Source organism: Rhipicephalus sanguineus, chromosome 10 (assembly GCF_013339695.2).
Source record: "Rhipicephalus sanguineus isolate Rsan-2018 chromosome 10, BIME_Rsan_1.4, whole genome shotgun sequence".
NCBI lineage: Eukaryota > Metazoa > Arthropoda > Arachnida > Ixodida > Ixodidae > Rhipicephalus > Rhipicephalus sanguineus.
The window spans coordinates 22821092-22934484 of record NC_051185.1 but is presented as its reverse complement, the minus strand read 5'-3'; the positions used below and the strand labels follow the sequence as shown (position 1 = coordinate 22934484).

The 113393-nt window shown below is 47.1% G+C and overlaps 3 protein-coding genes across 3 annotated transcripts; 1 reads left to right on the top strand and 2 right to left on the bottom strand.

Moving 5' to 3' along the window:
• Window positions 1-7720: 7720 nt before the first annotated feature.
• On the bottom strand, window positions 7721-53126 carry LOC119407245 (BPTI/Kunitz domain-containing protein 3). Its single transcript, XM_037674123.2, has 5 exons — window positions 52705-53126; window positions 16638-16963; window positions 15812-15913; window positions 10784-10969; window positions 7721-7857 (listed from the first exon to the last, which is right to left on the bottom strand). Exons 2-5 carry the CDS (start codon window positions 16924-16926, stop codon window positions 7847-7849), a joined length of 588 nt encoding a protein of 195 aa, XP_037530051.1. The 5' UTR covers window positions 16927-16963; window positions 52705-53126; the 3' UTR covers window positions 7721-7846.
• A 19312-nt stretch (window positions 53127-72438) lies between these two features.
• Window positions 72439-104844, bottom strand: LOC119407244 (transmembrane 9 superfamily member 4). Its single transcript, XM_037674121.2, has 17 exons — window positions 104777-104844; window positions 98237-98504; window positions 96319-96496; window positions 94486-94588; window positions 94092-94144; window positions 93544-93585; window positions 91867-92108; window positions 88977-89047; window positions 88470-88602; window positions 88188-88269; window positions 87544-87619; window positions 86480-86563; window positions 84956-85131; window positions 83526-83589; window positions 81637-81756; window positions 79355-79444; window positions 72439-75067 (listed from the first exon to the last, which is right to left on the bottom strand). Exons 1-17 carry the CDS (start codon window positions 104813-104815, stop codon window positions 74918-74920), a joined length of 1971 nt encoding a protein of 656 aa, XP_037530049.1. The 5' UTR covers window positions 104816-104844; the 3' UTR covers window positions 72439-74917.
• A 407-nt stretch (window positions 104845-105251) lies between these two features.
• LOC119407243 (40S ribosomal protein S20) lies at window positions 105252-107817 on the top strand. Its single transcript, XM_037674120.2, has 4 exons — window positions 105252-105402; window positions 105597-105699; window positions 106768-106967; window positions 107697-107817. Exons 1-4 carry the CDS (start codon window positions 105400-105402, stop codon window positions 107751-107753), a joined length of 363 nt encoding a protein of 120 aa, XP_037530048.1. The 5' UTR covers window positions 105252-105399; the 3' UTR covers window positions 107754-107817.
• Window positions 107818-113393: the final 5576 nt, after the last annotated feature.

The window sequence follows — 113393 nt, the reverse complement described above, 5'->3', positions numbered from 1 at the left end:
TTCGTAGCACTAACAAGCGATCGTACGCACAGTTATCATTAATACGCTGCGCGATACCGGCTGTTTCTTCGAAAAATTCTATTATATGCGACACATGACTACAAATGCTAAATTCACGGCAATTTGCAGCTAATTAATTACCTTACATTTACTAATGATCTGTTTATTTACCTAAGGACACATATTTTACTAATTATCTATTTAATCAGCTAACGACACATATTTTACTAATCTATTTAATCACCTAACGACACATATTTTACTAATTATCTATGTAATCACCTAACGATGCTCAGTGTAGCAATTATTGAAGTGCTTCTCACAAACGACAGCCGCCGGAGTTAGTCTTCGAGTTGTGCTCTTTATATTATCCTCCCACTCGGCTAAACTTAATTAAATCTCTGCGTCCACAGGAGCGCTGAATAATGAGAACCGCTCGTTGTTTGAGCGGTAGCCACTCGTACAATATGGGACAAAACAGGTGCTGTATTTACGCCTCGTTTTCTGCGACCACATCGCGGTTCTGCGAACAGAAACAAGTGCGAAGCGCGCGCACAGAAAAGAAACCTAGCAATGACAAGCGGAGGCACCATAAGCTACTGGCTCGAAAGCGACAACGCCGCACAAGTTTACAGCAACGGAATATTTCTTAACTCCGTGATCACAACCGACTACGTTTACGAACAGGCACGGCCACTACATGAAAAAAAAAAATCACAGCATATCCACGGAGTGAATGATGATGAGTGGGCGAAGCTGCGGAGGTTCATCGGTAAACCGTGAATCTTCCGTGAATTCTGCCCAGTACATCATCACCGACGTGAGATCGGGCGCGTTTATACTAAAGGTTCGATGAGTTATGACGACTTGCAGCTCACTTTAATTTTACATGTACGCTGTGAATTTTCATTGTTTAGAAAACCATTGCTTTAGAAAACACCTTGCGTCTTTCGTTAAGCAGCTGGCGTCTTTTTCGTTTTGCTTTAGAAACATCTGGCGTTCTTTCGTTTTGTTTTTACAAAACATCTGGCGTCTTTCGTTGGTTTATTTCATCAATCAACGGCGTTTTGAACAAAATTTTTATTGTTTAATCACGCACAGGAGAAATCTCACCAGGCACTACCTTGGAGGTAAACAATGGCTGCTAATGGGAATGAGAGACAGAAGAAGTCGGCTTTTAGCTAACACTTACACTTCTACAGAGACAGAAGAATTCGGCTTTTAGTTAACGCGCACGCTGCGAATTTTTTATTGTTCAACAACGCACAGGAGAAATCTCCCACCGGCACCACCTTGGAGGTCAAAGGGTAAGACTTGTTACTCACTACTACGAGCACGACGAGGGACGAACGGGTGCCGCCTTAAGGAGCTTCGCCCCTAAAACGCGGCCGTGGAATGGGCATCCGCAGCGCAATTCAGCGACGCGCGTGCAACGCGCACGCTTGGCTTGATGCGCCGCTCGGTTAGCATGGTCCCTAAGAGTGTCGCCGTCTGGTGGCGTCCGGTGGAAGGCATCACCGTCGGTGCCAGCGTCTCCCATTCGAAACCCTCGGCGGTCGGCACACTAGTAAGTATATTCTAGGCACTATAGCTTGGCTGATAACGGCGAAACCAAGTGGACGCACTTTAACGCGCACCGCTCAATCAACTTCACGAGCGGAGCAAAAGATGCGTTCTACGTTCCGCCGCTCACACGATCGTGCTGCGCATGCGCACTAAAGATCATTCCACGCGTTTGTGCGTTGAGTCACGTGCACTACAGCTCCTTCTACGCGTTTGTGTAAATAGGCAGTTTTCGAACAGCGTACGCTAAGTTAGCGTTTGCGGTCCGCTTAACGGGAGCCCGCAAGCGGTTAGCGTACGACGCATGCGCAGTTGCGCGAAAAGCCAGCTAAAATATCGCTAGCATTCACCGGTCTCACCGGAGAGGATCGTAAACGCTCAGCTAAAGGTAGATCTGACGAACATATCGGACGGCGTTCGGCCTAGGAAAATTGGCTCACCTTTCTTTTTTTTCTTCAGTATCGAAGAAACTAATGATGCACAGCATTATCCTCCGCAAAGAAGGGGGATCCTAAGGGCGATCGTTTTGCTTTGTTATACACAACATTATTTAGAACTAACAGACTTTCTTAAGAAAGCCAAGGAAAGTTCCTTCCTTGGCTTTCTTGTCTGTCAGTTCTAATTACAATCCTCCGCAAAGTATTATCGCCACAACCCGGCGAACCTAGAGAGGACGCATGGTTAGAAGGGTTAAAATCGCAAGTGGCCATGATTTGGAAAGCGTTCCAATTGACCGCAAATAGCCAAGAAATAACGATTTTAATTCCCAAGGCAAATTGAGTTCCGATTTCGAATGCCCCCCGAAACCCCTTCCAGGTTCGTTGAATAGCGAAGGAACGCGTTTCGTTGACGTTTTTAGCAAAGAAGGTCGAACGCACATCATGCAAGACATCGGCGTCTCGTTCTGTGCTCACAAAATCAAACCATTAAAATCATCGATATGCGCGCAAACCTGCGCCAAAGAGCGATTACTCAGGCCGAGCATAGGCAATATTCGCAGAGTGGAACACCGTCATGCAAAAGGTCGACCGCTGGTTCAACAAAATCCGTTTCTCGTGCGCTGATTAGCGGAACCTTTTCGTCCTTGCCGCCCGTATTAAAAAGACATGATAAGCGTGTATCGGATTGCCGATAGTTGCAACACCGCCCGTCTTACGATATCAAGGAAAGAGAGCTTACCAGGCATGACGGCTTCGAAGCGTTGCACACGACGCTGACAACGCAATGACGGTGGTGTTTCGAACGCCATTGTAGCTGAGAACGCCCGTCGCCCGAGAACACGGCCACAGCAGAGAACACCCACAGCCACAGCTCGAGCCGACGCGCGTGCATGTGCGCATGGCGTGCACGTGACACCAAATGCACGGGAGCGTAGTCTAGCGACGACGCTGATTGGTTGATTGTTCGCGGGCGCGTCATCGAGTTTCAGTTGTTTCAGTTTCGATAGCATAATACTTAAGCCTCCGGAACTTTCAAACGCAACGTGAAAAAGGTTACGTTGTCGGTTATCAAACCTCTCTTACCCTGTAGACAACGGAGAGCAAAGCGAGCGACGTTTTCGAGAACTCGAATCCTGGGCGCTGAGCCGTGCCCCCGCGACGGGAGGCAGAAAATAGCGCCCCTTTTCATTTCTTTCACGAATCACTCTCTCTCTCTCTCGAATCCTCTACTTCAAAGCCAGAATTTGTGTGCATGCTCATCTGTTCTTGCTCAAATAATTCAGATGGATCACAGTTTGTGATTCTGATTTTTCATTGCAACAGACGGCACCCACGTATTTTTCTTTAAAGAAAATTCGGGAGATCCCACACATTGTGGGAATCGGCTTCATGCAGTCAGCGAGTACTTCTATGCTGTATTTTATGGCTTTGAGCCAGATCGACGTGCTTTTGTAAGTGTAGTAGGGTGATTCTACGAGAGATCGAACATGCCTGTCCGGTCGATATTTTTGTTTTGCCTGGGTTTTTGATATGTTATGTGGGCACATTCAAAGTGCACGGAACGGAAAATTTTATTTCCAAGAAACGCTCCCAGCGCGCCAAAAAAATATTTGAAAGTGGCGGCGCGGGCCTCCTGTTTTTAGATGCGAAGTATCTTAAGGCGGAGCTCAATCCGGTGGTGGTGGTGGTGTGCGGCGTGACCACCCTTACTGCGCATGCCCATACCCTCTCCACACACCTCCTCTCCACTCACCCTCTCCCCTCCCCTCTCCACTTTCCCTCGCCATTCCCCTCTCCCCTTCCCCTCTCCACTTTCCCTCCCCCTCTCCCCTCCCCCTTTCCACTCTTCCTCTGAAACGCGGGCTAGACATGCCGAAATTCTCTCCTGCGCAACGCCGCGATGAGCTCGAGCGCATGCGCGTCCCCTCCGCTTCTCTCTCCTCTCCCACGCTACCCCCCTCTCGCCCGCCTGTCGACCGCGTTCCCCCAGGCTAGTGAAAAAACCCACGTGACCGGTATGGCAAATTGAGGCGCCATCTATCGACTGGGATCAGAGTTAAAATCTGCGTTCCGTCTCTTTCCTCCCAACTCTCTTTAACCCCCTCTCTGGGGGGATCAACTCCCTTTCCTGCGGGAGGCGCGCTTTCCGCCGCCTTGCTGGCGCCGCCGGCTTTGAAATCCGTTAGAAAGTTTCGTGTCTGGCGTTGGTAAGGCATGTGTTAGCCGTCGTCGCTCGTCCGTTTCATGGTGCTCGCTCGCTGTGTGCTTGTGCGACGCGATGTTTTACGACTCGCGCTGTTCGTGCATAGTGCTTTGTTGCTCGAATACTTCCACAACAAGTCCCGGAATATATGTGCCGGCCCCCAAAAGAACGACAGGTGAGCGTGCCCTTTGAGTCGCGGTTTTCATTGTGTCAATTTGAATTCACGTCCATACCGAGTAGCTGTTCTCTGCAGTGGGGCTTCAGTTAATGTTTTCTAAAATGACTGATTTGAAAAGGGAACGATGCTGCGTTTAAATCGTTATACGAACAAGCAGCGGACATGAAGCCCATGCGACGTAACTATAGTTACAGGTTTACAACTCTCACAGAACCGCGCGCTTGAGTGTGTGCTTTGCATTTGTCTCCGGTTAATTACTCGCCATCGCGCCTATAACCACGTTTGTGAGACATTAGGTAGATGTATGAAAACTTATGCTGCTCTGAGACGAACAAACGAGTTCACTTTTGCACGAGTCGACGGCGCTCTTTATATGATTGAAACTTGCCCTTTTCTTCAGGGTGTATTTCGGAACACAACACAGCCTGATCGGCGCGCCCAGAGAAAAGCTGAAGAATTGCAGAATCGGCGCACTTCAAGAAGAGATGTCATGAATCATCCGATATCAGCCGTTCATTTTCTCCGCGTTTATCATCACTAGTTAATGAAAATCAACGTTTTTGGAAATGTAGTCAATAAAGTGCGGCCAATATTAGTTGTGTTATATGTGGAGTTCATTTCGACATCTTTAAAATGACCTTTACATTATTATTCTATTTTTAGGTATTTCAACTGCTTTCATTGTTTTTGCATTCCAGGAATGTTCAATTTTGTTATGATAATTTTGTGCAATATCGTGCGCATATATCAGAAGCTGTTCTGCACTTTTGTCAGTATAAAAATTGTGTTTTTGAATATGTGCCCTAGTGCTATGTTCTGTTTTTTATTCCACTGTTCTTTAAATTCTTAACTTTGCCGAGAACTTTCGTGTTGTTTAGTGATGATGAACACGTGTATGTTAATTTCCTGTTTATAACTTCTGTTAATCTCTTGAGCCTATATTGCACCACATTTGAAGAAAATGTTGATTTTCGGAAACGAGGACAATAAAACGAGACCAAAGATATTTTGTGTTGGGAGTGCAATTCATTCTTTTGCGTTCTGGCACATGCTGCATGACTGCAGTGTTCGCAGAATGCCTGATTCCAAATTGCGCACATTCAAACGCGCAACGAACGCGCGGCGCAGTACGCGCAGCGGATGCAAAAAAAAAAAAAGCGCCTGGCGCGCTGCACAGCGCAGCACGCGGACGAGGGGGTCATAAAAGAAAGGGAGAGGAAGCCCGCATACGCAAACAAAACAAAAAGAAAAAAACTAGGCGCGCGCGAGGGAGCTAGGAGAGGAGGCGCAGCTGGTGTTAGTGTTGCCATGACGACGCATACCGTGTGCGCCGCCATTCTGCCGTTCGAGTCTCTGAATCCCAGCCGCCAGGATATTAACTGAAGGGACGTTTGGCGCTGCCAGCGCTGACGTCATGAATTAAGGCGTCCTATGGGAGGTATACGGAGTAAGCTCCCCCTGGTTCCCCGCTCGCCCTGTGAGAATTAACGGCCAGGCTAGATGGAAGATACGACGCGCGTAGCGTCCCTCTTCGCGTTCCACGACGCGAGGTCGGTAGCATGTCCAACGAACGCCAACGGAACGCGATCGTGCAAGTGCTCCGGCTTCGCATCGCCTCATGGTCCCCTTTAGCGGGAGATGGTGTAATTTTTGGTCACTGCAATGTTTTCGCGAACTATAAATGATGTGTTGAAAAATTCTTTTGCTGGTTTTAATACACATTACTGTGAATTACATCCATGCTTTTTTTATGCCGTCCTCAAAAGGAAGAAATTTAATTAAATGTGAAAACCGCATATATGGTGAATCCCGCGCAAATATGGCATCGACAAACGCATAATAAACACTGATACTCGGTATGCACTCTACCAAAGCGTCGTGAAACGTGAAGAGAAACGCTATGCGCGTTGTGTCTTCCCTCTAGCCTGGCAGTTAATTCTAACAGGGCGAGCAGGGAACGTTGTGCGACAGCCAGGCTATGGTGGCTAGCCAGGCGAGCGTCGGAGAGCTATTTTTCGATATGGATGAACGCTATGAGCGAGGGTTGGGCTGAAGCCACCACCTCGCGGTGTGTTAAACGAAATTACACTTCTATTGGAAACGCACCGAATGGGACGGCCGCAGCAACGGCGCGTTTTTTTGTTTTGTTTTTCTAGCCTGGTGGCACATAACATCACCCCGTTATTAAGGGGACGCTCAGCATCCATCCATCCATCCATGCAAGAGCATTGCGAGAGGAAAGTGTGAAAGATAAAAGGCGCGTTCAGGTACCTTCCATTATGTGTTTGGCGGTAGCTCCGTGTGCTAAACGCCCGCCAGCCATCGTCGCGGACCGAGAGGTCGTGGGTTCGACTCCTGTGAAAGGAACTTTTTCTTCGTTTTCTTCCTTTGCTATTTGATGGCGTTCATTTTGCTGACGTATTTACGTGACGGAAATACGTCATGAAAATCTTGGTGGAACCCGGCATAAAACACTTTCATGTTAAAATTTTCGGATTGTTGCTCTAAATAAAAATACTGGTGTCGAGAAACCTAAAACGAGTATTGTGGTGCCTGGGAATGCATCGAGTATGTTTCAATCACCGCTACCTTAAAAAATGCACTTTCGATTTCGATATCGAGGGGGCTTCTTAGTGACGTTTCATAGCAGTGCGACGTCACGCGGATACAGAAACTCGCGATATACTAGCGGCAAATCTGTCATCTGCTCGTAGTGCACATAAACAACGACGAGTGAATTGTCGTCCAGTGACCGTGGCAGTGATTTCTGCGATTTAGGCTGCATGGAGGACGCAGAGCTCGCAAACTCGTGGGAACTGTATTGATTCATTATACAAAGTGCATATAATGCCTTACATATGTGTAGTTGGTACCTTCTTCTCTGCAGAATGATGAGTAATAGCATAGCGGGTACTACCCCACTCCGCAAACATTTAAATGATTTATGGCGCAGTGGGTACCTTGCAAGTGTACTTGTAGAATAGCTGCCCCAGGAAAGTTTACGAAAGGCTCTAGACAGGCCGCTCTTCCAGCTTTCGCTGTGACTGTGCAGCCTGCTCCGGGCAAGCCTAGAGGCTTTTTTTTTTTTTTGAACTAGAAAGGCTGAACATTGTGTGACAGGCACGCTGAAGCCATAATTGTCTTTAGTGTCGTTGCTATCTCACTCTCTCGTGAGCTTGTTGCGGGTCTCATCTTTCCAGTGACGTCATCACGTGACGACGATTTCGTGACGGCAAGAAAGCGAAGAAGGCACGCGTAGCACAGGCGCATGCGCACATTGCTGTTTCGATGACCGCTTCACAGATGAATGTGTATATTAAAAAAAAATAATAACCACTTGGACTTCTCCTTTAATTTCCGCAAAAAAGCGTCCCACATGCCGACCGGCCTACGTGCTGTGTTTGTGAGCGTATAACTGTTAAAAGTCCTCGTTGCTGTCCACCGGCGTGTTCAAGGTCCTCGTCACGTTCGGCCTGTAATGAAACAGAAACGGTAAGGACTGTAAGTTCATCAGCTGCGCACACACGCGCTCAGATCAACACCGTTTCATAACACGATCAATACCGACTATGACTGTCGCGATCACGTCAACGGTACCAGATAGAGCTGGAGGATCACGGTTTTACACAGTATAGTAGCATTCCTTAAATGGGCCCCTTAAACAACCTCTGAAGTTGCAAAGAACGAGCCTGCTATTTTCTACAGACGTTTACCGCCTTTCCGGCACAGTTCCTGACTCCTGCAGGCTGTGCATATGTGACGTCACGAGGAAATAAGCTCTCCATTGGTCCATACACGAGAGATATCAGTTGTGAATTGCCTTCTACTCCGCGTTGCCACGCAGTCGCACACCCGTTCTGCCTTGTATCGCGTGACTATCGCGCTCGATCAAGTGGCTTCGCTTCGTTTTGTAAGTCTTCACTGTGCAAGCGGAGATAGCTTGCGTGTAGTTGAAAAGCGCGAAATACTGATAGGCTCTACGCTTGGTGCTGACATTGTCCGAATGTTTTATGAAGAAATAAGTGGCGAGAAGGAGATATCGCCTTTAGGAAGGGTACTCAAGGCGAGAAGAAAACCACTCTCGTCTTTGAACCATTTGAACTCCGAGTGATTTAGAGGCCCTTTAACACTTTCGTGACCGCGCCTATTCCCATCCATAGCTGGTATGTTATCGATGACTTCAAATTTTGGCGCTCTCTGAGCGCTTCTGGACAGCTAACGCCATTTAAGCGGTAAAACAGCTAGTATTTTATGAGTTTCGCGTTTGAGTTTCTTTTTGCCGCCGCGGGGAAGGGGGGGGGAGGGGGATTTCAAAGCTCCTTCGCAGTCGGGGAGATGGGCGCTCGTGGTTTCGGTTATGGCGTCGACGTCGCTCGCGAGCGCTCCACGGAAACGGCGAAGTTCTACGGATTCCGATTAATCTGAGCGGGAATCACTGGATGATGGTCGCAACACAGACACGGAAGATGACTTCTATTCGTCATAACTTCAGTGCGAACGGGGAAAGTGAGTCAAACCACCCCGGAACATCAGCAGGTATCCGCCGGTAAGTTTCGTCCTCTCCTCGGGCCGTTTTATCGCTGCCGCGCCTCGACGAAAACGTGTCCGGTGCATACTAAAGGTCACACCTCTTATCTGCAAGATGCCAACTTGGTTCGGGCGGGAGCATTTAGCGCCAGCTGCAGAATGAGTGAAGTTCTCTCAGCGTAGACGGCGCGGGGGGGGGGGGGGAGTGGACCTTGACCTAGCGCTCCGGAGCGCCGCGCGAAGGCTTCTTCGTGTTCTTTTTCACCGCGTGAAAAAGAACACGAGCATGATAGGTACTAGTGCTTATATTTTTGTATCTGTGTACGTAACCGTTGTACATACGGATATTATATTTGCATTAATATTCTCAAAGGGCTTTGCGTTCAAAACGTATATTCCGAGCTTTTTTTTTTCAATTTTTTACCCTGTGCAGAGTAGCCTTGATGTTTTTGTGAATTTTTTGATGCATTATCATTTGTTTGATTATTTTTTGGTAATATTCAGAATAAATTTGTTTATTGAAATTAATAGTTAGAAAGACCAATTCTTCCTCTATCATTTCCTGCCCTACACTTTAGCATCAATCATTTCTTGTGGCACGAAAAAAAAATATTTCCTGGACAACCCAAAAACAACCAATTTTTCCACAATCCCGAAAGGATTAAGAAGGCCGGTAAGGGGTGGGGAGTGGGTGTATTTCTGTGCATCAGGCCCGTAGTCAGGAATTTTTTTCGGGAGGGGGGGGGGGGCACTTGCTGAAAACCTTGACTATTTGAGAAAAACACCCATTTTCATTATTTATTTTTGGTAAAAACACCTACTTCACCAATATTTGGGGGGGGAGGGGGGGAGGCGGTCCTCCCTGGCTACGGGCCTGCTGTGCATGTAAACGCAGGAGTGTTAGATGGCGCGGGAGTGTTAGCCATGACGGCGTCAATTGGTTATCCGAAGGTTGTAGGTTCGGTCCCTACCAGCGGCAAGTTGTCTTTTGGTCCACTTTACTTTCTTTGGATTTATATCATAATTACCTTGTTACAGTTAAAGGCTAGAAATGATGCCCCTTCACTTTCCTTGGCGTCACCAGGTTGCACGTAAAAAAGAAAACGAGCCCTTCATCTATTTCTCTTCCTTCGTTCAAATAAAAAATACCATGTCATGTAAATCGTGCCGTACATGGCATGTAATTCATGATTTGCACATTACGACCTCTCGCTCATGTTCTTAATACACTTTTGTCCCGCCGTATCGATTTTGGTATCTATCAAGTTGACGAGACGGCCGCAAGACCACCAAGACCGTTGCACATAAATCATGCCATTCATGACATGCATATCATGGTTTTCATGCTATGACATGTCATTTATGTTCTCCATGCAGTGATGTCGCCATGTCATACCAATTTTGGTATCCATCCCGTTAACGAAATGGCCACGAGAGCCCAGAGTCGTAGGCAGCTATGCACAGACAGACAGACAGACAGACAGACAGACAGACAGACAGACAGACAGACAGACAGACAGACAGACAGACAGACAGACAGACAGGCAAGCAGGCAGGCAGGCAGGCAGGCAGGCAGGCAGTCAGGCAGGCAGGCAGGCAGGCAGGCAGGCAGGCAGGCAGGCAGGCAGGCAGGCAGATAGATAGATAGATAGATAGATAGATAGATAGATAGATAGATAGATAGATAGATAGATAGATAGATAGATAGATAGATAGATAGATAGATAGATAGATAGATAGATAGATAGATAGATAGATAGATAGATAGATAGATAGATAGATACGCTCAAAGTCGCAGAAGTTCGCAAAAAAAATGCTTCGCATTTAAAACGCGTCCGACGAGGCACACGCCGCACCCGCGTTAGCACGTGCCTTCGATGCATATCTTCCGGCACTCGTGCTTGGTGAGGAAATTGTTGAAGTTGCGGCCGCAGCCGGTGTAGGTGAACTCGCTGCACGATCTCCTGTCCGGGTCGTAGTAGTACATCACCATGTTCTGCAGGCACCAGCCGGGTTCCGGCGGCTGTGAACACGGGTCCTGGACGCACCGCGTGAACGCTGAAACCAGGTAAGGAACCAGTCAAGTTTCATTACGTACGTCCTCCGAGATCGGAATTAAAAGCAGCGCAATCTCGGATTCCATTGAATAACTCTAAAATTTTTGCATGAATATCTCAAATACATTCGTCTGTCGTAAGCGAAAGTCTCTGCAGGGGTGCACTGAGAGCTCAAATTTAGTCAAATTGTTGAATTCGCCGCGCTGATTGGCTCGTACGGAGCCAGCAGCCTCGGTGACTGGCTCAAGACGAAAAACTGTGACAGCTTTTGACTATGCGGCGGTATGAGAAATTGTCGCGCGGTCTTGCAGCTCGTGTTTCTACAGCTGCGTTTCAACGACCGGTGGGTTTGAAGAGAAGCCTCGCAATGGATGCAGTAGCTAAAATCAAAGCTTTGCCGCAATGCCAAAACGTTATGCGGTGAAGCATATTTTCAAACCAAAAGGGCACGCATGGTTGGCAGTACCGAGAAGGCTACAAAACAGGCACAGCAGTGCGCAGTGGTCTCTTTTAGGGGGGGGGGGGGGGCGAACTTTCAACCCTCCCCCTCTCCTATCGAGCGAGTCCGAAACCAAGCTCGGTATGAATGCAATAATGTGAATGATGCGATCACATGCCTCTACAAACGGCCTACCTTTGGTCCCCGGCTTTCCTGGGGTGGATGGTGGTAGTAAACAGTTCTTGGAATGCAACATCAAGTATCATCGGCTGCCTAAGTCGTCAAAAATTAGCATGTCCATAAACCTGCACTTTGAATCAATGGCGGTACAGGTTCGATGGAGTAAAGATGGCGCAATGTTGGCGCCCCCCCTTAGATGACTAGGGGTGGGGGGGGGGGGAGGGGCGACTGCCTCCTTGCCCCTCTGCCCTGTGATCAGCTTATGCCTATCGTACATAAATCATTGCAACTACGGTTATACTAGCTATACGCTACCTCTAAAGCTTACGATTACTATGGTATCCAATATTTTTTCGAGGGGGGGGGGGTTCAACCACTAGTTATGAATGTTCGTGCTTGAGTTGGTATGTATGCGGGCATATGTGTATATGTACACATGGCTTTTCTTGTGCCTCATGCTACCAACGTGTGATTGTCAGTTTACAGGATTCCTCAGAACGTATTTATTACACGCATGAAAAACTGAAATATTTCCGGATGGGGTGGGGGGTGGGGGGGGGCTACGTCAATGATGGTGGCGGAACGGCGGAAGCACCATATTTCCGCCTAGCGGCCGGCGATACAACTGTTTATGCGAAAGGAAACGTGACAGAAAGTCATCATTCGCGCCACCTTTCTCGCGATGACAAATTAAAAAAAAAGAAATAAAGAAAATCAAGCCTTGCACTGCTCAGGCCCGCTAGCAAAAGGCGAAGCCGCGGTTTGTGTTTACGCTCGATGTCGCCTTATATTCCCGTCGTCGTTTTTATTACGTCGCTGCAGACGTCGCAACAATTAGCCGACACCGTAAAACGAAAACAAGCCGGGTACCGTGTTTCCCCGCATTAAGTGCTCATCGCTCCTAGAAAAGCCGTCCACGTACAGATGGCTTTTGGCCATGAAGGCGAAACCTCCGGGGACCTACTGCGCGCGCGGTCACTATTTGTTGTTTCTTATGGCCGATTACGCAATATCAAGGGCGACCAGGGCCTACATAAAAGAGCATAGTTAATCTCGCTCCGTCTCGGTAGTACAGCGGTTACGGGGCTCGGCTCTGACCCGAAGGTCCCGGGTTCGATCCCGGCCTCGGCAGTCGCACTTCGATGAAGTCGAAACGCTAGATGCCCTTCTACAGTAGCGACGTCAGTGCGAGTTAAAGAACACCAGATGGTAGAAATTTTCGAAGCCCTTCACTACGGCGCGCCCTTTGGTACGTTAAACCACAAATATTATTATTAGCATAGTTTATCCGTTTTTCTAACAATATTCTATTGTGTGCTGCTTGCTGAGTAAAACGGATGTGTTGACTGTACACTCTTTGTGGCTCTGCCGTTGCACTGCGATATATCTTTGAAGGGTCCCTAAAACGGTTTTTCGAATGCGTGTAAGGCCTTAGCATGCAACATTACCTAACCTTGCACCACAAACTAAGTGAAGCACCTTGCATCGAGGAAGCAACGGGCCATTAAATGTTACCCTCGCAATGCTTTTGCTCCCCAAGTTCTTCTCCGAGTGGTTGGTTTCGCCGAGCCCTGAAATCTGCAAACGCTTAGTATGCGGACAGACTGAAGCTCCGTAGTAATTTGGACACACTAGGGAGTTTTCGAATAGGGGCCCCATAAGTTCGGGGCCCCAAAGCATTTGCGTGTGCTCGCTTTGGATCAAGCAGGAGCTAAGAGTTTTCGAATAGGGTCTGCGGTGCTTTGGACACTCCCCCAATTCTAGGACACTCTAGTCTTGGCCAAAAGCCGTCGCTTCAATGGGTGCCGTCATGTTTGTTTGAGGAAAAGCTTTAGGGGCAGGTTTTGGGGCTCCCGTTAAATTTGAGAAATAGCGTCTTCAACGCAAAACCCAAACGCTGTTTGGGTCTCGCGCATGCGCAGTGGCCTCGACGCTATTTCTTTGGGGCCCCAAAACGATTAGGGCCCCTATTCGAAAACTCCCTATACTATCTAATGAAGCCGACAGAGAATGAAGTCGAGGAAGACACGGGAGACATCAATTGTAGTTTGTAACTGCAGTGACGTCATTGCGACGTAAATTGGGAACGAATTAAGGTGCACGAAAGAACAACTTGCCATAGATATAGGGATCGAACCTACAACCATCGGATAACGCGTTCGCTGCTTTACCAAATACGCTGTTCCTATACCCCGCAGCGTGTCTGGTTGCGGTATACGCACACACGGGCACTAAGGGATCTGAAACACGCGGCCCGCGGCTTCACGCGGAATAAAGTTTTGTGGCTTTGCTAAATAGTACTCGCATTATTTTCTCGCCTATTGCAATTAATAGCGCTTTGTTCGGGTAAGCTACAGAGGCGGGACTGCTCTCAAGCATTTTATTTTTTTCCTTGAGGCACTCCATGAGGTCACTATGAGTTGAAGTATCACCGTGGAACAAAAACCGTATTTCAGAATCGGCGTCCACGTTTTCATCAACGTGGAAATGAGTATCGATGTGTTTTCGAAACCTGACGCCAAATCCCTTTTTGAATTAACCAATATATTGAATGTGGGAAAGGTGTTCTTTCAAATGGCAACGTCAGGTGACAATTCGAACTCTCTCCGACCCCTCTCCCCTTCCCCCTTTTTTTCCACGATCTTCAATGCTGTCCTTGTGGGACTAAAGATTTCGTGACTGCGGCCCGCTAGCTGAGGTAAGCTTGAGACCACTGGTTTACCGCTATCTATGCTGATCCAGACAGGATTTCTCGATCGCGATCAAGAATGATCGCTGTTACACGGTCCAAGCTAATCCGCTAATCCGGATCCAGTTTGGCGCAGACGTCAGCCAAGACGCGATATGGGAACCAGATCGAGATGGGAGGTCACGATCCCCTTGATCCCCATCGGGGCTGATCACGATCAAGAGTGCCCGTGTGACGCCGGTATAATACAAATGGGCGACTTAGCAGCCGATTAGGCTCCACAAGCTGTCTTCGTGTCCTTAGTATAGGATACAAGTGCAGAGGCCGTGGTCAGAGGTGGCACGATTCTAACTGCGCGTGCGTATAGCGGGAGCGTCAGTATAAACAGCAGCAACAGCTGCGCGTCCGCCCGGAGGTATGCAGCAAGCAGAGAGACGTAGCGTATGGAGGATGAGAGGTACTTGCGCGCCGCGATTCTGTGAACCGACGATGCGCGGTGCGGCCTGGCGGTATCGCTCGTGATTTACGACGCCTCGGCCACGGATGGACACTGCGCTGGAGTGAGGATCTGCACGTTTCCGCGTTACCACGAGCCGCGCAATCACGGACAAGGGGTTCGCATGCGTATGGTGGGCCCCGTTGCCGCTGGCGTAGCCGGGGCGCGGGAGGGGGTTTCAAACCCCTTGAAATTTTTCAGTTTTGCGTGTGTATACATACACGCACACATACAAACGCACGCACGAACATACATAAAGTATGGTGGACCCCCCAAATATTTGTGGCTGCGCCCCCGTCCGCTTCCTCTCCCGCAGATACGCTATTAATGTAAAGGCGAAAGCCTTAGATGCCTCATCAAGCGCGAAAAGTGACTGTCGGAGTCAACAATAGTGATGCAGAAAAGTAATCGTGTCATTTGGTGATCTGTAACGTCATCATGACGTCACAGATTGCCAAATTTTGTGACGTCGCTATGACGTCACTGTGAGGTCACACGACGTGGCGTCACATGACGACGCCCTCACGTGGCATCGTCGCTTGGTCAGAGGTGGACCGATCACGGAGTCAATGCAAAACCAGCCTCCAGGGGAGGTGCAGAAAGCTTGCACTGCCTGCGATCCAGGAGGCTGTACAATCGGCTGGGAAGAAAAACAAGATGGCTTTAGCCTTCGGGTCGTCTTAAGCGAATGCATAAGGCACCGTGAGATTTTTCAGTGGCGCAAGAAACGAGTGACACTCTTGTTTTCTTCCAAGCACTTCCGGTTGAGCACTTACTTCCTGTTTTCCGAATATTGATAATGAAGTCTTCTAAAAATAAAAATCCACGATTCTGGTTCAAGTTAAGAGTTACGTTGGATACGTATGATATGGGAGCACAAGTTTCCTTAGAGCCAAATAACTGTCAGGAAGATAATCAACGGAAATTAAATGAGTTCATTGAAAGATTATCAGCAGCTAGTATCGTTGGCGGCGCTAGCCCAATTAAGTGGCCCAGCGTTGTGGAAAGCAAAGGTGTTTTGGATATGCAACATACTTACCATCGCTGAACTTGTTGTGGAGCATGCTGCCGCTCCTTGCCAGCAACCTGATCTTTGTCTTGTAGTTGTTCTCGTTAATCTGGTCGACGTACTCAACCATGCCTGAATTAAAATGATCAGACGGCACGTGACGTTAGGCGAGATGATGCATGCCAGGCTGGAATTCTACACACCAGAAGTCAACAGACAACGTTTACTTTCATTAATGCAACTGTATAGTTGAGAAAACACTCGTAAAACGGATAGAGCACTGTTCTGGACACCCCAGGAAAATATATGTCTAAAACTGTAAATACACTGAACACCCTATATAATGTGTCCTTTTCATGTTTTAGCACTGAAAACTAACGTGGCGTTTTGCACATTTCTTACTCAGCGAAATCCCATGCCCAAGAAAAAAAAGAGAAGGAAAGAAAAAAAAAGTGTTTATCCTTACAAGGCATATAAATTATGCGGGTTGCTCAAGGTCAAAATGCAGGTACGTTTATGCCAGATAAATCTAAGACGTCTAGGTTATGTCTAAGAAATAGACGGCTTTATCAGATGGGTTTTATATAGACTGATTTTATCACATGACCTGATGGGCGTGCGCACATGGTGGGCAGGGCTGCACCATCTGGTTCAATCACTTTGCCTTTGAACTATACATGGGACATCACGGCGACGGCGTGAATGTGCTTCGAGTGTCCACAGAATTGTTATCGCAACAAAAGTGGTAATGTCAGTTGTCGTTGTTATAATTTGAGACGATAAAAATGTCGCTTATTTCTGCAGCCCACAATAAAGCACGACGCAGCGCGAGCAGACAGGCAGATAGTGCGCTTACGGCCCAGCAGTATGTGAAAGCGCCCTCTCCTGTCCGGCGGGGCTTCCCGATAGTTGATGACGTTCTTGATGCAGTGCTTGGCCCGCGGCTTGAACAGCGCCAGGTTGTGCACCGTGCCGACCAGCGATCGGTCTTCCTCGAACGAAGCGGCGACGTCGAAGTCCACGTCAGCCAGGGTGCAGCCGAGCAGCGCGGCTGCCGTCACCAGCGCTGACACGATGCGGACGCCGCTCGCTGCGCCGCCGCCGCCGCTCGCTCCGTCAGCAGCGCTGCCGGCAGAGGTTGGCATCCCGTGGCATCCGCTGTCCTCGGTGGCGCTACTGCGGCTGCGCGGCACAAATCAGGCGCTTAAAGGGGCTCTGCAACACTTTTTCAGCATGGTCACAAAACGCTGCCAATCGGTAGTCGAGGCTCCCGAGAACAAGTGAGCCAAACATTATAGCGCAGCACGCGGCCTGGAATGTACAATTAATTCTCAAAGTCCAGCTAGATATCGTTCCCTCTTCCCTCGACGCTTACTGAAAAACATTTATGTACAGAAGATATTTACACGGAGGGTGGGGAGCGGTCCTTAAGGGGCCACCCCGTGCAAACACTAAGTGGGCTTCCTCTTACGGGAGCCCACTGGTGTCAGCCGCGGCCTGGGCCAGCTCGACCAACGGGCCCGATGGGCCGTCAGGTCATAGCAGCCGAGCAAATGATGCCCGAAACCAGGGGCGTAGCCATAAATTTGTTTTCGGGGCGGGGGGGGGGGGGTTCAACCATACTTTATGTATGTTCGTGCGTGCGTTTCTATGTGAGCCTGTATATATACGCAAGCAAAATTGAGAATTTTCGGAGGGGTTGACCCCCCCCCCCCCCTCTCATGGCTACGCCCCTTCCCGAAACCCAAATAACCGCGCCATAAACACAAAGTCCACGGCCATTGGCTGATTTGAGCATCGTGAGCTGCATACTTACCGCCGCCGTTGTAGGATGCCGCGACGCTCGCTCGCGATCACACTGATATAAGCCGCGCATTAAAAAACAAAAAAACAAAAAAGCCGCTCATGGTCATGACGCGTCGTAGCTTCTTGCCCTCTTGTCCAGTGCCTCGCTCCCTATCGCAAAGCGCTGTTCTCTTCCGAGTCTGCTGCACATTGCTTTAGTTTTCTGCATATTAATTTGTCAGACCTACCGTTGCGCTTTCCTTGTCCAATTCAGTAAACATGAGGAGCAATTGGTCCCCTGAGTTACTCATCAATGCAATGCCATCAGCACGTTACTAAGGTACTCTCCCTTAACTCGTATCCCTAGTTCTTGCCAGTCTAGGGCCCTGAAAACGCGCGAGGGGGAGATAGAAAGCTAGGTGGGTAGACGAGATTAAGAAGTTTGCTGGTATAACGTGGCAGCAGCTAGCACAGGACCGGTTTGATTGGCGGAACACGGGAGAGGCCTTTGCCTTGCAGTGGGCGCAGTCAGGCTGACGATGATGATGATAAATTCCTTCACAACTGTATTGTCGTTCATTTCGACGTCATAGCTTCGTTATCGAAAGAGGAACCGAAGATCAGAAGGACATTTTCGAAGATTCTGCACCAAGACCTAAATAATAGCATGGCAATGTGACATTACAAAATTCAATCTATTTCATTATAATAATTGTTGGGGTTTAACGTCCCAAAACCGCGATATGATTATGAGGGACGCCGTAATGAAGGGCTCCGGTAATTTCGACCACCTGGGGTTGTTTAACGTGCACCTAAATCAAAGTGCACGAACCTCAATCACTTTCGCCTCCATCGAAAATGCGGCCGCCGTAGCCGGGATTCGATCCCGCGACCTTCGGGCCAGCAGTAGAGGACCATAACCACTAGACCACCGTGGTGGTTTGTTAACGTATAGTGATAAATCATTCTTTCAGCACTACAATGCCTACAGTAAGCTTAGCAGACCACAAGGTGTCACACTACGCTTGCTGCAGACGAGGACATGCCCAAGTCCAGATTTGATTAACTGGATATATCCGGAGAGAGAAATTGGAACCAGTAGTAGTAAATGTAATGACGTGATTACTCTTCACCCCATGCTTCGGCAGTGCCCCGCGGTCTTCACAGACAGTGACAAGGAAGAGGTTTGGTGGCAGCAAATGCTGCACAGTGAATCACTATTCGAAACATTACGGAATCTAGGGAAGGCCCAAGATGTGGCTGACGGGCTTGGCCTGACACTCTCAACGGGGGAGCGGCCCGCGTCAACCTAATGTGATCTTAAGGACCCAGTAAGGTTCTTCATACCATACCATACCATACCATACCATACCATACCATACCATACCATACCATACCATACCATACCATACCGTGTCATGCCATAAATTTCGACGTCATAGCTTCACTATCGAAAGAGGAAAATAAGATAACGGGACATTTTGTAAGATTCCGCACCAAATCCTGAATAAGGGTATGGTGTCACAAAATTCAATGTATTTCATTGTATCTGGTTAGTTTGCCTTCACTGCTGCTACGCCCCCCCCCCCCCTTTCCCATCCCGGCGCCCCCCTTTAGACGATCAGGGGAGACAGCCACCGCCTTGCCAACACCCCCCTCCCCCCTCTGCGCACACGCCTGTGTTCATTCCTATGGTACCGAAACGACCGCAGCGCCAGAACTTCGCGTGTACACCTCGCAGCGTCCAAGTGTCGAGAGACGTGCGAGCGGCCACGACGTTAGCACGTTATACGCCAGCTGCCTTTCGTCGCGAGTGGCAAAGCAACGGAGGCTCAAGTGGCGGCAACAGGCTCGTTAGCGACGAGGAAACAAAAGCAAACGAGCGTACTTAAAGGACGCGCCTCGATGGGGCAGAAAGCCAGGCACTTAGCGAGTGCGCGGAAGTGCCCGCTGATTGCACAAGGCTTATACGCAGAGTATACCAAGACGTGCAGGAGAACGCGAGGTCCTTGCCCGTGGGTTTGAAGGGGTACTGACAGGCCCGTAGCCACAGCAGTGGGGGCAACTGCTGAAAACCTTCACTATTTGAGAAAAACACCGATTTCCAAAGATTTATTTTCGGCAAAACATCCCTCTCCATCAAAATTTTGAGGGAAGGGGGCGCCCTAGACCCCCCCCCCCCCCGGCTACGGACCTGGGTACTGACATGAACATTTTCAGTTGTTTTTTTTTGCGTCAAATGAAAAGCCAAGCCCTCAAAAGCCTATAAAATGTACTGGTAAGCCTGAGTGCATCCCGAACAAGTAATCACAGCACCTTTTTAAAAGCTAGTTTCGGTTCCTACTGTACCCTGACGTCACAACACCTTATGAGCTTCTCGTCACGTGCCCACGCAAGATATCGTGACGTTTCCACGGCCGCTCAGTGGCTCCGTTGGTGACTCACAAGCGGCGATTTTGAACGTCTTCGGTGATGCACAAGCGGCCACTTCGGATGCTTTGGTGCCTAACGTCATCACGACAAGCCATACTGGTACTCAAAGTCACCAGAAATCACAGTGTAGCTTGACGTCACGCTAGTGTTGATATCAGTAGGTGCGCCATGCGAAAATGGACTTTAATGTCAAAATAAAATATCTCCTCAGCGTTTACTGAACTTCACACTTCCTCAGACCCGTCTCTGTATACAGGAGATTTGTATGGCAGAGTAAATTCGCATTCGAAAGTTGGTGTCGGTACTCCTTTAAGAGTACTTGACGCGCTATCGCGGTATAAATTTATAAATTCAAACGCACACAACTTAGAGGGACACTGCAGATAATAACAATTTTTCTCGTATAAGTAAATTACTTTTTCAGATACCAAGATCACCACGCTTGCCGGGAGAAGACGCTTGGCAAGCGAGAAGAGTCGCAAAAAGAAAATGTGGGTGGCGACGCCCACCTTGAAGTTCCCAAGTTCCCGCACCAGTCGTCGTGACGTCATAGATTTTGTGGCGTCTGCTGGGGTCTACGTAGTTCCCAATCGGTAAAAATGAAGTACATATGTATCGTGTGCTGACAAAGCCAGAGACTTGACGTACCAAGTTTCACGAAATTTCATTCAGCCAACGTTGCCAAAATACCAAAAAGACATTTAAAAATCTGTGACGTCACTACCGGAGATTTCGGCGGCAAATTTGAAAGTGAGACTTGTGACACGTATTTTCTCATCTATTAGTAAACCTATAATGGTGAAACTAACGACGCTAGAGTTTTACAGAGTATCATTTATCAGTCTAAACTAATTTATTGTTTCACTTTAGTGTCCATTTTAAGGGTTTTAACGCTTCCAGAATTCCTGTGATAGCCGGGTGCCATTTGGGCATCGTCGAATACCGCCATGCTGTCGGATTCGCCATTCTGTCATATCTGATTGGACCACAAGGCTGCTGCGGCGTCTCTCATTGGGTCTGATTGACGACATTACAGAATTTGACAACGCGGTGAAGTAGGACGCCGCCATCATTAGCATTGTCAGTAGGACATGAGGAGGGGGGATTTCAATCCCCTCTCCTTTTATGTACACACAATCACACATGCTCACATACATATCGTGGCCCGGAGTGAGTGGGGGAGGGGGGACTCTTCCTTCTTCCCTGCCTGAAGTAAAATCCTGGGTACGACCCGGGCTGGTGGCGACTTCCTGTGACACTTTGTCAACCCAAGTACCACGAGTACTGTTATCAAAAAGAAGGTTTATAATAGGTCAACGCGTTGATATTCAAGCCACTGTTGAATATTTACACCAGCAGTCAAGTAGCATATGCACTTGCTTACTGCAGAAAAAAAGCTGTGTTCTTCCGGTTGAACTCTGCACCGCTAGGCGGCGCCACTAACCAGACAGCTCAAAAAAGCTCACGAATGAAGAAAAAAAAAGAAAGAAAACAGGCCAGGCGTCTATTTGCCGTCGCCTCACTTCAAAGGGTTGATAATGAAGCTCATCAGTGCATCACCAAGTTTATACACGAAGTTAGCCGATAATCCGCAAACACTAAGAAGATTGCGGACAAACTAAAGCACACAAGCGCGATTTTAGCTTCAGCAGCATTCGGGTCAGTGGCCCTGGGAAATCAGACTCCAAATTGTATACACTTAAGACTACTTTAAAAGACGCGCATTTAAATAGACTGTATAATTACATGCCGTATGTTCCCTGTAATCACATTTAACCGGTGTTCTGTACGCGTTTCAATTCGCGTTGATGTGACGCCGGCGTGAATACGTGTAAGCGATGTCCCCCGCTAATGCTGTCACGTAAGCCGTGATGTACGGCGTCGTCATCAGGTCCCTTCTAACTTCCACAGAAAGAGAAAGTGCGTGTTCACTGCCAGGAAAAGCCACATGACACAAGGAAGGAAGCAAGCAAAAGAAAGCACGAAAAGGGAGCGAGGAGTGCTGTACAGACCCCTTCCCCTCCCCCTCGCCCCTGTCTTTTCCTCGGCGTATTCATATCTGGTGTCGCTGACAAGCGGTGACAGCAGCGACAGCACGATGCTCCGTTTCCGTTCGCGACGCTCATGCTCCACCTTTATTCAGCCGCCTCGAGTGCTCCCAATCGTATATCTCGGCCGCGTCGTTAGCGCGCGTGACTCTGTCGCTGTCGTCACGAGCTCTCTTGTAAGAACGTGAACAGAGCGAACGACAAGGGTACAATGAAAGGTGAAGACAAGAGCCGATGTCTTTATTCACTCTAACACTTCCTTCACAGGATGTACGAAGCATGCCCACGCAGTTTTTTTCTGCTTCGCGGACTACGCACGCAATCGCGATCGTCAGAATCGCACTCTTCAAACCCGCCGACCGACGTGAAAGCCATCGAACCCAGCTCCTACACTTTGTTAAAAAAGAAACTATGCTTGTTCTCATGCACAATAGGATCCGATGACAAACGGTATGTTGCGCGGCGCGCGGAGCAAACAACTCATTTATTGAGTGAACGTGCCATTCACTGACGGGCGAGGATTAAAACCTAAACAGTCTATAAGAAAATAATTAGGGGTGTGCGAATATTCGAAAATTTCGAATAACGAATCGAATAGCATACTATTCGATTCGGTACTCGAATCGAATAGTAGATACTCGAAATACCGAATATTTTTCGAATAGTGTTCAAATAATTAGCGCCGACGGAAGAATCCCAAGACAATGAAATTTTGGAACAGTTAAAGGGCATTTTTATTTTTTTAATCACTAAATTACGAGTATGCATACATCCCAAGCTTTTACGAAACTACCGACGCTATATTGATTACCGGATGAAGGCGTTTTTTTTTTTTAATGAGAGCTCCACACTCACTCAGTTTTTACTATGCTGCAGCTGCATCGTATTAATCAGTTCCTGACTTCACCTTGTAATAACTGAAGGTGCACCTGCATTCAGCTTCATGAATAGCAATAGATGCGAGGGTTGTGTTTGCGTAAATTGTTCTTGCAGATAGAGCTTTCAACACCGTTGTCTACATTTCTTCAGTGCCGAGGACCATGTTGCGATAGCAGGTTTATGTTTCATTACCGCCTTAGCTGTATGCATGGTGTTCGGTTCAAAATTGTTTAGATATTATGTCTCAGTTTTATTTAAAAGCAGGCGACAAAGTATCTGCCGTCACTGCTATATTTCAACCTGCAGTTACAAAATATTTCGAAGGCTCGGGTCGCTGCTGCGTACGAGCTTACCTCAGTTTTCATATACTGTGGTATTTTGAGTCTGTTAATAGTAAGCGTAATGCTCTTTGGTGAAAGTTTGGGAATATTTCTTTTAAAAAAATGTTGTGTAGTTCTAGTACCGTTTTCAGAATGGTTGTCTTACTATTCGAAAACTATTCGAAGAGTATTCCATTAGTATTCGTATTCGATTCGGTGTCATCGCTATTCGATTCGTATTCGATTCGGTTCCGAAATTCACTATTCGCACAGCCCTAAAAATAATTGCTTTAGTTATTAAGTCGAAAGCCTTAGAAGCCCCATCAATCGCAAAATTTGACCGGCGTTGTCGGCTTCAACACGAGTGATGCAAAAGTACATCATGACGTGATGACGTCACCATATGACGTCACAATGACGTCACTCATGCCAGAACTTGTGATGTCACCACGACTTCACTATGACGCGATCACACGACAACGTCGCGTGGTCAAAGGTGGGCCGATCACGGAGGCAGTGTAAAATCAGTTGATGCGCAAAAAGCTGGCAATGCCTCCGATCCCGGAGGCAGTGCAAAACCGCGTTAGGTGATGTAAGCTTTCGAAGCGGGGAGAGAAGATGGCTTGCGCTTTCGAGTCGTCTTAGGCGATTGCACAAGGGACCACATGACTTTTCATTATTCATGGAACAAACGCTGAACTTTGAAAGATACAGCGAGAGAACTTACCATTACAGAAAATATAAACGAGTCAGTATCAGTTTGTACGTTCTGGCCCGCTCTTTATTGTACACTGACAGAAGATGAAAGTGGAGCGGTATCAGCTGGCAGTGGGGCAGAGGTTCGAATCCACTCGTTTACCACTTGCCTCTGCCTTGTTTATTACAACTTCCTCTCTCTGCACTACTGAATTGAAACGAGCAACAGAACAGATGCTTGTCGCTGTCACCGTGCACATCTGTTTCTCTCGACTTACTGACAGTCGCTTTTGTTCTGCTTTTGTTTTTATTATCACGAGTTGTACGACACCGCGGCACGTCAGCATTCATAACACCGTCCTAAATAAATCGCTCATTGGCCCTTTGTTTGGCACACGCTTCCCGAGTAACACCTCACCCGAAGTCGTCGCGAGTTTGCGTGATGTCAAGCCCGGTTTTAGCGAAGCCCGGTTTTAGCGAACCACCGGCGAGTGTCGTACGAATAAATCATCGACCACCAATATGTCTGCATGTCTAGCATGCAATTTTATTATATTTTAAAAGCGAAGCATTTCTTAGCGAACTTCTGCGACTTTGACCGTATCTATCTATCTATCTATCTATCTATCTATCTATCTATCTATCTATCTATCTATCTATCTATCTATCTATCTATCTATCTATCTATCTATCTATCTATCTATCTATCTATCTATCTATCTATCTATCTATCTATCTATCTATCTATCTATCTATCTATCTAGCCGCCTACGACTTTGGGCTCTCCTGGCCGTTTCGTTAATCGGATCTATACCAATATTGGTGTGTCATAACATGGCCTTATTACGAACATAACTGACAGGTCATATCATGAAAATCATGACACACATGTCATGAACAGCATGATTTACATTCCACGGCCTTTGGGCTCTTGCGGCCGTTCCGTTAATTTCATATATACCAAAATTGGTACGGCGTGACAAGAGCTCATGACGAAAATAATGACAGGTCCTAACGTGCAAATCATGACGCGCATGTCATGTGCAGTGTGATTTACATGACATGGTCTCGGGGCGCTCGCGGCCGTTTAAATGAACGGATATATACGAAAACTGGTATGACGAGACATTTCTGTATGACGAACATAACTGACACGTGGTAACATGAAAATCATGACATGCATGTCATGTACGACATGATTTACATGCCACGCTCATGGCGTACTCGCGGTCGTTTCGCTAGAATGATATACACCCAAATTAGTATTGTGCGATGTGACTGTATCAAGAACATGAATAACAGGTGGTAGCATGAAAACCATGACATCCATGACATGTATGTCATGATTCACATGCCACGCTCATGGTGCATTCGCGGCTGTTTCGCTTGCATGTTATACACCAAAATTGGTATTGCGTGACACGACCGTATGACGAACGTAAGTGAGAGGTGGTAACATGAAAATCATGACATGCAAGTCATGTACGGCCTGATTTACATGCCACGCTCATGGTGCGCTAACGGCCGTTTCAGTAGATTGATATACACCAAAAATGGTATTGCGCGATGTGACTGTATGAAGAACATGAATAACAGTTGGTAAAATGAAAACCATGACATGCATGTCATGTATGCCATGATTTACATGCCATGCTCATGACGCACTCGTGGCCGTTTCGCTTGCTTGATATACACCAAAATTGGTATTGCGCGAGGCGACTGCATGACGAACGTAAATGAGAGGTGGTAACATGGAACTCATGACATGCAGGTCATGTACGACATGATTTACAAGCCACACTATTGATACATTCGCGGCCGTTTTCCTAGCTTGATATATACGAAAATTGGTACTGCGCGACGCGACTGTATGACGAACATGAATAACTGGTGGTAACACGAAAACCGTGACATGATGTCATGTATGTCATGATTTACATGCCGCGCTCATGGTGCATTCGCGGCCGTTTCGCTAGCTTGATATACACCAAAATTGGTATTGCGCGACGCGACTGTATATGACGAACGTAAACGAAAGGTGGTAACATGAAAATCATGACATGCATGACATGTACGATATGATTTGCATGCCATGCTCATGGCGCACTCGTGGCCGTTTCGCTAGCTTGATATACACCAAAACTGGTATTGCGCGATGTGACTGTATGATGAACATTAGTGACAGGTGGTAACATGAAAAACCACGATGTGCATGTCATGTATGGCATGATTTACATGCTATACTCATGGTGCATTCGCAGCCATTTCGGTCTTTTGATATACACCAAAATTGGTATTGCGCGATGTGACTGTATGATGAACATAAATTAGAGGTCTTAACACGCGAATCATGTTATTCATGTCATGTACGGTACGCTTTACATGCCACTGTCATGGTGCGCTTGCGGCCGTTTTGTTAACGTGATATATACCAAAATTGGTATGGCATGACACGAGTGCGTGATGAACATAAACGACAGGTCATGCATTGTATATACCAGAATATGCGTTTCATTGGCGTGGTGTATATTAGATTGTGCGTGCATGTGTGCATGGCAGACATGCGATATATGGTGGACTAGATGCCATGGCATGATTGATTTCATTTGGCTTAAAGACAAACAAGGTGATGTATGCAGCTCTTTGCTGGCTGCTTCGCATTACATCGATTCCCACAGTGCGTGGGATCTGCCGGATTTTTTTAGTAGTTATATTACTTCTTTTAATACTTCGCAATGTGTGCATTTGTTTTGGTAGTGTTTGATCTATCTATCTATCTATCTATCTATCTATCTATCTATCTATCTATCTATCTATCTATCTATCTATCTATCTATCTATCTATCTATCTATCTATCTATCTATCTATCTATCTATCTATCTATCTATCTATCTATCTATCTATCTATCTATCTATCTATCTATCTATCTATCTAATTGTGCAACTATTTGCCGGAATATTCATCATGCAGGGATAGCATGTCTTCTTCAGTCCCGTGTTTCCTTGACCTTTTGTACGCGAGAGAATATCTAAACATATCCCCACTTCTCTTGCGATTTGTGAATCTATACTATCACACACTATTATATCATACTATCACAACACGCATACTGTCAGCACTGACTAATGCTCGGTAGTGTTGGCTATATGATGGCTAGCTTGTGTCAGCTAATGCTGGATTAATTTAGCAAATGCTGGCTAACGTAGGCTACGTATGGTAGTAGTTGTAGAAGCAGTAGTGGTAGTAGTACTAGTAGTAGCAGCAGCAGCAGCAGCAGTAGTAGTAGTAGTAGTAGTAGTAGCTAAATGATTGCTAGTACGAGCTTACTATTAGCAAAAGGCGGTCAGTGTGACCATGCGTGTGCTAAATGATGGTAAGTGTTCGCTCATGTTTGCTGATGTAGGCTGTCCACGGTGAATAATAATTATATCTGGGGTTTAACGTCCCGGAACCACGATATGATTATGAGAGACGCCGTAGTGGAGGGCTCCGGAAATTTCGACCACCTGGGGTTCTTTAACGTGCACCTAAATCTGAGTACACTGGCCTCAAACATTTTCTACTCCATCGAAAATGCAGCCGCCGTGGCCGGGATTCGATCCCGCGACCTTCGGGTCAGCAGTCGAGCGCCATAACCACTAGACCACCGTGGCAGGGCTACATAGTCGGGTTCTAAGCATTATGATCCTGTCCGCTGTTGACTCAGATCTTTACCTCTATTAGGTCTTTGTTCCTTGCTATATACACATTCTTTACGTATTCTCTACTGTGGAAATGCTATCCACGGTTATAACAGTGCACCATTGTCTTCATGGAGTTTAAATGCAATGATGCTGCCCCATATAAATAGATGACTACCTTAGCTGGTCCTCCCTGAATGTTTTCGCTGAACAAGAACGACGCGGCAGCAAGAACAACAACAAACAACAACAAACAACAACAGGAACAGCGTCGAATGAGTACTGTACGTTACATGACTTGAAGAGAGAGAAACGCAAAGCAACGCAAGGCCAGAAAAATATACATATCTACTAATACCATTGTTCGATATCATCACCATCATCATAATCGTTCCACCGTTCAAAAAGGGGAGTGGAGAGGGTGTGTGTGGAGAGGAGGTGTGTGGAGAGGGTTTGCGCATGCGCAGTAAGGCTGGTCACGCCGCACACCACTACCACCACCGGATTGAACTCCGCCATTAGATGCTTCACATCTGAAAGCACATACAGGTGATCACCATGCATGAATAAGACGAAGCAGCGCGTTCTACGTCACGTGGAGTCACGGGGCTGTTGCTGGCGTGGATGATTTATTTCGTTATCGATCGACGTAACCAACGCCTGACGAATGCTGCTCTTCGCACGTCTGGGGGCCCTGTTACGTGCGTAAGGCTTAGAAGACATCACGAACGAGGCGCTCGTGTTTCGTACGAGGGATGGATATTTATAAGCATGGCATGAAGTTGAACATAACAAGGAAATAAGCAAACGAAAACAACAATGACAAAAATAACTATTGTACTTGATGCGCCCAATCGATTGGGGTTTTGGTGGCTAATTGTGCGAATTTTGCTCGTCTTCGTGTAACTTTTGCGCTTGTCCTGAGTTGGTGCTATAACAATTGTCATGAACTACCAACCAGCCCAAGCCGGCACCCTCTGTTCCAAACCGCCCCTAATCATTCTAGCGTAATATTCTCGTGTGATTTCATCCCAGTGAAATTTTTGGTGATATCTTATTGATTAAGGTTAAAACTCTAACCACGGGTGCAGTTGTGCCCGTGGTGTCTTGTTCGTTTATTCCTCTGTCTTCGTTTTTTTTTCTTTTTTTTTGAGAAATTTTAACCTTATTCAAACTATGAACCAACTAGCCCGCAAGAACGTCTCATTGACGTTCGATATTGTCTCCAAGCCTTCTACAAATTTGCAAGAGACTGGCTTTGCCAAGTTGATATGACGAATTGTACTTCAAGCGAAGCTTGTTGTGCATTACAGATTTCGGTGGTAGTACACGAACATCGCTCTTCGAGCGAAGGCGCTGTGCATCGTGTTACTTGCAATGATAATAATTGTTGGTGTTTTAGGTCCCAAAACCACGATATAACTATGAGAAACGCCGTAGTGGAGGGCCCCGGAAATTTCGACCACCTGGAGTTCTTTAACATGCACCTGAATCTAAGCACACGGGTCTCTAGCATTTTGCCTCCGTCTAAATGCGGCCGCCCCAGCCGGGATTCGATCCCGCGACCTTCAGGGTCAACACTCGAGCACGACAACCATTAGACCAGAGCGACGGATGCTAGAAACGGAGAAAAGGGCACAGCGGTGCGTTTGTTCTCGAAAATGTTCTAAAGTTCGAGTTTAGACATACGTAGCTTCCTGTACTTACAGTGGTTGCTCAGTCCTGTGATGTGCACCGGTCTATGTTGGTTAGTTCGATTGAATTTTAACTAAGGTTGCCGCCGACTGAGAATTTATCATAAATTATGGAAAACGAAATGCAAAGAAAAGATTAATTGCTATCGTTTCCGCGAAAATGTCGGAAAGGGTGGTTGCAAGAAAGACTATGCGAATAAGTTATGGATTCATTTTCTTAGTATTGTTCTTCGGGAGAAGGAACCAGTCATTATGACGAAGTAATTGACAGGAAAACATACAAGCGACGAAATACTGGCGCATGACAAAGTAGGGTAAATCCTAGAAACGCTCGTATTGAGTAAATGCGCTCTCGTGACAGTTTCGAGAGAAATGAACTAAACACCGACGCTCGCTAGAGGTCGCCCGGCTCTGGTCTACAGGTGGTCGCGAAGAGGAAGTTTTTGAGACGTCCTCTGAGTGACGCTCGAGGGTTTAAAATGAAGAGACATTTTCCAAGAAAGCGTCGCGATATTTACAATTTTTCAGCGACAGATCTCGCGCGATGCGGAAAGCAAAATAGTAGAAAATGAACATTTTTTAAAGCAACAGATCCGAACAACGGAACCAGTTAATGCGAAACGAAGTTTATATTTCACAACGCGTGAAAGCGACGCGAATGCTTCGTGTCTTATAGCGTAAACAATCGCGCTTAAATGAGGCTGGTTGAAGACAATATTCAACGAAAAAAAAAAAAAAAACGCTAACACTGAATAGTGTGTGATAACAGCGTATATCGCGTGTTTTGTATGCTTATGTGTTGGTATTTAGGAAAATTGCAGTGGTAAGCAAACGAAGCTTTACCGACATGTCCAACCGAATAGGTTGTAGTTATAATTCATAAGAAAAAATACTTGGGCGAGTTTGTAAGGTACCGTGTTGGTATTTAGAGGTTAGTCAGTAAATTGAAAATTGGTGTTATGGTGCTAAAGCGACAGATGCTTTGGTGTAGTCGATAGCTTGTACCTAGTTAAGAATAAATTTAAAGAGAGAGATAGAAAAAAAAACGAAAAAAAATGCAAATGGGTAAGCTAGGTTTTGTCCAGTACTTAACAAAGTTAACTTACAATTAATAAAATGAATTAGGGGGGGGGGGGGTATAATCAACGCTCTTGCTCAGTTGGTAGAGCATAGCGCACGTAATTCGGAGGTTACGAAATTGGTGATAAAAGAAGTTAAGCACGCAAACACGGACACAAGGAAAGTTATCAGCACAACACAAACGCCGTGTTGTGTTGTCTTGTGTCCTTGTCTGCAGGCCTACCTTCTTTTTTTCGTGAATCCGTACTAACTAGATCAAGTTTCCGTCTTTCTATGGAATGCAATCTCCCATGATCGGTTAATTTCATTTATATACCTTCCCGTCCATTTTCCATATTTTTTTTCCATTTCAATTAAATCGAGTTGTCTCCGCTGCACTTTCCGTGGTTTCATGTTATGACTAACAGAAATAGGACCAGTTAGTTCCGCTTTTCGCTCAAAAGCCATTGCAGCACAGAACACGAAGAAGAAAACTGGAGGTTGTCTTTGTTGTCCTAAGATGATGCACGTTAATTACATACGCGGAGATGATTTATTAATGGTACGAGATATACGAAAATGAGCGTTGTGTTTTTATTTCATCGCCTTCCTTGTCTTCTGCCTCATGTCATGACTCAACGACGCGCCCAGTAATCGTCATTAAAGAGATGCGAGTCGAAAATGCATGTATTTGCGGTAGGTAGGCGAAAGCGAGCGACCGACCGAAATATTTGCGTTGATAACTCTGACACTTGCTGCACACCGGTTATGTATTATTCTGGTACGCTATAACACCGGTGAACGTTAGCGATGCTTGCGGTGTGCGTCGCATTCTTTTCGTCGTAGTGTCGGAGGTGTTTTTGCGCTAAAGACATCATGGTGAGAACAAAGTTTTCAGTCTGCTCGTATGAGAATATCTTTCACCGGATTTCCAATGTTTGTGATGATTACCATAGGCTTGTGCATGGTTCTCCATTGGAGGGGGGGGGGTCATGATTTACCGCAGTGCCCCCCCCCTCCCAACCCCCTAGTTGGCCGAGTCACACACGCAAAAAAAAGAAAGCTTCGCAATGGATGCAAAACCAAAAATTAAGCGACGGGGTGGTTCCCGTAACGGCCTGCCAGCTTTACCGTGGGTAGAGTTGGGAAGTAAACAGGCTTTGGAACGCAACATCAGGGGCCCGCGGCTACAATTATCGCCAAAAACCCATTTGGCCATAAGCTTGCACTTGTACAGGTGAATTCGAGCAGTGCCTTGTGGAATCCGTTATCACGTATCCAGAGGTCATAGCTGGCCGTGACACTGTATATAGCGAAGGCCGGCTTGTTCGCTTATCTGTGCTTTTCCGTCAGCAACATAACTTTTCTGCACTATTTATTTTCCGAATAAGACATATAGTATAATGAAACTGCACAAACAGCTCGGCTAACGTTCGCTGGGACACTCTACAAACGGAATAATGTTTTGTTTGTAGTTTTTCCGCAGCAACATTACTACTAATAAGAGGGGCGTCGCCAGAAATTTTTTGTCGGGGGTGGGGGAGGGGGTTTCAACCTTCCTTTATGTATGTTCGTGCGTGCGTTTGTATGAGTGCGTGTATATCTACTCATACAAAAATGAAAAATTTATGGGGGGGGGGGGGTCCCCTTGCTACGCCTCTGGCTAATAAACGTTTCCACCGCCATCCTCCTCCTCACAGTCACAGACTTCTCCGAGAAAGACAGTCGTCGTCTTCGAGCGCAATTTCGACGATAAGGTGTCCTCCACGATCCAACAAACACCGTCATAGTTTATTCCACAATCCAGCGAGACCACAATTACTTCCGACGGGCTGCGCACCATCCATGCTGTTACAATGAGTATACGGTGCACCCAGCGAAGAATAAAAAGAAAATCCTGTCTTGAACACCGACGTCGTCGCCTTGAATAGACAGCTTTCTCGTATTTAAGCCCAATTATGGCACCAGTTTCCGTCGGCTCACTTCATCTTCAGCAGTCCACCTAGCTTCCATCGCAAAGATCCTGGAATGGTCCACAGTAATGGCCCTACTTTCGCTACTAATTAACCCTAATTACCGCAGCTTCTGTCGACTCACTTCGCGTTCAATGGTCACTCGCGGTCCGCAACATAAAGCGAACCTTTCTGAGAGCGCTCCCACCTTAAAGCTCGGCGCTGCTGCGTTTCAATGTCGTCGCTTTCGTGAAAGAACTCCAGCGTCTTCAAGAAGGGCCGGTCAGCGTGGAGCTTAAAATACGTCGTTGTGCGAAGTTGAGCGACGAGGTCACGTGGACGTGCGTGCGTGTACGCATTTACGTAACACCTTCGCGAAAAGCTCGGTCGCTTGAATGCGGGGCAGTCGTGAATGTAACCCTGCCATGCAGTCCGAGGAGCGAGCTGCGTGATAAGCTGCAGATGTCGGGCATACATATTCTCCCGTAGGGGGTCTCAGGTGCGCTCTCAGTGTCTGTAGAGTTAGTTGCTCTGAAGTGTCTCACCTTTTCTTTCTTTTTTTTCCTGAGTCACCACGAGAAGTTGCGAGGGGTTTCCACGCATGCGGTCCTCTGTATCGGTTACAATCTAAGAAAAAAGAAATTCAGAAGCCCCTGCTCTATCCGGAAAATGGGGGCAAGCGAAGATGCATGCCGGACGTACTACTTTCCTATCTATCTATCTATCTATCTATCTATCTATCTATCTATCTATCTATCTATCTATCTATCTATCTATCTATCTATCTATCTATCTATCTATCTATCTATCTATCTATCTATCTATCTATCTATCTATCTATCTATCTATCTATCTATCTATCTATCTATCTATCTATCTATCTATCTATCTATCTGTCTGTCTGTCTGTCTGTCTGTCTGTCTGTCTGTCTGTCTGTCTGTCTGTCTGTCTGTCTGTCTGTCTGTCTGTCTGTCTGTCTGTCTGTCTGTCTGTCTTTCACATTGCGCAGTGCCCCTTCCTAACTTTTGCCTTTCGCCATGCCGGGAATCGGACCTTCATCCACGTGTCTAGCAGCTCGACACTTCAGTAGCTACCGGCAACAACGACGGCCATGCGTTCACATCCAAGCAACAATGAAATGTGGCACCGTGAAATGTCAAGTCACCACGATAAAAGATCAGACTGCCAAATCAGAAAAGGCTGATCGCCAACAAGCTCACGATCGAGAGGCATCAGTTATTGTAAAACGGCGCATAACAAATACGCACGTCACCGGCGTACCTTTGGGGGCCGAATTCCTATACGCTCGCCGACGCCGGGTCTTTCGCGTAAGGCGCCGAAATCTGTGAGCTGAAAAAGGCTAGCTTAAAAAGTCCAGAAGAAAAAGTCCCCAAGCGCTTCCTACGAAAGAAAAAAGAAATACAACTCGCCCTCATGGTTGCACGCTTTCGCGCGCCTTTTTTTTTATGACAGTGTCGAAAAGCGCGCGAAAAGCCCTTTTGCCGCGCCCGTTAGCGCGCGCATTTCCAACGGCTGGGTCACTGTGGCACTGCGTCTTTTGAAATCCTCTCCTTTCTGCATCGTCTTTGTTAGTAAACGTTGCCTCGGAAAATGTTCTTCCCTTATTCGCTTAGGTAGCGACCCCCCTCCTTGCCCTTTCTCTTTCCCATTTTTTTTCTTCACTTTGCTCTGGCTCTTCCTCGAACACTTGGTGTTCTGTTAGTTTTTCTTCTATCTAATCTGTCAAGGTTACCTTGCCTTCGCAGAGAGAGAAAAAAAATTCATGAGCCATTCACCCTGTAAAGGCGGATTTCGAGCGAAGCTGTGTAGCATACGTATTTCTTTATTTTATTAATTTATGTATACATTTATTTATAATTTGTGGGTTTAGCGTATGCTACATTAAAGGGTTATGAACCAACCCTCGGGCTTGGCGAGAAAACGCATCCTCCGGAAAGCAGACACTGCTATGAACAGCTCAGCCAAATGTGGCAGTCGTGCGCGGAAGGAGAGTTTAGACGCGGAGTGTGGTGTTGCCATTTTATCAGGCGCCCTATTTTCATACAGGGGCCTGTACTCACTCTCTTCGGAAACGCCGGCGCGGGCTGTTTGACGTCGAACAGCGGGTAGCATGCTATTGGCCAACAGCCGACCTGAATCGGGAGCGGTGTTCGGATCAGATGCGCCCCTTGTCACGGGGTGCCGCCACGCGCCGGCGCCGCGCTCCATAGTCTGCTAACATTACACAGTGAGGCACACTCGTGCACAGGAATCACGACGGGAGAGGGCGATCGCGTTTCATCACGCGCACTCAAGGTCATTACACGCGCTGACGTGACTTCATTGCCCCGTGCCGTTAATCGTTGTCTTTAACTGTAGTATACTAATTCAGATATCAATTGAAATTAATTCATTTAGACGAGAAATCAGCCTTTCCGTCGGTGGGATCTGAACCCACAACCTTATAATTGGTTGTGTCTAACACATAAGCGAACCCCTCGAGAAAAGTTCCTCTTTTTTCGTTCAACCCGCAAAAGTAATTCGTTGCCTTACTGATTGCAGCGAAAAGTAATTTAATTACTGTAATTTCAATTACCGTAATTGCATCACTGCCACGTCTGGTATCTTGGGACTTCCCCAAGCAGAGCCCTCGAACCATCGTCGAAATTCATTATCCCATACCTCTCTGCTTGCCAGCTTTCCCACAGCTGTACAGTCGACAAGACAAACAACGCAACTTTGTTTTGTTTTGTCCTTTCATTTTCGATTGGGACAACACCTGGAATTCTTCTCGGCTACAAAGACTTTTCTCTGCCTTTTGCTCACACGGGCACGTGAGGACCGTTTGAGGAGAGAGAGAGAGAGATAAAGAGAAAGAGAGAAGCTGCTTCGTTTGTGGCGGTGAGGGTGATGTGAAAGGGCATAAGACGGCTGAGAGGAGGGTGGCGTAGCTGTCAGCTATACGCAAGCCTACCTTTTTACGCCACGATGAGCAAGTTTTATTGAAGTGTTCTCGGAGATCCGCTCGAAGAAGCGAGCCTGCGTGTGTCTCGTGAAGTGCCGGCTTCATAATTGGTGAGCGGAGTAAAAATAAAAATAGAAAATAAAACAATTACTTGTCTGTCTAGGAGACGGAAGAATAGCTGACCGCGGTGCGGTGCGCTCTCGCGTTGTCACAGGTGTGAGTGAGAAAGGGAGTGACGGACACGAGATGCTCTGATCGCGAAAGAGTTACGGGAGCCTGCGCTCCAGCTGACCCGTGAAAGGTTATGAAATATACTCCATCCGCGGTCGGCACAAAGACAGACAGACATACAGACAGACCCTATAGTACCAGGTTTGCTACCCTGCACAGGTGTGGTGAAGTCGGAAAATAGATAGATAGATAGATAGATAGATAGATAGATAGATAGATAGATAGATAGATAGATAGATAGATAGATAGATAGATAGATAGATAGATAGATAGATAGATAGATAGATAGATAGATAGATAGATAGATAGATAGATAGATAGATAGATAGATAGATAGATAGATAGATAGATAGATAGATAGATAGATAGATAGATAGATAGATAGATAGATAGATCATGACTGGAACAGAGAGATGACACGTAGGTCTTCGACACGGAGACCATTAGTGGAATCTTGTGCCGTCTCTCTGTGAACGCGCAGTGGTGGTAACATAGGTCGTCAAAAAAATTGGAGCTCACTCAGACCCACTGAAGAAATATATTTTGCTCTGAGCGCTCACTCGGACTCAGACTCACCGAAAATTTTCTCAGCCGGACTCACTCGGACTCAGACTCACTAAAATCTTCCTCAAAAGGACTCACTCGGACTCAAGCTCACCAACATATTACTCAGCCGGACTCACTCAGACTCACGGCTTGATCTGAGTTTGAGTGAGTCGACTCACGAGTCTATTAGTGTAAAATGAGCTTTTTCGATCATGGTGTCAATGCTCTTTAGGGCCAATATTTCTCATAGTCGGTGCTCTACGATACGCCTTTTGATCTAGTACCTTCAAATACGAGTTATCAGTGGTTTCAATCCTGTTAAGACATTTTCTATGAAATACGTGACTCACACGAGTTATTTTTATCAAGAACTTCTCATCAAAGAGTTTGCGGAAGCAGGTCATGGCAACCCCTGGCCACGCCCTTGATCAATAAAAATTGAGGTGGCGCATGAACGCTATTGCGTTGAGACAAGTGTGAAGAGATTTGAGTATAAACGTAAGCCGATATAAGGCTCATATTAATGCTGAAGATGAGTAGATAGGAACATAGGTCGGCAATAGAAGGTAGAGTTCACTCAGACTGACACAAGGAATATATTTCGCGCTTAGGACTCACTCGGGCTCAGAATCACCTATATTTTCCTCAACCGGGCTTACTCGGACTCAAGCTCAATAAAATATTACTCACCCGGACTCACTCAGACTCAGACTAACGGCCCGATTTGAGTCTGAGTGAGTCGACTCATGAGTCAGTTTGCCGGCCTATGGGTGGTAATGACGGCCACGCGACTTCCGCCACAGCTTTCATCACATCTGCCTCTTTTCGGCTCATCGAATGAAACGCGTTGGCTGGTGGCGGTGGCAGCGGCAGTGGTGGTAGCTGTCGGCAAAGAGAAGTCCGGTGGTCCGCTGGAGTATGACGTCGCGGTGATAAAAAATGTCACACGGACCCTTGTGCATTTGACTAAGACGTCTCCAAGGCGAAAGCCATATTATTTTCCTTCTCAGTCGACTGTATTGACCTTTGTCGTCCCCCTCTTCCCCCTACACGTTTCTGCACCCAACACTCCGGGAGCGGAAGCATTGGAAGCTTTCTGCACATCACGTGATTTTGCAGTGCCCCCGAAATCGGCCCATTTTTGACCAGGCGCCGATGTCACGCGATGACGTCATCATGTGACGTCATGGTTACGTCGAGATTGCGTCACGCATTGTGGCGACCTCCAACGTCATGATGACGTCTTAAGGTGACGTCATCACGTAAGGATCTTTTGCATCACTCGTGCTGACGCCGACCTTTAAGGCGAAAGCCTTAGATGCCTCATAAAACGCGATAATTGACCGTCATACAAGAGTATCGGCGTCCCGCATCGTCGGCGTCTACACGAGGGATGCCGAAATCGTCACGTGATGACCTCACCGTATGACGCCACAGTGACATCACATAACACAAAATTTTATGAAGTCACCACGACGTCATTATGACGTCACATATCGTGACGTCCACAGATGAAGTCGTCACATAATACCTTCGCATGGTCAAATGTGGGCCGATCACGGAGGCAGTGCAAAACCGTGTTCGGTGTAGAAAGCTTTCGGAGGGGGAGGATCAAAAGATCGACTCAGAAGAAAAAGATGGCTTTCGCCTTCGAGGCGAACGCATAAGGATCCCTGTGAGTTTTTTGGCGCTTGATGAGGCATTCAAGGCTTTCGCCCCTAACAACTCACGACTATCACTCGTGGTTCTAACCACGAGTAATCACTTGCTTTGTACGACTTCTAAGTCTCACAAGGCAAAGGGTCTTAACGTTCGGCTACCAACGATTTTGCGTAAATTTGTGACTAATGACCAACTCGCCCAAATATGCATCCTTCTACGATTTGCGTAATCCAAGAAGGATCTTTCTTTGTCCTGGAGGGAGTTCTTTATCCCATACGAGGCGTCCTTGTCGACGAAGGACGCCTCGTTACATACGTTGGGATCAGACACCGCGCGCGCGCACCCGCGTATATCGTTTCGTTCCTCGCTGATGAATGGCGGAGGCCACGCCAGCTGCTTCGTGTTTTCCGTCGCGGAAGCGCACGCAAACGCCCGGCTTTGCGCGCGTCTTCGTATAGTGTGTGATGATACCGGGCGGTGGCCACCTGCCAGAGTATCTCGGGGCTGAAGCTATTGGAACGCGAGCCCGTCCCGAAGAAACAAACAAAGTGGCCCACTGCCTGGACAAGCAGTCTGGGATCCAGAAAACCTCTCTCCCAGTAGCCGCGTACAAGAGCATTCGGGACAACGTACTGCGTGCTTCGATTCCAAGCTTCGCGTCGAGGCCCGCCAGGAAATTAAGTTTATTCGTGAGGGCTTCCACTTGCCGAAAACATTCTTCGACGGTACCTTCAGTCGCAGTCGTGGTTATCAATTAGGGGGCAGGGGGAGGTTTTACCGCAACGTCCCCTCCCTCCTTCACAACGGTTGGGTCCGAACGAAAAGATGCTTCGCATTGAATGCAAGAATGAAAATAATGAATCGATGATTTGCGAAGCAAATCATCGATTCATTATTAAATACGCCTGCACGCGAAATACCCCTGCACGCGAAAAAATAAGGGGACAAGTCCGACTGAATGATGGTAAGGGCGAGAATTGGTGCCCCACTTAGATAAATAGGGGGGGGGGGGAGAGGGGGTGCTGGCGTCCACTCCCCTATGCACTGAAGGCAAAGGCGTGGTTCAAGCTTTGGTTCAAGCTTTCGGACGTCTGAATAAGTAAATAAATAGGGGGGGGGCGCCCCCTACCCCCCCCCCCCCCTCTTTTAAGCACGCCTATCATTCGTTAATTCACAAAACTTCGTTATGAGTCCTGAAGCCCGGAGGTGGGGCGCGTCCACGTCGGCACCGTTAGGCCGAGCCTTATGGTGCCATCGTGAACCCTCTGGACAGCCCGTAGTTGATCTTGATACGAACAGCTGGAGATCATCTTCTGCCAGTGAAACCACTTTTCTTCGCCATTGGCGAGAGTCGCGGCACAGCCCGCCAGCATGTGTCTGATTTCAATGATGCCATCGCATGCGTCACATTCTTTTCTAATTTCACTTTCGGGGTGAATTTTATTTACAAAATACGGAGTAAGGTTACGTCCCGGTTTGCAGTAAACGTAGCGTGACCGCCTGAGTCCTGTTCAACTTTTCCTATGGCAGTGGGAATTGCCTACGCCCCATGTAGTAGTATTTAGGGATCTAGTTGTAAGTTAGTAAATGATCTTTATGATCCCCGGAATGGTAGTGGGCGTCGGTTCTGTTTTGACCGGCACGGCGAGCGAGTCCTCGTGCCAGGTCATTCGTCCCCTCGTTGAGGTTGACTCGAACCTCGCCCACTTGTCGCATATGTGCAGGAAACCATCGGATTTCAGTTTCTATAGTTTCGACCTTGCCGATAAGTTTAACCGCAGTCCCAGCGATATGGCCCTCGTCATTCTTAATCGCTGCTTTGGAATCGCTGTAATAGTAAGGCCAGTTTCGGTTCCTGATAGCTAAAGCAATCGCGGCTTGCTCTGCCACCGTTGATTCCTTAGTGAAGATGGTGACCTTCAGTGCGTTCTGGGGTAAGCGAACACTGAACGGATTTGATCGATTTCTTAGAGCGAATAGTTTTCTTTGGTTCAAGCTTTCGCCTGTTTACATAAATAAATAAATAAATAAATAAATAAATAAATAAATAAATAAATAAATAAATAAATAAATAAATAAATCGAGCTAGTCTCGTGAGTTTAAGCTAGGCAGCGAGGCTGCCCCCTGTTGAAGAGATGAAAGAGAAATACAAAAAAAAATCAAAGCCTGTTCCACCTCAAGTGAAAGCTGTACGAACTGCGGAGCGTCGATTAACCTGTGTTCCCCTTGTGTTTGTCTCGTGTCTATCTTCTATTTTCTGTTCTTTTCGTGCGATTATCTGACTTGTTTTGTGATTATCTATTTTCTGTTTTATGGTCTGCTTTCTATCGTTTTTCTACTGCTGAGCTGCTCCGAGCGCAGTGCGTCTAACTCTTGACTCTGACGCTTCGCCCCCGCTTCTGTCTTCCGTAGATCTGTGTCTAACTCCCGACGCTGGCGTTTCGCTGTCGCTTCGCTGGTTCGGACAGACGAATTAGCCCTTCGACAACGCTGGCGATCAAGGGCAAGCGCTCGCCGGCGTTCCAGGCGAATAGCCTGCTCGGCTTATGTGTATCAAACGTGACGCCATCTGCGTGACGCCAACGCGAGACGTTAGACGACGACAGTGCGGTTCCCTAAGCTGCTCCGCAGTCAACATTTGAAACGAGCAAGACGATACGGAGAGACGGGTTACATAAACAAATTTACGAAAGCAAACTGAGATGCTCCCGCTTCTCGAAGCAAATGTGAAGTCGGAGCCTGTGCCACCGACAGTTCGAATCATCCGGAGTCGTTGCTGGCGTCTGTAAATCACGCGACTCACCATTCACGACTCGACACATGTAGTCGAATATAAGCAGCCGGGTGATGAATGGACGCTCAGATCACGCCATTTCACGTCTAGGGCGTGCGTTTCCGCACCTCAAGCAACGGGCGTGATAAACTTGACTTATAGCGGAATTAGCAGCGCTGCAAAGTTTACAAGAAAAGACGCGAGACAAGGACATCACATACGTCGCCTGTTACACTAAGACGTTCCAACTAGCCCCAACACAAGCTCTTCTAAAACTTGACTCCTCGAAAGCTTCCTTCGACAAAAAACTTATCGCAACGTGCGGGCGGCTTCAGAGCAGTGCCGAGCCAAACATTGGTCATAAAGTCAACAGGGTCCATAATGAATTCGCCTAAGACGACTCGAAGGCGACAGCCATCTTCTTTTTTTTTTTTCAGTCGATTGTATTAAACCCCTTTCCCCGAGAGCTTTCTGCACATAACGTAGTTTTGACTGACTCCAGGGTCGGAGGCATTGCAAGCTTGCTGCACCTCACGCAGTTTTGCAGAACCTCCGAGATCGGCACACCTTTCACCAAACGACGATGTGACGTGATGACGCCATCATATAGCGTCACGATGACGTCATATTGATGTCACAAATCTCGGCAATCCGTGACGTCATGATGACGTCATATTGACGTCACAAATCCTGGCGATCTGTGACATCGTGATCACGTCACACGATGACGTCATCACGTTATGATGACTTTTTGCATCACTTCGTGTTAACGCTGACACCGGCGACGGTCATTTTTCGCGTATGATGAGGCATATAAGGCTTTTGCCTTAAAGAGAAAGAAAAGAAAAAAAAGGTAGTCAGGTTCACCAAAGCTGGCTTGCCCGCAACAAGAATCCTCGTAAGGAGAAGTCAACCTCATGCATTTCATTCGTCCTACACTTTTGCCAGGGTGCCAGCTTGTCACGGTGAAATTCTCACATATCTAGCGCAGGAATATGCGTAACTTCAGTGGACTTCAAATTTGCAAGCCTAATGTAATAATTATACTCCATCTCAGAAGTTCCCTTCAGCACTGTGGAGGCTACAGGGCCCCTTAGCCAATAGGAAGGGCGAAAATCCCTCACGATGTATTCATCCGCGCCGCGTCGTCTGCTCCGCGTCTCCCTGGCGACTGCGCGCACGCGTTGGGCGAGGAAAGCGAGCAGACGGCAACGCCGAAAATAAAAGAACATGGCTGCGCCCATCGACGCTGGTGCCCTCCGCCTCGAATTCATCACGGCGTCGTCGTGCGCTGTGTGGCACGTAAGTTCCAAGCTGACGCTTGTATTTGCCTTAGATTTATGTCGTGGCGCTTCAACAGCAGTGTATGCGTGACTGTACTGCGCCTTTTTTATGAACCGTTATCAAATTATCGGCGTGTTAGGCTTAGCAGGCATGGTTGAACAAAAAGCTTATCTTCCCAATAACGAGAAACAGTACTTGATGCTATATGTCCTCATTGTGAGATGACACAAAGCCATGGCTCATTTCACAGTTTATTTGTTGCTGTCAGCGCTGTGGGCGAGTAGCAAGCGCGACTTCGGATCGAAGCGGGCGGTCGCGTCTGCATGGGCGCTGCCACATTGATCTGTAAACACAGTTACTGGCGGTTACTTACACAAAAGTTAAAGAAATATGACGTAAATGCGATGAAGAATAAACATATGACTTATTGATGTGAAGCAGCACCTGCTAAACAAGCGCAATTGCCTCAACCCTGCGAATTGTAAGGTAATTATATCTGGAACTATGTTTTGCTGCGCAAGAATGTGGCTTGCTTACACCCCGTAGGTTTGGTATAGTGTTGAACGGTAGTGGTGAGATGAAGTATAGTTTAGAGTTCACGCGATATGGTAAACATTTGTAATGCAACTCACGCAAATCTGCTCGTTAGAGCTGGCTTACCCGTAGTGAGAGTCGTCATGAGGAGAAGCTAAGCTGACAAATTCCTTTTGTTCTACAGACAAGGTAGAAGTTTACGAGAAGACGGAAAGTTGAAGAGATGAAGAATCCTTGAACATGGGGTGTCGCTGGAACAAACGTTTCGAGAAAAAGACCTTTCTTCGTCAAGGCAGTAAATGACAAAAACAGGACTACTTGTCGAAACGTCGGCTCTAGCGACACCCCACGTTCAGGGATTTTTCACCGTTTCGTTCTACAAATGTCTTAGCGACGTGCTTACAGATATAGTGCAGAGGGACCCGTGAAAACGCAAGAAGAAGTGGAACGCTGAACCGGAGGATTTACGCATATTGCAAACCCGCCGTGGTAGCTTGGATGGGAAGGTGTTACGCTGCGAGATCGAGGTTGAGGGTTCGATATCCGGCAACGGCGGCCGCATTTCTATGGGGCCGGATCGCAATAACGCTCGTGTTCCTCAAGGAACCATAGGTCGTCGAAAATAAGCGCAAACCGCTCATTACGGCGCGTGTCTTTATGACGCCGAATCCCGCTACATTGATTGATTGATTGATTGATTGATTGATTGATTGATTGATTGATTGATTGATTGATTGATTGATTGATTGATTGATTGATTGATTGATTGATTGATTGAAGTCGGTGATGACAGTTGACTGAGCGGCCGATTCCGATGCATACGGTTTTTCTGTTGCGCATCTTAAAAGATGGCGATGGTTACGGTAGCGGCGTTTAGTGGCATCCCCTTTGACACAAGATGGCGGCAAATAGCCCATTTTCCTCATTTATCTAGTTGGGTTTTCTGTCGCAGTCAAGCCTTTTACATATGTCGCAGTATACCATATCCGGTTTCTCCGCAATAAAACTGGGGCCAAGATATGCCCGCAGGTATTCACCACTTTTTGCAAATACTTTGCATCGTTCCGCTATCGACTATCTGACGGATGCGTTCAACTGCCGTAATCTTAGGCTGTCAACTGCGCCATTTCGCATCTGAAACAAGAGGAACGGTGCCACTGTAGTCTCACGCGCACCAAGACTATACGAATGCGATCGGTGTTTCATGTCCCCGTAAATTTGACGTCACGACATTAAAAAAAAAAAAAAACTGAGAAATTATTCGCGTATAAGCCCAAAATGGCGGCGTCCGTGAATCGAAAATGAAATCGTCTTTAGCAAAACTTACATCCGTAATTTTCAGTAGTCATTCGCAGTGCCATAGGCGTGCGCAGGGTTCCGCATTATGGGGGTCGAAGGTTCGTCGCAGCGCCCCCCCCCCCCCACTTAGGTGACTACGGGGGTCAATTTATGGAGCAGATATTGCGCCCCCCCCCCCCCTCTTAGTTGACTTGGGGGAGCGGTCGCCCCCCCCCTGCCCCCCCCCCCCCCCTGTGCGCACGCCTATGCGCAGCGCTAATTTTATGTCGCGCCCTCAGCTCGTTACGGATGTGCGATAAATTAATCCCCAATTCGTTGTTTTCCTCAAGTAGGCTTTCAGTGTCCTTAACAAAGAAGCATAGCATAGGGAGCCTACTAGCATAGCAGGTGTCGCGGCGCCATCTGGGTATGTTCAGGGTGACTATATGAGCAACAAGGAAAAGTTCTTTGACCTGCTTCTTTTTCAGTTTTGCCAACCGACCTAGAGAACGTATGCTGCTAGCCCGACGCAATCAAAAAAGGCGTTAAGGCTGCACAGTGCTTACGAGAGGCTGCGCACGTGTTTTTGTGTCGGCTCGTCGGCGGAACAAAGGCGCCGCCGGCTTACAACGACATAAGGCGGAGGAAAGGGCGCCGAATTGCCGTTGACGTCAAGCCGAGATATAGATTGTTATTTTTGTTCGTTACTTTTCTTTCTTATCCCGTCGACGTTCAGATGTTCAGACAACGCTGGTGGTTCGCTATAAGACAGCGCACCGTGCCAGAAGAAAATGAGAAAGTCCATTAGGGTAGGAAACGAAGGGACTCGGCTTGCTGGTGATTAGGGAGGAAAATGGATACGTCTGAATAAATGACCGGGCTTTTGGCTTAACCCTAGATAGGTGGAAACTTGGAAATTATGATCCCGTGCTCCTCGTCATGCCCGGTGTACCAGCATTAGCTTGTCTGTGGGGTTAGGACTTATCAGGGCCCACCGTTGGTCTTCGGTTTCGTAGCATGCCTTACGGAGTACATTCAAACCATGTGACAGAGAGTACCGGCAGAGCGGATAGTACTTTCAGTTTCTGGAATATGTGCTGCATGCCGTAACGTGCCGCGGGGGTGTGGCCCAGCGTGGATGCTTCTCCAAGTGAGAGATTACACTCTGCTAAGCCTCTTATGGGAATTAGGGAGATTTAGATATGAACGTCCCCACGTGAGCATTGTATATGCCCCCAAGCACTAACTCACTTGTACAGCTATTTTAGGCGAAAGCCTTAGATGCCTCATCAAACGCGAAAATTGACCGTCGGCCTCGGCGTCCCGCGTCGGCGGCGTCAACGGCGTGGGAGCCAAAACGAGTGATGCAAAAAAAAAAAATGATCACCACGTAGTGACGTCACGATGACGTCACGATAACGTCACAGGTCGCCAAAATTTGCAACGTTATCACATGACACCGTCGCTTGGTCAAAGGTGGACCGATCACGGGGGCTGTGCAAAACGTTGTGGGGTGCAGAAAGCTTGCAGTGCCTGCGATCCTGGAGGCAGTGCAGCAAAACCACGTTAGGTGCAAAAGCTTCCCGGCGGGGCGGGGCGGGGTAGCGAGGGAGGGTCAACACGTCGACTGAGAAGTAAAAGACGGCTTTCGCCTTCAAGTCGTCTAGGCGAATGCAAAAAGGAACCTGTAAGCCTTTTCTCTTATGTTGTGTACTGCTTTGTACACCTGACCGACATGCGATCTCTTGACTTTTGACCTTCTGTTTAAAAATCTTCGAATTGTCGGAAGCTATAGTGCTTGGCTAAACGAGTAGGTAATGAAGCTCCTGTGCGGTAATTTCGTTGCGTAAGACGGGGAGTTTACGGCACCGCGGAGGGGTGCAGCGGCTACACCCTGTGTACGGTATCACATGTTTTGTAATTCCGTAAAGTATGATAAGTTAATTAAGTTCTGTAATATGAGCGTCTCTTGGAACTTCATCACAAGTTCAACGCCCGGCCCTCGCCTGGGCCTGGTGTTGTGCTGTCGTAACAGCGCCGAAGGTGGCGCTAGTGGTTAGCTAGGTCGCTAAGCTACTGCACACGCGGGCCATCCGGTTCAATAAAATTTCTTGCATGCGCTCCTTGAAATATAATCACCTATTGGTCCTATCGAACTTCTCAAGTACGCATCACTGTCCATTTGGTCAATTTGCCCTTCTCACTCTCTAAATTTCGCGAAGTCACCCCAACTGATCTCACACTGTAGGCTTGCGCTATCTTTTCGAGGACGCTATGATAACCTCCTATGTGTATGATATGTAGTTATCATCTTCGCGATAATAATCAGCACGAACGGGTAGATTTCACTTAGCATAAGCGGAATATTTCTGCGTTTCTCATAACGATTACGATAATCACTATGACCCTTAAGAAGGTATCAAGGGCCCACACTGTGGGATGATGGGTTCAGAATAGGTCGCGCAGATGACTTTGGAAAACTTGAAAAAGGCCGAGAAGTTTAACTAATAAGCTGACAAAAGAAATTGGGGCAGCTATGCACTAGCGTTGAGAAGACAAACGAAACAGCGGCGCTGGTGGCGTTTCCTTCCTCCTTTCCCTCCTTCTCACCATCTCTTCCCTTTCAGAAACCTCGCTATACTGTACTATACACGGCTATGCTATGTGTTACCCTCTCCCCTCCTCTTCTCCCTACTCCTCACACCCGCTGCTCCTTCCCACCTCCTTGCTGTACTGTACTATACGTGGCTACACTCTAAGAAAAAAAAAAGGTGTCCTTTGACTCTTCTTTTAGACATGTGAGAACCGCATGTGCAGCACTCTCTTTAGAGTGTCACATTGACTATCTGTTGGAAAGTCCTGCGTCCCACGACTCTTCTAAAGAGAGTCAGTGTGACTCTCTAAAGAGAGTCAACGTGCCTCTCTAAAGAGAGTGCTACACATGTGACTTTCACATGTATAAAAGAAGAGTCAAAGTTCTTAATGGTATGTTTACTAGGAATACGTTTCTCTTAATTCAGTAGAAATGTACGTTCCTGAGCAATCCATCTTGGAATTCCTGAAAGCTCCAGCTTCACACCAGAAACCGACGAGGGTGCTGCTGAATGAATGAATGAATGAATGAATGAATGAATGAATGAATGAATGAATGAATGAATGAATGAATGAATGAATGAATGAATATTATTTAACTTTGTTTAAAAGGAACGGGGCAATTGGACAGTGGGCATGGGGAGGAACTACACCTGCCTGGCATAAGGAGCTTCTGACGTTTGTGCGAGCGACCCGCCTTGTTCAGCATTTATGACATTCTCTTGTGTGCGTGTGTTCCTACTTACCGTATTTACTCGAATCTAGGCCGGCCCCGATTCTAAGCCGACCCCCGAAATTCACAAGGCCAGAAAAAAAAACTTAATCATTGTACTCGAATCTAAGCCGACCCCCCCCCCCCCACTTTCGCACATGGTTTTTCTGAAAAAAAAAAAACATCGGCTTAGATTCGAATAAATACGGTATCTCTTTCCCTATCACCTATTTGTTACATTTCTGTGTCCTATTACCCTTTCCCCAGTGCAGGGTAGCAAACCGGATATTTGTCTTCTTGTTAACGTCCCTGCCTTTCCGCATTAGATTTATCTCTCTAGAAGACCGTTAGAGTGGAGTTTGTAAAATCGAGCGGTATGCAGAACACAACTAGTGACAGCTGGGCGTGTTGGTACTGGCTCATCAGATAGGTTAAGCGTAGTTGATAGTTAGCGCTTGCGTCGTCTGTTGTTTCTCAGTCGCCGTGTTGCGTATTTAATATGTACGCAGAACACCTTACGAGAGAAACAGAAACGTAGGTAATGCCGGCAGGTGCGCGTAACAAAAGAGAGTGCGCGTAAAGACGATGCTATTACGTAATTACCCTGCGCCTAGACTATCTAATGTCACGCGGTGTATCATACGAGCTTTGAGAGGACGAACGTTTGCAGGCGACGCTCAAGGGAGCGTCTCTGTTTCAAGGTAGCTTAAAAGCTCTTTGGTTGCTCGCTTGCTTGTTTGTTTGTTTGTTTTGCGCGCAGAAGTTTACGGGTTTTTCACGCCTGGCGTACCGGAAAGGTCGGCTAAGCAAAGGCGAAGCACGAAGAGCTTTATGATGCAAATGTTGGTGCCGTGGTAAAACAAGAAGAAAAAGAAAACTAACTAATAAACGTGTATGCAGCGCAGGATTTCATATTCCCACCTGCTTTTCGCTAAAGAGGCAGTCTAACTAGGAAACCTCGCCGTGCTGCGCAAAAAAAAAAAGAAAAGAAAAGAAGAACAGATGAGTGCTTTCACAGCCGTCCCCTGCGAAGAAGCTGGGGGATTTCGACGCAAAACCGGCAGTCGGAACGGAACGCAATATCTCAGGAATTGTGTTTGAAAAAAGGTGGTGGAAGCAGCTAAACACGCCTAAGTTTAAAACAGTGTGGGCGGTTAGGTGGGGGACAATTTGCAGATATTAGTTAAGAATGGTTATAACGGAAACGTGCCAAACAAAGCTGAAGAAGAAAGTGTCAGTGCACATTAAAGAAAACCAGATGGTCGAAATTTCCGGAGCCCTCCACTACGACATCCCTCGTAATGATATCGTGGTTTTGACACTTAAAGCCCCACATATTGTTATTATTATTAAAGCTGAAGAAGAAAAAGAACGAAGACGTTAAGTTTGGCGACAGTACGCTCGTTTCACTTACTTAATACGTCAGTATAATTAGTCATTACACCCTCAGGGCCAGATGCGTTACAGAATGGAGTGGTTACAACAGACCAATATATAAAAAAAAAATGTAGTCGGTTAAAAAAAGTAACTTACATGGCCTTCTGATTACATACAATATTAGCTGAAATACACGTGATCATAAAAATTTTACGTAAAGCGGTCGTATTCAATTCATTGATGGAAGATAAGAAATTACCCGAAAAAATTAAAGGTGACCATTTAACTTAGGTGTCCGGTAGTGGCATTCGCGCATCGGCATTCGTATGCCCTGGTGTATTACTTAGGTCAGCCTTGTGTTTCGTCGCACTGCCGAAGCAAATCCCAGAGGCCACGTAGATAGAAGAGCGTCGTTCAGATCTGCTCCGACAGGTGCCGCAACGATAACAGCTGCTCACGAGAAAACCGCCTACTCTTTCAATGCACTCATTCAATTAATCTTCAATAATTATCCTGACATTTATTTGGCATTTATGTTGAGTAAAGTTATGCTCTGATATCACATATATGCAATATAATTCTTAACTTGTGCCGGGACCAACGATTTAGAACCAGTTTTATTTTTGCAAGGATTCTTTTCTGAATATTTGGAAAACCGGAAGTAATTACTCGACCGGAAGTTCTTGGAAGAGAAACGAGAGTGTCACGCGCTAAAAAGCATTTGGAACATAATTCAAGGACAATTTTTAATAAAGAATAATTCGAGGAAGGTCGCGGGATCGAATCCCAACCGTGGCGGCCGCATTTTCGACGGAGGCGAAAATGCTTGAGGTCCGTCTACTTAGAATTAGGTGCACGTTAAAGAGCCCCAGGTGGTCGAAATTTCCGGAGCCCTCCACTACGGCGTCTCTCATAATCATATCGTGGTTTTGGGACGTTGAACCCCAATAATTATATTAATTCGAGGAAATGGGCAATGAGGTTGAGAAATTAGTTCGCCACTTCCATCACTTTACCATCACTAGTCGAGTGATGGTAAAGCTTTTATATTTTTGTGTGGCTTATATGTGCAAGCTTATTACAGTAATTGACATATTACGAACTATCAATAATTGGAATGCAATAAAAATGGTTTAAGTTGATCTAGGAACACGGGCTATTTATGGTTCTCGTTTTACTCGCTCGAAGCACTATTTATCTTCAGAGCGCAAAGAAATTAAGTGTGTGAGGGTAAAGTAAAGTTTAATTACAGAGTTTAATTAACGTTCGTAAATTGTATGGTGAGTTGCGAGAGGTGCTATAGTGTAAAGATGCGGCGCGGTGTCGACATTGTTGGACTTTTTAATGCGCACACTTAGAAATGTTGCGCACGAGAATACCTGACATGCCGTCCCAGTTAAATTTTATTCTTTGACTTGAAAACAACTTAAAACGAAAGTGACGAAAGCTGCACATGTCCTTGCCTTCCATCGGAACGAGGCCAAAGCGGTCGGCAATCGAAACATCAACCTGAGACGCCTTGTCGAAAGGTTCACTACAGCGGTCTCCTTATTCGACGAATTCTTACCATTTACTCAAGCAGCATTTGCCGAAGCCATAGACATACTCTTGTACAGTCCGCATCAGAAGTTTAGAGAACGCGAGATGAAAGAAAAAAAAAGCTGAATATTCCGGCTGCTTCGGCAGTGAGCGTTGAATTTAGGATTTCCAGCCTGTTGTAAAACGCGCTAAAATGTACTGTGTAGTTCCACCGAATACAGTCGCAAAGTTCTGCACAATTCAAAGCTTTTCTCAGACCTACAGTGCTCCCTAAAATTCTGACGCTGGCTGTACATACAGCAGCACATCCAGCCTACATACTAGCATCAAGTCGTCGACCATTGACTTCGTTCAAGCGACGCAGTCTCTACCGCAGCCTACCAATCCCTGCCTGGGTGTCTCGAACCACTCAGTCAAGCTACTGGTAGTACGGGAAGGTTTCAGGACCTTTATATATCGAGCGGTTGTAGAGAACATTGCAGGAGCCAATATGCAAAAAAATATGAAAGCGATCAAAGTGGGACTTCGAGTCCTCCGCATCCACTCCCACGTCCCCAGCAAACGTCGACCGGACAGTCACCGGGTTACGGCCGTACGACGGCGCGGTTAACCGCAGTATTGCCTCCTTGAAGTGACAACACTGGTGCATTTCACCGCCACGGCCAAATTCTTACAAGTCCCACCGGTATATCGGCCCAGTTCCTCGGAAGCGACAACCAGGACCATGCGTCTAGACTACACGCTCACTAGAATGCCAACTCGTGCCGAGGTTGAAGCCCTCTACCTACCAATCCCTGCCTAGGTGTCTCGAACCACTCAGTCAAGGTACTGGTAGTAGGAGAAGGTTTCAGGACCTTTATATATCGAGCGGTTGTAGAGAACATTGCAGGAGCCAATATGCAAAAAATATGAAAGCGATCAAAGTGGGACTTCGAGTCCTCCGCATCCACTCCCACGTCCCCAGCAAACGTCGACCGGACAGTCACCGGGTTACGGCCGTACGACGGCGCGGTTAACCGCAGTATTGCCTCCTTGAAGTGACAACACTGGTGCATTTCACCGCCACGGCCAAATTCTTACAAGTCCCACCGGTATATCGGCCCAGTTCCTCGGAAGCGACAACCAGGACCATGCGTCTAGACTACACGCTCACTAGAATGCCAACTCGTGTCGAGGTTGAAGCCCTCTACCTACCAATCCCTGCCTGGGTGTCTCGAACCACTCAGTCAAGGTACTGGTAGTAGCAGAAGGTTTCGCGAACATTATATAACAGTTTTAGCGAAATTAGTAAGAGAAAGAAAAGTGTCGCTCGGTGTGCGTGTCGCTAAACAGGAGAGGAATTAACGCACACCGCAACACATTACATCACGCGCAAAGCGCGAACAACAGATGTGCGGGCGTCTATAAACCAGTGGAAGATGAGAATTCCAGCACAGTCTTACGAGCCGCACACCTACATGGGTCGATGTATTACCATTCGAAGACAAGAAACCATTCAGCACTGTTCGAAGAATGATTGGGTTGGAATTTGCTTAGCAAGACACTGCCACAACTGTGGTAACGCTGAGCATTCCATCGGTAAATGCCCAAGAGTTTCACCCTGGTGTCCACAGGCCGGACGTCATGGGCTCGACGCACGTCCCTGTCGGTGAAGGCGATGTGTGACGTCAGCAAACCCCATCATCATCATCATCATCATCATCATCATCACCATCATCATCCTGACTACGCCCACTGCAGGGCAAAGGCCTCTCCCATGTTTCGCCAATCAACCCGGTCCTGTGCTTGCTGCTGTCACGTTATGCCCGCAAAACTTCTTGATCTCATCTGTCCATCTAACTTTCTGCCTCCCCCTTGCGTGCTTGCCTTCTCTTGTAATATCCAGTCTGTTACTCTTAATGACCAGCAGCCATCTTCTCTTGGGGCTACATGCTTTGCCCACACCAATTTCTACGTAAACTGCATACCTTCATTGGCATGGGCCCATGTCCATGTCAATCAAGATGTGTAGTCCATATGTTGGCAGACAAGATGTGCTTTAATCGCATGCGTAATGGCGTCGAACTAACAAAGACAAGAACTGAATTAAAGCCACAATAAAAGCCACGCACGGGGCGCGAACTGTCAGGTGTTCGCCAATCTTTCTGTCACTGTGCCCAAGAGTCAAGCTACCCCCCTCCTCCCCTCCCCCAAAAAAATATATTGAAAAGAAAAAAAAGCAAATTTGGAGCAATCAAATATAGTCAGTAGGCCGAGTGCTATCTCTAAGTTCTTTTTTTGAAAATTAGAAAATATCTCTGACAATAAAACGAATGAAGAAAATTGATTGCCTCAAGTTCTCCTCAGGGGGAACAGTGCCTTGATTGCTGGATACATGATAACAGATTGCACAAGACACTGCTTCAATTCATACACAGCACCAGTATTAGGACACACACACACGTCTACACACAAAATGTTATGCCTTAAGGGCAAGTCTATGTCGCAATAAGAATAAAAAAGAACAATTCGGTGCGAGTAGGTTTCTCTTCTTTGGTGAAGTTTGTGACTCCGTAATTGCTTCACGCCAGTTTACGAATCTATGAGTCCGTCAGCCAACTGTCGCTCTACGCTAAAGTTCTGGGCGAATCGAAAGCGGATTGCCGTGGGCAGGGGCGTAGCCAGCCATTTTTTAAGGGATAGGGCGGGATTGAACTACCCTTTATGGATGCATTTGTCCATTAGCCAATTGTATCCCTAGCTAAAGTTCTGCTCAAATCGACAGTGCATCGCCGTGAATGAAAATTTCCAAATTTGAAAAAGTTTAGTGTGGGAGTGGGCCCCCCTCTTCCACCCCTCTGGCCATTCCAATGACCACGAGGGGAAAAAAAACGTACACTCACCTCGGTGACCTAAGTGGCGAAGCGATGACCACAGTGTCGAGTGAATCCCCGAGCCGGCGGCTTCTCCTTTATGCTCTGCTGACCCCTTCTTCAAGATGCTCCGCCAACAACCGAAGAGGTGGTGGACAGACAAGCAGCGGCGGGCCGAAACAACAACGCCAACAACAACAATAACAACAACGAGATGAAGAAGAGCACAACGGTACGAAGCTGGCAGCAGCAGCAGCAAATCAGGCATGCGATTGGCACCGCGCTCCTCCACCGCCGCGGCTCGTCGTTGGTTCGCGCTGCTTCCGCTGACGGAGACGCAGCCGCGGCGCCTGCGACAGCCACATCAGTTTCGTTCGTCGCCCCCTGCAAAAGCCGAGCCTCTCACGCGGAGCGAGCGGCAAGCGAAAATGCCTAGCTCTGCCGCCAGAGCAGCCCACCTACACACGCGCGCGCCGCCTGCTGCTTGCCTGCTGGGCGCGCGCGCCCGCAAACTTCGCCGTCGATTTTTCGGTCGTGATCCGACCTCTCCCTCTCTCTCTCTCTACGTGGAGCCGCTACCTCACTAGCTTCGCATCCTCTTCCTCCTCCTCTCTAACCTCTCCGGAGAGCGTTACATAGATCACCGTAACCCTCTCTCCTTCTCGCGTCTCCTCTGCTGAGACGGCAGGAGTCGCAATCGGATATCCTCCGCGCGTGCTATTTGCAAATGAGCGTCGCTTAATTGACCGGGCCGACCGGACAGCTGAGACGTGACGAGAAGGCGTGTGAGATCGTAATCGTATTATGGGAGTCTTCCCCACAATTCACCGAGCTTGAGGAGCTGATGGGAGCGACGTAGAGTGGTCAGGGGTGTGTAGATTAGTTCTTGAGAAGCGATGGAAGCATTGGTGCCGAAAGAAGTCAGATTCGCACACGAAAGGCCGAAACGTTGACGGCGACGGCAACGCATTAGACGACGACACCAGAGACCCGTAGTTTAATCAGACCTATTTATTAAAGGGGCCCAACAACACTTTTCCAAGTAAATCGTCGAATGGCTTCATTAAAAGAGCTTAATGCCTCACGAGTCGACTGCCGCAAACATTTTTAGAATCCGTCAAGTACGAGCGGAGTTACAGGGATTTGTGCCACGCTTCAAGCGCTCTCTCTCTCCTTTCGTACCAGCGAGCGCGCTGAAAGCTACGCAGGGAGGGAGATGACAAGGGGGCAGGAAGCTACGTCCACTCGTAAGCGCGCGCCACGACCTTGATTGAGAACTTTCTTTTTTCTTTTTTTTTCGATCGCGCGGCTTACTTTCAGCGTGATCGCGCGCGCGCGCGCGGACATGTGGTGGCACCATGCGGCGAACGCGGTAACTATGCAGCTCACGATGCTCAAATCAGCCAATGGCCGTGGACTCTGGGTATATGGCGTGGTCACTTGGGTATACGGCATCATTTGTAGAAAGAAGAGGGAACGCTTTCTAGCTGACTACGAAAATTAATGGTGAATTCCGGGCCGCGTGCTACGCTATAATGTTTGGCTCGCGTGTTCTCTGGAGCCTCGACTACCGATCGGCAGCGTTTTCTGACCACGCTGAAAAAGTGTTATAGGGCCTCTTTAAAGCGAAAGTCCTTAGATGACTCATCAAACGCGAAAAGTGACCGTCGTCTTCAACACGAGTGACGCGAAAAATCAGCATCACGAGATGACGTCACCATATGACGTCATCGTGACGTCACAGGCCGCCAAAATTTGCGACTTCACATGATAACGTCATTACATGGCATCGTAGCTTGGTCAAATGGGCGCTGATCCCGGAGGCAGTGCAAAGCCACGTTTGGTGCTGATAGCTTTCATGGGGAGGGGGGAATCAATCCATCGACCGAGAAGAAAAAGAACAGAGCGAACTTGGGCTTGTTGGTGAAGCATTATGAAACACACAGCGAAAGTATGCGACCAGGACACAGAAAGGGAGCACACAACAGTGATGTGTGTTCCCTTTCTGTGTCCTGCTCGTATACTTGCGCTGTGTGTTTCATAATGAAAAAGAAGATGGCTTTCGCCTTCGAGTCGCCTTAGGCAAATGCGTTAAGGGACCGTGTGAGGCTTTGCAGTGGACGTTCGCTAATTAATTAGGTTAACGAGCACACTGTCGCGCGAGCACATGCAAACGTAAATACGTCTCATTCGATGACTGCAAACACATGCTGTATCTGTTACAACACTGGCGTTGCAAAAAAGAGCAAAGAGAAGTTAGCAAGCGCATCGCGTCGGTTCTCGCTTTGAGATAACGTGATCACCAACATTAGGCGCCCAGATATGGCGCACAGCACTCCCATAGCTCGGGGGGGGGGGGGGGGGGGCATGGCTTCCCCGCCGCCCGCCCCTGAAATATTGATTGTTTTACCGAAAATAAATAATGAAAATAGGTGTTTTTCTGAAATACTCAAGGCCTTCGACAAGTGCCCCCCCCCCCCCCCCCGAAAGACGTTCCTGGCTACGGGCCTGGCGCACATGCAACTATTATGCAGCCATCTCGGCACGCTCAGCCTTTGCATTCGCCGGAGATTCCTTGCCAGATACGTCGCGCGGCCCGGGCGCCGCCTTTTACCATACCGTCGCTGCGCGGAGCAACGGCGCGGCCGCGCTGCCTAGCGGAGACGCTTGCTCATTTTGCGTTCAAAGATTCCCGGAAGTGTTTAGTGGTGCGAATTAACGGAAAAACAGTGTGATAGAGTGGCATTTAGCAGGCCCACGTGTTTCACGCTTTAAAGTGGGCGGAAAGACTAAAGCTATGCCTGCTTTTTAAATTCAGACACGGGTGCACGCGGTCTCTGAGTGCGTTAGTAAAAAGAAAACGCTGTTTTTATGGGCTGTCCGCAGCGAAAAACCTCACCCCGCTGTGTTACTGCTTTTGAAGAGAGCCGAGGTGGCCGCGCGCATCCACACCTCAATAGCTGCGGCTCTATATATGGACGTCGCTAAGGCGGAGAACCAAATAAAAAAAAGTCACATGATCTCTTGTGCATCTGCCTAAGATGACTCGAACGCGAAAGGCATCTTGTTTCTCTTCTGAGTCGATGGAATTATTCACCCCCCCCCCCTGAAAGCTTTCTGCACTCAAAGTGGCTTTGCACGGCCTCCGGGATCGGAGCCATTGGAAGCTTTCGACGCATCACGCGGTTTTGCAGTGCCTCCAGGATCGGCCCACCTGCGACCAAGCGGCGATGTAATATGTGATGATGGCATCGTGTGATCTCGCGTTATGTGACGTCACACTGACTTTATGATGACGTCACGAATATTGGAGACCTGTGACGTCATGAGGATGTCATATGATGACGTCATCGCGTGATGATTTTTTTTTTGCTTATCACTCGCGTTGACGCCAGCGCTCTCTTTTCGCGTTTAATGAGTCATCTAATGTATTCGCCTCAATAAAAAAAACGGCAGCAGATCGAACGTAAACTATCGGAATCTCTACACAGCGAATATTCGTTTCACAACACATGGAAGCTTCGTTCCTCTTCGGGGCGACGCTTCTTTGCACCAAGTTCTGTTGTTCTCTCGAGGTTTCGTTTAGGCCCCATGATAGCGAATAATGTAATGCATCATTAACCGCAACCAGGCTTGTAGGAAGTTAAAAGAGGCAAGCTGAGTTTTCACTCCATTTGTTTCGGTTGTTTTTCGTAGCTGGCCGATTGGCTGGCGTATTGGGCTGCGGCTCTCCGCATAACTGCAATGCCAGCGTCAAGAGAGAACCGTCACGTGCGTGGCGGAGAAGCCTTTCGTTAGCGCGAAACGCTGGCGCACATAAAGCAAACTATTCTGTCCGAGGTATGGCTTGTTGTACGAACAGTTTTCCAGGGAGCTACGAACAAATTCTAGCATGCTCCAACACATGCTCTTTGTTGTATGCCAGGTATATGGCGGCCGACTCGGCCGCTCTCAAGTGAATGGATTTTAACTTTTTGCCCGAGCACACCCGCATTGTAATGACGCAAGAAAACAAGTGGCATAGCCAGAAATATTTTTCACGGGCGTGTTCAGCCATACTTTATGTATTAAGTTCGTGCGTACGTTTGTCTGTTGCGTGTATATAAACACATGCAAAACTGAAAATTTTTGGAGTGGGGTGGGGAGGGGGGAATGAAAACCTGCCCCTCACAATCAACGCAGGATAAACATTTCGACGCCTTCGAGCCATCTTTTTCACGCTTTCCAAACTCCGGTCCATGCATCGCATTCAAGCTGTCCGTCAGTTTGTTAGGGTTGTCGCTTTAACTTAGGATTTAAAACTGGCGCATCGGGTTTCACGTGTGAAGGCGAGACACCTGAGCGGCTTTCCTTCAGAGGCCTCGTTGAAAGGCCGATACTGGGTCGTATTTGTGACAGCCCGATTCCGCTGTTTTCTCTCCCTTTGCGTATGCACACAAAATGGCGTAATTACACCGACATCTCTCGTACGTTGCGCTTCGACGCAAGGGAAATGCCAGCTGGCTACGTCGCTGAAGAATGTTGAATAAATTTACGTTAACATGTTTAATGTTGTTGAACGTTTGAATTCGCATACAAAGGCAGATAGCCCAGTTAGTTCTACCTTATTAAATGCATAATAATAATAATAATAATAATAATAATAATAATAATAATAATAATAATAATAATAATAATAATAATAATAATAATAATAATAATAATAATAATAATAATAATTGTTGCGGTTTCACGTCCCGAAACCTCGATGTGATTTTGAGAGACGCCGTAGTAGAGGGCTCCGGAAATTTCCTTTGAAATGTATCACTCCAGGAAACGGGCATTTCAGACACGTGCTTTTAACGTTGCGGTGCTCATTTAGGGCGTTGTCTTGCCAAATAGACAACTGTGGCCATAGGAATGCACAGAGGGAGCTTAGCTCTGGCCGAGCGATCCGCAGAGCAATCTGCTCTCGAAAGCGAACGGCTCGCCACTAGATGGCGCAGACGGCAACTTCTCCACGCGCTTGCGTGGTCCGTATTATTTTGTGGCCGACTGTCAGGGGCGTAGCCAGAAATTTTTTTCGGGGGGGGGGGGGTTCAACCATACTTTATGTATGTTCGTGCGTGCGTTTGTATGTGCGCGTGTATATATACGCAAGCAAAACTGAAAAATTTCGGGGGGGTTTGAACCCCCCCTGGCTACGCCCATGCCGACTGTACATACACCTAGTTCTCTTAAAGAAAATGTCAGCTGTTGGTTGACAACGCATAGTACCTACGTCTAACGAGTGTTAGTTACGTTGTTCCGTATTTGCGTCGTTGAACACGGCACACATGCAAAGCCACATGGGCGTAGACGCACCTGCTGCGTCGCGCCAGCTGTCCGCATCAAAGGGTACACCGCCAAGGCACCCACTGCGCACGCGCCACAAATCGACGGCTTACAGGATTGTGGCTCAGAGCTCAGAGTACGGGGTTCGGACATGACTTAAGATCAAGCCTCGTCAAGGGGCCACGATGCATCAAAACCAGTCTTGACACCTACGCGACGGATGGCTCACGCACCTGTCCACGAGGGAAAGGGTTTTCCGGCTTTGCACGTTGAAGCCCCATTTGACTCCTGCAGGCCAGTAGGCTTTGGCCACCGATCATAAATCGAGGCTTCTTCGGCCGTCGTCTAGTTGGTGGCGGTTTGATCACGTGACGAATCCTTGTTTAGGAGGTGTCTGGGAGGCGGGTTCTAATTAGAAAGAGTCACGCCACTATACTAAAGGCCTTTCCGCGTGGGAAGGAGAGACGGAAGAGGCAATTGACTTCCACGACAGACTGGCAGCTAATTGCGACGACTTCACAAGCCTAGCCTGTTCGTTGCCATAAATTGTGCATCGTGGTGCTAGTAGATTAATGGATGGCAGTTCGGTTGTACAGTGGTAAAGAAAAACCTAAGCTGCATTCTTGCAGTGGCCTAACGGAGAGGACGTCATTCTTTGACAATGGTTATAGGAGTAACCGCAGAGGACGGAAAAGGAGGGGGAGGGGGGGCGCCCTTTTTTTCTCTAGTCATCGTAAGGCGGTGCCAAGTATGCCCCGTACGTTCAGCAAGGCGGACCTGCACCGGCATTGTTTGAAGTGTAGGATTATGGACCGCGCAGGGCTTTGGTGGTAATGTCGGCATAAGGCATTTGATGTTGCATTCCAAGAACTGTTTACTTCCAATTTTTACGCTTGAGGCCGCACCTTCCCCCTGGAAAGCTGTGGACCAAAGGCACGTTGTTATTAGAAGCACGTCAATGCTTCAGTTATTTTGTCTTTTCTTTTTTTTCTTTTTTCCATCCATTGCGAAGCTCGTTATCTTTTGGCTCGACAGAGGGGGAGCAGTAACATGCCTCTGTCCCCCCCCCCCCCCTCCCCCTTCTAATGGAGGTCTCCGCGCACGGAACGGATCCTTTTCTTTTTACGTGCGCGCTGATATCGGCGACGATCGCCAACATCAACATGTCGTTTCGGAAGTGGGCGAGCGAGTCGTGGTCGGGTGTAAAATACACGTGCGCGCGCGCGCCCTCGGCTAGTAACTCTGGGCTTGCGAGCACCGAGCGTTCTCGCGCTTTTCGCGAACAGGCGGTAGCCTCTCGGTCACGATTTGGCAATTAGGCCTGAGCAATTAAGGCATGCTTCGCAGAGCGCGAGCGAGCACCTCACAGCAGGGGCTTCTCGTATGCGTGTTGCTTGCACCTGTCTCAAGAACGGCTTCTCTTAGCCAAGCGGTCAGGTGATCAAGCCATAAGGATTAGGGCAGGGTTTTGGTGTAGGGAGGGGGGTGAGGTTGTAAAGCTTTCCAGGGCTTTATCGCAACAGCTGCGCGATGAGGCTTTAAGCCTGTTCGCGTGCGCATTTTGACTGTCATATTACCGTAATGGCTTATTAAGGCGACTTTAGCGAACCTATGAGCGTGCCGCCATCGCGCAATGTCAAAGGGACACTAAATGCACTACCGTAGCTAGAGGTGGGGGGTTTGCAAGCCCCCTCGAAATTTTTCAATTTTACATATACGCGCACATACAAACGCACGCATGAGCCTACGTCGACGGTCTATTTTCGTGTTTGATGAGGCATTTTGGTCTGATTCATGCAAAAAATAACTTGATCTTACTCTTGACAACGACGCAAGTTCAGTCTTCGCCGGGATGCGCTCCGAGGTGCTATTCCGGACACTGTCGAATTCCGCCATGTTGTAAAATTTGTAATGGCGGCATTTTAAGCCAATCAGAGAGGCCGTAGCAGCCCTCTGGGCCAATCAAAGTTGACCAAAGGGGCGTTGCTCCGCTGAGCCAGCAGCCGGGCAGTGCGCGCACGGCGAACGCTACGGCATAAGGTCGTTCGAGGATGCGGGCGGTTTGAAAGTGCGCTAACGGTGTGCGGGACATTAAAACGTGATTTTCTTCCAACCTAAGCATTTCTTTGGCATGAAACAAGAAGTACGAGGCTGCTGGAATGCTATTTCAACGAACCACATCGACTTGTTATTTGCCTTTAGGGTCCCTCCTCTGACCGCGATCATCTGACGTACAGTGTTATACCGTTCGATTATAGGAGCGTTGGCATATGGTACACAATCTCGCCTTAAAAAATCGTAATGGCAGAACGCCGACCTGCTGTTGTCAAATGGATTGACGTTTCGTCTGCCACACGTACGAAAACCCGAACGTTCATATATCTACAAGGTATATATATATATATATATATGCAAGTTGTGCAAGTTAATCGACGGTTGGCCCACGCATGCGCTACCACTATTCTCGATATGCCATGCTTTAACTTGCATAAAGATGAAATCAAATGCCTTAACAGTTATCTTCCATGTAGACCGCCACGCGTGCCGGATTGATAGGTTCGCCTGTTGCATGGGCATGCGCAGATAAGCTTTCGTGCCTTCTTTCTTTTCAGCCGTTGTGCGTCTCTTAAGTTGTTAGTCGGCGTTTGTGGTGTCCTGACTTCTTTCTTGTGTCCGTGTTTGCACGCCCTGTCTTTTTAGAATGAATACTTAAGTACGTCACTCGCATAACACGGAGTAGTCGGTCGGGGTCCATTTGCTGCGTCTGATGTTTCTAATCCAAAGGCGTCGTCACTTCTTTTCCTTTGGAAGCTTAAAAAAGTGGAAAGCCTGCGCGCTGCTGTTTGAGCAGTCAACCACCGCGCAACAACAGCCCATCGCACGCAACAAATTCATGCATGAATACGCGCGCGAGACCACACGCGGCTTTGCACACGCTTCGCAACCTACGCGCGCTCCTCAGCAATCGTGCGAACGCGGCGCGCCGGCGCCTCGCCGTCGCAGCTCTGCCAGACTCCGCGCCACCGCCCGCCGCCGCCGGCGAGGAGAGAGTGTTTACGTCACGAGAAGAGGGCGGCGCTGGGGCGGGGCGCGGAGAGCGGCGAGATGAAAGCATCGCCAAACTCTCCCGAAGGGTATATATGGCTCTGCCTAAATCTAAGTACACGGGCCTCAAACATTTTCGCCTCCATCGAAAATGCAGCCTCCGCGGCCGGGATTCGGTCCCACGACCTTCGGGTCAGCAGTCGAGCGCCATAACCACTAGACCACCGTGGCGGGGAGTGATGAGGCGTCTAAGGCTTTCGCCTTAATAACAGACGTTCTTTTCCAACACCACCAAACTGATTGAACAATGCGTAAGGAATATGTGCGCGTCACGAGTAGAAGAAAACCCTGCGAAGCCCAAAGGAGAATTATTGCACTCTTTCCTTTTTACGTATGCTTTTTTATTTATGGTTAATTAATCAATACTCAAATTACTTAAAAAAATCGTGTAATCAATTCTCGGCCAATCCGCCCCCCCCCTCTTCCCTTTGGGTAGAGCCATGGTACAGGGCACAGTAACAGCAGGAGAATAACGACACGCTTCAGATAATATTAGCAAAATTCACCCTCTACTCGACCAATCCCCTGCATTGGGTATGAGCCATGCATAGAGGACAACAACAACAAGCGCGTGTATTGATGGCAGAAGAAGAAGAAGCAGGTCCGCGGAGGCTGACCGCTTTGCCGACCAGCGCCGCGTAAACACAGGGTCGTTTTCGGCTCGCTCACTCCAGGTCGCGGGACCACAGGGCCGCGGCTCCAACTGTACCGGCAGACCGGACGCCATGGCCGAAGCGTTCGTCTTCCGCGACAAGACCACGGGCCCGGAGAGCGCCGCACGTAGCACCTTCGGCCGGCGGACCTGGCTCATCGTCGGGGTTATGACCTCTGCCATGCTGCTAATGTGTACTTCGGTGGCGGTGCTCCAGCGGCGCTACGACCTGACCGGCTACTTCCGACACTCGCCCGCCGCCGCCGCTGCCGCCGCCAAAGGAGACTGGGACCGACAGTCGACGGCCAACGCGACGCTGCGCAAGACCGACGGCGAGCTGGAACGGGAACAGTTAAGCACTTCCACTCACGGCGCGGCTGTAGCAACGGAAATAAAACCTCGCCAGCCACTGCAGGCCAAAAACAAGCGAAAGGCTCGCGCGAACTCCACGGCGCGGCTCCACGACGACGGTTCCCAGGTGGCCTCGGTTCACAAGGCGTCGACGAACCGAGGTGCTACGCGGAGGCCCCGAGATGGCAGCAATGTTGTGGAGGTCGACCGAGAGCTCGAGATCGTGCAACGGCCCTTCGCAGACGGAACCGGAGCAGGTGAGGAGGACGCCTCGCCGATCGGGAGGGTCGACGCAAAGAAGGAACTGTCCGTAGCGGGGACCGCGGAAACCGTACGGAAGTCCGAGGCCCGCGTGGCTTCCTCTCCGGGAGTCGGCTCCACTGGAGCCTCGGAAAAGACTCAACCCAGTACCAGCGACTTGACTGGTGTCTCATCGGGATCGCAGAAAGCGGAAGAGGCGTCACCTACTGTCCTGCCTCCGTCAGACGTGGCGGTTTTCTCGACCGGCAGCGTCGAAGATTCTTCCGCGACGCCACGCAAAGACGTCCGCATGGTCAAGAAGAGGCGGAAGCTTCGGAGACTCGTCACGCTTCCGGCCTCGACGTCAAGTTCCGACTCAGTCAGCACTTCGACCGCTCGTGCTGGAGACACGAGTGCTCTAGCACGCACCGCTGAAACTGGGGATGCTCAGTCGAAGAAGGAAGAAGTCGAGAAAAATGAACACGACCAACTGAACAACACTTCAGGAGTGGCGACGGGACTAAGTTCCGAGAGCCCGACAACAAGTATTGGACGCACCGCTGACACTGACGTCGAGAGTTCCGATGCTTCCAGTGGTAATATGTCTTCAAGCATCACACAAGTGCGTTCATCTAGCTCTTCTGTAAACGGTGTCACCTTTACCACGAAACGTGAGCTTGCGGAAACATCTGGAGATCAGGAGCAAGTGTCTAAACAAGGAACAGCAGTCGGCGTCATTGGTTCCACACCAAATGTTGCTGTTGCAGGCGTAGAAAATTTTACAAGCACATCGGAGAGCAGCTCCGCAGATGCCAGCGGTAATAACGAGACTGACACAAACCAATCGAACGAATACGACCCATTCAACGGAACATCGAATGCTTCGCTCAGGGAAGTTAGTTCCAGCTCGAAATCATCCTCGCAGCTACGAACCTCGTTCACTACCGTAAGCGCACTCGATCGCAGCACCGAAATTGCTCAAAGCCCACAGATCAACGAAACGTCTACCGACGCGGACATAGTCGACGTCGTGGCCGGAGGCGTCAAGTCCGCGGAGGCAATCCTCGAGAAGATCCTCAACAAGGCGACGAAAGACGGACGAAACAACTCCACGAACTCAACAAGAGATCGCGCAGGCCCAGCTGAGACTTCGAAAGGCGCCGACGGACGCGTAACCCGGGATGATGGAGCGGGTGACGCCAGTTCGTCGGTAGCGGCTACAAGCGCGCACACTCAGCCACCATCCGAGTCTAAAGAATCATCTGGAGTTCGTGCCATGACGTATTCCACGGATCAGAATCGATCGACATCGGTGGGTGTTGCGGAAGGTAGAACCTCTGTGTCGACTAGGGCAGCTGCACAGCCGCAGTCTTCAGCTGCACAACCTTCGAATACGCAGCCATCTGCGATACCTTCATCTGAAAAGGAAGGCTTGAAGTCGACATCGGAAGGCAGGGCCTTTGTGGTGACAAGGGAAGCTGCATCGCCGCAGTCTTCCGCTGCGGAGTCTTCGAGTACTCAGCCATCTACAATACCGTCATCTGAAAAGGAAGGCTTGAAGTCGACATCGGAAGGCAGGGCCTTTGTGTCGACAAGGGCAGCTGCTTCGCCGCAGTCTTCAGGTGCGAAGCCTTCGAGTACGCAGCCATATACAATACCGTCATCTGGAAAGGAAGGCTTGAAGTCGACATCGGAAGGCAGGGCCTTCGTGTCGACAAGTCCTGTTGCATCGCCGCAGTCTTCAGCTGCCGAGACTTCGAATACGCAACCATCTACAATACCGTCATCTGAAAAGGAAGTCTCGAAGACTGAGACGTCGGCGAAAGAGTTTGCTACGAGACGGCAAGCCGCGGAGGGCTCTCCGGAAAAAATGAGTTCCACGACCAATACATCGCTGCTCGAGTCTTCAACGCCGGTCTCCACTTCAGATAACCCCGTTGAAGTGATTGGTGCATCAACGGACGCAGGTCCTCCTGATGAGATCATACCCGAAACTGAGGCCGCATCTACTGCTACCACCACCCGCGAGATGACCACTCCGGAAACGACGACATCGACGTTCGCTTACTACACTGGCCAGGACGAGTGGATTCCAGAGTCCAGAGGTAGATACAGGGACGTGCCCCGCAGCCATTCCAATAAGCGGAAGCCTGAATTTCAAGGGAAGGGACTACCGGCGCACCATGTCTTGGTGAACAATAGGGAACCAATGGCTCCCGGTGACCACTCGAGCCATCAAACAACGCGCAGCGCGGACGCGGGTATCGGCGACATGAGTGGCAAAGCAGAGCGTCATGAAACGCGAGAAGGGACAACATCTAAAGCAATTCCTAGGGTTCAGCACATGGCCCCGAAAGCCAACGTGCAATCCGCAATGAGCGAGCTTTACTCCTCGCTGAACGAGGCGATACGGGAGGAAAGCAAACACGACGTAGGACAGGGCAACGACGAAATGCTGGACTACGGTGTTGTACCCGGCGACGTGGTCTTCAAGAATCAGCATGACTCTCTGATGGCGCAGAGCGCTTTTAATATGTCAGGCTTTGGACCCGACGTCAGAAGGGGACAAAGCGAGACGGGTACATCGACGCAGTCAGATCAACAGCGTGGCTCGACCAGCATAATGGTGGTCACGCACCCAGGCAGTGCAAACCGTTCTGCTGGGTGGAACAAGACGTCGAGCGCGAATCCGGAGCCTTTAGCGTTCAACGTCAATAATGATGAAAGGTCCCATGCGCACACGTTCGAGACAAGCTCTACGAAGGCGAAGCAGGATACACCACCGAAAGGCTTAACGCTTTCGAACAGGGACAGCGACGGGATGTTATCAAAGACCAGTAACGCCTTAACATCGGCGCAACGTTCTTCTGTGTCTGATGATATCGCGACGAAATCTTCTCACGCTCCTGCTGCAAAACTACTGGTAGAAAAGAACTCTTCCTCTTCTGACGCCACTAGCACAGAGCCAAGGGCGCGTAACGGAGTTTCCTACATTGACAAACACAAACCGGAACCTTACGCCGAAACGCCTCCCAATGTTCTTGACATCGGGGCAGATCTACCAGAAGCTGAAACACGGAGCGGTCGCAACCAACCCGACACGCATCCCTCGGCTGAAGAACACGCTGCTTCCCCTACCAATGGCAGCATGAACAGCAACGTCACTACGCGCTACTTCGAGAACAGGAACGACATCAAATATGGCGACACGAGGAAATATCCGCAAGGCTCAACATCCGGACATATTCTCGAAGAGTCAATGGAGAATGGAAATTCATCTACACGTACCTCACGAGCGAGTGACACCATCGATGCTGACCTCTCGGGAAGTCGAGTGGTTGTAAACACGACGGGAGGAATTAAACTCAAGACCTCTAGGCCCAACGTCCACAGAACGGGAGTCGCGTGCGTCTACAGGAAGGACCACGCGGGCTGGGCGAGCGGCAACACGACGTACGGACTCGACACCCTGCCCTACCAGTACTGCGCTTCCGTCGTGTACTGCTGCTTGGGCCTGCGCGAGGACTTCGCCATCGAAGACCTCGGAAACCACAGCGACTTCACAAAGCTGGCCAAGATAAAGGGCGACAAACCTGGCCTGCAGACATTTGTGGTCATCAAAGCGGATAACTCAACCGCACCGTCATTCAAGCGCTTGATATCCGGCACTATGCACCAGGACATCTTCGTCCTGCTCGCCGTGCACTGGTTGAAGACCAGGGACATCGACGGAGCCTACCTGTACTGGCCACAGATGGAAGACAGTGACGGCGACGAACTGGTCAGTGCATTCCGCTACCTCGTCGGCAGCTTCGCCAAGTCGAACCTCAAGTTCGGCATCGTCCTGCCCCCCGGGACGCGTTACTTCGCCAAGAGGTCCACAATGAAGGCCCTGACCGAGGACCTAGACGGCTCGTACGACGCCCTCTTGCTTTCTCCACCGGAAATGGACGAGTCGGCTTACACGGGAAAGCTTTCTAGCCCCACGCAAGCGCTGGCCGGTGAATACGGCAAGTACCCCGGCGATCTCGCCGGCATAGCGGTCTGCCCGATGATACCCTTCTGGGGCAAGACGTTCAAGATGCAGGCCGTGCTCCAGGACTCGGATCTGGCCCTCAGGCCCGTGGGTCGCGGTGGGGCGAGGCGTACCAGCCGGGAACCCGGCAAGCTGGCCTTCTTCGAGTTCTGTCGCGAGCTCGGAAACAGCTTGTACGTGTTTCCGAGCCGAGAGAACGCCATGATCGGTGACGAGTACGTGACGTTCCTGACGCCGGCGACCCTGGAGACGTACTTGACGTCGTCGACGCACGCGTCGTGGCGGTGTTTGGGTTCTTGGGGCCCCGAGTGGGACGACTTCGACGGTCACTGCGGACTGGGCCGTTACCCGCTGCTAAAGACGTTGTACGAGTTCCACAAGAAGCGGGCGGCAAACGCGCCGGCCGCGTTCGGCCTCAGCAAGGCTAGTCAAAGCTGAAAAAAAAATAATGTGGTACCCGTGTCGTAATTTATATGCTTATAGGATGAACAAACAGGAGAAAGTGTCTCAGACAAGCTATAGCCGACGTTTCAATAGGAGGACCTATCTTAGTCAAATGCCTTTGACAAAGATAGATCCTCCTATGGAAACGTCGGCCAGCCTGTCTGAGGCACTTCTGCTCGTTCAACCTATCCGCACCTGGCGTTTCCAGCTGTCGGCTCCCACCTTGATTTGAATATGCTTGGTACATGGTGATGTATGCTGTGTTACGTCAATGTATAGCACTGCTACGGAAGCTAAGTGCACACGTAAGCCACTAAGCTCGGAGTCTAATTATGAGAACACCCGTCTCGGGACCACGTGTCCCGGATTGCGTATCGGCGCACATTGTCCTTGACGTCGTTTCTCTACAGCGCGGCCTGGGATTCCTCGAGTAGCCTTTATTTCGGTGAAACTATACAGCCTCAAAGATCTTAGCGTATGCGAGATAATTCGGCGATTTCGGAGGTCGTGGTGAAGCGCGGTATCGTTGTCTGTGCACGACATCGGAGCTGCGAGCGCGCCCTCTGCGCCTACTTACGCACAAAACTAGAACGCCAACGACAAACCAACGCAGTCTCAAGAGTCAGCAGCGCCATTATTAGAAAAGCCCCGCGAGTGCCTTTAGGATACGTGACATTACTTGGGTACCTCCGTAGGCTACGCAAGGTTCCCCATTAGGGGGGGGGGTGTCACCGAAATACCGCAACACCCCGTCTTCCTCCACCCCCCCCCCCCCCCACATTGGTCAATACCGAAAGTAAACAAGCTTCGCAATGGATGCAAAAATGAAAATTAAGCGATGACGCGCTCCTCACAACGGCCTGCCCTCGGTCCCCGGCTTCCTGCGGGGGAAGTAAACAGTTCTTGGAATGCAACTTCACGTGGTCCTCGGCCGGCATTATCGTCAAACGGCCGCATAGCTACAACTCTGCGCATTAAACAATGAAGGTACAGGGTACGACTGAACAAAATATGGGGGAGACGGGTCCTCCCGTATACATGATTATGGGAAGAGCACCCCATTTCCCCCGCTCCCCTGTGCGTACGTCTATAGTTACTTCGTTACCATCAAGATCCGCGTGCACGCTCCTATCCGATAGCGCTGCTTCGCGCGATGGATATCCAGATGGATGGATGGATGCAAAACTTTATTGAAAATCCCGAGGTGCGCGACTAAGCGCGCAGCGGGGCGAGCTCCCATGTTGGGACAATCGAGCCAACCCCACCCGCCGCATCGTGGGCCCTCTGGACAACCCATAGTTGAGCCCCGTTATCGGGGTTCTTGGAGCGCAAGAAAGCATTGATAATGCGTGCTGCCGCTAAGAATATGCTAAAGAAATTGATGGGTTCCGAGCAGTTTGACGGGCTCCATTCTTTGCAGGCTGAATACCCCGGCCGCTAAGGCATGTTAGTGCAGGTGCTCGAAGTGGTGAAGCTGCTAATGGTTCTGTGATGCCAAAAGCGCGGCCGTGTTTATAAGAGCGGCTGTCGCCTTTCTACAAGCCTTTCGAGTTGCCGCTGAGCGATCTTTACTCCTCATCAACAGGTCCTCCTGATGAGACTCCTGAGACAACAGGTCCTCCTGATGAGACTGATAATACCAGAGACTGAAGCTTCATCTGCTATCTCCTCCACCGATGAGACCTCCATACCAGAGCCGCCAGTAACCCTCTTCCACAGGGCAGAGGAGCAGGTGAGGGCAAGCGTGGCATAGGCCGACATATCTGCGGCCTTTCTGCAGACCTCCTCCCCCCCCTCCCCCCATCTCTTTTTCTCTGAATGATCGTTAGTGGCGAACGTTGCTTTGCCGGCTTCGCGGCCGTGCATGACACTACACGGCCGCGCTAGTAGCGTTCCAGCACGGCCGCAAGTCTCGTAATGCCGAGTGCGAGAGCAGACGATGCCACAGTGCGTGCCTCACACCTACGGAAGAACACAGGAGCGCCGACTCCTCTCCAGTTGACCTTCTTTCCACAAACGCCATTCGTTATCCCTCCGCCTTCGAGCGAGCTTCTCTCTCGCCACTCTCGACGAGGCTCAGCCCTTTCCCTCGAGCCTCACTCTCGCCCCTCCAGTCACGTGATCTACGTGACGCCTACTGCGACGACGATGACGTCACCGGGTAAACTAAGACAGCTTCGCTGTAAAAATTGGATGCCACTACTGTCTGAGCATAAGCTTATGCGATTCATAGGCGGCAATACGCCAACGTCAACGCGGTTTGGAAGGTGTCTGCACGCACGTAACAATAACAATTGCACAAGCTGGCTTCGTGGCATTGTGAGGCTTTATGTGGGGAAGTCCGCTTCACTAAATGTTACAACTGTAACTGCAAGCGTCGTTTCAGGCAGATAACCAAAATAACGTCGGTCAAAATCGTCAATCGCAACTTGCGAGACCAGCTTTTCGTCAAGGATGTTGACTGCAATTTGCATTCAGCCGACAGCACCGTCTATTGGACTCACTTGGTTGCTAGCGGCAGCCAAACGGAACACACACAACATAGTTCAATGCAGCATTTTTGGGCACATCGGCCTTAATGTTGCGATGACAAATCACCGTCCCAATCAAAGTGCTGTTCATGTTGTTGCGGAGGGAAAAGAAAGTGGGTAGCTTGCACTAGAGGTGCAAAGCTGGACTAACAGCGGAGCTTGTGACCGACCTGGATTATTAGCAAGGTCTTAATTAGTAAGGTACTCATAAGTGAGGTCTTAATTGGCATAATCTTAATTAGCACGGTCTTTCGCAAGAGCAAGCTGTCTTTACTAATAGTCAATCCTACGATGAAGAAGGAAACGAAGAGAGAGCACACCGGCCGAATTATGGCGTTGCACGCGCTAGGCGCAGCTGTGCCAGGCTTTAGGCGGCGCGAGATGCCATATAAGTTCGAGTTAAACCACAGACAGTCACCGACACGACACGAGTGTCCAAACTCCAGACAGAAACTCGCGCTGAAACCGAGCGTTCGCACATCCCATAGATCTGCGGGCACATCGTCGTTCGCGTAGGTACAGTGGCTAGGGCTTCCATCGCCTTCCCACAGCCGCCCTTTCCCATTCCCTAGTACTCTCCCGTTGTACATACCACGGGCGTAGCCACAGGGGGGTTCAACCCCCCCCCCCCTCCGAAATTTTTCAGTTTTGCTTGCGTATATATACACGCACAAACATACATAAAGTATGGTTGAACCCCCCCCCCCCCCCCGAAAAAAATTTCTGGCTATGCCCCTTGTACATACCGCTGAAACACTTCATATAGATGCTTCAGCGAAGCTGAAACGCGCGGCCACGTTTTTTATCACTGGGTTAATCCCGAAGGTTTATTAAAGCTTTTCTCAGTTGCTGGTTACGTCTGTCTAGAAATCTTAATTTGTGTTGGCCGCCCGTCTGCTGCCTACTTCATTTTCAGTGGACCAGCAGTGAGAAGTGAGGTTTGCCCAAATTCCGTGGCACGTACTCGTTCTAGTTTTTTTGTAAACACCGAAGTTTTTACGGCCGGTTTAAACAGCTTAGCTGTTAGAAACATCCGTAGAAATAATTGCTAGTGGATGTCAAGGACCAGAATCTGCTTTTACAGCAACACCTCTACACCTCCCGCTGCAAACCAAGAAAATGATCTTGCGTATGCTTTTGACCTTGAGGTTCAGCCAACGTAATTTCCTCCTCGGACGTGCGTCGTCATAACAACGGACATGCGCAGTGTCAGTTCCCCTCTCCGTCGGTCGGCGAGAGCCGGCGAACGCGAGCGCCTCGAGAACTCAGCTCCTGTCACGTGACTCTCGATGTGGACAGCGTGCCGCTGCATGCCGCGCGGGACACCGGCGCGCCATGCTTTCTGCGGTAGTTGCTACTATCGTTCGGCAAGATTCAACCACGGCATCTTTTTCCGAGTTGCAGCTACAGCAAGCAATTTTCTCCCACTTCTCAGTCAAACACAATTCTCCTCACCATCTCTGAGAACTTGCACGCTATATCCGCCCTTAGAAGTCCTTTGTATAGGAATAGATGACTACAAAACCTACAGCAGGGGCCTCAAACTCGCCTCAGCTAGCGGGCCGCAGTCACGATATTTAGTCTCCCGCAAGGGCAGGGGCACTGAAGAAGGCTGGAGTGGGTGAGAAGGGTTTGAACAAAATGTCAGCTAACGTTGCCATTTGAAAGGCATTTTCCATGTCATACATGACCCACTTCTGAAGGAGATTTGACGTCAGGTTGTAGAAATATATCGATACTTACATCTAGAATGACTGAAACCTGGACGCCAGTTCTGACACTGAGCTTTTGTTCTACGGCTATGTTTCAACACATGGTGGCTGCATAGGTCACGAAGATACTTAAGAAAAAAAAACATGGGCAAAGACAGTCATGTGCGGACCGGGCTGTGTGTTTGAGGCCCCTGATCTAAAGGATAGACCAAATCTGAGCCTCACGACTCAAACTTCCTTTCCATGGTGATTGCATAAATGTGAAACTAGTTTTCTTGCTATGTCCGCATAGAATTGGAATCGTTCATAAAAAAATATGTGGATTTCATTGAGTTAACGTGACACTGGTGAGCATATAGCAAATGAATGTGGTTCCAGGCAGGAGTCACATCATAGTTGCCTTGAATTCTGTTGTAGTAGTGTGTTTAATATTCAATAAGTGTTTCAAAGATTGGTCGCCCTTAATGAATGTACATTAACGTGATGAGAAATCAATGCTTTGGTTGTATTGCGGCGTTCCACATCGCATAAACTCCTGTGTTAACCCGACATAGGTGCTACAACTTACTGAGGTGGAGCGAGCAAAAAAAAAGGACAGAGTACAGTTTTTGTCGAAAGATTTAAAGCCACTTTGGGAGTGGCTGTAAGGGTTTAGTTTCTGGCCACCCATCACACAGCTAGTGCCGTATAAAGCTGTATCTGTCCCAGCCTCGTGCATCTGTCCCAGCCTCGCACATTTCACGCCACAAGACTTCCAACGGGATCCCATGTGGCCAAGAAGGTTTAAATTGCTGGAGTGGAAATTATGCCTCAAGAGCAAAGCCGTACCCACGCCAAGATGGTGGCAGTGACTGCCACCTTAGTAGGGGCAGGCTAAATGTTTGCATTCAGCGAATAAAAGGCAGCGTTTTCCTCCCGCACCCTACAAGTTTAATATGGCAAATTTTTCCGGACAGATACTGCTCAGTGCGTGTATTTATGTTAAAGTTTTGCAAGAGAAACCTCAAATTCTTGGCAAATTTTATTGGAGGTAAGGTCATCAATACTCATCTCGATATGTTTCTTTCATCAGGAACAACAAACTCTTATATCTAAGTGGGCAGAATCCGAAAAGAGCATGTTTCCAAGATAAAGGGTGGGCAACTGCTGGCTTCACTTTATCCGGTGAAGAGATATGAGAGCTTCTACTCCAGCATTTTCTTTTAAACCTCCTTGTGTGGGGAAGACAAACGCCAGGTCTGGTCATGTTCACTTTAGTTTCTAAACTTTTGACAAGAAGTGCACGTGGCCACACCATTGAGGTAATTCGTTTTCCCATTTCAAACAAAATGTGATCTGCTCTGTAGTTTAGGCAAGCAACGAAAGACGCAAAGGGAATCGAGAAGTTTTCCTTGGTACAAAGGAATATGTACATCATAAATTACAAAGTACAGAAGTCGATGCGCGTGAATGGTAATGAGGTTCCGTAAAATAAACAGCGCCATATAAGCACAAAACAAACACGCTGACTCATTCTGCAACATAATAAGACAATTGGAAAATATATATCTCAACAGTGCATCGCGGATTCTCTGGACAAGATGATGGGATAGTAGTAAATGTTGCTTATTGTACCTAGGATTTAGTTCAGGGACCTAGGCCAGAGCTGCTGAGTCACTCACCAATATAGTCTGCTGGATGTAGCTCCAAACACTTTGCTGTCTCGCCGAAAGTGCACCGAAACTACAAACTCTGGCAGTCAAAACTAAGTGCCGTGCTATATCTTAAGTCCTCTGACAATTATACCCAGCACAAAGCACTTTCTTTGGCCCAGGAAGCTGCTTGAGTTGACTTCTCGGCACTACATTCCCATTTCTAAAGCCATGCCAAGCCATTTCAAGACGTCCGGATACACAATCACTTCCCCAACAGATAGGCACTTGGGAGCAAACATTACCGAAGTGCCTAGCTTATGACGCACAAGACCTTGCAACTCACAGTACAAACATTCAGATTCAAGCGTTAGGGCACCGCAGACAATGTGCTAAAAGAGAGATGCTAGCAGACCAAGCGTGGATGTGCACAAAACTATTTTGGTACAAATGCCATAGAGACACAGTGCTGCTTTCCCAGATGTGCGAAGGAATCAATAAGGCTGCGAGCTCCGTCATGGCCGTCTTTCAGCTAACGAAGTTGCAGAAACAAGGTGCGGGCAAGTTCTACCCAGCAAATGTGTATGACAAAACAACACAACTTAATCAACTGGATTTGATGACAGAGCCATGTGAACATGGGAAGTAATGTGGTGCATCAAAAAAATGGTAGGCTATGTTTAACAAATGCCTAAAACATAGGAAAACTAGGGAATTACACAAACCAAGGGCAGCAGAGTTTGACCAATTCCTTTTTCTTTTGGGGGGGGGGGGGGGGGGAGTGGGGAAGGTAAAGTAAGTAAAAAGAAATTAGTGCTTAATTCAAGAATACAATCCTCCATGTTCAGCTGTGTCCGTGGAATTATCGCTGCGGAGTTGTGCTTTCAGCGAGCAAGTGACTAGCTGCCAAAAACAAACATGCAAATGGAACAACGCGGGCAACAAAAGCAAACAGTGGAGCATCTAAATTCCACATAGAACTGCGGTTGCACTAGAGCCAACCGAGTGTTGCAACTGCCAACACTGAAAATGCTGATGTCAAACAAGTTGTGAGCTATTATGGCAATAGAAATCTCGATGAGACATGCAGTGATGGTTAGTGACAGTAGAGTCACAATGAGCCATTAGTCTAGACTCTACAGAGCATAACTGGTGCAAACAACCGAGGCAAAAGCCTTCAAAAGCACAACCCGATGGCAGTGACAAGATGGCAAAAAAAAAATTTTTTTTTATCACGCCTCTAAAGCACCATCTGGGAAAGCAGGCACCATGTTACACACCAAGCCTGCAGGATGCTTCAGCTGAGGCATCCTGAAGTGCCATCAACAGCAAGATCTATATGCATCTTCACCAAAACAGAACACTAATAAGTTTCATCAAGGCTGAAAAATATGTGAAACAACTCGTGCTGCAAGTATAAACACTAGCGCATTCATTACAAGACACATTTCCTCCGAAGAAAACAAAACAGTAATAGCAAAGACAGATAGCAGTGAGAAATGCCACACTTGCCGGTGCTACTTCACGGCCACCTCACATCACCCCGGGGATGCGCTTCGCAACTCAACGCGGATGACAAATCCAGAACAAGCCATCAGAAGTACACAAAGTCGAGAGCTTCTCGCTATTTTTGCTGACTAGTGGCTAGCAGCTGGAAGAGATGGGCAACGGCTAGACAAAGAAAAATCTTGCACTGTCAATCCCACAAAACTGGAGCCATTCCGTTAAAAAGAAAACGGATTGAAAGAATGGAGAAGGAATGGGAAGGTTGCCATTTTACAAAGTAAGCCAAGCTTCGTCTTTGTCTCATTCTCTCGCTATTGATCCATTGACATCTACGTGCAAAAACGGAAACAAGCAAAAAAAGATGGACACACACACACTGAAATCTGGAAAGAAAGAGAAAAAAAAACTGCACACTTCCCTCACCCATATGAAGTGCTTGTCACACTATACACATTCTTCTTACCGCTTTACGCTAAACTGTAGTCAAACTTCTTGGCATCTCTTGTCCTTCACATGTATACACACACACGCACACAGGCACACACGCACTACACCCTTCCCAGTCCAAGAGTACTTTCTTTTGCATCTTCTGCACCTCCTCCATCCGTTTCTTCAAGAAAAGCGAAGGATTCGGTTGGTCGGTCGATGTGCCCCGCACAATGCCGCCGGTGGCCGCAGCCGCACGGCACCGGCGGCGGGCAAGGCACGTAAAACCACGCGGCTCAGTCGATTTTGACGGCGGCGTAGATCTTGCAGAGGAAGAAGTACGCGGCGTAGAAACCGATGGTTCCCGTCAGAAGCCAGAAAGTCAGCACCATGATGCACGTGTAGCCGAAGTACAAGAGAGTCGGAATGAACTCGGTGATTTCGAGCTGCAAGAGAAGCAACGGAGGGATTCACTTCTCACAGAAAGTATGAAACTAGCGTTACTCTATATACTTCCAAACACGCGAGCCACGGTGAATATCTCTCTAATCACTTCTTAAAGGGGCCCTGCAACACTTTTTCAAAATGGTCAGAAAACGCTGCTGATCAGTAGTCAAGGCTCCTGAGAACACGCGAGCCAAACATTATAGCACAGCGCGCAGCCTGGAATTTACAATTAATTCTCAAAGTCAGCTAGAAATCGTTCTCTCTTCTCTCGACAGGTGATGCCATATACCCAAATGACCGTGCCATAGACCCAATTTCACAGCCATTGGCTGATTTGAGCATCGTAAGCTGCATAGTGACCACGGGCGCCACATGCCCGCGTGCGTGCGTGATCACACTGAAAGTAAGCCATGCATGCTAAGAAAAAAAAGAAAGAAAAAGGTGCTCAGGGTCATGACATGCGTCTGACATAACTTCTTTTCCCCGTGTCATCCCTCCTTGCTTGGCTTCCAGCGCACTCGTCGGGACGAGAGAAGAGGAAAAGCAATTACAGCGTGCGGCAAATCTCTAACTACGGTCGTACTTGACGGATTCTAAAACCTTTCGTGGCAATCGATTTGTGAGGCGATAAACCCCTTTAATAAAGCCATTCGATGGTTACTTGGAAAAGTGTTGCAGGGCCCCTTTAAAAGTAGACAAATGCGTCACGAGAAGGTTAAGAACAGCGAGTGATCAAGGGAAGCCTCAGTCAGGACTTCACATTTTGACAAGGGAACTTCGTAATGGTAACAGCTGTTGTTCTTGGAAAAGTGTATACTGCTGCCACTTCTAAGAAAGTTCGCAATGTCAGACTGTGTTTACATGTAACTGCGAAACTGCCCCCTTGATATCGAAGCTGAAAGTGTTTCTTTAAGGTAACGGTATAAAAATACACTAAATGCATTCCAAGGCACCACGATGCTCTTCTTACGGTTCTTGACACTAGTGTACTTATTTATGTGACAATCTGAAAATACTATTTAAAATTTGTGTCGGTACTCCTTTAGCTGTAGATGGAGCTAATCTCACGGAAGTTTGACATGAAAACACAGGGGAGCTTGTACAGTAAGAGCTTGAGTAGAAGGAGTTTCTTAACTTCATGAACACCTATGAGTTTATTCGCCTGGTGCGCCACCGATGGCAGCGCTGCGAACGGTGCTCCGGTGACGCAAAAGCGGGGATTCGGCTTTTGTCATCTGCTAGGCTCTGGCTAGAACAGCAGCATTTTCGTTATAGTTCTCTCATGTCGCACAGCGTTCCTCGACTACTAGCTGTATTTTCTTGTAATGATAGTTCTTCAGATGGCTGCTAGCATTACAGGAGGATAAGGAACGTCAACATTTAACCTATCATCTATATACACAGAGCCATCACGGTCAGGATCATGCCACCGAGTTCGTAGCGTCACTCACTGGGCTGGATGGCGCTGAAATAACTTGCGTGAAAGTGCGAACGTCCCGCCAAGCGAGTTAAAGAGAGTCTGCGCTGCTTTGGAAGCGAAGCCCGATCAATTTTACGGCTTTTTCACAAAAGTTAGCGTTATGTAAACAGACTTGAACGAAAGTTCACACTCCACTCCCAATTGTAGTCACGTACAAAAAACGTGTGACGACAAACTAAATTTGATAACTTCATCCACCAGTGGTTTATTGCAGACAACTAGCGTAGATTGGGCGATTTGAATGCACATTAAAAGTTGTTACACGTACTATCGGCTACGAATGAAACGCCAGCAGTGGTGCGCGTGGTACAGTTCGCACCCTTATGATTAGAGATAGATACGCTCTTGCGGCTTGCCGCTCGTGAGCCAGATTCATGCTCTCGATTGCGCAGTGCTGCCTAATCGGGTGTGCGTGCATGTCAATGGTGATGACAGGACGGCACGCATTATACAGTTCCTAACGCTTGGGCAACGCGCTCCACTGTTCGTGTTTCATTTGTCACCGATAATAAAGCTTGGTAAACAGTAAGAAAAATCAGCAGATATGTCCAGGAAGAGGAGAAAGAGAGCACTTTCCCACCATTCTTTTGGCCCCTTTGGCTGGTTGTTGCTATTATTTACCGCGTTGTAACAAGATTGAATATTTTACGGTGAAAGCTTTGGATTCCTGATCAAACGTGAAAATTCACTGTCGGCGTCTCTATAGCTGGCAGCGTCAACACGAGTGATGCAAAAAATCATCACATGATGGCGTCACCATATGACATCACAGACCGCCAAAATTTGTGACGTCATAATGTCACGTCACGATGACGTCATCACTTGACATTGTCGGTTTGCATTGCCTCTGTGATCACGTGATCGGCGGGTCGATCGCGGAGGCAATGCAAAACGAGGCGATGTGTAGAAAGCTTGCAATGCCTCCGACCCCGGAGGCAGCGCAAAACCACGTTACGTCCAAAAAGCATTCTGAAGGAGGCGGGGAAGAAACAATAGATCGACTGAAGAAGAAGAAGATGGATTTCGCCTTCGAGTCATCTTAGGCAAATGCATAAGGGACCCTGTGAGTCTTTTTAGTACAGTGACCGCATCACGCCCTATCAGGAGTCGACCATTAAGAGTGGTTTACACCATTTTATTGCAAATACATCTTACTACGACTTTTGATGCGAAAGGTTCGTATTTATCTACGTTAGTATGATTACACTAATTCCCTTCAACATACTTTCAAACGGCCAGGAACGAGTCAGCAAACGTTGATTTATTAACGTAGGGATTAAAATATGCTGCAAAAAAAAAAAACCCACACAACCTACGAAATATTTCATATCACTGTCGTGAATCCCCTTTTGACACGCGCTCTCAACCTTTTTATTTCTTGTTTCAACTTCAAGTACTTACGACGCGCTTACATGGCAGCTGCTGAAAACTTGGACTTAATCAAAGGTTGTTGCCTGTAACGACCATTTAAATTATTTGAATGACATCACACATCCCTTGTCATGCACTTAAAACTCCGAACAAAGGAATTGAATTGAAGGAGCAGGCTTGGCAACCAAACACGCGCAGCACGCGGTATACATATATTGCGCTTTAACGCAGACACGGTAGCCAAAGCCCGAACGCTGAAATCAGTAATCAAAAATGGGCCGGAAAGTCATTTTGAGTGCGCCACAGCCATAGAACAGTTGCGAAAAGAAATCGTCGCCATACATGCAGATGTACACATTGATAGTTAGCAGATGACACCAAGAGCAATCAACACTGAACGTGCTCCTGACGGCAACTCTGCTCGATTTCGCTGTGCATTTTGCTTGAACATTCAGTACAAATTGCTTCATGAACTTGACCATTCATGTTTCAGTAACTCGAGCAGGAGAGACTGGCCGGTAGCATCGAGCAGCCTTCACATAGCGAGCAGGCATGTGAAGAGCGGCACCCGAGTCCCCTCTCTGACGTCACACGTGAGAGGGCGCCACTCAAACATCTCGAGGCCAATACAGCTGCCTTTACTTACACCCAAGAGTATTTACCTTACTGAGCATATGAAACTATGTAAATCCTTCGGCACATAACCTACAACAAAAAATTGACCTACACCAGGTAATAGACCTACACCAGGTAAAATATGAGGGGCTGGCAAATAACATCTCAGGTGGTAGTTCAGTGCTGTTCTTGTGCACATGTGCCCCTACAACACCATTTAACTTGCAGTATACAAATTGTGACAAAGATAATGTGTTCAAAGGTCTCCCAAAGTAAGACTCAGTCTGTTCATCAACTGTTCATTTTATCTGTTCCGGTATTAAGAATATGAATAAAAACACTGTCACCTGAAGAGGCATGATGCTTCCCGAATGAGTGTCACCGAGGATACGTGATCAGTTGGTACTGAGATGAGAGCGTTCAATGGCGCATAAAAATCACACATGGGAAAGCCAATTCATGGTGTTCATGCCATTCAAATCAAGGATACAGCTTGAGATTAATGCTTCGAGAATCACATGATTAAATGAGTTATTCTTAGCAGCTCTTTGGTGTAATCTTTCTTCTAGCTTATCTCCGAACCCAAATGTCGGCACTAGCAACACTACACTGAGTCGAGTTAGGTTAGAACTTTGCAAGCTTGAAGTCAACGAACACTACGCAGCACTCCCATCTGCATTAAGTCGACAATGCGCCTAGCCACATCTCACTTGGACTTTGCTAACTTTAATGAGGCTTAACTACCAGAGCCTACTGACTGAAGCGCAGTTAACAAAAAAAAGAAAGGAGTTGACAAATAAAAAAGTAAACGAGACAATACCTTGGTGACGAAGTAGAATACGGCATAGGCAAACACGTAGAGTGCAGATCCTCCGGAGACTATCAGCGATCTCCACCACCAGTGGTAGTTCTGAGACCATTCGTGGACACCCCATGCAAGGGAAGGAAAGACAAGATAGAGAGAAAGAAAACAAACATAGGTTATCAACTTGGAACCAAGAAGACCGCTTAGTAAGTTTGCTTAACGTCGTTAAGGCCTGTCAGTAGGCTAGTTGGTTCTGATCCACACTGAACGAATAACGGTGCCAAAAAGACATGGGCAAGACGGTGGTGTACACGTGCGCTGCATGTGTTGTGGGCCGTGTCACCTTTTCGCCATTGTCTTTTCGTGCTATTATTCACTCACTATGCTTGACATCACCATTTCAGGCTACTGCAGCTCATTTCTCAGCTCTGCCAGTGATGCAACAAGTCAAACATCACTACAATGAATGCCAATAAAGAAGTGAATTCAAATGGTTATAACTAATAGTAAATCTAATGAAGGAATGTTTATAAGTCAGGACGCCATAACAACATATGGCTGTAATAAGCAAAAACATTATAATACAGTCGCCGACCGTTTATTCGGACTCGGCGGGAACCGCCGAAAAGTCCGAATAATCGGGAGTCCGAAAAAAAGGATTCACCAGAAAAAAGCACTTTTATTAGCCCGGCGGCCAGAAAAAACTTGTCAGTGCGCGTCTGTACACATGTACGCTTACGCGCGACCAAGTCGGCCTGTATTTCAGCCAATGTTTGGCCACCCGTGACGGTCGGCAGTAGCACTGTAACGGCCTATGCTAAATCCGCATTTGATGACTGGTGTGGGAGGTGCGTCATCACGGCAGTCACTGTCCACATGCGCTGGTTCGAGTAGCTGACGGATATCTCATCGCCCAACTCGGCGAAAACTCCCAAGGAACTTCCACCTGGTGAATAATCGCCGCTTTTTTCGCCATCGCCACGGCCTTGTAGTTGCCGCGTTTCTTTAGTTCCGACGGCGCACATGGAACGGGCAGCGTCGGAGCAATTTCAGCAGATCAGGCCTCGCACGCCAAGCAACAAACAAGGGAGCGGGACACTAAGCTCGGGATGCAGATCAGGCCTAGCCACAGAAACATCTGACAACGCAAACCCTCACACGCCAAAAGGAAACGACGTTGGGCTAATTGATGTTGCAGCGCTTCTGTTGTCGTACTCTCTTTGTCCGAATTAGGATCCGCGTCGTACTCGTACGCGCTGTCATTCTCCTCAAACGCCGCACCGAGCCGATTACAATCTTGGCTTGGCTTGGCCTGCTGTTCGGCCGTGGTAGCCGTTCAATGGATACTTGACTGGCTAAAGCCAAAAGGCAACCGTTACGTTATAGTTACGTGTAGCCAACAAACATAGCCTTCGAGATCGGTAATTTCTGCGTGGATTTTTGACACTGGCACGATCTCCAGCTATAGCCAGTGCAACATTTCAGTGCTGGCAACCTATCAAAATTTTGTAAACATTGCTGACAGCTTGTTATGGCGGTCAACGTCGCACTCGATCAGCCAGCCGGAGTCCGAAAAATCGAACGGCGGACTGTGGGGCGTCCGAATTTTCGGTCGTGAGTTTACATTAGTTCAATGGGACGAGTGGCGGTGCCGCGAAGGTGTCCGAATAAACGAGCATGTCCGAATTTTCGGCGTCCGAATAAACGGTCGGCGACTGTATTTCTATTCTAAAGCAGTGTCTTGTCGAAGCACAGGTGACTGGTTATATATTAGCTTATATATTATTTATTGTTACAGTTAGCCTCTTTTTTTGGACATGGAAGGATAATTTTAATAACAGAACGCGAATGAACGTGATACATCTAGTCACACACTTTGGCATGTGAAGAAAACTATTTGATAAAAAGAAGAAAGTACCACACAAGTTCTGGAACTAATTCAACTGGTGAAAAATTAGCCTTTCTTTCACAGCCGCCGTGTACTCCATTAAGTGGTATATGGCATATGAATAGATAGATGGATGCAAAACTTTGTTGATATGGCACATGACAATAATTACAATATCATGCTGTATGATAGTCCACAAACAAACGAGAAAAAGAAGACCAATAATGTTATGAGTGAGAATTTGTGGTATTGCACAAAATGTAGCCAGATAGATAAAGCAAATGTCCAATGCTAAACATATCCATTTACTGTTTCACCTGAAATAATACGTCCTAAAGCTCGCTACTGGCAGAGAAGAAGCGTTTAATGTGAAGACGAAGCCACGCAAACCACACAGCAGAGTACTCACCTCCCCGCAGAGTTGAAAATACACCATTACAATGGAAATCTGCGAGCAGGAGATTATGAGGATGATGAAAACGAGGAAGAGGAAACCAAACAGGTAGTAGAACTGGTTCTCCCACAGGGCCTGAAATGAGGAAAAGAAAAGGTAGGAGTCGTGAAAGAGGGCACACCTACTCACACACACAAAAAAATATCATCACGCAACCACTGTGTACAGATGGCTAGCCAGCAAAGCTTAAACTTTCGGCCCTGGCTTTTATCACGAGCTGGGATCTCTCTAAGTGTCTTCGGTTGTAGATTTTGATTTGTCTATCACCACTTCAAGAGATGTATGCTTCAACCTTTGCATTTGGTGATTTCAGCTTAAAGGATATTGAGAACACCTGAAAGATTTTATGTGTAGCTGTTCATACTGCGGCGGGTATCATCCCTAGGAATACATTAAAAGCTCATTAATTTGTCCCACTTCTGTGTGCTGACGTGGTCGAGCGTTGCACATGCTAGGTGGTGATAGTTGCACCTGGCGGCTTGTCGTTTTTGGAGCTCTCTCAAACCAAAACTGAGACTGGTCGCTAATGAGGAGCCTGTAATTAATTATCTGTTAATTAGCAGCAAACGATGTGCCGTGTTATGACTAACAGGCCCTCAGCAACACATAGCAGCAAAAAAACGTGAGCCCAAAATTTTTGTGTCGGTACCCCTTTAATTCAGACATTTCCTTTGGTCCCGTGAAATCTAAACTAACGAGCCTTTACTCTATATACTGAGAAAACCTGAAGAGAAACTAGTGCCAGCGCGGAGATCCCTCAAGGTGGCGGATGCTACCACTGCTTCATCATCGCTTCTGCGCACTCACGGACTCACGGAACACTCCGCTTTCCCACCTCCTAGTCATATACAGTAGAACCCCGCTGTTACGTTCCTCACTGCTGCGTTTTCCCGGCTGTTATGTTGTTTTCCGCCGGTCCCGGCATAGCTCCCATAGGATACAATGTATTGGGAACCCCGCTGTTACGTTGTAACTGTCGGACCGTTCCCGTATGATACGTCGCGAAGTGCGCTCGGAGCCGACCGAGTGACTACTAAAGAGAGCGGCCATGGTGCATTTTCACGCAGCTTGGCCTCGTTTGACCGTAATATTAGCCGCATGAGAAGCGCAAGCAACAGAATCTTTCAATTGATGCAAACAAAAGCATGGCCTTCGAGATTCAAATTGCAAAGATGGCGTCTATGACGTAACTGCTCGTGAAAGCAAGGCCTTCGAGATTGGCATTTACTATTGACAAAAGCATAGCCTTTGAAATTTGTATTGCACAAACATGGCGTGTGTGACGTAATTGCTTGCGAAAGCAAGGCTTTCGAGATTGGCATTCACTTCTGCCATCGCGTTGGCGTAGACTCATCATCATCGTTATTTGTCGGAGAACGGGAGGAGTTCGAGCTGGTTGGAGCTCGCGTGGTCGTGCGTGCGGTTCGCGGTCGGACTCGCCGCGCCGGTCGTGATTGCATGCGCTTAGTTCTTTCATGCCTACAGCTGTTGGTGTTAAAAAAATCACATACGTTGATTACATTTCTGTGGATGAGGCCGTCCTAAGCTCCGCGTTTCTATCCATCGAGCTAGATCACGGCTGAGCGCGCCAATTTTCGTGCTGCTCGTAAGAATTGAAATAAAATTCTGTACCACTAAATATTTTACCGTTTTTCCTGTTTTTCGGCTCTTACGTTTCCCGTCTCTTACGTTTATTTCCTACGGTCCCTTCAAAAACGTATCAGCGGGGTTCTACTGTACAGCTTAACTGTAAATAAAAGGCAAACACTGGAGCTGCGAACGCTTTCCTGAGCAGGTCTTGTCTGCCAGGAATGCCCAAAAAGCATGACAGTGATCATACTTACGGAGAAGATGAAGAAGAGCTCAATAAACATGGCTCCGAAGGGAAGGATCCCTGCCATCAGTGTGCTGAAACAAAAAGAACGGACAAAGAAGGGTCGAGATGGCTTAAGTGGCAAAATTGAAGGTCATATGTGGTGCGAAAACAAGCTTGTGCTGCCTTCTATTTCCTCACAGCAATTGATGACCGTGCCTTTGCTACGCCTCAACGTCAGTCGTATAAATCCTGACATTCCTCATTTAGGCAAGAGTTTCGAAGGATGTCTGAAGGGCAGCATTGTATTATCCTTTGAGTTCGTTATTCTTATAGAACGAATGCATGTGAGCAAGCAAATGTGAATGTCAATGAGAGTGACTGCCGACGAGCGTGCGTTTATATGAATGCAAGTGCAAACGAGTGCCCCACTACTTCCAGCAGCGTACCAATGTCACGGCTTGATTCTTTTAACACATCGAGCAAAACACTTTTGGCTCGTGAAGGTATTGGTTAGCAGTGCACTTTTTCATGGGCACTGCACGAAATGCAAGAGTCATGACGCAAGAGATTTGATACTTGAGGTGTACACAGAAAGGGGTCGAGTTGTAACTGAGAAGAACTAATGATTATTCATGAAAGAACTGCAGCTAAAGTGGCTCATAACAGACAATTTTGTGTCTCCTTTACGTGTGGTAAGGCTAGCAAGCATGCTTTCGCTCATCACCACTAGTTTATGCACACACTGACAAACTTATGCTACGCATGATTTAGGTTTAAAATGCCATGGTGAAACCTATCTGCAGTGGCACAGTACCGTGGCAACATGGCACATGTGCTTGGCAAATGGCAACTGTTTCGTTAGAAATTTTAATGTGTCTTTTCTGCATGATTTTTGAAGATTATACATACAACATGAAAGGCTTCAGGAAAGATGACAAAATTTAGCGATAATATCTGGGGTTTAACGTCCCAAAACCATGATATAACGAGGGACGCCGTAGTGGAGGGCTCCGGAAATTTCAACCACCTGGGGTTCTTTAACGTGCACCTAAATCTAAGCACACGGGCCTCAAACATTTTTGCCTCTATTGAAAATGCAGATGCGACGGCCGGGATTCGATACCGCAACCTTCGGGTCAGCAGTCGAGCACCATAACCACCAGACCACCGTGGACAAAAACTAGTACGAACACTAAGTAAACTTGCTGTGGCAAGTTACTTTCACTGTGGTTACAGACCTTGGAGGCACATTCGACACACAAGAGGCTTCAGAGGACATGGCATGAACTAGTACAAGCACTGGGCAAACGTGTCATCACAAGTAATATTTGCTGTGGGAACACATCTCCGAGGTACATATGACACGTGAGAGGCTTCAGTCTTTTCACAAGCCAGTTCAGACACTAATGGCTTGGACGGGAAGAAATGGTGCGAATGGTTGTGACAAGTGATGCTCACCAGAGGACTGGGTTCATGTACCAGACCTGCTCGGGCACCTGCCGGGGGATCTGGTTGGTGCGCACGGGGTGCTCGTAGGGCTTCTTGCGGTACCCGAAGAAGTACCCCAGGAACACCAGCGGCACTGAGATGCCGAACCAGAGGCACAGCAACGCCACCATGGTGGCAAAGGGAACCTGCACCATAACCACAGATTAGAAAATTCGTTAAAAGATTATGTGCAGCTTCAACTGACTTAACGTCGCGAAGGCTGACTAAACAAGCTGGTGGCATCAGGGCACCTTTCCTCCTCTCTCACCAGTACTACCTGTCCTCGAGCACACGCTACCATTGGTCGACTCCTTTTACCGGCACAGCCAATCGCACTCCTGCTCTCTCCTCGTAGCTTCCGTCTTTGCTCTCCTCCTCTCAACCGAGCTTCATTCTCTCCACGTCGCTACCCTTTCCCTACGAGGCTTAACTCTCAACACTAGGCTTCGCTCTCACCCACTTAGCTTTACCCATGCTCTCCCTCTCGTCAAGCTTCGCTACACTGAAACCACGATATAATGCACACGGATATAACAAATTATCGGTTATAACGAACTTTCGGATATAACGAAGTTATTTTTGTGGCAGATGTGACTGTTATAATGAGGCCTGAGTCTATTGCAGCTGGGCTAGAAAGCACGAACGATGGATCCCCAGGTATTTACCTCAGCTTCAAACAGCTCAGCCGTTAATAAAACCACAGCTAAAAGCGGCGGTGAATTTCACAAGGGAATATAACTGTCATACTGTCATTTAAGGAGTGAGGCCAAGGTATAGCCGGGCACTGAAAATATTACACTGTTATAAGAGTGGACAGGAAACACAAAGTGAAGACTGGAAATGACTAGAGGAGCAACTAAATACATGGACTAAGAAGAAGACGAGACAAGCGCACAAGTTTCTGCAATCTGGTCAAGTGGCGACTCCCAAGAGAGCAAACGTTGTCAACAATAACAAACAGTACTGGTATGACTCAGTTGCACAGCTGTGCAAGCCTTTTTATTTCCATAACGGCTTCTTAATAGAGTTATTCTTCAAAACTAATTAATAATCTACAGTAACTTCAGCCTTCATTATAGCTTTATGACAGTTTTTAAATCCCACTTCACATCACTGGAGGTTTTAACACAAGTTAAGGTAGAAAAATTACGTTTTCGTTATGCTGATTGAAAAGTGGTCTAAAAAAATCCTGATTTACTTCCTATGAAATCATTCACATTAAAAACTCGGATTATGGGCCTCTAAACATGAAAACAATGACATTACAAAACTCGCTGAGTAGTGAACTCTGCATTACTTTTCGATCTGGTGCGTCAGCTAACACTTCCATGTGCCTACTTAAATGAGACAGCTTAAAAAAACAGCCTCAGCTAGCATAAAAGCAAGTCACTAACTTTAAGAAAGACAAATTCTCATAGAAACCTGTGAATCAAGCACTAGAGGTCAACACAAGACACACAAGAGCCTCAGCGAAAATTTGGAAATCAAACTCACCGCTCCCGACGAGTGCTTCCCCCAGATGAAGAAATTGAGGAAAAAGCACGTTCCAAACACTATGCCTGGATACAGGACTGACGTCTGCGTGAAAGGAAAAAGGTTGCATAAATATTGTGCAAGTTGAGAATACTCATTTACTGAATGAATGTCTTAGTGGTTTGGTACCTAGAGCCATGACTCATGGTGCCACGTTTGTTTAGGAATGCAGTAAGGTGACACCACTATCTTGCTCGATGTGAAACCCAGTGCTTTGCAAAAACGTGTTACCTAAGTAACGCCTAAAATTTTTGTGACCTGTTTAACAATGCCACTAAAAAAAAATTCATACCTGTAGCTTTATCAGGCAAAGCAACGACCTGATTACAATTATGAGGGACCTGAGATTAAGTTCGGCCACTTTGAATTTAAAACATGCACCTAAATCCGAGCACGTGGGTGTTTTTGCACTTTGCATTCAATACCCTGATTCAATACCCTAATTGTCATTCAATACCCTGATTGTCAATACCCTGATTGCCATTCAGAGTGTGATGTTGCCGCATGAAGTTTACAGTGACAATATAACACTGACACAGAGGGGCACTGCCTCTTGCACGCACTCTACGTGACATAACAATAGTTGATTTCAAACTACTATGACATCTATAAAATTGCACACTATATGACAATAACAGAATACAATTACATAGATTATTGCAATGCTGTTATGCAAATAATTGCATTGTGTGTGCTCTAAATGGTTAATATGAACACAGGAACATGTACAGTGGTGGCCAAAGGTTTGCAGGCCTTGCTGCCACTGGAATACATGGCATAGCGGCCTGGGTAATCTTTACTTCCCCTGCCCCTGTACATACAGTGGCTGCACTAGGCCTAACCTTCCTCTGAAGGTTTCAATTAAGGCAAAGTTCTTGCTCGATGACAAATGTGCCCAGACACTGCGGCGTTCTAACGTCTGTGGTTGACTGCAGATGACAAAGTGATACCCTGCCAGTGACAACACTTTTGACACAATCCTTCCAAAACAAGAAACAACATGGAGAAGAAGCAAAATGTCGTACCAGGAAGGCTGCTTTCCTCCACTGAACGCCCCGCAAGGTCTTGTACAAGCGGGCCGAGAAGTAGCCGGCAAACAAGCTGTCAGGCAGAAAGTCACAGTCAACTTGTGCTTTGTAAGATAGCATAACACAACTCAAGTTCAATGAATGAATGAATCAATCAATCTTATTTATGTCAAGGAGAGTAGGAGAGTAATAACAAAGTTTCCAAGCTACGGCACGATTAAACCTTGCGACATACAAAGTGAGTGGAGCAGGACACTGCCAGACTTTGCAGGCGCATGTACAGGGTTGTCTACACTAAATGCGACGTAGCTTATCATGGCGTTTGACGTTGCACCCGATCAGCCAGCCAGAGTCCGAAAAATCGAACGGCGCACTGTGGGGCATCTGAATTTTCAGTCGTGAGTTTACGTTACTTCAATGGGACGAGTGGCAGTGCTGCGAAGGTGTCCAAATAAATTAGCATGTCCGAATTTTCAGCGTCCAACTAAACGGTCAGCGATTGTATCCGTAAAGTGATTGCATCATCGACTGAAAAGTTTGTTAAATTAAAACTGCATGCCAGGTTCGGCTTTTATGCGATAAATGGTAAGCCGTAGCTCATGTTCCTAGCATCCACATACTTCCGGCATTCCCAAACTCACCCCATGAAGACGTAGAGGAAGATGGCAGCCGTCATGAGGGCTCCCCGAGAGGCTGGAGACAGCATTCCCAGCATGGCGAAGACTGGAAATAAGAGAGCAGGACGGCAATGGACAAAAGGACAAGCCATGTTTATATTTCTGGGATAAACTGCTCACAAAGCTCGCACTGTGTCAAGCCAGGCTAACAGCCTCAAACAACAGCTTCGTTAGCATACACAGTATGTCATTTGCAATGCTTAGCCAAATGGGAAGCAGGGCAGGTCATGATTTATTGCTGCTCACCGATTGTGATAAACATCATGAAGAAGATCTGAATCCCGCTGCCAACAACGGCAACGAAGAGCTTGGGGTACTGCGGCGGACGGAAGACATCGCCGTGGACCAGTTTCCAGCCCGTCTCCTCCATCGCGTCTTCCTGTGCAAAACAAAGAAATGAAAGAAGTCGGTGAAATTCACGTACTGCATAGATATTGAGGGCCCATTCCAATCCTGACCAGCAGTGAATACTGTCTATGAAGCATGCTACGAAGATGGCTTCGAGCACGAGAAATCTGCGATTTCACACCATTTCTTCTTGATGAAACAAAGGTAAAAAAAAAGAAGGTGTTATCACTGTACTTCGACACTTTTTGTTTGCAGTTTTTTTTTCTCCTTTTAAGTTTACGTTTCACTGCCTTTGTCTTTCCTATAATAATCAGAATTTCTATCTTTCACATGTGGCGTGCATTGGAACACGGAACTCAAGTCGCCACTGTGTTACGTTTGAATGAAAAGCAAGCAGGCACCCACCGAGTCTTCGTCCTTATTGTAGCGGGCAATGTCCCTACGAAGCGTCCGAACGATGATCATGGTCAGCATGCCTGAAGCAAAAGAGAAATAGAAATTAGTGAGTCTACCATCAAAACAGTGTGCCCCGCTCAACTTACAGCAAAGAACTCTGGCACTAGTGTCTAGAAAATAAGTTGATGTCAAGCGTGCCCGTTCAACCAGCACGAGCAATGGTGATTAGCAAAGCAGAACCCCGACAATTCGACATCTCATCATTCGAATTGACGGATAACTTAAACTGTACAGCTGGCCCTGACAAAGTTGTCTGTACTTGAATAGGGATGAACACCAGTTAATTGAACTCCAAGAACCACTCAATGGTTATTGCAAATGAGATCTATCACTCTTGCAAGTCCCACAGCTTTACCTGAAAATTTTTTTTCTCTGAAAATTTTAGATAACAATGCAACTGCCGCCCCGGGAAGACGGCAAGCATGAAGTGACCAGCTGTCACAGCTTGGCCAATGCATGGTAATCTATAACAGGTGCACCTGTTATAGATTACCATGCATGGAAAGGCCTATGCACGTGTTTCTGCACTAAGTTCAAAGGAGCTCTCTTTAGCCTGAACTCTTAATTGAAATAAATTTCTGGTTCCACCACTAGAATGCATATTAACAAGGTTCTGCTCCATATGGATTTGCTGAAAATTTGTCCCAACTTTGAATGACATTGCGAACCTGCCATTTCTCACGCAAAATATTGCACAGATGGCAATTGCTTTGCACAATTAAACCAATCAAAGACCATTTAAATTTAAGCGAACAATCAATTAAATGTCAAATTCATTTGAAGTCGACATTTTAAAGGGGCCATGACACAGTCACCCAAGAATCTGCACTTTTCAGCAAAAAATTGAAGTACAGTCAAACCTCGTTAATACGTACCCGCTTTAAACGTACTAACGGTTAAAACGTAGTTGCGACGAATCCCCGACCGAGTCCCACAGAGCCCAATGCATTCGCTGACCGCTTAAGCCGTAGTGGTTCGCCCTATGCCTACCGGTTAGTGCGTACCCTGCGTACCGCGATAACTTTTTGTGCCATAAAATTTTACTGCGCCGCTCAACTTCCCGACGCCGGAATGTGCCGCCAAAGGTCTTCCGCCTTTTTGAGAAGTGCGCAGATCAGTCGATCCCCGATTCCGACTTCCGCGCGATTGCGGCGACGCCTTTGCGGGAAGCATCGGGAAAGAATGAAGGCGAGGTGGCGGCCACCGACGAACGCGCCGACATGACTTATCGCCGACATGACTTATCACAATAAGTATCTTCAGCTATCTGCTCGGGCACGCGTGCGGCGCAGCGCTACTTTTTAAGCCTACTGCACACTTTTATTAGGCGACAACCTGAATGCGCTGGGCCGCCGATCGCTGCCGCTTCGTTGTGCGCGGCTGTCTTCAAGGCTGAAGTTGAATTAATAGCACAAATGCTCGGGCAGAGACGAAGAACTTCAGCTATGTACCAACCAGCCCGACAGCAAACGCTGCTAAGCCGTCATCAGGCGCGCACCGCTTTGTAGAAGCGAAAGCAGATCGCTGTTGCGTAGTTAGCGTTGCGGGTCGTGGGCGCCGAGAAACCTCGCTGCATTGACGCTAGCACACTAAACGCACGTCTACAATACAGCAAGCGTAGCGCGGTTGTAACCATACTGCACGCTTTTATTAGGCGACCACCCAACGCGCCTCCGTCCGCTGCCAGGACCGCTAGAGCATCGCGGAGTGCGCATCGCTTGCATGAACCTCTTCATCGCTGCGTTAACCGAACAAGCTACTCGCCGCATCTGTGCACGATCTAGAGCGAAGTGGGTACGAACAACATTCGCACGATAAATGCGCGCGTGCGGCACAGCAAGCGGCCCGGTAGTGACGGCGTGAGCCGAGTAGGCGACGCGCTGCACGCAACTAGCCGGGAGACGATCGGCTCCACGCGGCCGTACCGCGTTTCACTGGAACTGTGTCAGTTTTCGTTTAGTAGCAGATCGCGGTTAGACGCACGCACATATACCGCGGAAAGCAGACACTGTCCGTTCTGTCACTATGTCGGTCACTGCGTTGACCGCGTATCCCGGACCCTGCAATAGTTTCGAAATGCGCTCTTCGGCGTCGCCACTACGCGCTATCGGGCGGTCGTGCGAGTGTGCCAGGATCTTTTCTCCACTTTGGCAAAAAGAAAGGAAAGGCTTTGCGGTGGGTACTTTAGGCAATATTTGCTGTGGCACTCTATTTATTTGCTGGCGGCGATGGCGTACGCTAGGAGATGCAAATTTGTACTTGGTGTTTATTGCGTACTACCGTTTAGTGCGTAGTTATGCCGCGTTCCCGGCAGGTACGTATTAACGAGGTTTCACTGTAGAGGGTCTATTGTGCCTATACATATGTGAAAGGTAGACTGTAAAAGAATAAAGTGCAAAATGAGCCCTAGAAGTCGCCGGCTATAAACAACACCCACTGCCAGCAACCACCATTTTGCCATGGCATGCGTTACATTGTGTGCTGCATGGAGTGAAGTCGCTGCCTTCTATCAAAGTTTCAATGCTGAGCTGAACAAATCTGACATAGCTCGATTGCACGTGCAGCTAAGCACGAAACAAAATCGTTTGCCGGAATGCAGACGCTTGCACAGCAAGCAGCTTGTTACATCACAGCTCGCAAGTGCGTTAGTATTACCCGAATCTCACGCAGCTTGTGCGTTTATAAAAATATTCAGTTAATAAACTAAGTGCTCGACCAAATGCACTAAAGTTTCGCCAGTTTGTTTGTGAACGCATGAGGATTAGCCCATGTAACACAGATTATGATCAAGAATTGGGTGTCATGGCCCCTTTAACATGACAGGAGCTGGACGCCTCACCCGAGAGGAAGAAGACTACGATGACCGAGTTGACGATGGAGAACCAGTGGATCTGGACGTCGGTCATGGCCAGGTAGGTGTCCCATCGGGAAGCCCACCTGATGCTACTTTGTTTCCACTCCACCTCGTAGCTGAAGTACAGGTCTGTGATGCCGTTCTCGTTCACCTCCTGCTTCTTGGCCTGGCTCGGGTCAAACTCGCAGAAGCCACCCTTCAGGAACTTCATCGAATCCTTGTGCACGCTGCACATAACAAAGGACCGCAAGACAGCCGTGAAACCCCTACAGCCAATCCTCGTTACAACAAAGTTGCATTCAGCACGAAGATAACTTTGTTACGTACAACATTTTTTATAAGCATGTGTGCCGATAGTCAACAGACATCAATAAACAAGCGCATGAATTATATCCGGTATATTTTGTAAACAATTACTCGAAAAACTAAACTGATACCGGCAAAAAGTGAGCCCCATGCTACTTCACTGAAATGTACATAATCGCGGACTGAAATGCGAGAATTCACGGCTAAGCTCGTACTTTTGTTTCCAGCGTCTACAGTTCGTGTCATGTCGGCATGATTTTAGCTCGAACACTTACATCAGAACCAACATTACCTTTAGCGGTGAGATTTGCAGTGTCATGACGCGTTCATCATGAGCACTTGCTCATAGCAGTCGTTATACTAAAAGAAAGAAAATTATCTGTTTAAATCCGTGAGTATTGTGCTATGTAGCATGCGTAAAGAGCTTGTGTGGTTCACTCGTGGATCAGGCAGCAATGAGCAATAGCTGTGCTCGCCACTATCATTGTCACTATCATTGTACTGAGTGTTCGTGCTTTTCTTTTGCGAACAAACATTTCAATCTTTTCTTTTAACTTATACTACAGGTTCTTCACATCATAACAGGACAGTACATTGAGATTACAACCCACTGCCATCCATTGGAAAGCCGCCAAGACTTTATGTTTCATGGTTTTGAGAAAGTACTTTGAAGACTGCTTTAACCCTTTGAGATGCTATGCACACAACTGTGTAACGTCACTTGTTTTTGCTATTTGTATCAACTGGGGGCTGAGAAAGAATACGATACATTGCACTTTGGGTAAATCGAAGCTCCTGCATAATAAATTTGTCTTCATTTTGCAGTGTACTATTGCATATGGTCACTTTGCTGAAGGCACTACCATATTTGACGAGCCATTCGACGTGCCGCTTCCTACTACCCACGTCAAAAGCACAATTTTTCTTTGTTCAACATAGACATAACCGAAAACGAATTTCCACTACATTTCTAGCCTGAGATTTCATTCTTTTTATGCAAAAACAGAACATATATGGCTTCAGAATAAATAGATACATATTTAATGACAAAGTAATTAGGAATGATTATTATAACATACTTAAATGAATGAATATTACGCCATTATTTTTGTTGCAATATAACATCGAGTGCCTTGAAATAACATTGTATCGATTTGATGCATTTACAAACACTTCTTCATAGGTGGCGTCTGAGAGGTTTAAAACCATTTTATTTAGCTCTAGCCTTAAGGGACACATAAAGCAATTTGTGACAACTTTGTGTACAACCAAAGCTTCTTCGGGAGTGATGATTGATGATATAACGGAAAGGTGAAAAAGTGCAATTAAATAGGTTTACATCCGTAGAATACAAACCTCTTGGTGGCAACTTCAAAGCCGACGACCCTGAAGTGCTCGCTGCAAATGGAAACAGAATGAGTCGATTGGCACACAGATAAAAAAGTAGGCACCATATTTTAAATTTTAGAACTTCACAAAATACTACTACTAACACTCAAACCTCATTATAACAAAGTCACACCTGCGATGAAAATAACTTCGCCATATCCGAAAATTCGTTATAAACGTTTTTTGTAACCTGCGTCTATGACAAGGCTATTTTTCGTGTACTTCGTTATAACCGATAATTCGTTATATCCGTGTTCATTATATTGAGGTTTGATATATGAAGTTTATCCTGGGCACAAGTTGCCAAATGGCAAATAAAATTAGAACTGTGTGCGTGTTTGCTGAATAGGCAGTACTGCAATGACATTTTGCTTTCTTCATCTTAACATTACTCTCTTGGACAGTTTTACTCCGAGGGAGTAAAAGAGTTTTACTCTCTCGGAGTAAAACTCTCCAAAAGAGTCTGAGGCACAAAAAGTGGTGCAAATCAAGGTAGCAAATCTTGAAACACTCACTTGTCCTCCGTGTGGTAGTAAAGAACGAGCTTTAGGTGGTTGTTGATGTACGGCTGCAAAGTGAAACACAAGTGGGCATCACACGTTGCAGTAATTATTACCTTAGCAAGGCAGTATAGTACGACATTGAATACATCTGTGTTAACTTTGCAACACAACACTACTTTACTGTGCCCGCAAAACTGTGATAAGATGCTAAACTCTAAGTGGATGCACTTCAGGCATGAGTGTTCATCCTATATAAAAATTAAAAAAAAAAAGCATGCAAACACAACCCTAAACATGCGCATGCAAGCAAAGCCCCCCATCCCTTACACACACACGCAGACACCTACCAACAAAGTACACGAAAAGCTTTTTTCTGTAAGGGAAATGAAAATGAGCGAAGTAATACCTTGTCATTCTCAATGAATCCAAGCCGGTAGCCATGTTCGTAGACTGGTTGACTGCTGTCAAACGATTCAAGGCGTGTCGCGCATGGCATGTTGTCGGCAAGCCTGCAATCATGAACAGGGAAGGGGGAGTGAAGATAATCTCTTGGCTTTATCTTACATGAAACTACTACTTCATCTTGAAATTGTCACTTGGATCACTTAGCCGCATGGTGCACTGGGATAGCCTGTCTACTCATCTGTGCACTTAAGCCTGGTTGCTTTACTACCTGCTTGCCTACTTGGCTAGGCAGCTTCCCAGGCAACGAAGAGGACGACAGGAGGGGAGGGAGGGAAAGCAGAGCCAAGAAAATGTTTTGTTAAAGAAAAAAATACATACATGTGGCTATTCTGGCAAATCCAACATTGCTATTGACATCCATGAAAGTTTAGAAGTGGGAGTGGTCAGACAGTTCCAGTCTTTGTACATGCGCATGAAGAAGTACTGTTTAAATGTTTTTAGGTGGGCATATTGAGGATGAAGAGCATTCGAGTGAGTGTAGCAGGAGATGTGATGAGCTGGTCAAACAGTTAAAGGGGCCCCGCAATTCTTTTTCCGAGTAACCGTCAAATGGCTTCATAAAAGGAGTTTATTGCCTCACGAATCAACCACCGCAAAAGTTTTTAGAATCCGTCAAGTACGAGTGGAGTCGCAGAGATTTGTCACACGATGTAATTGCTTTCTCTCTTCCCTCATCCCGACGAGAGTGCTGGAAGACAAGCAGGAAGGGCTGGCACGGGAGAAAGAAGTTACGTTACGCGCGCGTCATGGCCCTTGAGCACTTTTTCTTTTTTTTTCTTAGAACGCGCAGCTTACTTTCAGTGTGACCGTGAGCGCACGCGCGGGCACGTGGCGGCCTCTCCCGGCAGCCGCTGTAGATATGCAGCTCACGGTGCTCAAATCAGCCAATAGCCGTGATATTTTGGTATATCGCATCATTTGTAGAAAGAAGAGGGAACGATTTCTAGCTGACTTTAAGAATTAATTGTAAATTCCAGGCCGTGTGCTGCATTGTAATGTTTGGCTCGCGTGTTCTCAGGAGCCTCAACTAACTATCGGCAGCGTTTTCTAACTATGCTCAAAAAGCATTGCACGGCACCTTTAACTGCCGGAGGATCTGAGAGAATTGATAATAAAGGCTAATAGTGGAAGACTTAATTTACCATGCCGTTAGTGCAGTTATGTAGACATATTGGGAGTGATTGTAGAGAATGACCCTAGTCGTGTGATTTTTAAACATACTCAACTGTGCTGAATAGGCTTGCTAAATGAAGATCCAAGACGGCGCTAACATAGTCTTAATTAGGATACATGAAAGTCTTGCAGGTAGGAGGTTTAATAGATCAGGATGTTAGGGCACGGTTGAAGAGTTTATCTCACTTATGTGCAGAGCCTATGTGCAGTCACAAGAAATGTGAGTGCCAAGACATCTGACAGCATTTGTTTGGTTTAGTATAAGGCGATCATAAAAGGAATACGTCAAGATTGTATAATTACAATGATGGTTAAGAAAAATTTTAGAATTTTACATAACCACTATATGATTATGAGGCATGCTTTAGTGATTTAAGATTACTTCTGACCACCCGAGTTCCTCAAGACGCATTAAATATCAGCACAGAGGCGGCGTTTTTGAACTTATTTTGTCCCTGTCGAAATGTGCACAATGGTGCAGGAAAAGGGACTGATGATGTCTTGTTAACGTTAAGTGATGAAAAGCCATTTAACATAGCAAATAATAAGTATCGTAATAATGCAATTAAAAATATCTACGAGAACAGTGCCGGCCACTCACAGGTGGACAAAGTACTGGTGCCGAATGCGCTGGGCGGCAGTCTGGGAGTCCTCCAGCTGCCATGAGATGGGCGGTGGGTCGGTGTCCCTGATGTGGCACAGCAGCTTGCACGTCTGGTCCACCGCCATGTGAACCTCATAGGGCGTGTTCACAATGCGGTCCCCGCGGAGGACCTCCCCTGGAAGCCACATCGAAGAGTTGCGGAGAGGTACACTCACTCAACGCTTACACCCCAGTTCCCAGAGTTCCAAGATTTGGCTAGGTTTGGCGCTTCCTAGCTATGACAATTTCGTTTCCTTTAATGCTTCGCTATACACCCAAACCTCATTATAACAAAGTCACATCTGCCATGAGAATAACTTCGTTATATCCGAAAATTCATTATAAACGTTTATTTGTAACACTGTATCTATGACAAGACTATTCTTCATTTACTTCGTTATAACCGATAATTCGTTATATCCGGCTTCGTTATATCAAGGTTTGAGTGTACTACACTTTATACATCAGGTGCAACGCCGTGGAAGCTATGCAGTAAGTTTGGACAGCAAAATGTGCAAGTCCACGTGTCTCACGCTTGGATTCGGCCGTTGCAAACGTGGCCTCTGTGATCGGCTCCGGCTGCGCACTACCGAAACTAATTCGCAATGACCACGATACAAAAACAAAGAGACGCTAAGCAATCCAGAACAACCTACTGACGACCAAATAAACAATGGGGTTCATTTATTTCTAAGGCACAAAGAATCTTCACTTATTACTCAGTCTAAAAACGAAAAATAAAATCACATTACGGGTGATAAATCATTGAACCATTTCTTGGTGCAAATGCATGTATCGCGAGAAGTCTCGCTAGCTTTCTTAGTGTTGTGCCTCATGTAATAAACGGAGTGTAGTATTTAAGAGCTCTTTAAGACGTCATCTAATACAGCAAAAGCTAGCATTCGACATCAAATCATGACAGATAAATACACTTATGCATTGCATGTGATGCCTGCCGGAGCTACAGTGCTGGTACAAAAAAAAAAAACAATGCATCCACCTCTTCACTTCCGAAGAATACAGGTGCTTGAAAATCTAGACGAATTAAGCATAGATAACATACATACCAAGCCAAAAACATCTGAAGCTGCAAGCCAGAACACTACACAAAAGTAATGAGCGCACCACCAAGCATTCTCATAACAGCTGAAATCCAAAAAAAAAAAAAAAAAAAAGGCAGGACGTGTAAGACGGAAGCTTGCGATGAAAAAATCCGTTAACAGGGGGTGGTGTCGAAACATCGGCTCGAGCACCCACCCCCATTTATGGACTTTTTCATTATAATATCTGAGTCATTCCAGTGGCTCAGCCCTTTATAGTTACTTTTTGTTTGGAACAACGTAGCCCGAGTGTTACAATGGTAAAATATATTTGTATACATTCGTGTGTGTGAATGACGAGGCAGGTGGGTTAGTAACCAAAAGAAAGGCGACTACAAAGGAGGTTTAACAAAAATTCTGGAGTGGAAGCTTTCATAAAGTCTTAACAGCAGATAGCCAAAATATCAAATAAGAGATCACTGTTTCCTACAAAAGTAATATATCTGGATGAATATTGGTAAGTTGATCTCTACTAAAATTTGCCAATACTTTGATGCTTCTTGAGGAAACTAGTAAAACTAAGACACCCGTTGAGCAGTATCTGTTCGGGAAAATTACTGATAGCAAATTCATGTGGCACGTGATGCAAATACTGTGTTTGCTTCGCTGTAAGGAAACGTTTCATTGTGACTGGAGTCAGATGGCGGAGGTCTGCCTTCACTTTCCAGACATGATTTCCACTCCAACAGTTCTCTTAAAAGTCCTTGGTGTCTACTAAGCTAATCTACACTGCATACGTGCAAATCAACTCCGAGGCGGCTCGTTGCTCTGCTCACCGAGGTTCTCAGACTTGTAGTTGAGCGTGCCGTTCTTGGGCTTGCACAGGTTGAGTGAGTAGTAGGCGTACGGCAGCTGTGTCAGCGTGCTGGTCATCTTGACCGCCTTCACCTCGATGGGCTGACCCCGGCTGAACTCCACCGGCGCCACCCCGGGAACATAGAACGTGTCCGCACAGCCCGTGAACAAGCTCATCAGCAGCCACAGGGCCAGCAACCGGCCGGACGATGCCAGGACATTGCAACGGCCGGCTCTACCCATGGCCGCCTGCGATTGGTTCACCCATGAATGGACTTAAGTAAAGTTTCACGCAATGGGCTGATAATGGGAAGGGGCTGAGAATGGTGCTGTGTGTTCTGATAAAAGCTAAACTGCAGAGAGCAAATTCGGTACAGGACAAGCGCTAACTCGCAACCATCTTTATTGTGAGAAAACTTTCCTACATTATATACTGTACAGCCACCATGCGCAAGCGCAATGCCCATCATAACCACAAAAAAAAAGACATGTCACCAGACTGCAAATTAGAACATCAAATCTTCTTCTTTGTTGCATAACACCGCAGGAGTATCACTGACACAATCACTTCCTTCCTGGGAATCGCCGAATTCCCAGACAACTGGGAATTCGGTGGCCAGAGCAGGGTGTCGGAACGGAACGAAAACCGAAAACGAAAAACGAAAAAAAACGATATTTTGGACCGGAACGAAAATGCAACCGAAACTTTATCTATTATTTCGTTCCGGAGTGAAAACAAAATTTTTTCAATCGTTTTTCGGTTCACGAGGAAACTTCGCAATCCGGAGCAACTGAGCTCGTGCAATGTGAGCATATCTCAGGGTACGGTATTAGCGCGTACCTCAGGCAGGAATTCCAAAGCAAAGATATGTTGAAATTGTGCGAAAAACAAAAACAGTGGCAACCAGAGATGTTTATATTAACGCAAGTGGATTTTTGCGCGCCTGTCATGCAGGCCAGCGTAGAGAGGGCATTGTCGGCGCTGAAGTTTGTTACAGCGAAAGCTGTTATGAGATCACAACAGCTGATTTTGGCGCCATAGTTGTCCACCAAAGTGCACATATAATGCCTTACAGATGTGTAGCGTGTACCACGAGACTTTGAAGAATGACGAAAAATGGCATAGTGGGAACTTCTCTACTTCAGAAGAATTGGGATGATTTATGGCGTAGTGGGTACCTTGCATGTGTAGTTGTATTATTGCCCCAAGAGACTCTCCAGCGGGCTCTACAAAGTCCACCCTTCCAGGTTTCGTTGTGACTGTGCTGCGTGTGTCGCGCACGCCTGGCGATCTCTTTATCAGAACAGCAGTCTCGCACATCAGAGAGTACACTCAACGACGTGCTGCTTCTGAGATCGTGCTGACTCCCTTGACACAAAGCATTGAGCCCACTAAAAAATTTGTATTTGTCTTTTGAGAAAATAAATACTATGACTTTGAAATTAATACTTGTTTGTGCTAGTTGGTAGAAATTCGTGGTACAGTTACTTCCGCTCCTCTGAAGAACGTGTTTTACCCTTGTCCCACTTTCCTAAGAGCAGGGCAAGTAACTACATCACAAATCCAATGTTCGTTATGATTACCTTAACTTCAAAATTTTCCATTAAAAAAAACCGTTACGGAACATTTTTTTTTCGTTCCGGAACAGAAACGGAACGGAATTTTTTGCGGTGGAACGAAACTAAAACCGAAACGAAAAACATTTCGTTCCGACACCCTGGGCCAGAGGACTAATGGAAGCGTACCATATCGGAAAGAAAGGCACTTTCATCCAATGCAACATGGCTTCAGGGCTGGCTTTTCTCGCAATACTCAGTTGATAGAATTTTGCCATGATATCGCAGCATTCATTTACTCGGGTATGCAGGTTGACTGCATCTTTTTAGACTTTAGAAAAGCATTCGATACTGTATCCCATACCCTGTTACTACAAAAGCTGTCCCACCCCCACATACCAAATACCCTCTTAAAGTTGTTGGAAGCTTATCTTGTAAAAAGAAACGAACGCGTGATACTTAGTGGTGTCTGCTCATATGAAGTTTCCGTATTATCAGGTATGCCACAGGGGCCCCTCTTGGGGCCCCTGCTTTTTATTATATTCACCAATGACCTAACTGAACAATTGTCTTGCCACATTAGGTTATATGCAGATGATTGCTGCATCTACCGCGAAATTTCCTGTCAATCAGATAGTGAACAGCTACAAAGTGACCTAAACAAAGTTATGTCTTGGTGTTCCACTTGGAACATGACCCTGAATCTGTCCAAACGCAATCTGTTAAGATTCACTAACAAAAAACAGCCCCTGATGGCAAGCTTTGTCATGAACACAACACAGTTGTCCCTTGTGAAAGAATATAAGTACCTAGGAGTTATTTTTTCCACCAACTTCACATGGAATGTGCACATAGATTACATTGTATCAAAGGCTAGCAACACATTAAACCTTTACTACGAAGAAATGCGAAAACTAAACAGGGACAGGGAAGACACACGCACAAGTGCAGTAGTAATGGAGTAATGGAGTACCATTACTCCAGTAATCGTAGTAATGGAGTACCAACTCGCCCAGCGCTCAGTCCTTTTAAAGTACATTAAACCTTTTGAGACGTAACTTTAAGCAAGCACCGGCCAGCCTGAAAGCAACCCTGTATAAGTCAAATGTACGCCCACTTTTGGAGTACGTGTGAGCACTTGGGACCCTTTTATTAAAGTAAACATCGATGCTCTAGAACGTGTGTAGTTGAGAGCGGCCTGTTTTGTCACAGCTGATTATGACTTTTCAAGATGGTCTTTCGAAGTCAGAAATACTTCAGGATGGCCTCTTCTTGAAGACAAGCGAAAATTTTTACGTTTATCTCTATTTCTGTTTCATCAAATATTTCATGGTTTAATGGGTATTCATAAAGAAAACTATACAATGAAGCCTACATATATATCTGCCCGTACTGATCACACATTAAGAGCACACGAGCTTGCTACCAGAATTAACCTTTTAAAGTATTCATTTTTTCCGCAGACAATTCAGAAATGGAACAAACTACCTCAAGAAATTGTCCCCGTGTCCAGTGAAATATTTACATTTGTGCTTCAAAGTTATATTTTAACGCAGTCTGGGCACACATGAAAGTTATTGTTTATGCTTTCGTTTCTTCCTTTTAGCGATCTGCACACGTTTGAACTTTCTTGTTCTTTTTTTTTTGCAATCCTACGATTTCTGCTTGGACTTTTTGTTTTCTTTTTGCTGCTGTTGTTGTTGTTGAATGTTAATACACGTCAATGTTGATTCCGTGTCCCCCCTTTGGCGCTTTATTATGTATTTGTATTTTTTTATGTACATATCACTGTACATAAAAAAGGTACACGTCAGTGTACCTCCAAGTAATGTTACTGGGTTCAACTATGCATTGTTTGTAAAATCTTTTCAGAATTTCTATTCTTGCATGTTATCCGCCAGAAGCGACAGAATAAGGAAGGTAAAAGTTACAAAATTCTTGATTAGTGTTTACATGGTCCGCACATATTATTGAAAGGAACCGTAAGGGTGGAGCTGCTGAAAAATTACATTAACCACCACAAATTTTTACACTCTTTGCAAGTATACCTCTTTTTCTTCCTTAACAACACTGCCAGATTTTCATGCAGAATTTTCTAATTTCTTCTAATTAGATATTGCAGTACTTGCAAATTAGGAAACAAACGGATAATGAAACAAGTGCACACGAAACCAGTTACTGCCAATGAATTGTCAACAACTTCCAATCCAAAAATGTCTTTCCACAGACTGCGGTCTTTTGCGTGGAATTATTTGGAAATTTTGTAATGAACTATTCTATTACCGCACGCAATGACTCCGAAGCGCCTCCCGAAAAAATTCTGGAGTTTACAGCTCTGAAACCACACAGTGTTGTGAACGTTACTGAAGTTCTGATTTCAACCAGCTAATTTTTTTTTTATGTGCACCAAAATGATTGTACACAATAGTTTTCCCATTCCTATGTCCTATGCCCATTAAAAGGTGGCCAACGCAGCTGGAATCAAACCCATAGTAACTTCATGCTCAGCAGCACTCCGTTGACTATGAGGCAACCTTGTGGGCATAAGGCAATAAAAAACCGTGCATGCCTGACAGAAATTGCCCGCACTTCCTGTATGCATTTTTTCTAACTTCGAACAGGAAGCGTGCAAGTTAAATGTTGTGTTTGATAAATTACAGTGGGGATATGCTCTGCAGAATACAGATCCACAAACAGCAGTCAGGTGTGATCCCAAACCAGGTGCATTCCTCATCCAACTGCTGTAAATTTGTAAGCATTTATGTGGTCTTTTTTTTTTTTATATAGACTGTACACTTTTGATACATGATGGTCCCGGAACCTTCAGCTACTGCCCTTCATGAAATAATAAAACAAAGAAAATCCAAACAAAGCCAAAGCAATTCAGCTTTCTAGAACACTTCAGCATGACACAAGAAAAAGAAAATAAAAAATTAGAAAAAAAAGGAGAGGGCCGCAGCTGCATGTAATACAACGCTGCAGTTCCAATCCAGCGAATGCAGCAAATCCGCAAGGCCAGCTGTGAATATTTCACAGAAACAATGCCACCTCAAGGAAAAACTTGCAGAGCAAGCAGAGCTACAACAATGAGTACCGCTCAATTTATCAAATAATGTTTTGGGTCCATCCTTGTGTGAAGTCTAAGTTTGCCCGTAGCGTGGACAAACAATCGATGGACACACAGATGAAAACATGTTCCTTGTAATAAATGTGGCATGTTTTTGTAGACTTAACCAATGCCCGTAACCCAGAGTGCTTTGTATGGCCTCCATAGTGGTGATGTCAGTATTAAATGTTGCTGTAATAAATTACTAATCTCAGTGAGGCAGAATTTTGCAAGGTGAATTTACGTAGTTTGGTCAAAGAAAAGCATGACACACGTGGATGAAAAAAATTTTTTCGTAATAAAAGCGAAATTTTTTTTACACACGTAACACTTGCCTTCAAGTACTTCATGCTGCTTCTGTAGTGGTGATGTCAGCGTTAAATGCTGCTGTAAATAAACTGACCCAAGTGACACAAAAATCTCGCAAGATGAATTCACGTAGCTTGGTTTAACAGAAGCTGGTCATACAGAGATGAAACATATTACCCGTAACAAGTGTGACATGTTTTTGTACACTGAACCAACATCTGTAAGGCCCACAGTACTTCATGCTGCCTTCGTTAAAGTGTCACGTCATACCCGGTGCTGTTCTAGTATAAAATGAGGCAAAATCTGGCAGGTAGACATTCATATTTTTGACATGACAGAGTCATTGAAGGGGTTACCCAGTAACTACCGTTCGGAGACATTCAGACTGCGAATTGAAGCTGTACACACGAAGTTTTGAAAACATTAAGTATCAGTTACGACCGTGTAATTTTGTGCAAACAATCGCTTATCGCGAAACGTGTCCATTTCTTTTGACTTGTTCATCAGTTGGAAGATACTGTGAAATATCGGGTTTAAGTCCCAAAACCACGATATGATTATGAGAGACGCCGTAGTGGAGGGCTCCGGAAATTTCGGCCAACCGAGGTTCTTTAACATGCACCTAAATCTAAGTACACGGGCCTCAAACATTTTCGTCTCCACCGAAAATGCGGCCGGGATTCGATCCCGCGACCTACCTTCGGGTTAGCAGTCGAGTGCCTCGCGTCAACGGAGGTTAGAAAGGGGCAACGGTGTTTTACAACCTGTAAAACCAACGCCCCGATTTCGACGCTACCTGCGAAGTCTTCGCGTGAAGTGGGGATAAGTTTGGGTGACGCGTTTCACGTTCTCGATCAATACATGTAAACACTGCACGTTGTGCGGACCTTACTGCGTAATCCGAGTGTTTCTTAGAGTAGCGAGAGCGGTGTTCCATCATTCTGCCGTATAACAAAGGCAGCTGACGGCTGGTTTCAGTGTCGGCGCTAATGCGAACAAAACTAAGGCAGCACCCGCGATCGTTTTAGCCGCCAACCTCACATCGCTGCCTATGTGTAAGGGTGTCGACAGGAGGTTGACAAGCCTCTGAAAACTCACGGTGGCAGCCCGAAGAACAGCTGCGGATCTGCGATAGGTCCGGCTGCGCAATTTTATTTTTCTGTTTTCGCTGCTACATCGAGTTTCATAAGGTGTGTAGTCGCCTGAAAGATGGTTACAGATGCGACTCTCCCGAAGTGTTGGCATCTACGAAGTTTGTCGTTGCTTTGAGGTGCCGTCGACACTGAGAAGCACAGCGGAGATCGAGAAAAAGCTGTTTTAGGAGAGCTTCGTAGCGCAACTAACAACCCACCTAGGCGCAGGCTGTTCACGGGCTCTAAGACGCTCCATACAAACACGATCGCGGCTGCTTACACGCAGTACGGAGGCTTACCGCACTTGCACGTATAGTAAGATACTTGGATAGAGTCGCGGTGGACGATTTACCGTTACCGTGAGGTAATTCATGAGAAGAATTAAAGGGTGTTTTGGCGTAAAGTCGTGCACTCACCGATCGGCACAGAGTAGACGTCGCCATGCTAGGAAACATGGAGGAAGTTACGTCATCGGCGATTAAAGCGCACAGGTGGTGCGCTGTGGCAGTCACGTAAAAATTTCTGCTTCTGTTTTAGTGCGCTGTGTACAACAGAGAGCTTTATTTTGCTTTATTATACGATACAGGAGGCTCAGATGATATCATTGTGGTTTTGCACGTAACCTGACGCAAACGCAAAGCCACAAACACGTAATCAAAAAGTAACTATTTATTTCACTTTAAAATGTTATTATACTTTAATTTGCTGTAAATAGTTTTACTTTTATGCGAAATATTAGCTAATATTTAAACTCATGCCTTAGCACCCTTAGCATTAGTCGTCTCCGAGTCTTTGTTACAAATCTTGAAGGCTACACTTTAACAGGCGCATGAGAATATTTACGTCATGGCCGCCATGTTTTCTAACATTGAGTGTGTGGTGGGGTCGTGTGGTGGCAGTGCGATCGCCACCGGCGGATCTCTTTCCTACCACGTTTGTGTAGCGTGCACACGTTGATTCCCTGGCTCACCGCTGTTCAAGTGTTTCGACACGAAATACTTCGATTAAGTCGGCCAGAGGAGTGTTTCTTTAGGTCGTCATGGTAAGCTGCTCTCGCCCGATCATCTATTTTTTCAATCATAATTCTAAATAGTTGTTTTATAGTTGTACTTTCGCGCGTGCGCTAGGCCTAAAGTGCCGACGACAGCGTGCAACTGGTGTCATTGTATGAATCGTGTTTGATTGACATAGAGTACTGGGCTGATCTTTCGTTCTTTTGTTGTTTCGCGCCTGCAGTCTGTGTACAAGGACACGAAGCCCGTCGATGACTCGCAAGCCTGGCCCGTCCACCGGATCAGGATCACGTTGACGAGTCGCAATGTGGCCAGCTTGGAGAAGGGTGAGCAAAGAGAAATGCTGGCACCGGCGTTCGGCGTTTTGCGTTGGTGCATTTCAGAGGTTACTTTAGTGATGCCCTTTCGAGGTACAGGCATAAGTGCTGTCGTTTATGCAATCTGCCTTCCAGTTAGTACAGAAGTCGTGTCACCGGCTAATCTAGTGTGCTTATTTTGGCCGGTTGGCACACACGCGCCCGATATGACTTGCAACACGCTACCAGTGGTCAAAGCGGCTCCAACACTGCACGGTGGCGCTGACATAGGAAACAATCAATGACGTAAACGTTGTTTAGACTGCTGGCAATTGCAAAACCAGTTTCCCGGGGTTAACTGTAGGCTTGGGGCCCCTTCAACCATGGCCATCGTGTTGCAACTCGTATTCAGCGCCACATGCGAAGGAGCTCTCACTGCAAGCTTTTATGAAAGCGGTCGTCCTATGCACTGTACTTGCATAATTCTCAGCGTGTTTGCCTTGAACGACAGGCGAAAGTGGCCGAAGGTTAGACCAGCAGAAGTTTGGTTTCTTCTCATGTTAGAGAGTTTTTGTGCTGTGGCCACCAAGCTCCTTAGTGGTAAGCTCTAGGACGCACGTACGATTCCCAGCTGCATTTCGATGGAGATGAAGCGCGAAAATGTATGTGTAAATGAATTTAAGTGCATGTTACAGACCCCCAGGTGGTAAAAATTTATTCGTACTCCTGCACTAATACTCTCTTCCTGATTACGTCATGGTTTTGCCATGTAAAACCCCAGAATCTAATTTTCTTATGCTGCTGTTCTAAGAGACAACCTTAATGAGAACCAACAGACAATCAAGACGAGGAAAGTATAGGGGACATTATTTGTAGTAATTGTGGTGCAGATGTGAAGCAATTATAGTGGACGAAAAGACCAGTTAACTTGCCGCTGGCAGGCACCGAAACTGCAACCTTCGAATAATGCGTCCAATGCTCTACCAATTGAGCTAAGGCAGTAGCTGTCCTCCTTTCAACGTTGTCGGGTATATCTGTGCATTCCCCTTCTTTTGTTACAAAAGAATTCAGCTTGCGAATGTTGCGTTTCCTCCTCAGTGTGCGCTGACCTGATCAAGGGCGCCAAGGACAAGGAGCTCCGGGTGAAGGGGCCCGTGCGGATGCCCACCAAGACCCTTCGCATCACCACCCGTAAGACGCCCTGTGGTGAGGGTTCCAAGACCTGGGATCGCTACCAGATGCGCATCTACAAGCGTGTCATTGACCTTCACTCGCCCTCGGAGATCGTCAAGCAGATCGTATCCTTTTTGGCAATGAGTTGAGGTTGCGGTTTATAGTGATATTATTGGCAAGGTCCCTTACTTTCAATGTACAGGTCCATGCAGTGTTGGAATGTGGTCATTTCTTTAAAAGTTATGGCAAATTGGTAATGCGTGCTGTGTTATTTGTAGTGCAATAATTTGATAAGTGAGTGTGCTGACACAATACTGTGTGGCCATGCTTTGCCTCGTCAGCTTTGTTGAAAGCTATCAACTGAGTTGGAAAAGCTGCCACTCTTGTTTATTATTGGACGTGCAATTGGACATAATATTGATATGGTCAGACTTTTTCCAAATAGCTGAGGTGCTAAAACCTCAGTCAGGGGCTTGTTTTTGTCTGGTGTGGTCACTTACCGACAGCCCAGTTTCTCAATTGGCACATTGTTTGAAGATAATGTTTGTAAAGGCCACTGATGTCCAGTAGGCTGTCTTGTCACTGAATTACCATGCATCGACGCACAGCAGAAGTTATCCTGGAGACAGATTCATGATTGGAATACTTGCGAAAGGACTTTCGATGTGAAAACATTTTCTGTTACTGATAACAGTTGCACTGTTTAAATTTGGGGGAAAGATATACTTTATTGCAAAATGTTAAACCTGAATTATTAACATAGTGTATCTCATTTTGTGAGACTAAGAAACTGTAACTGTTACAATTTGTTCCATCACAACGCAGCCTGTCATTCTTTAACCTGATTTGCACAGACGTCCATCAGCATCGAGCCTGGTGTCGAAGTTGAGGTCACCATCGCCGACTCTTAAGCTGGGTCCACGTGCCACTATCATGACGGAAAATAAAGGCCTCTGACGTACCTTTGTACAGTAACAGTTTGGGTTGTCTCATTGCAAGGGTATGGCTGTCAGTTTCTGCTGGGTCCCAAGCCATGTTGGGACACCGGGTATTGAAAAGGCACATGAATGGGCTTCGTTGTCAGCAGAGACAGCAATTACACAGATAAGAATGCGACTAAAAGACTGCTGACGAATGATTCGTCTAGCGTTGTCAAAATGGCAGCAACAGTGGTGCTCCTGCGTAGTGAGGAAGCCCCATCTGGTTAAAGGGACACTAAAGGCAAATAACAATTTATGTCAGAGTGAAATCCCAATGTATGACAACTTCTAAAACGGCAATATTATCAACAGCAGTGCCCTACTTACCGAGAAATTAAGCTAAATGTATCACATGATGAGCGCCACGAGTGGGACATTTTCGAAGTGATCCCGATGACGTAGGGAAGTCGGCCTACAATAAATCACTAGTAATCAAACTAGCAGCAGTAAAAAAAGAACATTCCGAGCATCAAAAGACGTAATAAAATGCTGTTTGTTCGTTTCCGCTTGATTCATGGAAAACAAAACCTCCGTGGCGTTGCCATGGGGAACGGCGTGCGTGGTTCAAATGTTCCGTTTTCGCCGAGCTGTGCCTCGCCCGTCTCAGTGGTAGTTTCGGGATCGCGTACTGCCGTGCGTGTTTTGCGCGCTCGTGAAAGTCACTCTGACAGGAAGTTCGACAAAATGCCGCATGCGTGTGATATTGCCGGATGCCCGAATGGTGCACAACGCCAGCGCTGCAGCAAGGAAACCGGTGTGTCTTTTCACTGGGTGCCACGGAATGAACCCTTACGCTCGAAGTGGCTTAGTGTCATGCCCTTGCGCCAGTGTGCTAAACAGTCAAAACCTCTGCGTGTGTGCTCGCTGCACTTTCGTACTGAGGATTACGAGACCAACCGCAACTTAGTGACGGCTTTGAATCTGCCCATCTGAGCAAGTCTTTGCCGCAGCGCCGTTGTTGCTACTGTGGGTCCCGCTACTTCCGCTCGGCTGCTACTAGTGTCGGCGGCCGCGCAGTAAAAGCGGGCAACTTTGGGCACGGCAGCAGTGACGTATGAGAGTCGTATTTTCAGGCGGGAGATTTGAAGCGCGCTAACGTGATGCGGACCACTAAAAACGTGATTTTATTTCAAAATAGGCACTTCCTTGGCACAAAAGCAGCGCTACGAGGTTTCTGGACCGGTATTTCAACAATCAACGTCGACTTAATATTTGCCTTTAGTGTCCCTTTAAACCCGTACTTGGCGCATGGAAGACTTCCTGTCGCCAAGAATGGTTCAGCGAGGTTGTATTGTGTCGATTTTTAATTAGGTGCACAGCTCACGCACAACTTTGTACTTGCAAAGGAAGAACAACAGATATGAAAAATGCCAATTAACGATCATGTCTTAATCACTTGTCATTATATTGCAACACAAAAATAGAACGTGTTCCCATGAATTATGCAAACAAGTACCTCTACACCATAGTCTAATTCTAGGAGATGACCTACTTGTATCCTTGTCCAATATGCTTAGTTTTTTTACAGGGGATTGGCTTTTTATACGAGTTTTAGAATATCACAGCTTTTTTCTGTTCAATATTTAACACCTTATGCCTAGCACAGCATAGCCATAGTTGCGTTTGCACCACAAAAACTCGTTTAAAGGGATTGGCAACCAATTTTTCAGGTACTCTTTTTTTTTTTTTTATTTAGTGCAGTGGAAGGCTTACCATTTGGAGTGTGTAATCATTTCTACTTGAAGCAGGATGTTCATGTCTTATATTCGGAAACTTGAAAGGAGCTGTCCGGTACGTTTTGAAACCAGCCTTCTCTTAACACTTCAGGATTGCTGGATGCAAAACTGGAAGTTTCTTGCAGCTGCAGGCTCGTGAGTGAAAAGCAGCATGCAGAATTTTTATAGGTAATTTTGGTCCATGAAGTATAAGTACGCATGATTTTTGCTTGTGACACATGCATGCTGGTGCGCAGCCAAGCTGCACTAAGACTACACCCACTAAATCACTTTTGGGCTGGTCCAACTCCAGTTCATTTTGCCAGAGTATGTGAGAAACCATCGCAGAGTCATTTTTGCCCATTGTTATTCAACAGACGAGTGTGGATGGCATTTTTCTGCCTAGCAAACCGAAACTATGTTATTACATTGTCACAGTGACAACCTTACTAAAAAAAAACTTGCTGTACAACTGCAACTCTACAATCTTTTTAAGCGGTTTGTGCAGTTTCTGACGACTTCACAAGATTCCTCCCAAGCAACTCACCTCCTTTGCTCAGATATGTTTCCTGCTTGGACGTAATCACAACTTTTTTTTTTTTTTTGCTTGGGACACATGAATTGTGGCTCACCAATGTGAGCAGCCAGGCTTCACTAAGACTAGACCCACTGAATCTCTGCTAGGCTTGTTGTGGATTGGTCCAATTCATTTTGCCTAAGTATGCGAGAAATCACTACGGAGTCACTTGTTACACATTTTTATTCCACAGACGAGTGTGAATGGCATTTTTCTGCGTAGCAAAATGAAACTTGTTAGCGCACATCATCGTGGTGGCGACTTTGCTAAGAACTTTCTGTACAACAGCAACCTCCGATAATATTTTTAAAGCACTTTGTGCGGTTTCCAACAGCTTCACGAGATTGCTCCTGAGCAAGCCGCCTCCATTGCTCGGATATGATTGTCGTGGGTTGGATATGTATTCTTTATTCAGAAAACACGTTTTGAAAGTAGGTCAGAATAAAAACGTAGCACTCACAGCTTGTGCTTGCAGTACTGTAAAAACTGGCACTCATGGCACAGAATCACAATTTCTATTCCGAGAAGACCGGTCAAATGGAACGATAACCTTGGCGATGCGGAAATTTGATTCGAGTATGTAAATCTGCACACATGCCTTTTGTAAGCCTCAGGTCTCGAAATGAAGCAGTATGCATTGTAGTCAAAGTAAAAATATTTTATAAAAGCAGTTCATAAATGTGAACTTTGCAAGCTGTAAGGTGATCGGAGCCTTCCTGTTTTTTTAAAGTTTTTTGGACTACACCGCACTTGTGCATTCGGGATGTCTATACAAATGTCAGATGTTTCAAGACACTTATAAGGCATGTTGCGAGTCGACTTGCCTGATAATGTCATTATTACTAATTGAAATATTGCAAAATAGTTACTATGCACGCACAAGCAGGTATACTTTTCAAACGACCAGCCTCGACCACAGACTAGCAGAACAGTCTATTATTTCCTTTCTTTCATCTTCCTCGCTGTACACCATAGAGCTTACTATGAGGTGTGGCATTGCCACAGTAATTTTTGAAAAGCCTTTTGTGGTGGTCGTGCGCCTTCGCTAGAATGAAGAGGCGTGAATGCACTTGGAGCAAGAAAACGATTCTGCGAGGGCGAGTTTTCGTTTGGAAAATATTCTCGCAGGAAAGCCAACCTACAGATTTTTGCAAAGTGTCAATCGGTGGCTTTAGTGTGCTGATCTCGCCCCTGGTCGCATATTCGTACTGGAAAAGAAAAAATGCTCGCACACTCAGAAATTGCAATAACCATGAATGTGGCTCTTTTACAATTGGAACAGACACATTCAAAGATACGCTTTTCAGTTGATGCAATGGTGATTGGGCTACATATATGAAGATGGACTGATGGATGCTTAAACGAGCACGACTATTTGTACATAGCTGTTTATGCAACTTTACAATTTTCGGGTGTGAATGAGTTGGGCATGCTTGGTTGTATGAATGCTTATTAAAAAAGCAAACAGATTCACTGCGTGAGAATTTAGTCTCCACATTGCATTATAGTTTTGCTAGCAATCAAAATGCCTAAATGCAAAAGGAAAGGTGATGCCCCGTGACCTTCCCATGTATGCATGTAGCTAGCTGCAGAAGTTTTGCATCTGTTGCTGCAGGATTTCAGTTTGCCTTAATCCTGTCATATATACTCAACTTGGGTGCTCATATGTAGCAAGTTAATTCTACATGCACAAGATGGTTATGGTAATTACTGAGTGAGTAAGCGCTAGCTACTGCTGTCTTATCTTTCAGCCATCTTAGCAACTAGTGCTACAGTGCGCCCAAATTTGTGAGCTAATGCACATCTAAAGCCAGCAATATCACGTGTTACTGCTAGGCGACTGCAAGCAGTACAGTAGCTGCTGTAGTTGTAGTCTAACAGTTGGGCAGATTTACTGCAGCAACTTGTGTTAATTTTCACTTAGCATGAGCTTGTTGACAAACATCGTTAGCCCTTGTTGCATTCACGCTTACTAATGTATGTATGTAGTTCCAGTGGGTGGAACCAGCTCTGTGCTCTTAGAAATATCTGCAGAAATAACCTAAGCAATGGTACGGTAAACTTCTAAAATTGCAAATCACTCCTACCATCAGCATACTGTAAGCCAGGAGAGATGGAAAAAATGGCCAGTTAAAATAGTCGTGACATCCCTGCCAACTCTCCCGTCTGAGTGGGTGCCGCGGCCATAAATCTTCCGGTAAACTGCCTCAACCAAATTTCAAAAAAAAAAAAGAAACTTCAAATCGTGCAGCACAGCCGCATGCGATGGCCGGCACGAGCTAGGTAGCGAGCCGAAGTCGGATTCGAATCTAAGCCGTTTGAGTGCATGGCGTACCTTGGTCTTACACGTGTTTCACATCCCGTAGGAAGAAACAAACCAGGAGAGAGCATTACTTCATGAAGCCCGCGTTGGTAAGCGAACGCTCCGTGAATCCTCGTTGTCGGCCCGTGGTTTTGTTAGCTATGGCGACGCACGCAGACTTTATAGCCAAACACCTAACGATGTGTGCCAAGGCGTTCAGCTTGCGAGGCGCCTAAAAGAGACAAAAGCGTGCACTAGCAAGCGTACCGGTTGTTTTGGCAACGACTATATGAATCGGCGAGTATTGTCGTAGTGGTTTCAGTGCTATACAAGTGACCCACTCGGGCACGTAGAGTTTTATAGCACGTGCCTAGTACGCCGCGTGCCGCCTCGCATGAACACGGCGGTCAGGGGCATAGCCAGAAATTTTTTTCGGGGGGGGGGGGGTTCAACCATACTTTATGTATGTTCGTGCGTGCGTTTGTATGTGTGCGTGTATATATGCGCAAGCAAAATTGAAAAATTTCGGGGGGGGGGGGGGTTTGAACCCCCCAGCCCCCCCCCCCCTTGGCTACGCCCCTGACGGCGGTCCACTGTTAAAGGGGCCTTGCAACACTTTTTCAGCATGGTCAGAAAACGCTAACGATCGGTAATCGAGGCTCCAGAAAACACGCGAGACAAGCATTATAGCGCAGCACGTGGCCTGGAATTTCAGTTCTCAACGTCAGCTAGAAACTGCTCCCTCTTCTCTCGACAAGTGATGCCGTAAACCCAAACGACCGCGTCATAAACCCAAAGTCCACGGCCATTGGCTGATTTGAGCATCGTGTACTGCATAGTTACCGCGACCGCCGCGGAATGCCGCCACGAGCCCACGCGCTTGATCGCGATCACACTGAAAGTAAGCCGTGCGTTCGAAACAAAAAGGAAGTGCCCAAGGTCATGACGTGCGCTGACGAACGGACGCATCTAAAGTC

Bases quoted from the DNA above. Each gene is read 5' to 3' on its own strand.
- LOC119407244 (XM_037674121.2), bottom strand. From the start codon at position 104,815: ATGTTTCCTAGCATGGCGACGTCTACTCTGTGCCGATCG. The intron at 98,505-104,776 runs GTGAGTGCACGA...AACCAATCGCAG, and splicing joins CGTCTACTCTGTGCCGATCG to GCGGCCATGGGTAGAGCCGG. The intron at 94,145-94,485 runs GTATTACTTCGC...TTCACTTTGCAG, and splicing joins GATTCATTGAGAATGACAAG to CCGTACATCAACAACCACCT.
- LOC119407245 (XM_037674123.2), bottom strand. From the start codon at position 16,926: ATGCCAACCTCTGCCGGCAGCGCTGCTGACGGAGCGAGCGGCGGCGGC. The intron at 15,914-16,637 runs GTAAGCGCACTA...ATTTTAATTCAG, and splicing joins CTTTCACATACTGCTGGGCC to GCATGGTTGAGTACGTCGAC. The intron at 10,970-15,811 runs GTAAGTATGTTG...ACCTGGTTTCAG, and splicing joins CCACAACAAGTTCAGCGATG to CGTTCACGCGGTGCGTCCAG.
- LOC119407243 (XM_037674120.2), top strand. The intron at 105,700-106,767 runs GTGAGCAAAGAG...TTTCCTCCTCAG, and splicing joins TGTGGCCAGCTTGGAGAAGG to TGTGCGCTGACCTGATCAAG. The intron at 106,968-107,696 runs GTATCCTTTTTG...TGATTTGCACAG, and splicing joins CGGAGATCGTCAAGCAGATC to ACGTCCATCAGCATCGAGCC.